Genomic DNA, 144,179 nt, shown 5'->3' on the forward strand with positions numbered 1-144,179 from the left:
ACAGCAAAGAATACATTGTCTGTTGTCCCACCTAACCGGCTGAAATGCTAAGTCAAAAGGAAACTCCCTGGCCTAAGGAACAAATGGCTACCTATAGTGCCAACTGACATACCACTAAGCAGCACATTTCCACTGACCATCTTATGGTCCTCAAGACCCAATATAACTCCCTGGCCTCAGAGGAAAAATTTGAGTCAATGATTTCATTCACTGGAACAACTCAAAAAGGGGGATGTTGAGGCCTACTCCTTTTAACATAACTGAAGCCATTTTGTGTTCAGTCTCCATTTTGTTCGTAAGGTGAAATTAAGTTCAGGTTTTCAAATTCCAATTCCCAGAAATAATTGTCCATGGCTGACACTGGCAAAATTCTCCTCAAAGGTCTGAACACTATTGTTGTATTATTTGTTCTGTTCTCTCAGTACTCTGAAACTCCCCTGTCCACCTGTCCACCACTCGTCTTACTTCACTTAGAAGCAATCGGCTTAAAAGTCAGATGCTCACACTTTACCTACTTAGCCAAAATGTAGCACTGCCTCTGCCCTTGCCTTCTGAACTTCTGAACTCAGATTTTCCTATAAAAAGCCTGCCCTAGGGGTTGGGGATTTAGCTCAGTGGTAGAGCGCTTGCCTAGCAAGCTCAAGGCCCTGGGTTCGGTCCCCAGCTCCGAAAAAAAAAAGAAAAAAAAGAAAAACAAACAAACAAACAAACAAACAAAAAAGCCTGCCCTAACAAAAGACTTGTACTACAATTAGGCTCCCAAGTTCTTTCTGTGGTTCTGATTGATCAGTCTTGAGGTATGTGTTCAATAAGATATTCTTGCTTAACTATGATCAATGTTTGTGTTTTGTGTGGTGATTCCTAAAGTCCAACAGAATCCATTTAAAGTTAGCATGGCAGGAGGTGGTCAGGTGAGTCTTAATGTCTTGAATTTGAGACCCCACAGAAAGAATAGCTTCCTCTAGAGCATTGACTATATTAGTCAGTCCTTTCTCTCATTGCAGAAGCTGTAGTATGTCACAATGTGTCCCACAATATATCCCGCTGTCCACGCTTCATTTGTAAATGTTCATTGCAATGAGTCATCGGTCTGGTTCAAGATCTCTGGCTTCTGTGACACCATCAATATTGGATCCTCATCAGGATTCCTCCTGATTATCCTGCTGTTTCCCTGTGTCATGGAGGTTCTACAGCTTCGGAACCACAGGTCTGGACCTTTCACAAATCCCAACCTTTCACAGATGATACAGATTTGGGGCTTGGCCAATTCAGAGGCCTGGATCTGGGCCTGGGAGATAAGCTGGTCAGCCTGCCAACTTTCCTTATCCACACCACCAAGGCTAGCTCTCCCCACTGCCCCAGATAGGCCACACAGTGTTGCTATTGGCAGGGTCAGTTCTCCTGATTATATGCTCTCAGGTTCAGCTCTCCCACCCCCATGTCTCCAGAGCCAGCTCCATTATCCTACCCAGTTAAGGTGCAATGCCCACTCTCCCAAGTGCTATAGCCAGTGAGTGGGCAGCGATAAGTCTCCTCTCATGACCCCAGGACCAGCTCCCTAGTAGAGCAGGTGGCATGTGGGAGAAGAGGTGGGTATCTCTCCCACATCCACACTACCTCACACATGAGTCGCAGGGCCAGCTCTTCCATGCTCTCACCCTTGGTGCTGGCACACTTGTTCCCCCTCTACCAAGGCCAGCTCTACTGTGCTTCCCAGATGCGGTACAGAGCCCATTCTCCCAGCCAGCCAAGGGACAAAGCCAGTTCATCTGTCCTCATGACCTCAAAGCCAGTTCTCCAGACTTCCATGGGTAGTAAAGGGGGAATGGGGAAGGACATCAACCCTACACCCACACCACTTCGTGGAAGATTATTAGTGGGGGCCAGTTCTCCTGCATGCTCACTGACCCTCGGGCCTGGCTCACCTACTCTCCCTCAACCAGGGCCAGCAGCACTACCATGCTGCCCAGGTGAGGTACAGGCCCTGCTCTCCTTAGTGCTTTAGCTAGTGAGGGATAGGAACAGCTCTCCTGTTCTCAGGACCACAGAAAAACCAGATCTCCCTACTGGTACAGGTGATGAGGGGCAATGAGGAAGACATCACCTACTCCCAGCACCCAAACTACCTAGTGGGAGACTAATGGCAGGGCCAGCTCTCCCAGCATTCAAGCTCAGGTTTGCTCACCTGTGCCACTGCCAGCAGGGTCAGCTCAGCTATGCTATAATTAAGCGAGGTGCAGAGCCCACTCTCCCAAGTCCTGCAGCTAGTGATGGAAAGGGCTATCTCTCCCTCGCTCATGACCCTGTGGGCAGCTTTCAAGATTGTGGGAGGTGAGGAGTGGTGGAGTGGGGCATCACCTCTATTCCTGTGCCACATCATAGAAGACAAGTGGTGAGGCCAGCTCTCCCACACACACTCACATCTTCGGGGCCACCAACTCACCCATAACCCTGCCACAGGATTGGCTCCACTGTGCAGCCTGGGTGAAGCACAAGACCTCCTCTCCCAGTGCTGCATCCCAAGTGAGAAACGGGGTCAGCTCTCCAGAATGCTACATCCAGTGAGGGGCAGGGCCAGTTATGCACAACCTCTGGACATACATATGGTCCCTACTGGCTTGCAGTAGTGATGGCCTCAGATATAGCCCTCCGTGGCAGCACTGGCTAGGGCCTCACTGCAGCCCAGGTGACAGGGCTGGCCATTTGCAACAGGCGACTATTCCCTACCCTGGAGGCTCCAGTTCCATCTCTCTTCTTTATTCTTAAGCTGCTCCACTTCTTTTTTCCATCGGACACCACATACTGGCACATTCTGGTGGCTCCAGCAGCAGGTTGACCTTGAAGCTGGTAGGCCCCTGTGACATCCTCTATCTGTGGTGCATGACTTAGTGGCAAGTGGGTGTCTATAGCTTGTCTCTGCCATGCACTAGAGGGCAGGTCTGTGAGTGGCATGGCAGTCCTCTGGTCTCTGTTGTTGTCTCCTCCTCCTCCTCCTCCTCCTCTTCCTCCTCCTCCTCTTCCTCCTCCTCTTCATCCTCCCTCTTCATTTGTATGAATCCTAGGCATAAGACAGATTTGGATACCAAGCCAGGCATCAAGCTAGGATGAACAAAGGACTGCCTTCTGCTCTGCCCTGACTGGTAGAAAAACACCACCACCAAGGTGTCTTTTGCCCATTGCCAGGAAAGTTTTCATTTTTTAATGGCTCAGTAGTAAAGTAGCTCATTATGTAAATGTACCACATTTTCTTTATCCATTCTTCTGTTGAGGGACATCTAGGTTGCTTCCAGTTTTTACCTATTATGACTGCAGCAGCAATGAACACGTTTGAGCAAGTGTTCTTATAGGAGGACAAAGCTTCCTTTGGATATATGCCCCAATGTAGTAGAGCTGGACTTTGAGGTACATTGATTCCCATCTTCCTGAGGAACCACCACACTGATTTCTGTACAAAGTGATTACTGTGTAGAGTGGCTGGAGAAATCTGCACACACCCACACTAGCAATAGCTGATTGTTTCCCTTACTCCACATCCTAGCCAACATGAGCTACCTTTGCTCATTTCTTGCTTTGTTGATCATCGTCGTGCTGATGGATGTAAGATGAAATCTCAAATAGTTTTGCTTTGCATCTCCCTGATGGCTAAGGATGTTGACCATTTCTTTAACTGTTTCTCAGCCTTTTGAGATCCCCCTCTTGAGAATTCTGTATGTATTAATTGGGTTATTTGCTTTCTTGATATCTAGTTTCTTGAGTTCTTTATATACCTCGAATATTAACCCTCTATTAGATGTGGGTTGATTAAATATATATTAAATATTTCCCCATTCTATAGGCTTCCACTTTGTCTAGTCTTTTACCATACAGAAGTTTTTCCGTTTCATGAGGTCCCATTTATTAATTGTTAATCTCAGTGCTTGTGTTAACAGTGTTCTGTTCAAAAAGTCTTTTCGTGTGCCAATGAGTTCAAGGTTATTTCCCACTCTCTTGTCTCAGGTTTAGTATATCTGGTTTTATGTTGAGGTCTTTGATCCATTTGGAGTTAATTTTTTTGTGTAAGGTGATAATTATGGCTCTATTTTAATTCTTTTACATACTGCCATCCAATTTGACCAGCACCATTCATGGAAGATAAATGGCTGTGTGTATTTATGACTCTTTTATCAAAAACAAGATATCCATAGGTATGTGGATTTAGAGATAGGAAAACTCTAATCAACAAGCTAACGATCAAAAACCAGTGCGACTCTGTCTCAAATAAATAAATAATAAATAAAATAATTAATAAAGTAATAAATAAATATATATATGTGTGTGTGTATGTATGGGTGTGCACATGATAAGTTTTCATTTGGAGTCTATTTTGTCAGATAGTAAAATGGTCACAGAAGAACTGCCTTAATATATGACTTGTTCTTTTCTCCTTGCAACTTTTAATACTTTTCTTTCTTCATAGATTTATTTGTTTCCTCTTCAAGGACCTCTATCATATAAAGGCTATTTTAAGGTCTTTTTCTTGTGCTTCAGCTGTGTTGTAATACTCAGGACCTGCTCTGTTAGGGTTTCTGGGCTCTATTGGGGACATATTGTTCTGGCTCTTTTTTTTTTCTTTTTTTCGGAGCTGGGGACCGAACCCAGGGCCTTGCGCTTGCTAGGCAAGTGCTCTACCACTGAGCTAAATCCCCAACCCCTTGTTCTGGCTCTTATTGATTGTGTTTCATCTGGGTTTTGAGGAGAGTGTAATTCTGGGTGCTGATATCCAGTCTTGTCTTGTTGGGTGGGTGTTTATTCCATTGGTTTCTGTTGTCCTCCTCAGTTCTTAAAAGGATGTGGCAACTGTGAGTTGCCCGGTAGGAAATTCTTCTGGGTTCCTAATATATAAGACCACTGAGGGCCCAAGGGAAAATGTGTTTCTGTGTATTGGGAACTAACAATTGAATAAGAACGGGCTAGGAATTGGGGACAGGTGGCGCTGAAGGAATCCACTGAAGGGAGGAAAGGAAGTCATGTTCCACCGGGAACTGTTTAGTCCTCTGGAAATGGGAGCACAGATTAAGAAGAGGCTGCATCAAGTGATCTGCTATACAAGTGGGGATGAGACTGGAGGGTTGGTCCTGGAGGAAAAGGAGAGGTTAAGATCTACAATTATCCTACCTACTTCCTGGCTGGAGTAACCTGTGGGTTCCCAGGACACCAGTCTTTTTTTTAATTGGATACATTTAAATTTACATTTCAAATGTTATCCCCTTTCCTGGTTTCCTGTCCATAAACACCCATCCCATCCCCCTTCCACTTCTTCTATGAGGGTGCTCCCCCACTCATCCACCCACCCCTTCCCACCTCTACACCCTGACATTCCCCTACACTGGTGGGGTCCAGCCTTGGCAGGACCAAGGGCTTTTCCTTCCATTGGTGCCTAACAAGGCCGTCCTCTGCTACATATGAACCTGGAGCCATGGGTCTGTCCATGTGTACTCTTTGGATGGTGATTTAGTCACTGGAAGCTTGGGTTGCTTGGCATTGTTGTTCTTATGGGGTTTCAAGTCCCTTCAGCTCTTTCAGTCCTTTCTCTGATTCCTTCAACGGGGGTCCAGTTCTCAGTGCAGTGGTTGGCTGCTAGCATTTGCCTCTGTATTTAACATGCTCCAGCTGAGCCTCTCAGGAGACAGCTATATCAGGTTCCTATCAGCGTGCACTTCTTGGCTTCATCAATATTGTCTAGGTTTGGTGGCTGAAAGTTGAAATACAACCCCACCCCCAGAAGAAGAAAAAAAAATAGGCCTGAGACCTGAACAGAGAGTTCTCAAAAGAAGTGGAAGTGGCTAAGGAATGACTCAAAAGTTGTTCATGATGCCTAGCAATTAGGCAAATGCAAATCAAAACAACACCAAGGTTTCATCTTAGCTCAGTCAGAAGGGCCAAGATCAACAAAACAACCAACAACAATGTATCCCAGGATGGCTCATTAAGTCCGGCTTTCAGTTTTCAGCCACTTACTTAATTTGAAATCCCAAAGTCCTCTATATTTTTCTGAAAAACAACATGGTCAGGCTTATCACAGCAATAACCCACTTCCTAGTACCAACTCCTGTCTTAATTACTTTTTTGATTGCTGTGAAAAGATACCACAACCTATATACAGTCACCAAGACTAGATAAGACTGATGAAGCTAAGAAGGGCATGCTCACAGGAACTGGATATAGACGTCTCCTAAGAGACATAGCCAGAGCATGACAAATACAGAGGCGAATGCTAGCAGCAAACCATGTGAACTGAAAATGGGGTCCCCATTGGAGGAATCAGAGAAAGGACTGAAAGAGCTGAAGGGTTTTTGCAACCCCATAAGAACAACAACAGCAACCAACCAGAGCTCCCAGGGACTAAATCACCACCCAAAGAGTACACATGGTCAGACCCATGGCTCCAGCTGCATATGTAGCAGAGAATGGCCTTGTTGGGCAACAATGGGAGGAGAAGCCCTTGGTCCTGTTGGGGGGGCAGGAAGAGGGGATAGATCTTCTTATAGAAGAAGGGGGAAAGGATGGGATAGGAGGCTTATGTCCAGGAAACCAGGAAAAGGAATAACATTTGAAATGTAAATAAAAAATATCCAATAATAAAAAAGATACCACAACCAAGGAACTTGTTAAAAAAAAAAAGACATGCTTTGTTTGGAACTTACAGTTTCAGAGGGGTAAAGTCTGTGACCATCCTGGCAGGGAGTAGGCCACAGGCTAGCAGTCATGGTACTAAGAGTAGTCCCTGAGAGCTTATATCTTGATCCATAGGCATGAAGCAAAGAGAGCTAGCTACTCCCAGGTTTGGGCTTTTGGACGCTTAGACCCTACCATCAATGATACACATTCTCCAACAAGACCGTACTTCCTAATCTTTCTCAAACAATTCCAACAACTGGGGACAAAGAATTCAAATAAATGAGGCTATGGGGGCCATTCTCATTGAAACCACCACACACATGCACATGCACATGCGCACCCACACACACAGAAATATCCTTTCACTGAGTGGAATTCTGTATATATCTATCTGTTAGGTCCAGTTGTTTTATAATGTTTGGTTTGTCTGCTTCTTTAGTGATCCTCTTCATACATATTGTGTTATTGAGGTAAGAATTTGAAAGTTTTAACTACTATTCTAAAACTATATTCTTTTCAATTTTGTCAGAGTTTTAACTCAGCATTGTGTTGTTTGCTGCATATACATTTATGATTATTAGGAGAGATCAGGAGTGATAAATTGATCTTATAAAGTGTCAAGGGTTTCGAGACCCTGTGGAATTCTTTCACGGAGGTTACACATCAAATATCCTGCCTATCAGATATTTACATTATGATCCAAAATTACAGTTATAAAGTAGAAACGAAAATAATTTTATGGTTGGAGTCATTACAACATACGGGACTTATTAAAGGGTTGTAGCATTAGAAAGGTTAAGAACCTCTGCTATAAAAATCTACTAATAAACTTGCTTAGGAAATATTAAGTTACATATAGTAAAATTTAGCCAAAGAAGGCTGCTTACAATATAACTCAAGGCTGAGTAGCATACTGACTGACTAGACTTGTTAGAGACTGTAGGACAGAAAATTTTGTACACCTAACATAATTGAAGTTGCAGCTTTAAGAGGGCGACTGGGTAACAGCTGTCATCAAGTCCTGGGCTGCCATCAGAACCTGGTTCTCTCAGAAAGGCATAATTCTTCCAAGAATGAATGATGACCCTAGTAGTAACTGTTTGAAGAGAACAACACTGGTTTATTGAAAAAGTAATCAGAAGCCGAATGTATGAATGGCTGGCTCTGAAGCCAGAAGTCCCTGATGTATCAAGTGAGAGTCCAGAGAAAGAAGGTGAAATAGTTAAGGCTGAAGTAAGGAAGGTGAAAGAAAAGGAAGAGGGAGTAGATTGACAGTGTTAGAACAATTAGTGGCGGGGAAGAGGGGCTCAGATTGGCTTTGGGTTTTGCAGGTCATTGGCAAGACTTCTGTTTAACCTTTCAATGTACTGTACGACCACTGAGCTCTCTGGAAGCAAAATTTTCCACTCTCTGAGCTCCATTCTAGTCTTGAGTTGGGAGCCCACGCTACAGCATGCAGGGATCTTTGCTCAAACCCAAACGGAGACCCGCGTCAAAGCAGAAGGCCAGCAGTCACATCTGCAGAGTGCCCTAGACATCCTGCTGGTAACCCGCTAAGGCTGCCCACTGGCCCACAGAGTGAGGATAACAAGGTGGCCTTCACTACCTTCTCCCCGGATCACAGCCTCGTTGGCCAGGGTCTAAGAACCTGCCCTGAGGCCTGTGCTGGGCTGGCAAGAGGAGCAAAATCACCTGGAAACATCCAGGGGCTAGGTGATCCACCAAACATGACAGTTCAGGGAACAGGTAACTCTGTTCAGAGAAAATACAGAAAAGGATTTCAAGCCTGTCCTTTTTATCCACCCCACCTTTTTTTGATTGTGCAAATCAGTCCTGGGTCTACTCTCCAGAACTATAGAAGTCACACCAAGGAGTCAGAGCCAGACACAGGGATTTGTGAGCATGAAGTTCTAACTCTGTAGTCAACATATTACAAAGTAAAGTCAACATGTCTGTTGGCCCATTCCCGTTGCTATGAGCATGCTAAAATTGATGACAGAACATCTTTTGCAGGAGATGCTCCCTCCTTAGAGCACACATTGTTGTTTAACACTTTGGTCTGACCATAATGTTTCCTAGGGAGTGTAAGATAGTCTCGGAGAGACAGAGCTACAATGCAAACACCGAAAACTAGGGCTGATTCTCACCTTCACAGGCTATCCTGGTCTGGTTTTAGAACTCAGAACATTTCCTTCTTCAAATCACTTTGAATATGACCTCTACTGTTCTATACTTCAGAAATTATTTCTATATTGTGCTGGAGGTTCACTTCAGGGCCATGCATGTGCTAGGTAAGCATTCTTGGAGTAAAATACAACACTAATCTTCATAGATTATTTTCCATCGAAGTAGAAAAATTAGTTACTGCTGGTATTAACTATGGCAAAGCAAACTGAAATGGTCAACTTACTGAAAGGAATTTGTTATGGTGCCCAGTTCTACCCTGTGTTTGTCACACATAAGCCACTTAGTGTTTCTGCTGGGGGCTGTGCGTCCTGAGTATGCACACCTTGGCAGAAAACACTTTATGCTTTGCTAATTGTTCTTTGCATATCCCCTAGCTTATTTTTTCTGCTCTTTTGGATTATAAAGGGCAACAAATATTTAAAAACAACTGTAACACAAAAGACAACAAGCAGACTAAAAATCAACAACACAGATTCATCTCTCCTTCTTTTGTTAACTTTTCTTTAAGGAGCTACACCCACAATGTCGCAGCAATGTGACAGCCTGAACATGACCTGAACAAGAACAATAAAAGAAGTGGGCAGGAGAAAGTCCATAGGCCCCAACTCTACACAAAGAACTATAGGCAATAGAGTAAAGCTGGGAGCAAGAGAAACAGTCTCCCCAGGGAAGAGCACACCAATTGTTTATTCAATACTGAATGGTCAGCACTGGGTACATACATGTAGGTGGCTATACAGACTGAGCAGGTTATACTTAGGAATATGTATTTATATCCATATATAATATATATGTATGTGTACATAAATATAAACAATTAATGAAAGAGAGGTCATGAATTTGAAGGAAAGTAGAAACAATTATTTAGGAGGAGAGTGAAGGGTGAATTATTGTACTTATAATCTCAAAAATAAAACAAAAAGAAACATTTAATTAACTATAAGAAATCACAGCTGCCAAGTTAATTGTTTTGTTTATATTTTTAAATATAGCAGTATCTGGGGACAGGATTCTGCTTTATTTACCTTATTTTATGTGTAAGAGTGTTTTGTCTGCTTGTATGTCTGTGCACCATTGTGTGCCTGAAGCCTGAGGGGCCAGAAGAGAGCACCAGGTACCCTGGAACTGGTTATGAGCCATCACCCATGTGCTGGCACCTGAACTTATATCCCCTGGTAAAGCAACAGTTAGTGTTCTTAACCGCTGAGCCATCTCTTTAGGCACAGTGAAATTAATCTCATTATAGGCAGTGACCTGGTTTTAATTTAGGAAATCCGCGGCTTATAGAGAGAGTTTTGTTTTTATTTCAGCGATGCTTCCGTTTTCCAGAATGTCACCTTTGTAAAATTATACTGCTAAATTTTAGTTTGCTTATCTTAATAGTATGCAATAATGAATTTTGGGGTTTTGGTTGCTTTGGTGTTGCTGCTGCAAATATACATGGCTTGCAGGCAACTAGGATGTATGTGGCAATCTCATAAACAAATGAACTATTAGCTGGGTGTAGTGGCACATGTATTTAATCTCAAAAATTGGAAGCCAGAAACAGGTAGATCTCTGTGAATTCTAGAGAAGTCTGATCTACATAGCAAATTGTAGGACAGCTATGTGGAGAGACCTTGTGAAAAAAATCTTTAACTATTAATGAGATAAATATCAGTTAAGAAATATCCTGGGGTCAATGGCCAGTGCAAAATGATTAGCTTGCTCTGTGGTTTGAAATGCTTGCCAAGTCGGGTAAAGGGGCAGTTATGGTCAGGGTGGCTACTGTTACATCAAGTGTTCTTCATGCTGCCTTACTCCTGTAGAACTTTCAAGCTACTAAACAATACAAAAAAACTACATGGGATGGCATGAAATTGAGGAAATACTGTTAGGCATAATAATGGTATGGCAACTCTGTTTTTTCAAATAGAATCTATCTTGTATAGGAATGTGAGAAACTACAGATGAGTAAAAAGATTGATTTCAGTCCGGAAGATGGTAACAACCTTCCACAGGCTGATAATAGTTCAGGATCAGCACTGTTTTCCAGAGAAATAATTATATAATCTCTCTACTTTTACATGTAATTTAACTTTTTTCCATAATAAAAATTAAATGGGTCAGAGACAGCCCCTACTCCCTCTGTTAGAATTCCCACAAGAGCATACCACTCAACTGTAGCATAAATGCAGAGGACCTAGGTCAGACTCCTCCAGGCTCCCTAATCTCTGCCAGTTCCCATTAGTCCCAGTCATTTGATTCTGTGGGCCATGTTCTCATGGTGTCCCTGACCCCTCTGGCTCCTCTGATCCATCCTGCCCCTCCTCCACAGGACTCTCTGAGCTTCTTCTAATATTTGGCTGTGGGACTCTGCATCTGCTCCCATCAGCTGCTGGATGAAGTCTCTGTAGTCTATCAGGTGACCATTATTATTCTAGGCTCCAGTTCCAGAACACTCTGCAGGCAGGACAAACTGTAGGCTGAAAGTTTTGTGACTGGATTGGTGTCCCAATCCCCCCATTTGAGACCTTGCCTGTTTGCAGAAGATGGCCAATTCGGTCTCCCTGCCCCCCATTACTAGGAGTAATATACTCTAGTATATACCATGGACTTGCCATTGAACTAGGTTTCTACCTTGCCCATGAGATGTCCCCTAATTCTTTTAGTCTTTTCTCCAAGTATTTCCTCCCTTCCCGACACCTGATTCTTCCTGCTCCTAATCTCACCCTCCCCTAGTCCACCTTGAATTCTATTCTACTTCCCCTTCCCAGGGAGGGCCTTGAGTTTCTCCTTAAGCCCTCCTTGTAATTTAGCCTCTCTCTGCTTGTGGGACCCTTTTCCTCCTACTGGATGCCTTGTCCATCCTTGATGCAATGGTATATGCCAGGTCTTATCATAGATAGGTTGTTATAATGTGATTACTTTATTTCCCTCGGAGGCCTCCTCTTTTCTATGAGGAGGTGGAGGTGTGGGTAGACGTGCATCTGGAGGAGGTGGAAAGGAGAGACTAGGGGAAGGGGAGGTGAAGTGAAAATTTCTGGTTTCATTGGAGACTCAGTTGTGTCCTGTGATGTTTTTCCGGAAACTGTCTTATGACAGAATGTTTTTGCTGAAGCAGTCAGGGAGAGGATGTTTTGTTGAGAACAGACATGTTTTTCCAGAAGCAGCCTAAAAAAAGGGCATGTGATGTTTTGCTAGATCTGAACCTTGAGAGAACACGGTTATAAATATAACCCAATAGACAATGGACAAGACTTTGTGGTATTGGTTTGCCTTGCCCCTGTTTGCTAGTCATCGTTTGTTGTGACTTCATAGACAAATGCCACCAAAGAACTTCTGGTGGTGTTCCAGTGGCTTCTTGCCTCTTCTGCAGACTCGAGCTGATTGACAGAGTCTCATAGTATCTTCTGGATCCAACTGCTGTTGCTGATTCGTGAATGGTGTTTGTGAGTGGACCGAGCTACTGCTGCTGAACTGCTAATACCCTGACATTGCAGATTGGATTTGCTGCTGGAAAGAACTATTTTTAAACAGGTGCACATCTGTTTTTGCCCTATTAACCTTTCCTTTCCACTACCTCTGGTGGGTGGTGGGCTAGAAGAGAGAATAAAGCATATAAGTACCCTTATTAAAAGTAGGTTTTAAAAAAAATCTAAGCATACAGGGAGAAAGATCATACTATGGTCAAGATGTAATGTGAGAAGGATTTTAAAAGGGAAAAATTAAATAAAAAGGTAGCCATCTGTAATTTTAACATTTTCCTTGGCTTCTATTTTTTTGCACTTCATCTGCAAATTTAAACACATTATAATTGATAAATAGTACCTCAAAAGCCTCTATACCTTTGAGTACTTTGAATGTACACATCTTGCCTCAGTTGTTGCTAGAAATGTTTTCACATCTGTTGCTAATTCAGAATCTATTTTTTATATGTTGGGGCATCTTTTGGGTATATGCCCAAGAGAGGTATAGCTGGATCCTCAGGCAGTTCAATGTCCAATTTTCTGAGGATTCTCCAGACTGATTTCCAGAATGGTTGTACCAGTTTGCAATCCCACCAACAATGGAGGAGTGTTCCTCTTCCTCCACATCCTCGCCAGCATCTGTTGTCCCCTGAGCTTTTGATCTTAGCCATTCTCACTGGTGTGAGGTGAAATCTCAGGGTTGTTTTGATTTGCATTTCCCTTATGACTAAAGATGTTGAACATTTCTTTAGGTGTTTCTCAGCCATTCGGCATTCCTCAGCTGTGAATTCTATGTTTAGCTCTGAACCCCATTTTTTTGGTTCTTTTTTTCGGAGCTGGGGACCGAACCCAGGGCCTTGTGCTTCCTAGGCAAGCGCTCTACCACAGAGCTAAATCCCCAACCCCAGAACCCCATTTTTTAATAGGGTTATTTGTTTCCCTGCGGTCTAACTTCTTGAGTTCTTTGTATATTTTGGATATAAGGCCTCTATCTGTTGTAGGATTGGTAAAGATCTTTTCCCAATCTGTTGGTTGCCGTTTTGTCCTAACCACCGTGTCCTTTGCCTTACAGAAGCTTTGTAGTTTTATGAGATCCCATTTGTCGATTCTTGATCTTAGAGCGTAAGCCATTGGTGTTTTGTTTAGGAAATTTTTTCCAGTGCCCATGTGTTCCAGATGCTTCCCTAGTTTTTCTTCTATTAGTTTGAGTGTGTCTGGTTTGATGTGGAGGTCCTTGATCCACTTGGACTTAAGCTTTGTACAGGGTGATAAGCATGGATCGATCTGCATTCTTCTACATGTTGACCTCCAGTTGAACCAGCACCATTTGCTGAAAATGCTATCTTTTTTCCATTTGATGGTTTTGGCTCCTTTGTCAAAAATCAAGTGACCATAGGTGTGTGGGTTCATTTCTGGGTCTTCAATTCTATTCCATTGGTCTATCTGTCTGTCTCTGTACCAATACCATGCAGTTTTTATCACTATTGCTCTGTAATACTGCTTGAGTTCAGGGATAGTGATTCCCCCTGAAGTCCTTTTATTGTTGAGGATAGCTTTAGCTATCCTGGGTTTTTTGTTATTCCAGATGAATTTGCAAATTGTTCTGTCTAACTCTTTGAAGAATTGGATTGGTATTTTGATGGGGATTGCATTGAATCTGTAGATTGCTTTTGGTAAAATGGCCATTTTTACTATATTAATCCTGCCAATCCATGAGCATGGGAGATCTTTCCATCTTCTGAGGTCTTCTTCAATTTCCTTCTTCAGTGTCTTGTAGTTCTTATTGTACAGATCTTTTACTTGCTTGGTTAAAGTCACACCGAGGTACTTTATATTATTTGGGTCTATTATGAAGGGTGTCGTTTCCCTAATTTCTTTCTCGGCTTGTTTCTCTTTTGTGTAGAGGAAGGCTACTGATTTCTTTGAGTTAATTTTATACCCAGCCACTTTGCTGAAGTTGTTTATCAGCTTTAGTAGTTCTCTGGTGGAACTTTTGGGATCACTTAAATATACTATCATATCATCTGCAAACAGTGATATTTTGACTTCTTCTTTTCCGATCTGTATCCCCTTGACCTCCTTTTGTTGTCTGATTGCTCTGGCTAGAACTTCAAGAACTATATTGAATAAGTAGGGAGAGAGTGGGCAGCCTTGTCTAGTCCCTGATTTTAGTGGGATTGCTTCGAGTTTCTCTCCATTTAGTTTAATGTTAGCAACTGGTTTGCTGTATATGGCTTTTACTATGTTCAGGTATGGGCCTTGAATTCCTATTCTCTCCAGGACTTTTATCATGAAGGGGTGTTGAATTTTGTCAAATGCTTTCTCAGCGTCTAATGAAATGATCATGTGGTTTTGTTCTTTCAGTTTGTTTATATAATGGATCACGTTGATGGTTTTCCGTATATTAAACCATCCCTGCATGCCTGGGATGAAGCCTACTTGACCTAGAGCTTATAGTAGGTATTAGAAACTACAGGGAATTTCTACTGACCTACTTAGTGAAGGCCAGGACTCAGGAGGCAGAGGTAGGTCAGTCTCTGAGTTCAAGGCCAGCCTGGTCTATAGACTAAGTTCCAGAACAGTCAAATCTATACAGAGAGACCTTGTCTCAGAAAAACAAAACAAAAAACAAAAACCTATTTAGTAAGATATTTTGGTTCAGTAGGTGAATGTCTTTATAAAGAGATACATATAGAAATATTTAGCATGAATGCATAAGAACATTTATAATTCACTTTGAATAGCTCAGCAAAAACCTCACAATTCAAGTAAATATATCAAAATGCTAACAGATATTAAACCAAAACAATAAATATGTAGTTTAAATATATTCATTTTGCTTTTTTTGAAAAATGGAAAAATAAAAAGAGGAACTGAGCATAGTGCTTCACAAACACCTGTAATCCCAACTACCAAGGAGGTTCAAGACCAGCCTGGGTAACATACTAAAACCCAATTTAAGAAAGAAATTAGAGAGTAGTGATGGAAGGAAGAAAGAACAGGGAGAGGAACGAGGAGGAGAATGAAGAGGAATAGGTGGAGGAAGATGAAAGAGAAGAAAAAGGGAAAGGAAGAAAAGAATGGGAAAGAAAAAGAGAAAAAGGAAATAGTATATGTGTGTAATATATATATACATATATACATATACATTATATTCAGTGTAGTAGATGCGAAAGATGTATAACGATATGAACACAATCTGAAACAACAGAGAGAAGCGTGGGTGCTTGAGATATCTAAGCAGCCTTAAAACCAAAGTGATTTGGAAACAGTAATTGAGGAAAGGTTGACAGGAAAAAGGTGACTCTTAAACTAGTTGCCTTTTAACTCTGTTTATTACAAAAGTACCACATGTCCATTGCTGCAGAGAGTAAGCCAAGTTGGATGTAGGCCTGACTGGCTCTGGAGGCAGAAATCCCTGATGTACCAAGTGAGAGTCCAAAGAAAAGAGGTTAAAGAGTTAAGGAGAGAAAGAATCCACTCATCCAGGCATCTGGATGAAGACTCTCACCAGCAAGAATCCCAGCACAATTCACAACTGAAGACTGTCTCCCTCCGCAGCCATAAACCTGAAATTGTCTTGCAAGTTCAGCAAAAATCCCAATAAAGGCATGGTATTGGTATTGGAACAAACAGGTTGATCAATGGAATTGAATCGGAGACCGTGGAATAAACGTGCACACTTGTGGACACTTGATCTTTCACAAAGATGCCAAAACTATACAATGGAAAATATAAAGCTTCAACAGATGGTGCTGGTCTAACTGCATGTCTGGTTGTAAAAGAATGCAAATAGATCCATATTTAACACCCTGCACAAAACTTCCTTCCAAATGGATCAAGGACCTCAACATAAAGCCAGATACACTTAATCTAATAAAACAGAAAGTGAGAAATAGCCTTGGACTCGCTGGTACAGGAGAAAATTTCCTGAACAGAATAACAATGGCCCAGGTTCTAATATCAACAATTGATAAATGAGACCTCATGAAACAGAAAAGCTTCTGTAAGGCAAAGGACACTGTCAAGAGGACAAAACAATCACCTACAGATTGGGAAAAGATCTTCACCAACTCTACATCTGACAGAGGGCAAATACCCAAAATTTATAAAGAAATCAAGAAATTAGACACCCACAGTCCAAATAACCCAATTTTAAAATGGAGTACAGAGATAAACAGAGAATTCTCCACACAGAAATCTCAGATGGCCAAGAAGCACTTAGAGAAATGTTCAAATCTTTAGTCAGCAGGGAAATGCAAATCAAAACAACTATGAGATTCCAGTTTACACTGATCAGAATGACTAAGATCAAAAAATCAAGTCATAGCACATGGCTGGTGAGGATGTAGAACAACGGAAGATTCCTCCATTGTTAGTGAGAGTGCAATCTTGTACAACCACTCTGGAAATCAATCTGGAGGTTCCTCAGAAAATTGGCAATAGTTCTACCTGAAAAACCAGCTATAACATACCTGGGCATGTACCCAAAAGATGCCCCACTACTCCACAACGACAATTGCTCCACTATGTTCATAGCAGTTTTATTCATAATAGTCAGAAACTGGAAACAACCTATATCTACTTCAACTGAAGAATGGATAAAGAAAATGTAGTACATCCACACAATAGAATACTATTAACAGCTATTAAAAATGAGGACATCATGAAATTTACAGGCAAAGGGATGGAACCAGAAAATATCATCCTGAGTGAGATAATCCATAGCCAGAAAGACACATAAAGCATCTACTCACCTATAAGTGGACATTAACCATAAAGTGCAGGATTTCCACGCTATAATCCACAGACCCAAAGAAACTGATAGTAAGAAGGTCCCAAGGGAGGATGTGTGCCTCTCATTTAGAAGGGGAAACTAGTCATCTGAGAAGCATGGAGAGAGGGAACAGGATAGGAGAGGGAGTGAGGAGGAGAACAGGGATGGTGATCGGATATGGAGGTGAGACGGGGTTGGGAGTGAGGATGGAAAGCATTGGGGGAGGGCATCTCTGGAACTAGCTGGAGGCCTGGGACTAGAGAGGATTAGGGGAGTCTATGGGGGTGACCCTAGCTGAGATTCCCACCAGAGGGCGATATAGAGACTGAAGTGGCCAGCTCCTGCAGTAGACATGACTTCCACAGGAGGAAAGGAGACATCAATCCACCCACAAAACCTTCAACCCCAAATCTGTTTTGCCTACAAGATGTGCAGAAATAAAAATAGAGAAGAGACTGATGGAAAAGCAAATTATTGACTGCCTCAACTTGGGACCCATCCCGTGGGAGAGAGCCAACCCCTGACACTATTAATGATACTCTGCTATGCTTGCAGGGATAAAAAGCCCTAACCTAACTGTCTCCTGAGAGGTCTTACCCAGCAGTGGATGGGGGAAGATGCAGAGACCCACAGCTAAACATCGGGCAGAGCCTGGGGACTCTTACAGCATAGTGGGGGATAGAAGTGAACAAGTTGGGGGGGGGGGTGTCAAGGACACCAAAAGAAGATCCACAGAGTCAACTAACCGGGGACCATGGAGGCTCCTGGAGCCTGGGCCACCAACTAGCGAGGATGCAGGAACTGAAGCTCCTATGTTTTGTACAGCTTGGTCTTCGTGTGGGTCCCCTAACCAGTGGAGAGGGAGCTGTCTCTGACTCTGTTGCCTGCCTTTGGATCTCCTTCCCTCTACCTGCAGTGCCTGGTTGAGCCTCAGTGGGAGAGGATATGCCTAGTCCTGCTGGGACTAGATGTCCCAGGGCAGGGCGGGGTAGTACTGGGGGGGGGGTCCCCCTTCTGTGAGAAGAAGGCAAGAGGTCAATGGGGGAGGGATTTATAAGGGTAGGACTGGGAAGAGAGGAGGGAGGGAGGCTGTGATGGGGGTGGAAAGTAAATTTAAAAAAAGAGGAAGGATATGTACTAAACTCTTTTTTGTAACCCTAGCAGCTTCTGAGTTTACCTCATCAGATTTAATTCCACCCATACATCTCTGGAGCCACCTCCGGTAGCTCTCTTGTCAAATAGGGACGAAATTAATGTGAAGGGTTTCTTAGCAACATCCCGGGATATAACTCAAGAGCCATCCAAAGGATGGATATGACCAGTGCTCGGACAACTAATTGCTTACTCTTTCTGGGAGAAGCTTGTAGACGCAATCCAGTACATCTCATTTCCCCCTCTTGGGAAACATGTACCCTCGCTTGGTACATCCTCAAAGTAACTTTCTTTTTTTTTTTTTTTTTCTTTTTTTCGGAGCTGGGGACCGAACCCAGGGCCTTGCGCTTGCTAGTCAAGCGCTCTACCACTGAGCTAAATCCCCAACCCCGTAACTTTCTTTTTAACCCTCCTGTTCAAGCTTATATTAAAATCTTTAAGAAAGGGGCTGGAGAGATGGCTCAGTGGTTAAGAGCACTAACTGCTCTCCCAGAGGTCCTGAGTTCAATTCCCACATGGTGGCTCACAACTATCTGTAATGGGATCTGATGCTCTCCTCTGGTGTGTCTGAAGACAGCTACAGCGTACTCATATACTTAAAGTATAATAAATAATTCATTTTAAAAAAAAGACCTTTAAGAAAATAACCAACTCTGCCTTATTGTACAGGCTAGACCCGGAATTCTTTTCAGCATGCAAATCATGAGTCCCTGTTTGGCCTGACTCAGGCTTCTAAAAGCTAAGGCAAATGCCTCAAATGCTACCTAGGGTGGTAGTGCAGAGGGATGTCCTGGCTGCATTTCCTCGTCCTTGACACACTGAGATTACGACAAATGCTGCAGGGAGAGAAAGGCATATGTGACGACAGACTGATTGAGCTAGGTTTGACAGTTGTCCTAAAGGTTAAGGGAGCGCAGGAATGATTTTAAACAGGACACAGCTCACCCCCTACACTAGATTGAGATCAGTCCTCCAGCAGTGCGGAAGCAGGGACAGGAGCCAGAACACCTGGATGACATCAGAGGAAGAGACCATTAGCAGCCAGGAGAGTGGAGAGAAAGGTCACTCTTCCACATGTAGACATAAAAACTTAGAAAATACATGAACATAATAGAAAAACAACGATTCTATACTTGGTAGGTTTTAACCCCTTTAAAGATAGGTGGGATAAATAAAATCGGAGGGGTAGGCAAGTGGTTCAGTATTAGGACATCCACCTAAAGTGCATAAGGGCCTGGGATAGAGCTCGGCATCTCAAACATTTTAAATTAAAATTAGGACTCAGTGTCTGTTTTAGTTAAGGATTTAATGCTGAGAAGAGACACCAAGACCAAGGCAACTCTTATAAGGACAACGTTTAATTAGGGGTGGCTTACAGGGTCAGAGGTTGAGTCCATTATCATCAATGTGGGAGCATGGCAGTACACTTTCGCCAAGGCCACACCTACTCCAACAAAGACACACCTCCTAATAGTGCCACGCCCTGGGCCAAGCATATTCAAACCACCATGGGGGGTGGGGGGGACTTTCTGATGTGATCCAGGTTTTCCAAGTTTTAGATTTTAAGATTTCATCACCCTGTCACAAATTGCAAGTTCACCTAATGAGCACATTGTGTCATTCAACCTAATATAGACACCACAGAAATAGAGAAGAAAATTATGATTAATATTGAAAATAAATAAGCAGAAGAAAGTGCACTAATCTTTTGGTAGTATACCATAGGAGACTAAACAAAAGCATATTGTTACACTGATCTTCAATCTATTTCTTTTTTTAATTTAATTTTTCAATTTTCTATTGGTTATTTTATTTACATTTCAAATGTTATCTCCCTTCCGGCTTTCCCCTCTGCAAACCCCCTATCACATCCCCCTCCTCCTGCTTCTATGAGGATGCTCCCCCATCTACCTACCCACTCCTGCCTCATTGCCCTAGCATTCCCCTACACTGGGACATAGAGCCTCCACAGGACCAAGGGCCTCCCCTCCCATTGATGCCAGACAAGGCCATCCTCTGCTACATATGTGGCTGAAGCCATGGGTCCCTCCATGCATACTCTTTGGTTGGTGGTTTAGTCCCTGGGAGCTCTGGGGGCTCTGGTTGGTTGATATTGTTGTTCTTCCTATAGGATTACAAACCCCTTCAGTTCCTTCAGTCCTTTCTCTAACTTCTCCATTGTGGTCTCCATGCTCAGTCTGATGTTTGGCTACATACATCTGCATCAGTATTGGTCAGGCTCTGGCAGAGCCTCTCAGGAGATAGCTGTACAAGGCTCCTGTCAGAAAGCACTTCATGGCATCAGCGATAATGATTGAGTTTGGTGGCTGCATATGGGATGAATCCCCAGGTGGGGCAGTCTCTGGATGGCCTTTCCTTCAGTCTCTGCTCCACTCTTTGTCCCTGTATTTCTTTTAGACAGGAGCAATTCTGGGTTAAAATTTTTGAGGTGGGTGGGTGGTCCCATCCCTCAACCAGCGGTCGCCTCTGGATATGGTCTCTGTATGTTCTTTCTCCCCATTGTTGTGTATTTTAGGTACTATCATCCCTGTTGAGTCCTGTGAGTCTCTTGCTTTCCTAGCATCTCAGACTTTCTGGTGGCTATCCCTAGTTCTCCATCCTGCACTTCTACCTCTGTTCAATTTCCTGACCCTCTGTACATCTTCCCTGGGTCCTCCCACACCTGATCTTGCCCCCTCTTTCCCCACTCCCCCTTCTCTCTTCCTCCCAAGTTCCTCCCACCCTCTACCTCCTGTGAATATTTTTGTTCCCCCTTCTTTTTTCTGGAATTTAATCTTTTTATTAAATACATTTCTTTATTTACATTTCAAATATTATTCCCTTTCCCAGTTTCCTGACCATAAACTCCTATCCCCACCCCCTCCCCCATATGGGTGTTCCCCCGTCCACCTCCCTTTCCACCCCCCTCCCGACATTCATCTGCACTGGAGGTCCAACTTTGGCAGGACCAAGGGCTTCCCCTTCCACTGATTGTCCCAACAAGGTTATTCTCTGTGACATATGCAGTTGGAGCCCAGGGTCAGTCCATGTATAGTCTTTGGGTAGTGATTTAGTCCCTGGGAGCTCTGGTTGGTTGGCATTGTTGTTCTTATGGGGTTGCAAGCCCCTTCAGCTCTTTCAATCCTTCCTCTAATTCCCCCAAAGGGGGTCTTGTTCTCAGTTTGGTGGTTTGCTGCTAGCATTGACCTCTGTTTTGGACATGATTCTGGGTGTGTCTCTCAGGAGAGATCTATATCCGGTCCCTTTCATCATGCACTTCTTAGCTTCATCCATCTTATCTAGTTTTGGTAGCTATATATATATGGGCCACATGTGGGGCAGGCTCTGAATGGGTGTTCCTTCAGCCTCTGTTCTAAACTTTGCCCCCATATGCCCTCCTATGGATATTTTTGTTCCCCCTTTATGAATGAGTGGGAACATCGCATTTTGGTCATCCTTCTTGAGTTTCCTGTGGTCTGTGGATTGTATCTTGGGTAATTCGACCTTTTGAACTAATATCCACTAATCAGTGAGTGCATACCATGTGTGTTCTTTTGTGACTGTGTTACCTCATTCAGGATGATAGAAAGCTTACTGCACAAGCACACATACTGGAGTTTGAACCCTCTAGTGGTCATAGCCATCATCTCCAATTCAAGCTTTGGAAAGCAGAGCATTACTAGGTAGTGGGATTAGTGTTATTGGAAGCTCTGAGTTTCATTGAGAGACCCTGCTTTCATGAAACAGCTATGGAATAAGACTCTCAGCATCAATTTCAGGCCTCCACATACACATGCATACAAAAGGGCAGGGACACATACACACACACACACACACACACACACACACACACACACACACACACAAGAGTACCTAACAACTCTACCAGAAAACTCATAAAACAGCAAAGTGTAAGAATATAAAATTAACACACAAAAATACATATAAATACATACAAAGATATGTTCCTTCCGACATGGCAATATCAAATATATTGAGGAAGAAATTAGGAAAATAGTTCCCTTCACTATTGCCTTACATATACCTTGGTTACCTTTACAATTTTAAAGTGTACTATTGACATAGGGTACCAACTTCAATTATATTCACTTAATTATTTCTAATATCATATATCTCCTAAATAATTTAAATTTAGTAAAACAAAATAAAAGTATGGCGAGAATGTGGAGAAAGAGGAACACTCCATTGTTGGTGGGATTGCAAGCTGGTACAACCACTCTGGAAATCAGTCTGGAGGTTCCTCAGAAAACTGAATACAGCTATACCTCTCCTGGGCATATACCCAAAAGATGCCCCAACATATAAAAAAGACACATGCTCCACTATGTTCATTGCAGCCTTATTTATTATAGCCAGAAGCTGGAAAGAACCCAGATGCCCTTCAACAGAGGAATGGATACAGAAAATGTGGTACATCTACACAATGGAGTACTACTCAGCTATCAAAAACAATGACTTTATGAAATTCATAGGCAAATGGTTGGAACTGGAAAATATCATCCTGAGTGAGGTAACCCAATCACAAAAAAACGCACACATGGATAAGTGGATATTAGCCCAAAAGCTCAGATTACCCAAGATACAATCCACAGACCACATGAAGTACAAGAAGAAGAATGACCAAAGTGGGGATGCTTCAGTCCTTCTTAGAAGGGGGAACAAAAATATTCATAGGAGGAGATATGGAGACAAAGTTTGGAGCAGAGACTGAAGGAATGGCCATTCAGAGCCTGCCCCAACTGGGGATCCAGGACATATACATACAGCCACCAAACCCAGACAATATTGTTGATGCCAAGAAGTACATGCTGAAGTACATATAGTTGTCTCTTGAGAGGCTCTGCCAGAGCATGACAAATACAGGGGCGGATGCTAGTAGCAAACCTTTGAACTGAGAATAGGGTCCTGGTTGGAGGAATTAGAGAAAGGATTGAAAGAGCTGAAGGGCTTGTAACCCCATAAGAACAACAATGTCAACCAACCAGAGCTCCCAGGGACTAAACCACTACCCAAAGACTACACATGGACACACACATGCCTCCAGCTGCATATGTAGCAGAGGATGACCTTGTTGGGCACCAATGGCAGGAGAAGCCCTTGGTCCTGCTAAGGTTGGACCCCCAGTGAAGGGGAATGTCAGGGCAGGGAGGTGGGAAAGGGTAGGTGGTTGGGTGAGGGAACACCCTTAAAGAAGAAGGGAGAGGGGTATATAATAGGGGGCTTTTGGACGGGAAACCAGGAAAAGCAATAACATTTGAAATGTAAATAAAAAATAGCCATTAAAAAAAGGTAATCTTGTACCAACTTAATACAATGGTAGTTTCATAAGCAGTCATTTTCATGTCCAGTTGCAATGCATTTATGGCTCTAATATAGGCAAAGGTCTGTGTTAACTCAACATAGCTTTGAAAAATCACAGCTTACATGGTCACTAAATATTAAGTTATTTAAAATCAAGTCAGCCTAGAAAACATCTTTACTTTCCAAATATAGATGATTTTATTTTAGCATCTTATATTATTGACTTTATTGCTATACTTTTCCATCTACCATGAATTCCTAACTATATTATTTATAAATAATTATGTACATATAAATTTAGTGTATTATGTACAAACATACAGTACTCTTATTGTAGATCTTCAGTGCTACAGCAAAAATATTTGAGATAATAAATAGGTCAAAAGAAAAAATGCTTTGGAATAATTAAGGAAATTAAATATCTTTACAATGAAAACATTCAAGTTAAAAGTTGAAGAGTCTAAAAATGAAAAGTTCTTCCATACTCATAGACTGGAAGTTAATATTGTAAAACTGGCTACCTGTTTTAGTTTGCGTTTCTATTGCTGCAAGTGTGTCTGGCTTACATTTCTGTAGTCCATCACTGAGGGAAGTTAGGGCAGGAACATAAGCATAGCAGGAACCTGGAGGCAGGAGCTGATGCAGAGGCCATTGGAGGGGTGCTGCTTACTGGCTTGCTTCTTGTGGCTTGTGGGCCTGCTTTTGTATAGAACCAAACAACCAGCCCAGCACACAGGGAAGATATCACCTGCCGTGGGCTAAGCCCTCCCTCATTGATCATTATTGGGAAATTGCTTTATAGCTGGATCTCATGGAGGTATTTTCTCAACTGAGGCTCTTTCATCATGGATGACTCGAGCTTGTGTCAAGTTGGCACACAAAACCAGTCACCACATTACCTTAACAAAAGCAACCTGTGGATTCAATGAAAACTGAATCAAAATCCCAAAGCCACTACTACTAACAGAAATAGAAACAGAAACTTAAAACTTATTTCCAAGCAAAAATGTCTTTTCTAGTAATAAAATAGTGTGCTACTGACACAAAACAGGCCTGCAAATCAATGGAACAGAATAGGAGATCCAGGTATAAACCCATACAGCAACAACCAGCTGATTGTTGACAAAGATGACGAAAACACACACTGGGGAAAAGGCAGCTTTATAATCTACTACTGCTAGAAAAATCAGGTATCCAGGTATAGAAGAATGAAACTTGATACTTTTCTGACGTTGCAAAAAAAAATGGCTCAGAGACCTTATCTCAAGAGAGGAAACTCTGAAACTGTTAGTGGAAAAAAATAAGGAAAAGACATCAAGGTAGAGGCATAGGCAAGGACTTCCTCGACAGAACACTTAGGAATTAAGTCAATTGACCTGTTGGGATCTGAAGAAATTATAAAGTTTCTGTTTAGCTAAGGAAAGAGTCCAGTGAATAAATAACCTGCAGGATGGAGAAAAGCTTTGCCAGTTATATGTCTGAGAGAGGATTAGAACATAGAAATATAATACACATATGTGTATATATGTATACTATATACCGTATACTATATGTAGTTTATAATATACACATATGTGCATAAATATATGTATACATATACATATATGTATATTTATACAAATATGTATATGTATACATATATGTATACATATACTAAAATGTAAAATAAGAAAAGGAATGGCCAAATTCCTAAAGGACAGTTCACAAACTACAAATAACCAATAAGTATGAAAAATGTTTAATCTCACTAGATATAGGAGAAATGTAAATGAATACCACGTTTGGGATTCCTCTGAATTCAGCTAGAATGTCAGTCAGTAAGAAAACAAGCAACTCATGTCTGGTGTGATGTGCATGAAAGAGAACATCATTCATCACTAGTGGGTATGCAAACTAGTGTGGTCTCTAAGTCTCTACCAGTATGGGCCTTCAAAAAAAATCTATCTACGGTGTGAGTGAGCTGCACCGCTCCTGAGTATTTACCCAAAAGACTCCAAGTCAACGGACCACAGAGACACTTACACATTAAACTTTATTGCATCTCTCTGTATAACAGCTAAATTAGGGAACTAACCTAGCGGTCCAATAACAGAAGAATAGAGAAGGAAAACATATTTTCCAGTCACAAAGTATAACGAAGTCATGTTATTTAAGAGAATTGGGTTCGATTACAGAAGACTGTGTTAAGTGAAGGATGCCAGTTTCAGAAAGACAAATACATGTTTTCTGTCATTTGTGATTCTAAAATTTTATATTGTCACGTGTATGTATGTATGTATGTATGTATGTATAAAATGAAAACAGAAGTGAAGTTCTCTATAGCAATAAGGGGGAAAAGGTACATAAAGGGCAGTGTTAGGGAATATATTTGGCTTAAAATATATGTATTATACTTATATGAAAATTTGTGAGGGAGGATGGGTCATATACATGATCTTACATGTATAAACAAAAGAAAATTTGCAAGATTCCATCCTTTCCTTCTACCACGTGAGTCTAGAAATCAAACTTAGGTCATCAGTCTTGGTAGCAAGTACCTTTACCTGCTAAGCCATCTCACCAGTCCTTCTACAAAAATTTGTTATAATATTTTTAATAAATTTTTGGCAAGAAATCCATATTTATTACCATTTCTAACATACTTTAGAAATACACTTTCAAACAGCTTACTCTCATCCAGGTATGTATTAAACAAGCAGGGATGCTGTAACAAAATACTACAGGTAAGATAGCTTAACAAGAAATTTATTTTTCACTATTCTGGAGATTAGAAGTACAAGATCAAGATACCATTGTGAATGGTATCTCAATACATGTCTTTTTCCTGGTGTAAACAGCTGTCTTCAGCCTAGAGCTGAGTATAACCTTTCTTCTGTGTACAGAAAGAAAGAAATCTCTACTGTGCTTGCCTCTTCTTATGACACAGCTCTATTAGACTAGGGCTTTTCTTCAACTTTATTTAGCGTTCATGTCCTTCTTTGAGGTCCTCTCCTCACATAGTCATGTGGTGAACTAGATATTCAACATACAAATTTTGTTAAGGTGGAACATAATTTAATCCATAAGATTCTTTGAAGAAACTCCCCATTTTTCAAGAACTCCAAATTCTCTAAATCTTTCTTGTTTATTCTCCTCAAGGATATAAGCATGTAATTTACAACTCAATGTCAGAATTCTGTTTATAAATATATAAAATCACAAATATATATTTAAGCATATATATGCTTAAAACAAGAGTGTATAAAATTTTATAGCATTATTTGTTATATATAATTATATAACCATGACTTATATAAAATAAAATTAATATAAAATAAATTTCAACAGGTCCAGATAATAATAACTTTTAAAAGATTTACTTCTATTTATAAGTATCTGTGTGTCTGTGTGAGTGAGTGCTAGCATTGTTAGGGTACCCTGGGAGATCTGAAAAGGGGTAGAGGGGAATCTCTTTGACTTGTAGTTTAGATGGTTGTAAGCCATATGACCTGGGTGCTGGGAACTGAACTCAGGTCCTCTGGAAGAACAGCAGGCACTATCAACCTCTGAGCCATTTCTCCAGCCCCTATACTTAAATTTTTTAAAATAAAAATTTAGTATAAATGCAAGCTACAATCCTAATGTTCTAGTGATAGTATCAGGAATGGAACAGAACAAGGAAAGTGATTAGCCCGGTGAGAATGGCAGTCTGGAAAAACATACGTTATGTCATCATGACAGCAAAATAGAATTTTATTGTTCATACATTTGAAGAAGCCTGAGTTTGAACAACTATCCACTGACCTTCACAGGACATAAAAAAACAAAACAAAAAACAACAAAAACAAAAAATCCAAGAGTAGGTGGTACATTATACCATCTGTGTAGAGCACAGAAATAAGAACACATGCATCTGAATGTCAACTTGTCACTCAATGCCTGTTTTGTTTTTAATATTTTATCACATAGTACACTTAAGATTTTATCTGATTAGGCATAAATGCTTGTAAATAATTACTTATAGAACAATAGTTAAAACTATATTCCTTCTCCTCCCCCATCTAGTTTTTTACTCCGGGGTTCATTCTCACCACAGGAAAGTGTTCATCTCTTATCCGTCAAGGTTAAGATTGCAAATACAAAGAAAACATTTCTCAAGATAGTCTTATCTGACATTTAGCACACAATTATCTTGTCTCAGAGCAGTGTCGTTCTTCTTTCCAACTTAAGCCCTGGATCTCAAGTCTACGAGGAATTTTTATTTGTACAACTTGGTACCACCAATCTCAAATGAGCCAGGTATGACACATAGTGGTTGAAAATGTACTGCCATTGTAAAGTCTGCTTTCAGGAGCTTTCTCCAGTGATAAATGTGTGCTCACTGCTAGGCATGATGAGACATGCCTATAATTCAGCACTACTGAGGCAAAGGCAGAGTGATCAAGAGTTGGAGACTACCTTGGACATGTGCCTGAGTTACATGGAGCCAGCCTATCTCAAAACAACTACATGAGCAGGCAATGAGAGGGCCAAGCCAGAGGCTACACCAAACAGACACCATGACAGGCTCCAAACTGGTAATTTAAGGACTAGGCCTAAGTTTCTGTTTTGATACATCAGGATAGAGGTCACCCACTCCTCCCTGGAATCCCCCTAATCGGCTTTAAATGTATGCCTGCAAGCTCACTCTGCATCTCCATTTTGGTGCATGGAGATCCCTATGTGCTGGTGATTTCTGCAGAATAAATGCTCTTTGCCTTTGCATACCATTTGAGTCTGGGGTCTCATTTTTTGGTGAATCACAGACCCTTACAAATAAAAACCAGAAACAAAAAAAATCTAAATTTTAAAAGAATATAGTGATAATTCAAAACAATGCTTTATTTAGATCTTCTCTCCTAAGTCCCATTTAATATCTGGGGTAGGAGGATGAGTGGGGACCTTTGCATCTAAGAAAAGGACCCAAGAATGAGTGGGAATCTAAGGCAGAAAAGGGGGTTAATAAGGAAAAGAAGGGGCTTATGTGGATACATTAAAAACAGGAATGATAGGGGTACAAGTAGAACAGAAATGTGAAAAGACGGAAGAGTTCTCAGAAATGCAAATAACTCACTCAATTATACCTACTGAACCTGATCCCTCTGTTTGAGTGGTTTTGTCTGGGCTTGTAGCCTGAGATAAGCAGAAGAAGCTGAAAGGGAGGAGGCACAGAGAAGCAGCTAAGGGGGTCATTAACAGAAGCAGCAGAACTAGTTTTCAGACTCACTGATGGTTGAGGCCATTAGCATTCTGAAACCCAACCAACCAAGATCAGAGCAGTGCCACCATCCCCTGCTGGGGAATGTACACATTAACAGAGTTTGCTGGAGTTCTTCTGACTGGGAACTTTGGAACAAAGCACCAGAGATCAAAGTCACTAAACCAGGGCACATACTCACCAGGTGCTGCTGTGGTGTCTCAAACACCTTGTAGAATCACACAAAGTTAAGATAAGCATTGCAAGTGCTATGGTAAGTTTTACCCAGCTTTCTGGGCCCTCCAGCCAGGGGGAAGGTATATGTGCATAGGTGTAAATAGGCTGCCACTGCAACCAATCCACTCAGCTTTTCATTCTCCCATTTAGTTCGCCAGGTCTAAACTGAATCAGAGACCACGTTTTGTTCAGCCTCCAAAGCTTATAATACCTGAAGGACAAGAGGCTGGGCCATATGTGAAGTGAGTATTTCACAGAGTGCTGCATCAGTTCTCCTTATGTTGCAGGCATTTTCTGTGAGTGTATATCATTTATTTGATAATATTGGATGCTTGCTGTCTCTCATACCATATGGATGCCTACTGTGGACACTTACTGGACTCATACTGTGTCACATGCATGTTCATATAATATATACAGTTGTGTACACTATATAGCAATAGCACACATAAAGTTACATACTTTCCTGTGTGTATCTGAATGAAAAGGAAATTTTTAATAAGGATAGCGAAAAAGAACAAAATAGTAAAAATATTTCCTACACAAATTCGGAGGATTCTTTGTAACCAACAGTGTGTTTATTTTTGGTTTTATAGGATCCCACAAAAGAAAATAGAGTAGTTCAAATTCACAAAATCAAACAAATGAAAATAGAGTACTTCAAACAAAGAACAAATAATTTTAGTATATAGATATACATATAGCCTATGTGATAACTCTATATATGAAATAACAGCTGTACCTACTTAGGGAGATTCTATCTCAAATTAATTATTCCTAAGTAGTCATATATAATATTGGGGTCTGGTACTATACTAAGTACCTTACATGTACTATTTACTTTAAAATTAAAACAAAATATCACATTCATGAGTAACAGGCTAAAATTAATGTAATTTTTTTATTATTTTAAAAGATAGGGTCTTACTATAGCTCTGGCTGGCACAGTGCTTAATGTGTAGGCCAGTGTGGTCTCAAACTCATAGATATCTGCCTGCTTCTGCCTTCCAAGTGCTGAAATTAAAGATGTGAACCACCACACCCATCCATAGATATTTAAGATGGTTACAAAAGGGAGAAAGTATTCAAAATATTTCCCACACAGATTCAGAGGGTCCTATTAACTCATAGTGTGTTTATTTTTGTTCTGTCTGATTTGATAAAAGGAAAATATGTAGGAGGCCTACTTATATTTGAATTTCAAATAAGTCACAAATATTGTTTTAATATAAAGATGTCTCATAATAACTTTGAGTGTGGCAAGATGGCTCAGTAGATAAAGGTTGAAAAGCCTCACAACCTGAGTTCAAAATTTAGAACTCAGACTGGCCTCTAACTCCTAATCTTAGTGACTCAGCCTACCAAGGGCTGGTATTATAGGCACGACCACCATGGTCATCAGATTGGAGATATTCATCAATTGTGTAAATTTTGTTTGTTTGGTTGTTTGATTGTCTGGTTGGTTGCTTCCTTGCTTGGTGTTCGCGTGTGTGTGTGTGTGTGTGTGTGTGTGTGTGTGTGTGTGTGTGTGTGTGTGTGTGTGTGTGTTGCTGTCTGTTAAACTTGGCTTTTATATGCTAAGCAAGTGTCTTTACCACTGAGTTACATAGCTAGCCACAATGACTACTTTCTTTTTTTTTCCTTTGACCCAATTGATAAGATATAATTGCCCACCTAAACATACAAAGCCTAGTACCATCTCTTAAGAACATTAATAAGAACCTGTAAATACACAGAGCAGAATCCTAATGTCACCTGCCATGGCTTCTCTCTCTCTTCCTCCTCTCTTCCTCCTTTCCATTTCTGTCTCCTCCACTTCCTTCAAACTTCTCTCCCACCCATCCTTCCTTCTCCTCCAATGACAGGCCTCCTTCTATCCTGTACCTGTCCCTCACCTGTATTTTACAAATTCAATGGGGAGAAGATTCTGGTGAAGTCACCTGATTCCTGAGTATGTGACTAGGCAGTGGAATTAGCATCAAAATACAGATAACTCCAGGGCAAACCACAACATTTCCCCCTTTTTGCCCAGTTAAAAGGCCTTTTCACGTATATATAAATTGAGTACAATTATTACCATTCTATAATTTATAAAGCATGATATACACAACACCCAGCCCATCACTATATCAGTTAAACAGAACATTTAGTTATCCATTCCAGGTTAAGAAAGGCTTAAAATCTATATTATGTCTTGGCTAGCTTGTATACTATGTGATAACTATCCAATAAAATATGTATTTCCAGAGTTAAACAGCCCAATAGGCTATGTAACTATAATCAGTCTTCAACCCCGTCAGAAATCTAAGAAACTAAATATCTATACACATAGGAAGCCTAACACGGTTTCCAAAACTGAGAGGTTGTAGAGACAAATCTCCACTAGCACAGTCCCCTGTTAGCAACATGTGAGCGCAAGTCTTCAGCCTTCTGGCCCAAAATCAACTGACAGACTGTTGAAATGCAGATTTTTGAAGGGCTGATCACCCTGTCTTGGCAGAGTTTATCAGTCAACTATTCTGCATAATTTGTACTTTTCTGGACAGCACAGTCTGCAAATGAAAGGCAGTTTTGTCCAGTAGCTCAAATTTTGTGGATTTCTGACGTTTTTGAAAACTATCTATCTATATAAACACAATGACTACTTTCTATCTCCCCATTACAGTGCTGCTTTCACTTAAATGTGTACCTACTGTAAATGGAGGCCTACCTCCAAATTGACCAGCTCTTCAAAAACAGCTACTCTTTTTTTTCTCCTGTTTCCTTCAACATGTCTAAGAGTTGTTCCTTGGATCCTTAGGCTTTTCAGTTGCTGTCTGAGAGAAAGTGGCATTTGACCAAGCTCTGATAGAATTTACAACTTGGAGGTTTTGCTCTTGTTAGACATAAAACCACAAGACATCAAGCTAGGGCATGGGAAAATGATCAAGTGAGGCTAAATGAAATGATTTTGTCCAAGCATGTGCAAAACAAAGGCCAATGCCCCACCCAGGAAGCAGTGAACGATGTTCTTTATTGCGCAACACAGATGACTGCTATCTCCCCAGTACAGTGCTGCTTTCACTTAAATGTGTACCCACTGTAAATGGAGGCCTACCTCCAAATTGACCAGCTCTTCAAATTGCCCAACTCCGCTAATATTTTTTTTCCTGGAACTGAAGATTACAGCAAGTGCTCTGTTGCTGAGTTACCTCCCAAGCTATTTTCTAATTTTCTTTTTGAGTGGAGGCTTCACTTGAATTGCCAAGGCTGACCTTGAACTGGCTTTGTAGCTCAGGGAGGCCTCATAGCTTTGACCTTCTTCCCTCAGCCTCCTGAGGAGCTGGGCTCACAGGCATACAACAGAATATTAGCTCAAACACGTTCCTTCTAACATCCTGTTACTGTGACACCCCACTGTTTCTTGGAGTATATGTTTTCTTTCCCTGAAATAAAAGCAAAAAACACAACCTACTGATTATGTGTGTGGTTTTTGTTTGAAGGTCATGGTGGCAGAAGAGCCGAGAGCTCACATCTTGATCTGAAAGAAGACTGGGAATAGAATTGGTTCTTTGGAAATCTCAAAGTTGCCTCCTAGTGATTGATATACCTCCTGCAAAAGGCCACACCTTTTACTATTCCCCCAATACTTTCACCAATTGGGAACCCAGGTATTCCCACATATGAGCCTATGGGGGCCATTCTCATTCAAACTGAAGTAGATGCTATATTATGTGTTTAAATTATAGATTTATATATGTTTATTATATGTTCCTCCGATTAGCATGTAAGTGTCATGAAGACTGGAATTGTGCTTTACTGATAACTATATCCACAATACCTAGAACCTTGGTTGGACTAGAGTTGGTACTACTTAGTGAATAGCTTTGTATTGTGTTCCAGCTTACAAATGCCATTCTGTCACACAGTCAAAATTAATCTCATTGATTGGTCTCATCCTCCAATTGAATAAGCTCACTATAAAATATCCATTCTCTCTCTCTCTCTCTCTCTCTCTCTTTCTCTCTCCTTCCTCCCTCCTTCCCCCTCTCCCTTCCCCATCCCATCTCTCTCTCTCTCTCTCTCTCTCTCTCTCTCTCTCTCTCTCTCTCTCTCTCTCTCTCTCTTTCTCTTTCTCTGTAGCATACGTACACATATACCTGAAGGTGTTCATGCATATGTGTGTGCATACCTGTAGAGGCCAGAGATTGTTGTGCACATCTTCCATTGTTGGCTCTACACCTTATCGTTTGAGACAGGTTATCTCAGTGAACCCAGAATTCAACAGGTAGCTAGACTAGCTGGCCAGAGAGCTTCAGGGTTACAAACCTTCCAAACTGGCTGTTATCTGGATGCCTGTGGTGGTTTGAATAAGAATGACCCCCATAGGCTCAAATATTTGAATGTTTGGTTCCTGGTTGGTAGAACTATTTGGGAAAGATTAGGAGGTATTGGTCTTATTCAAAGAAGTGGAAAGAACAGTGGAGGCGGTTTTGACAGTTTAAAAGACTTGGTACCATTTTAAACTTTGCTCCGTTTCTTGCTTTCTGTCCAAGATGCTGGCTCTCAGTTTGTTGTTCCTGCCAGCATACCTGATCCCTCAACTTAGCTATCGTGGACTCTTATCCTCTGGAGCTGTAAGCCCAGATCAACTATTTCTTCTAGAAGTTGCCTAGGTCGTGGTGTTTATTACAACAATGGAAAAGTAACGAATACACTGGAGTTTCTGTAAATTTGTGCAGCCCCTGTGGAAATCAGTGTGGAGGTGCCTCAGGAAGCCAGAACTGGATCTATCATATGATGCAACTCTACCACTCCTGGACATATATTCAAAGGATGATATTTCTTATTATAAAGATACATGCTCATCCACGTTTACAAATGCTATGTTCGTAATAACTAGGATGTGAAGATAGGCCTAGATGTCCATCAATTCATGGATAGGCAATGAAGATGTGCTAACTATACACAGTGGGACTTTACTCAGCTATATAACCTATTTGCTAAACAGTCACCCACAGTTATATGTAAGACTCTAAGTGCTTCCAAAGATGAAATGTTATGGAAATAATAATGATAACACAAACATTATTGCCTTTCAAGATAGGGCTCATTTGGCACAATTTGGTTTGTTATTCCTTCTCTGTGGTCCTTTTATACCTTGTAAAATATTTTTTATTCGTGTCTATGTTCCTACTGAGCCCTCTGAAAAGAGAAAAACTTGTCTCTATCCCGCAGGGCCTGGTGTATATTTGCTGCAGATCAGATGCGATCTCTATGTTAATAGAAATGGAGTTAGCAAGGCACCACATGCACCATTTAACATTCGATTAACAAGAGTTATCAGAACACAGGTTTCTTCTTAGAAGTAAACAGTGTAATTTGGTTATCTTGTTATCCTACAATTTGAATTATTATGAGTTAAATTTTAATATACATATGATAGTCGAGGTGGCTTATCGTCCGAGCAACAGGCTCACAGGACAAATTTCAAACATGGAAAAGAAATGAAATTTATGCAACCTCTGAACACTTTTAAGCCCAGGGGGCTTACACAGAGTTTGAACAAACAAGACTAGTTTCCCTTCCAGTCCAAACAGTGTCATCAGATCTTTTTCCCTTTCCCACCCAGCTATGTTCTCTGAAAATCCCAGAACACTTAAAAAGAGCTTTGCAGTCACGGAAAGAGCCGAAGGCAGGCTTCGGGCTCTTCCGGACAACCCCGACAACCCCGACAACCCCGATGCTCTCGGAAGAGGAAGGCGAGGACGCCACGCCTCCTACGCTGCGTCCTCTTTTGGCAGAGCCCGGCGTCCGGAGCGGCGTCAGTGGAAGCCGCTTTGACGTCGGCGGAAACTGGAGCGACATTTAAAGAGGTAGCCGAAGCGCTGCGGAGTCCGGCAGCTTCGGGGAGGACTCTGACCCTTCCTTGGCCGGAGGAGGAGTGAGCGGCCGCCCGCGGAGCAGGTGAGGAGTGGGCTGGGCACCGGACCCAGGAGACGGAGCCCGCCTGCGCCTTCAATGCCCTGGCCGCGCCTACGTTTGCGGTCGCCTCACTTGAACCAGGAAGCAGCGGAGCCCGAGGCCCGGCTCCTAGGCTCTTTCTTTGTGTGGGTTCGGGAGCGCTACGAGAAAAACCGGTAAGGCGCGGCGTGGTCCCCTTCACTGTCCAGTGCCAGAGGCACCCGGTACCCTCGGATAGACCTTAGGGCGTGGGGGACACCGCCAAGTACCCACTTGGCTTTTCTCGCTCTCCGTTCTGCCGCTTTGGGGGGCGGGGAGGGAGGAGGGTCTTTTCCCACCTCTCTACTAGTTTGATTGAGCTTTACTATGGGGCCCATCCGCCTCTCTAGACCCTTCTTTGGACACAACAATGCTTACCGCTTCACATGGCCCGCTACCCCCAACAGAGTACCCTTAAGAGCTAGGCCTACTTTCTCTAACACCCCTAAATCCCCCTGTCTTCGCTTTGCTGTTTGCACCTCTATCTCTATTTGCAAGAGGCTAGCTTTTTCACATGAATTGGCGTTTAAAAACTCAGTTGCATCTAAGTTCAAAGGAAGAAGAGGGAGCTGGTGGAAGAGAGATGTTAAGCAGCTGCAGGGAGCCCTGTGTTGTTGGTTTGTCTCACCCTTTGGCCTGTGGCTTTTATCTCTTCCCTACTGTCACCAGCCCTCTAAACCAATGGACAGCCAAAGATTTGTCGCACAATGCTGTGAGATGTCTTTTCCATAGTCAGGTTGCAAATCTCTGGGGAGGAAAGGCTTGAAACCCACTTGGGTTGATCCTAGGCTAACCCTGACCAGCTGGATACCTAAACAAAATGAAACCAGGTCTCAATATCACCTAGACACCTACGTTTGAATCATTCCCACATTGGAAAAAGCATATTTTCCAATGATAAAATCATGGCCGTATACAGAAACCCCTCCGTTTCAAAATGGTTTCTATTGAAACCTTCACGTTTTGGGTCGCTGGCAGATTATCTAAAGGTCACACTTTGTGATGAATGCCTTTATGATTGCCTATTAATTCCTTGGTGCTGTTAAAATGGAATGTTTTTAATTTAGACTTTCGTCCATAGTTTGTTCTTAAGTTAGGATGTTTTAAATACAGAGATACTGTTGCCTCCCTTGTGTGTTGATGTGTGAGTGTATACGTGTATGTATCACAAATACCAGGTGACAGTGACATTCTTTAGTAACTTATCGATAAAATAATTCCTTACCATACGCAACTTAGCAAGGAATAGTTAATGCATGATATTTGTATATAACGTGTTTGTCTCATAAATATTTTAATATGCACTGTTAACTGGAGAGCTGTGAAGTGCAAAGAGAAAGTGTTTGGAGTGGCACACAGCAGAAACACTTGCTATCTTCTCTGCAGTAATACCGCCTCTGTTCCAGTAAGGAACTGCTCTTGTGATCACTAACTCATTTGAAGAGAAATAGGTTCTTTTACTAGTGAACGTCATTCTTTACCAACAAAATGTGTTTGCAGTTTTTATGTAAATAAGCACTGAGGTGGACCGGTTTTCCCTTTCTAGTTTCTTGTTTCTTCAAGAGAGAGTATGTGCTGACTTCACTTGATGCTCTGTTTAACACTGCACCTCTGGAAAGTGTGCGGGGCAGGATAGAAGGGCAAGGGTAGGTAAAATATAACGGGAAATTGTGAGGTGGTAATTGTCAGTGTCTAATTGTCCTTGGCTGTGAGGGTGAACTTTTGAAGAGGATCTAACTGATAAATTATAGCTGAATTGAAGAGAGTATAAATTTCAGACATAATATTAAAAACACTAAACTGTTCTGGCATTTAAACCGTTCATTTACAGAAGCAATTTGTATGCTTGATGAAGATTTTTCTTAGAATTGAAAATTCCTATCTCTTGAGGAAAAATAAAGTAAAATTGGGACTAGGAAATGAATTCTAATTTTAAAAGGGTAACTAATGGAAATGCATTTTCCTGAATTTCAAAGGAAGGTGACCAAGGAGATTATTTTTCAGATCTGTATGACAATTTAAAACTGTCTTCACTTTTCTCAGAGTAAGACCTAAGATTTGACATACAGTCAAAAGCTAGTCTACGTAAGCAGCATATTTAAAAGTCAAGATTTAGACCAAATTTTGATTAAAATTTAAACTGTTTACCACATCTGTGCCTTACATCCTGAATAGTCAGGTACTTTGGGGTTTTTTTTTTCCTCCCTAATCCTCCCCTCTTTCCCTCTTCTCTCTCTCCCTTATAGGCATGGAGAGTAGAAAACTGATTTCTGCTACAGACATTCAATACTCTGCTAGTCTGCTGAACTCCCTGAATGAACAGCGTGGCCATGGACTCTTTTGTGATGTTACTGTCATTGTGGAAGACCGAAAGTTCCGGGCCCATAGGAACATCCTCTCAGCCTCGAGCACTTACTTCCATCAGCTCTTCTCAGTGGCTGGGCAAGTTGTTGAACTGAGCTTTATAAGGGCTGAGATTTTTGCAGAAATTCTCAACTATATCTACAGTTCCAAAATTGTCCGGGTTAGAGCAGATTTACTTGACGAGTTAATTAAATCAGGGCAGTTACTAGGCGTGAAATTTATAGCAGAGCTCGGTGTCCCGCTGTCACAGGTTAAAAGCATATCAGGTACAGTACAGGATGGTACTGCTGAGACCTTACCTTCTAGTTCTAATGACAAAAGCCCTGAAATAGAAAAATCAAAAGACGAAGCCCAAGATAATGGGGCTCCAGTGATGCCCATTATAACTGAGTCTTTTTCCCTCTCTGCTGAAGATTACGAAATGAAAAAGATCATTGTTACTGATTCAGATGACGACGATGATGATGATGTCATTTTCTGCTCTGAAATTTTGCCTGCCAAGGAGGATTTGCCAAGTAACAACACAGCGACACAGGTCCAGCCTAACCCAGCCTCTGTTGCTATTTCGGAAGTGACACCTTGCACTAGCAGTAACTCTCCCCCTGTAACAAACATCACACCTCCTCAGCTTCCCACTCCTGTGAATCAGTCAACTCTAAGCCAGGCACAAGGAAGTGAAGAATTGCTGGTGTCTTCAGCTTCAACACATCTGACTCCTAACATTATTTTGTTAAATCAGGCTCCACTTACTGCACCCCCAAGTGTCAGTTCGTCACTCCCAAATCATATGTCCTCTTCAGTCAATGTACTTGTACAGAATCAGCAGGCGCCTAACAGTGCTGTTACAGGAAACAAAGCTGAGGAAGAGGAAGAAATTCTAGATGATGACGATGACATCATTAGCTCCAGTCCAGACTCAGCTGTCAGTAATACGTCTTTGGTTCCGCAGGCCGATGCCTCCAAAAGTACCACGTTCGATGGATCGTTGACACAGAAGATGCAGGCTCCTATACTTCCGCAAGAGCCACCTTCTAATTCTTTAAAAATTTCCGATGTAATTACTAGAAACACTAATGATCCAGGTTTGAGGTCAAAACATGTAATGGAGGGTCAGAAGATCATTACATTAGATACAGCTACTGAAATTGAAGGCTTATCAACTGGTTGCAAGGTTTATGCAAATATCGGTGAAGATACTTATGATATAGTGATCCCTGTCAAAGATGACCCTGATGGAGGGGAGGCCAAACTTGAGAATGAGCTACCAAAAACATCTGGCAGTGAACCATCAAACAAGCGTATGAAAGTAAAACATGATGATCACTATGAGTTAATAGTAGATGGAAGGGTCTATTATATTTGCATTGTATGCAAAAGGTCATATGTCTGTCTTACAAGCTTGCGAAGACATTTTAACATTCATTCTTGGGAGAAGAAGTATCAATGCCGTTACTGTGATAAGGTATTTCCTCTTGCAGAGTATCGCACAAAGCATGAAATTCATCACACTGGGGAGCGAAGGTATCAGTGTTTAGCATGTGGCAAATCTTTCATCAACTATCAGTTTATGTCTTCACACATAAAGTCAGTTCATAGTCAAGATCCTTCTGGGGACTCAAAGCTTTATCGCTTACATCCATGCAAGTCTTTACAGATCAGACAGTATGCATACCTTTCTAATAAGCCAAGTGCTATGCCTGTCATGAAGGATGATGCTGTTGGGTATAAGGTTGATGCTGGAAAAGAGCCTCCAGTAGGGACCACATCTGCTCCTCCTCAGAACAAGTCAACATTCTGGGAAGATATTTTTATTCAGCAAGAAAATGATTCCATTTTTAAACAGAATGTAACCGATGGCAGTACTGAGTTTGAATTTATAATACCAGAATCTTACTGAACTCTTGGAATATCAGGAAGTTTGGGTTGAATTAAGGGGCAAGGATTTCAGAAGACCTGTAAAACCAGTCAAGGTGAAAACATGTTAATTTGACCTACCATGTCCTCTGAAAGTAGACTAGGTACACTGTTATTTTTAGAAAGTTTTCCCTAAAAGTTTGAGTAGAGCTTGAACATCCCTGAAGTATCTGTATAGTTTAGCTTTCAGCTCATTTTAAAAGGTAAATTTTTAAAGGTGCAGAGACATGGTTTTCTGAATGGATTTTGAGGAAATCTAAATGTTCTTTGAAAATTACTGGAGTTAACTAATGTACCTTAGTACAGCTTATAATGTTCCCCTTCCAGGTTAACACTCTACTGCTGATTTTTCAATTTTCTAAATGTTAAGACTAAGTGTGTTGTGTTTTATATGGCATAAGAAGTGATGAACGTCCAAAAGTTGTGCTAGTAAATATCAAAGTCCTCACTTGGTGATTTATTCTGTCAGTCCAAATGGAGATCAGCCTTCTGCCTCTCTTCCCACTGTGAATTAGTCATGCAAACAAGTCTCTCCTATGAAGACTGAGTTGATTTTAGCTAACTAGGATTAACCATTGCTTATATTGCTGTGCTCTGATTTTGATGGCAAGGCCACTGTATAACTTTAACATTTGCTCCCAGGGGTAGGGGGAGCTAGCAGACATGCATGTAGTGCGGACAGGAGGTTATTTTGTGCTTATCTTTCCTCTCCTGCCTTTCTATGCTAGCAGCAGTCAAGTTGAATGGAGAGCTCCTTTTGTTCCTTATGATTAAAAATGTTCCTATCTGAAAGCTACCAAATGCATTTTTATGTGTAATGCTAGTAAAGGTTGAGATTCCATAGATGAGACTTGTGGTTTGGGGGTGGAAGGCCGCTGGCACAGCTTTTTTAATGCCCATTTTAGAATCTCCAGGGAGAAGTTTTCATTTTAAGTAGTTTAAATAGCAATCTAGAATTGTCATTTCAACAAGGTCTTTTGAGTTTTTTAACCCCTTAAAACAAGTTCCAGCCCATGTGCAAACTGCTGTCATAGTCTATAGCAGAAACCATAACTGGAATACTGCAGGCACATTGCTTCCTGTTTATTTTGACAATAATACCAGCTCTCCTCCTTTTAAGATGGCACATATTTAAACACTTAGAAGAATTTAAAATTTACCCAAGAACTAGTAATAAAAGAAAGCAGGTTGGAACAGATATATAGTTTAGCATTTATAACAGATTTAATTCAATTCTGTAAAAATTAACAATGTTTTGTAATGAACAAAAATCATAGATACTGAAAATGGTTGTTGTTGGATAGTCGTTAGTCATCTGTGATCTTGCTTATATATTTCTTAGTTCAGCATAGGTATTTTCATTCCTTATATATTTTTGTCTATTTCTCGACATTGAACTTAAAGCTTTAATCATACTTTTTCATATATAGGTCATTCCTCTGGGTAAACTAGGTGTGAAAGTGAAGTTTTAAGTGTATCTTAAGTTGGTAGCTGAGGGTATCAAGAATCAGTATTTGCAGTAATACAAAGGAAAAGGGCAGTCCCTGCTTACCGACATGTAGAGTGCTATACATTTACATTTTCTGTTTGGTAAGCTTAGGCCTGCCATCATAAGCTTACTCTTAGAAAACATAAAATCACTTTATAACTCAAGACTCTGACGTCTGATCACAATATTCATTTCCTTTCTCTGTAGCTATTGATGGCACTGCCTTTTGAGTATAGGGTCTGCTCACAAAGGTTCTCAGTTGAAATGGGAGTTTCATGAATGCAGTCTCAGCAGTTAGACATAATTCTACCAGTGTCAGCCATAATGATGTCAAATCAGTTTGTCATAGTAAAACTTGATAGTTACTACAAGCCTGTTAGAACAAACTGGGAAGTCTCTAATGGAAGACGATTTGGTCCGAATAATACTGGTAAAACGATTCACCTCAGCTGCTGTGCTCTGTCAGTCTCTAACCAAAACTTTGAAACTTTGTGCCTACTGAAAAGCAGCTTCTGGAGTTTGCAGGGAGGAGAAGAACTAGAAAGTTAAATTGTAATTTTGCTAGGAGACTCTTACATGTGTTTGGTTTTTTGTTTTTTTTTTTTAATAACTTTATATATCCAAAGTTCAGAGTTTTTTGTGGAATACTCCTCTGGACAATAACTTTTTACTCCTAGCCATTATTAGATTGAAATTTGTAGCAAAATGCTGTTTACAATCTACTGTGACTATTTTTTTTTAGCTTTCTGACTACTGATTTTTCTATTTCTTTCATGTTGGCTTCAATTTTACTCAACTGCTAAATTATCTGTAGTTATTTTTGGTGGAATCTATTTGAAATAGTAAATTTGTTCAAAGAACAAGCCAACATTTTTAAAAGGTTATAGCATTCTTGAAAGATTAAACAGAAACATTTTGTTATCATTTTGGTGGTCACTATCCTCCACACAGAGTCACTGAAGAACTTGTTCGATTGAACTAAAAGGAGAAAAACAAACGAACCCTGCTGTAGGCATTTAAAATGTTATAGTGTGTGTATTTTGAGGAATTAAATGTAAATTCAATAGCACTTGCTTCTTTACCTCTGTTAGTCATATGAAACCTTGTTCATTTCCCCAATTACTGTAATTTTCACATTTGTACAATCTTCCTTATCATGGCATAAGTTCTGCTTTTCATTAATCATTACCTGATACTAGTTCATAGAGTTTATGACAAAATAAAACGTATTCATTCTAATTTTTGAGTGATTTTTTTACAAGATTGTGGTGAATGAATTATATAGGCTTTCAATCTGTTGTTTTATGTTTTTTCCCCCCGTAGCAAGAGAGAAGCTGTATTTCTGGTGACAGCATGGCAGAAATTGTCATTAGGTTTTGTGTTTGGTTAAGCACGTCGCATTGTTTCTCAAACCATTGCAGTTAAAAGTAAGTTGGCAATGCCAGTTGGTTTAGAATTCCTGTTACACACCACAAGAACACCTGTAAGTGGATAGGGAGGATAATTTTATTAATTTGAAACATCACAAAAGCTGTGTGGGTTTCCAACATGGCAGTGATACAGATTTTAAGCAACATCTAGTTTATACAGGTTTTGAATTAATATTTTAATACTTCATGCCCAGTTCAGTACTTTAAAGCAGAATTAGGAAGAAAGCAGTAAATGTTATAAAATGCAGTCAAGATACATTGGAAATACAAATTCCTTGATTACAGCAAATGTTTTGCAGAAGAGTGAAGCAGCAAATATTAATTTTTCCTAAGGTAGCATGCACTTGATATAATTCAATGTAATAAGAAAAGCTGCTCAAATTAAGAGTTACAAAATCTATAGTTTCAAGTTATTTTGTAAAGTAAAAAAAATACATAGAAATGAGTCATAGAATCTTAACACTTTAAGAAATGTGATCATTAAAGATATACTTTGTAATGGTGCCTTTAAAATATACACATCCACTAAAGCAAGGGGTAAAGTGTAAATGACAAGAAAAATAACCCTTAGATATGTGTATAAGTCAACTGATTATTAGTCCTTTTTGAAAGCCAATAGAATTTTAATATGTTCAGAAGTGTAAAACTAACAGTAACTTTGTGTAACATCAAAGGATTTTAGTCTTTTGGATTTGAAGTCTGGATAAGAGAATGTGACACTGAAAGTTTAACTGAATGTTTTTGCAAACATTTACTGTGAATGGTGAGTGCACTTGTTGTGCCTTGGTGATTCTCGATGACCAGGTAAATGGGAGCACCAGCATTTGTCTGCTACCTCCAACCATCAAAGATGGGAGGCAGCGAAATGGGCTGGAAATGTTTCCAGTGTATGTTCTTGTGTTTGCAGAACTGTCTAGGCGTCTCTGTAACTCCTGTACTTTTACATAATGCAAGTGTAGGATTATCAATCTTCTTTTAAACCATTTCTCAGGTTAAAATAAAATCCCAGTGACTGTGTTCATGCTGGAGTGAAGGCATGGGTGCCAGACTGTTTTTAACTCAACAGCTTGATGGTTTAAAGCTCTGTATAATTAAAACAACTATAGAACTACCACAATACGCCAGATGGATTTTAAATGTGTAACACTTAAGAATTTGTCAAGTTGGCTGTATCTGAGGTCTTAAAGACTTGAAATGGCATTATAAGGTTTTCATAATCTTGAATTGAATGCTGTCACAATTGATCTCAACGGGAAAAAAAGAAGGACCAATAAGAGCAGTGGCATTAAAATACAGATGAGTTTTAAGTGGTGGGGTGCAGGATCGTGCGATTTGCTGGGGTCAAAGCACAATAGCTGAAGATTAAATAGTCACAAAGATAAGTAACAATTCATACCACGACCCAACCTAATCTAGCATTTTTAAACTCTGAATTTCAACTGTAAGATTTATATCTCCAGTAGCAAATGTGTTTTGTAATAATGCAACATATAGTAGGAACACTGTCTCCTAAGTTGTCAGATGTATACTGAGATCTACTGAAAACAACACACATGTTGCTCGTGTATTTTGGTGCTTCTCCACCAGCCAGTCCTGATCTCACCACTCAGGATAGCAGGCCATTGCACTTTTCCCCTTAGGAGGTCCCAGTCACAAAAGCTGAGCTGAATGATCACAACAGCCATTTTTATAAGACTCGGAGAACAGAGTAAAGATATGGGCAGCTTTTTTCAATATCCAGACACGAGCAAACAAAAAGCCAGAACTTTCTGTATTGGAACTACTGTGTAGCCCCAATCAGCTAGGAAGGTTTCCTAAGCGTGACATTAATGGTAGGGAAAGATAGAGCCTATAGACCAGGTGATTCAACCGAGGTGCTGTCACGGCCATCTACCAAGGGCCTGAGGACAACAGTCCTTTACATAAAGTGAAGCAGATGGCAGCCACACTTGTGTAGAGGTGGAGCATCAGGAAATGCAGATCTGAAGAAGCCACACTCTTGCCGACTGGCTCCCCAGCCCTGCTTAGTGAGCTTCCTTTCTTGAAAATACTGGGTTTGGCCTAGCCAACCCTGCCCTTCCCTGATAATGAATAAGCTTCATCCCTATCTTTCCCTAGCTTGGCAAGCTATTGTAAAACTTGATGTAGAAGAGTCACACTTTAGATGTACCCTACACACTTCCACTAGAGCAGAAATACAAAAGCCACAATATCAATAGCCGACGAGTATTCCTCTTTAAGGACTGTAAGGTGGTGGCTTTTCAAAAGGCGGGTAGTAGGGTGGAGAATAACGGGGTGGCGCACTGGAGGACCACATGTAGCTGGGTGAAGGAGAGGGCGATTGGGGCTCCTGCTCATCGGAGAGTCCAGATGGAGGAGAGGATGGAAAGACTCCGGAATGCTGTGTGGTGAAGAGAAAACAGCTCACGCAGTGAGTTTGCAATTCCTCCCATAGCCATTACTATTTAAAATGAAGATACACCAAATTTGTTCCAGTTTAGGAAAATAGCTCTTAAATGTTATGATGTCGGTAAAGGACAGAAAATAGCCCCACATCAAGTCACTCAGGCTGAAAACACTGGGGATCCTCCTCCTTGCCCCTTTAACTCTACATCTAGATAGCTACTCGATCCTGTTGTTTCGGCTGCGTGGCCTTTTGAAGACATTAATCCATTTTCTGTGTGTGTCATTCAGCCCATCAGTTCTTATCTCCTCAGTTATCTGTGGTTTAAGCTTTACAACTAGTCTTTCAAAATGTCTGGGGTTTAAGAATGTTTAATAAGGTTAAGTATCTGATCCCTAGGGGAAAAAAAAACTTTTCTGTAAGAATATGTCATTGAGAAGTCTAGGGGTCAGGGGCTCATGTCACAGACTAAAAGCAAGGTTAGACAAATCAATTCGCTTTCTTGGGTCCTGGGCTGTGAAGTCCTGTTCCATATAAATTACCATTCCTTTCATTACCCATACATACACACCAAAGATCAGAAAACAAGACTTAACAAAGGCATGGGGGTGAGGGTGAGAAAACCAGTGTTAAGCATGAGGAACAATTTGTTAGTACACCAGAGGGCCTGAGAATTCAATTTTACTCTTTGTTGTCTACCTTTTGGAAAAGAGCAGCTATATGCATTTTTAAAACCAATCTATTGAGATATTAAAAGTATAATACTAAGCATGATGTCCCACACTCAGAAAAGCAAAAACCCCATATTCTCTCTCATGGGGATACTAACCTGTAAAGAATGGGGGCAGAGCAGTAAAGTGTGCAGAATAAAACCTCACCATAGCCTCGCTCTAGAGTGATTGGAGGGAATTGCAAGGGCAGTAAGAATTAGGAAACCAATTCAGGGGCTCCTGGTCAGCGCACAGAATAGGAGACCCGTGGATATTCTAGTGTAGCTGGGCTCCGTGAGTACCTGGTATTTTTTGGAGCCACTTACACTAAATTTTCTCAAGAGTTCAAGTTCTATTTCGACACAGGTGAGGTGGAAGAGGGGTCACACTTGGGATCACATCATCTTCCCAGGCGTGTAGCAATATTTGGCCAACTCTGACATGAGGCTTCCAGAGCATGAGACTAGTTGGCAGAATCTTATCCTAAGACAATGACTAGAGATTCCTAGGTCCTGTATGAGACACTGAAATATCTGCAGCACATAACGTTGAAAGCAAAGAGATTTGCCACACTCCTCTTCTTCCTTCACCCTACCAATTTACTGAATAATGACTAAATAACTGGGCTAGAGAACCTAGACAAACGTTAAAAGCAATACAACATTAGAGATTAGACCAGGAGAAGCAAGATGTCTTCCTAAGCTTAAACTGCCCCCTCCCTCCAAGAAGATATCCTTTACTAAAATAGTCCAGTTTATGTTATTTGATAATAGGTATATTCTTTTTTTTAAAGCATATTGCTAGATCATTAGGCAAACTTGTTCACCTGTGACGGTGTCATCAGTCCTGTCACTATCCTGCCCTCAGCAAATTAAATGTGAGTTAACCCCTTCCTAGGCTGGGTGTAGTGACAACGGCCTTTAATCCCAAGTAGCAGAGGCAAGTGGATCTCTGTGAGTTAAAGGTCAGCCTGGTCTACAGAGAGTTCCAGGCCAGTCAAGAATGCATAATGAGACCAGGTCTCAAAAAAATCTAACTAACTAACTAACTAACTAACTAACTAACTAACTAACTAACGAACCCCTTCTTCCTTAATTCTTTTTCTCAGGTACTTTATCACAGCATAAGAAAAGTAAGTCATACATCCTCCTTTCCTTCTCTCGTGTTGCTTTCTTCTAGAAGGAATGTTCCTCTTAATCAGAGAGGAAAGTAAAACCTACAAAGGCAAGAGTCTCTGTGCCTGACGTATGTGGCACTCTGTCCTAAATCCCACTATAGAGGTGGCAAGAGGCAGCAGGGCACTTTTAGATGTTCATGGCTACAGAAGGGAAGGACATGTCCCTGCAGTAGAGCTGAAGTCAGTTGCTTCCTGAGAGCCATTCAAAGGCTCCAGTGGGTGGCAGCTGTCATGGATGGCAATTGTACACTGATAATAAGTTTGTTTTTGTTTCTTTTTTTTTTTTTTTGTACACTGATAATAAAGAAGCTAGTCCAACGGCCTCTGGGTTCTCCGTTCTCAGTTTCGTGCCGATAACTATCAGAGGGGTGGGCAGCCGACAAGAGGTGATCCTCATTTCCCTCCGAGATCAAAACTGGAAATCTGGAGGGTAAATGTGAAGGTTCCTGGCAGAGCTAACTGGCTGCAGTCCACATACCCTTGGGGGTTGGAGAAGAAAAAGGCCCACAGTAGCAGTACGTAGTTTCCTAGCAACAGGCAAGCACCTTGGGAAATACTTGGCTTTGTTGTAGCTAGAGAACTGGCTTGGTGTGTTTTGGTTCTTGGGTGCGAGTTGAATTTTACTGATGCTTTGAATCTCTGCACACCACCAAGTACAAGGAACATCTAAGTAGCCAACCGACTACTGGCCTAGTCGGCTCTGGCTTTCTGAGATACCTCTAAGGCCTGAGTGAACTACAGACCACCCTCCAATATACCTGAGAGTTACATGGTGTACTCTAATCATGCTAAGTGGGGAGCTACCCTTCATGAACTGAGTTGTCTCTCCAAACCCCGTCATGTGCCCTGTGCCTGTCCACATCCTTCAATGTCTATGCCCATCTCTCAGGACATAAACACACCTTTTTTTAGGAAGTCCATGAGCGTTTTACTCCAGAAGGTTCCCTGCCATTGCCTAGTGCCAATAACCTTAGAGAAATTGTGTCTCAAAGTGGGGGGACACTACAGGATTTGTTTGATTTTGAAAACATTTTCCCTGCATTCTGCCCTTGAAATAAAAGGCTAAGAATATGGAAAGGAGCAGATGAAAGAAAGAAGAGAGATGTAGAATACAAAAAATTGAATAATAGAGGGAAATGTTGAAAGGGAGGGGGGAAATAAAAGGCAGAAATGGATTTCTGAGCTTCAAGGCAACTTGTACCACCAACTCCTCCCACCCCCACAAGGTTGAAGCAATCCTTTTATTTTTTTTCCCCCGGTCAATTTAATTCAGCCACAGAGCAAAGGGTCAGGAAACACTTTGTTTCATCCACACAGTCCTGGTCTCCTTAGTGCTGATAGGTGTGAGTCACCACCCACTTTAAGCTACTTTTTTTGGGGGGGGGTTCTTTTTTTCGGAGCTGGGGACCGAACCCAGGGCCTTGCGCTTCCTAGGCAAGCGCTCTACCACTGAGCTAAATCCCCAGCCCCTTTAAGCTACTTTTATGTGCAGGAGTGCTTGCATACATGTGTCTGTGTGCCGTGCGTAGCCATAGGAAGGTATGAGATCTTCTAGAACTGGACTTAGAGATGTTTGTGAGTCTCCATGATGGGAACTGAACCCAAGTCTTCTGCAAGGGCAGCAGGTGCTCATAGCTGCTGAGCCACCTCTCCAGACCCTTGTTTTAAGGCATGGTTTCATGAGTCCAGGTTTGCCTGCAATTTACCACATAGCTGAGGATGGCCTTTAACTCAGAATCCTCTGGTCTCAGTGCTCTGACTCTTGCATGGCAGGACAGGCTCCATCATTGGAGAAGCAATCCTTTTATTAAATGAGCTCAGTTTATGTGAGTCAGCCTTAATGGCTTCAGTGAAACATCATGTACTTTCAGGTGCTGAACAAAGAATATAAGCAGCGCCATTTGCATTTCTCAGAGACTGAGACTTTTGGACTTAAAGCTGGCGGTTCACCAAATGGACAAGAAAAGGACAAGCTCATGAGGAAAGGAGAGGAACTAACCTAACATTCCAGACTGAGACATATGACTGGGAACCTTTGAGGTTTTAGAGAAAGCTACACTGAGTTCATATCTGTAGGGAAACAATAGGAACTGGTAATGCCCTATAGAATGTGGGCATAGCTAAAGCCAAAGGGGTCCTGGGGAAATGATTTCAAAAGGCAAGAGAAGTGGTGCTGGGGAGGTGAGAGGCTAAAGCCATCTCAGCATACGGCCCCCCTATGTTGAAGTATGGGAAGTACATTAAATGTGAGGACACAGCGAAATGTAAAACTGAAGTAGCCTGTCACCCCACATGCAGGTCTCACAACTAAACAAATCCTTACCCGTATCTGACCACAAGAAGTGTTTCCCAGCCCTCCTAACTGGATCATTACACAACAAAGGCATGATTTTGAGGAACTAAAACAAAACCCTGTTAGGGGGCCAGTGAGATGGCTCATTCTGTAGAAGCACTTGCCACCAAGCTCTATTTACACACACACACACACACACACACACACACACACACACACACACGCATGCACACACGCACGCACGCACACACTCAGCACATGCACACACAGAGAGAAAATTAATTCACTAATTAAAACCATGAATCTTTGCTCTCATTCTTCTATTAACCTCAGAGTGAAAAGGGAATAGAAATGATCAAATGAGAGTCACAGAGATAACCCTATTTAGAAATGAACAAAATGGAGAAATCTTTCAGAAGAAGGTCTTTCAAAGTCTGACTATAATGAAGGTCAGTTTCAACCTGAGAAGAGCAAGAGGAAGCTCTGGTGTCTTTTTTTTTTTTTTTTTTTTGGACAGACTCACTCAGACTCACTCTTCTGGCAGTTTGACTCACACAGCTGGTGTGCATTTTTCACTTTTCTTTTATTTACCTAGAATCATATACAAATATTCCCCAGCCTGTTGTATGTTTTATTGGAAGACTGGTATTTCCTTTTTGAAATTATAAGTGACTGTACATTTGGAAATAAAAGAATCCTCAAGTTATATACTAAGTTCTAGAAAAAAATAAAAAATATTCCCTCCAAGGCCTACACCACAAAACTCTAAAGGCTCCAAGAAGGAAATACAAAAATTCAGCATGAGCCTAAGAAAGAACTGAAAATGTTCAGGAAGCAAGCACCTGAGCAGCCCCTAAATCGGAAATGGATGGAGCAAGGAACCCTCTTTTCAGGGGAGATCAACTTGATAATCTAATGAAAAAGAGTAAATAGGACTTTCCTCAAGTTGTATTTAGGAAACCCATGAGAAAAAAAAAAACAGTAATATGTGTAGATATTTAACCCAGGGAGAAGAATCTATAGGCATTCAGATTTATAGCTTCTCCAAAGAATTCTCCAAATTCCTCTCTGGAACCAGCAGTTATGGGTAAAAAGGCTTCTCCTCCTCTTCTGACTTATCTGAACTTGAAGTCACTTAACCTCGCCATTATTTTGTCATCACAACTTGACAAATTGCAGTGGCAAGAGTATTTTATTGATGTATAATTGCTCAGAAAATAATGCTTGTTATTGAAAAGAAGACAGACAGGCTTATAATCTCAGCACTTGGGAGGCTAAGGCAAGAGGATCATGAGTTCAAGGCCAGCCTGACTATAAGGTGAGACCATGCCTCAAACAAACAAACAAACGAAAGAATAGAGGATTCTGTAATCCTTGATATTCTTGTTACAAATACAGAATGGAGTGGGGTTTATTTTGAAGGTAAAAACATAGATGTTCTTTAATTTTTAAATATATACATATATGTCCACATTTACACATGTGTATGCATACACATTTTATCTGTGTGCATGCACACAGGTATGCCGTAAGTATGCAGATTACCACTTGTGGAAACTGGTACTCCCCTTCTATCATGTGGCTACCGGGGATTGAACTCAGGTCATCAGGCTTAGCAGCAAGCAGCTTTACACACTTAAATATTTATCTCGACCACTCTACAGTAAATTTTGTACATTTTGATGGGATGACTGAATTGTAATTTCCCTCTGAATCCTTTGGGTTTCTTTCCTCACACCACTTATCTACTTTTTTGTCATGACTGTCCTCTGACTCCCTTAAGTCTGTAGACAAATCATTTAATACAAAGGATGTCTTACTCAAATTCTACAGCCATATCCCCAGGCCACAGTATCTGACCAGGCATTGTTTGAGCTTAAACCAACAATCCAAGTCATCACTGGATTATTTGCCAATCTTATTTTGATCCCTGGAGTAGGATTTAAACAGAAAATAATAAACAATTATGTGTCTGAATATCTTAGATGGAGGTTTCCTATTAAGAGTTTGTGTTAACTGTCACACTAGATATTATCCCTAGTTGGAAAGTGCACCATGTCATAAAACTGCAAAGCTTCTGTAAGGCAAAATTCACTGTCATTAGGACAAAACGACAACCAACAGATTGGGAAAAGATCTTTACCAATCCTACATCTGATAGAGGGCTTATATCCAAAATATACAAAGAACTCATGAAGTTAGACTCCAGAGAGCCAAATAACCCTATTAAAAATGGGGTACAGAGCTAAACAAAGAATTCTCAGCTGAGGAATATTGAATGGCTGAGAAGCACCTACAGAAATGTTCAACATCTTTAGTCATAAGGGACATGCAAATCAAAACAACCCTGAGATTCCACCTCACACCAGTCAGAATGGCTAAGATCAAAAACTCTGGTGACTGCAGATGCTGGCAAGGATGTGGAGAAGAGGTACAACCACTCTGGAAATCAGTCTGGAGGTTCCTCAGAAAATTGGACATTACACTACATGACGACCCAGCTATACCTCTCTTGGGCATATACACAAAGGTGCTCCAACATACAACAAAGACACATGATCCACTAAGTTCATAGCAGCCTTATTTATAATAGCCAGAAGTTGGAAAAAACCCAGATGTCCTTCAACAGAGGAATGGATACAGAAAATGTGGTACATCTACACAATGGAGTACTACTCAGCCATCAAAAACAATGACATCATGAAATTCAGAGGCAAATGGAATGAATGAACTAGAAAATATCATCCTGAGTGAGGTAACTCAATCACAGAAAAATACACTTGGTATGCACTCATTTATAAGTAGATATTAGCCAAAAAGCTCGAATTACCCAACATGCAATCCACAGACCACAGGAAGCTCAAGAAGAAGGATGACCAAAATGCGGATGTTCCCACTCCTTCTTAAAAGGGGGAAAAATATTCATAGGAGGAGATATGGAAGCAAAGTTTAGAGCAGCGACTCAAGGTATGGCCATTCAGAGCCTGCCCCACATGTGGCATATATACACACACACACACACACACACACACACACACACACACACACACACACACACATACAGCCACCAAAACTAGATAAGATGGATGAAGCTAAAAAATGCATGCGGAAAGGGACTGGATATAGATCTCTCCTGAGAGACACACCCAGAGCATGTCCAATACAGAGGTCAATGCTAGCAGCAAACCACTGAACTGAGAATAGGACTCCCTTGGGGGGGAATTAGAGGAAGGAATGAAAGAGTTGAACGAGCTTACAACCCCATAAGAACAACAATGCTAACAACCAGAGCTTCCAGGGACTAAACCACTACCCAAAGACTAGACATGGACTGACCCAGGGCTCCAACTGCATATGTAGCAGAGCATAGCCTTGTTGGGACACCAGAGGAAGGGGAAGCCCTTGGTCCTGCCAAGGTTGGGCCCCCAGTGCAGCGGAATATTGGGGGGCAGTAAGGGGGATGTATGGGGGGAATACCCGTATGGGGGAGGGGGATGGGATGGGGGCTTATGGACAGGAAATTGGGAGGGGGAATAACATTTGAAATGTAATTAAAGAAATATATCTAATAAAAATTTAAAAAAAAAGAAAGTGCACCATGAAGTCTAACTTCCTAAAATCAATACAATTTACTTTGATATGAAAATGAAAATAGCTCATGACAGAGGCTCACACCTATATTGTCAGCAGTCAGTTTGAATCAGAAGTATTTGCTACAACATCAGGGCTAGCCTTTCTATAGAATTCAATCCCTGGGATGTTCTTGATGGAAGGCAAGAACAAGTTGTCCACCTCCACACACACATGCTGTGTGACACATGCATGTACCTCCACAAGCAATACACACACACACACACACACACACACACACTTATTTTTAAGAAAAAGAGAAAGGAAAAGAAAAGAAAGGAAAGGAAGAGAAAAAGTGAAGACTCCTCTTTTTTGTCAGCCCACAACCTCTTTATCCGAGAAGTGTTTGTTTTACTATGTAGGCCCCAAGAGGATGGTGCCATCTCTGGATAAACGTCAGCATAGTTGAATTCTCTTAAAAGATAAACATGCTGTCTCTGTCGCTATTGATATTGTGCTCTTCCTGAACATAGTTACCACCTAACTGTGTTTTTAAAAAAAGACTAAAGCTGTCTTTCTGTGGCTACAAGGCTTTAGTGCAAATTTCAGCATAAGGCTTTTTCTAAGCCTTAATGCTCTGTCCTGGTAGTGATACCGTATTGGACAGGGGTGTACAAGTCTAGGTTTATATTACCCTGTTATAAAGCTGTAGACCTCTCCAAACCACATGCAACTAAGAGCTTTAAAGTTTCAGCTATTTTGCTACACTAAAGCTGAAATCAGGTTCCCCAAAGATTTCTGCCTACCAAACATTAGCTACAAATCCTTTCAGAAAGTTTATGTCCCCTTGTATTGTTCATGGGCTCTAATCAAGTGAAGCAAAAATCATTTTGAGTTTTGTTCCTTTAAAAGAATTTTCCTATTGTCTCTGAGTTTTGGGTTGAGCAGAATGTAGTGTGACTTGATTCTTATTTGGCAAATGGTTTTCAGAGGTTCCTGTAAAACAAAGACCTGGTCTTTGTTCAGATGGGGCTGATTTGGTCCCCTGCACTCTGAGGAGGTGATGCAATGTTTGTAAGCACAATGTGACCATTTGGTCACACACTGAAGCCTCTAAAACTGTGAGTGAGAATAGTGCTCTCCGGTTTAGAAGCTTATTTTGACCTTGTGGGAAGTAAGGAAAGCTAGGAGCACTTTCATTGCCATTCATATGTAAAGACCCATTTGATGGGTTTTCCCAAAGTGCCTCCTCAGACTGTGCTGTGCTCTGAGCACAGTGAATCCATTTTGCCCTTTTAATGCTTCCATTTCTCTGCACTTAGGCACAGCTCAAAAGAAAAAGGTTGAAAGTGCAAACTTAATAACATATTTCTGACCTATATGATAAAGGCAAACCAACAAATAAACGAAACAAAACAGAAAACATGGGGGTGTTGTAAAAGTATTTTCTATGTTGTTCTAGTTGGATGCTTGAACAAACAGAGGGACTTCCTCCTGGCTCATAGCTCCCTTATGTCAAGCTACAGGGCTATGCCTCTCCCTATAGCAGAAGCTGGTGTTAAACAAGGGCCCATAGTAACTTATGTAAGCTGTCATCTCCCAGCCACATTACCTTCCCTTAGTGTATTTAAATACAATTTGGGATACCTTACTCTTATCCTCCTCCTCTGTTTTTCTCCCATTTCTCTTCTTCTCTCATGCTCTGCCCACTTTCTTATGTCTTCTAACCTGGATGGCCCTTAATCTATTCATTGGTTCCTACACACTGATAAAGGCTATCAGAGGTTGAGAGCCTGGGCTAATCCCTATCAATTCCAGAAGCAAAGGGAAGAAGATTCTATAAGTCAAATACAATAAAAAAGGACTGGGTTACAGCTCAGGGAATAAAGAGGGTTTTTTTTCAAACATACCTGAAAGTCATAAGCAGAATATGGTGGTAGATGAGGAGGGCTATGGTAGTAGGTATTGTACGATGCCACTTGGGGACGCGCATAGTAAGAAACAGTTGGATGGGCATTTTCAACAGAGCAGTTCAGAGCTGGACGAGTAGGGTTCTGCAAAAAAACAAGTTATAAACAAATATATTACACACCATCATCATTAGGTGAATCACCCAGCTATCGATAAACAAATATTCAGACCTATATTTAGTGACAAAGCTTCCCAGAGTATACTGTTATTTTTATGCGTATGAGTCTTTTGCTTGTATGTGTGTCTGTGTATCCATGTGTGTGCGTGGTACCTGAGGTGGCCGGATGAGAATGTCAGATTCCCTGGAACTGGAGTTACAGATGATTGTGAGCTGCCACATGGGTGTTGGAAATTGCAGGTCCTCTAGAAGAGAAGCTGGTCCTTTTAAGCACTGAGCCTTCTCTCCAGCCCTATTGTTATTTTTTAACTACTGTGGAGCTACAGATACAGTTCAGCAGTAGAACATTCGTCTGGCATGTGCACGGCCTTGGATTCGATCCCCACTACTGCAAAACGAAAGGCTACTCTGATAAATTAATATAGTGTGCTCTAATCCATGTTCTAAAAATCTCAGTTGCATATTTATGTGTACAAATACAGAGAAATTATTCTGGAAAGATGCACTGCAAACTGTTATTTGTAGTTGTTACCTCTGCAGAGGGAAGTAATATTAGGAAGAAGATGGAAACTCTTACTTTTTAATATATAAGCCGATGTTTTTGCAATTAATACATAATGTGCCATTTTCATCAAGCTTTAAATTTGTTTTAGATTTATGTGTTTTCTGGTATGTGGATGAGTGTTTTGCCTGCATGTATGCATGTACACCGCATCCATGTGCATGCCTGGTGCATATCAGATGGCATGGTCCAGAACTAGAGTTACAGACAGCTGTGACTCATCATGTGGGTGCTGGAAGCCCAACCTTGGTCTTCTACAAGAGCAACAGTGCTCTTAACCACTGAGAAATCTCTCTAACCCCCTCCAGCTTAAAAAAAAGTTTTATATTTGTTTACATGTGCATATGTGCATGTGTCTGCATATGAACATGTGAGAACACGTCTATGGAGGTCAGACAATGGCATTGGATCCCCTGGAACTGGAGTTACAGATGGTTGTGAGTCATCATATAGGTGCTAAGAATTGAGCTTGCATCTACTGCAAGGGCAAGTGCCCTTAACCTCTGAGCCATTTGTCCATTCTCCCTACCCCACAACTTTTATTTCATTATAATCTGCTGGCAATGTAGCCTTTTTAGAGTCAATGCCACTGTTGCCCAAGTTAGAGGCCTGCTCATTAGTTCCCGAGAAGAAGCATGCTTTGTACCACATGCATCTAAGTAGAGAGTAAATGTTTTCCTTTTTTATGGGGCAAGTGGACCATGCCACCAGACAGAAGAACTGGTAAGGTTGAGTGAGCTCAAATCCCATGAAACCCAAAGTTGAGAACAGTAGGAGTGGGGCCAGCTCCCTGCCAAACTCTACCTGATCTGTAACGTATAACCACCACATCCCCGGAGAGGAGCAAGACTCTGTAGTCACTGTAACATAAAAACCAGGAGTTCTCCATGCTAATGAGGTATCTAGGCCCAGGAGTTCTCCATGCTAATGAGGTATCTAGGCCCAGGAGTTCTCCATGCTAATGAGGTATCTAGGCCCAGGAGTTCTCCATGCTAATGAGGTATCTAGGCCCAGGAGTTCTCCATGCTAATGAGGTATCTAGGCCCAGGAGTTCTCCATGCTAATGAGGTATCTAGGCCCAGGAGTTCTCCATGCTAATCAGGTATCTGGATTGACCCAGAGTGTACAGCCAATGAACTTCCCTTCCTGGGCATTCCTTCCGCAAAAAGGTATTTAATCCCTGGTTCACCCTGAGTAAGGTGTATGGATTTAATTCACCACCAAATAAAGCAGTTTGAACAAGCAAGGACCATCTCATCATCAAGTGGGGTGGGAGTTCGATGGAAAGTGTAGGGCCCAGATCTTGGGGAGAAGGCCTGCTCTCCTCCAGTTCCTTTCTCTCTGTACTCTTGGCACTCACTCGAAAACAAAGAGGGTTCTACCCTTGTCTAGACTCTGTTTTCCGCCTCCTGCCTGTGGATGCCATAAGGTAAGCTCGGACCAGGGATCCACTCCTGTAGCACTTGGGTACACAGACTGGGAACCAAGCAATCATCTCAGAGTTCGCTGTTTCCCCTCTGGGAAAGCAGGGACTGAGGACCCCATTACGGACTATGGGACTGTGTTGTGCCTCTGCTCAGTGCTCTGTTGGCACTCCGGGCACTCTGAGCACTCCAGCGGCGAGGCAGACACACAGCTCCCCAACTTTTCTATCTTCGGTATCATAGAGCCCTCCTCCATTTGCGTGGATAGTTAAGAACTGTCGGAAAGATAGGTGTCTTCCACCCAGTATGTACCGACGCCACCTTAACAGAGCAGGAGGTACCTCTGCAGCAGTGAAAATTTGGGTCGGTTTTGGCAGCAACACAGGTGAGCATGCCTCAGGGTGTCGGCAAGGAAATTCCATTAGAGAAAGTTTCCACATAATTCTGTTGCTTGGAGTGGGTTACAGTTTAGATCCCTAAGGGTATGAGATCTACAGGCCCCAGTCATTACAATGCACCTCACGGTCACCTCGTGTATGGGAGAGGCCTGAGATCTTGCCTCGCTTTACAGAGGAAGAGCTCTGAGAAGTTCCATTATCTCTCTACCAAAATTCCAAGAAGACATTTCACCCCTGAGAAAGTAGCAGAAATTGTGTTTCTTTGGTCTCCTAACCACCTGAAACATATCCTGCCAGCTCTAACAAAACAAAACCATTTATCTAAATAAATCAAGCCTGACCACAGGAAAGCAATCCAACAATGTAAACTGTATCTGTAAAAAAAAAAAAAATGCCCTGTGTGTTTAGTAGGTCACAGGTCCAGGATCCTATCTGAAAGTTAACTATTCCAGAGAAAGAAGGACAGAAGAAACATCAAAGGAAGACTGAGTGGGAGTGAGCAAGTGTTGGAAAGCTGCTGTAGATTTCAAGCTAGAGTGGATCAAGGAAATGGTCAGGACCTGGAGGGAAGAGGTCAAAGAGATGGGCAGAGATGATGCAACATAGATGGCCAAAGGATGATCTGCTTCTCTTTCAAATATATAACTAGGATTCAGTACTTATGTGTATGCATGCACGTGTGCGCGCGTGCATGTGTGTGTGTGTGTGTGTGTGTGTGTGTGTGTGCGCGCGCGCGCGCGCGCGCATGCATGTGTGTGTGCTTCCACTGAAATTCTGGAACTCAAGTTGTAAGATTCCCCTCCCTATTACTGATCAGTAACTTTCTGAGCTCTCATCAAACAAAAGATTTCTAGAAGGCACAGGAAACAGTGAAAGCAATCTTGCCTGAGCCAAACTGGATCTATTGAGACAATGGTCATGGACTTTGCAAAGAATGCTGCTTTTATTCTTCTTTAACTTAGGAACCAAATGCACAGATATATGTTGGTTATTTTCGACATTCATCTTAATCGTCATGTCTTTAATCAAGCAACACTGCACTGGCCATTTCCGTAGGACCACTCCCAAGCACGACAGGGTAAGGCGTGAAGACATCCTTTTTCATTTCAGGACTCTGCAAAACCTCTAAAAAAACAAAAAGTGGGAACCTCGCTGATCCCGGCCCAGCGCTCCCAGCTCCCAAACCCCATGGGAGAGATAGCTGATCGCCCAGAAGTGTGGGCAATTGTGAGACTGCAGGGCAGGAGAGACCACCACTTCTGTCCATCTTTGCCCACATCCCTGGCAGAAGAGGAAACTGTATAGGGCCTCTGGGCACAGGAAGATAGGGGCAGTCAAGCTGCAGGAGCCCTGTGGTCCAGACTGCACCTGGAGCTGAACAGACCTGGTCAAACAGCTCCCTACACCCAAATTCCGTGGGAAGGAGAGCTAGACCTTCAGACAGGCAGACATGCCTGAGAAACCAGAGGAGACTACTCTCTGCCCACATTTCTGACTCTAGAGGAAAAACGCCTAGCACCATCTGGGCCCCCTGCACACAGGGACTCAGGAGAAGGAGGGCAGGCCCTTTTGGTTCCTGCCCACAGGGACAGCTGAAAGCCAGTGGACAGGAACAACTAAACGCCTGAGAGCAGAACACTCTGTTCCCATAACTTGCTAAAAGAAAACAGGAAAACAGGTCTACAGCACTCCTGACACACAGGCTTATAGGACAGTCAAGCCACTGTCAGAAATTGCAAAACAAGGTAACACCAGAGACAACCTGATGGCGAGAGGCAAGCGCAGGAACCCAAGCAACAGAAAGCAAGACTACATGGCATCATCAGAGCCCAATTCTCCCACCAAACCAAACACTGGATATCCAAACACACCAGAAAAGTAAGATTCAGATTTAAAATCGCATTTTATCATGATGATGGAGGACTTTAAGAAGGTCATAAATAAGTCCCTTAAGGAAATACAGAACAACACAAGTAAACAACTAGAAGCCCTTAAAGAGGAAATACAAAAACCCCTTAAAGAACTACTGGAAAAAACAACAAAAAAAAGGAGAAGGAAATAAAAAACACCATCCAGGAGTTAAAAATGGAAATAGAAACAATAAAGAAAGCACAAAGGGAGACAACCCTGGAAATAGAAAACCTAGGGAAAAGATCAGGTGCCACAGATGTGAGGATCACCAACAGAATACAAGAGATAGAAGAGAGAATATCAAGAGTAGAAGATTCCATAGAAATCATAGACACAACCATCAAAGATAATGGAAAATGGAAAAAGCTAGTAGCCCAAAACATACAGGAAATCCAGGACACAATGTAAAGATCAAACCTAAGGATAATAGGTATAAAAGAGAGTGAAGACTCCCAACTCAAAGGACCAGTAAATATCTTCAACAAAATCATAGAAGAAAACTTCCCTAACCTAAAGAAAGAGATGCCCATAAACATACAAGAAGCCAACAGAACTCTAAATAGATTGGACCAGAAAAGAAACGCCTCCCATCACATAATAGTCAAAACATCAAGTGCACCAAAAAAAGACAGATGATTAAAAGCAGTAAGAGAAAAAGATCAAGTAACATATAAAGGCAGACCTATCAAAATTAGACAAGATTTCTCACCGGAGACTATGAAAGCCAGAAGATCCTGGAAAGATGTCATATAGACCCTAAGAGAACACAAATGCCAGCCCAGCTTACTTAAAAGATCTGTATGATAAGAACTTCAAGCCCCTGAAGAAATAAATTGAAGAAGACCTCAGAAGATGGAAAGATCTCCCATGATCATGGATTGGTAGGATTAATACAGTAAATATGGCCATTTTACCAAAAGCGATCTTCAGATTCAATGCAATCCCCCTCAAAATTCCAATCCAATTCTTAATAGAGTTAGACAGAACAATTGGCAAATTCATCTGGAATAACAAAATCCCAGGATAGCTAAAACTATCCTCAACAATAAAAGGACTTCTGGGGGAATCACTATCCCTGAACTCAAACAGTATTACAGAGCAATAGTGATAAAAACTGCATGGTATTGGTACAGAGACAGGGAGATAGACCAGTGGAATAGAATTGAAGACCCAGAAATGAACCCACACACCTATGGTCACTTGATTTTTGACAAAGGAGCCAAAAACATCCAATGGAAAAAAGATAGCATTTTCAGCAAATGGTACTGGTTCAACTGGAGGTCAGCATGTAGAAGAATGCAGATCGATCCATTATCACCCTGTACAAAGCTTAAGTCCAAGTGGATCAAACCAGATATGCTCAAACTAATAGAAGAAAAAGTGGGGAAGAATCTCGAACACATGGGCACTGGAGAAAATTTCCTGAACAGAACACCAATGGCTTATGTTCTAAGATCAAGAATCGACAAATGGGATCTCATAAAACTGCAAAGCTTCTGTAAGGCAAAGGACACTGTTGTTAGGACAAAATGGCAACCTACAGATTGGAAAAAGATCTTTACGAATTCTACAACTGATAGAGGGCTTATATCCAAAATATACAAAGAACTCATGAAGTTAGACTGCAGGGAGACAAATAACCCTATTAAAAATGGGGTTCAGAGCTAAACAAAGAATTCACAACTGAGGAATGCCAAATGGCTGAGAAGCACCTAAAGAAATGTTCAACATCTTTAGTCATAAGGGAAATGCAAATCAAAACAACCCTGAGATTTCACCTCACACCAGTCAGAATGGCTAAGATCAAAAACTACAGCGACAGCAGATGCTGGCAAAGATGTGGAGAAAGAGGAACACTCCTCCATTGTTGGTGGGATTGCAGACTGGTACAACCATTCTGGAAATCAGTCTTGAGGTTCCTCAGAAAATTGGACATCGCACTACCTGAGGACCCAGTTATACCTCTCTTGGGCATATACCCAAAAGATGCTCCAACATACAACAAAGACACATGCCCCACTATATTCGTAGCAGCCTTATTTATGATAGTCAGGAACTGGAACTGGGAAAGAACCCAGATGCCCTTCAACAGAGGAATGGATACAGAAAATGTGATACATCTACACAAGGGAATACTATTCAGCTATCAAAAACAATGACTTTATGAAATTCATAGGCAAATGGATGGAACTGGAAAATATCATCCTGAGTGACGTAACCCAATCACAGAAAAACACACATGGTATGCACTCATTGATAAGTGGATATTAGCCCAAATGCTTGATTTACCCTAGATGCACAGGACACATGAAACTCAAGAAGGATAACCAAAATGCAAATGCTTCATTCCTTCTTTAAAAGGAGAACAAGAATTCCCTTAGGAAGGGATAGGGAAGCAACGTTTAGAACAGAGACTTGAGGAATGCCCATTCAGACCCTGCCCCACATGTGGCCCATACATACACAGCCACCAAACTAGATAAGATGGATAAAGCAAGGAAGTGCAGGCTGACAGGAACAGGATGTAGATCTCTCCTGAGAGACACAGCCAGAATACAGCAAATACAGAGGCGAATGCCAGCAGCAAACCACTGAACTGAGAACGGGACCCCCGTTGAAGGAATCAGAGAAAGGACTGGAAGAGCTTGAAGGGGCTCATGACCCCATATGAACAACAATGCCAAGCAACCAGAGCTTCCAGGGACTAAGCCACTACCTAAAGACTATACATGGACTGACCCTGGGCTCCAACCTCATAGGTAGCAATGAATATCCTAGTAAGAGCACCAGTGGAAGGGGAAGCCCTTGGTCCTGCCAAGACTGAACCCCTAGTGAACGTGATTGTTGGGGGGAGGGTGGTAATGGGGGAGGATGGGGAGGGCAACACCCATACAGAAGGGGGTCTAGGGGGATGTTGGCCTGGAAACTGGGAAAGGGAAATTTGATATGTAAATAAGAAATATCCAATTTAATAAAGGTGGGAAAAAAAGTGGCTCCTAGCCCGATGTATGTAAGTGCTGCCAGCTCGCAGCAGTAGGCTCCTACCTTTCCATCAGCCAGTAACCTTGAGCCTCCCTACAGACTACAGAGCACTGTAAAAAAGGAGCAGACCTGCCAGGCACCAACTCCATTTGGACCTAGGCCAAGAGGTTTTTGGCTCACACATTTATATTCTAGAACTTTCTACATCATGTTCTCATTTTGATGACATCATCTTCTTGGTGGCCTCAGGTTCTACCCCCACTAGAATTCTATTATTCTATGAACTGACTATCTTTTGCCATGATCTTTGCTTTCATTTTTTTTTCTTTTCTCCTAAGAGCGTTCGACAGGGCTCCCAGGCTTAAGGTTTAATAATATTCAATATTTCCTTGGCTTTCACTTACTGTTAAAGAAGTTCCTGAGCAAATAGCAGGTAGTGTTCATTACAAAACTTGAAGAAGCAGAACCGCCTGGGCAAATGTCATTGTGAGGCAGGAGGGATGGGATAGAAGGAGCAAGAGTTGATCTGGGCTACAGTCCAAGTTCTGCTACTTTGTTCTGGGCAAATCTCTTGAGCCTTCTTGATCTGTGTTCTCATATATTAAATGGTTGAGTATTTAATATCTACCTGAGGTGAGTATCTAAGCTAACTAACAAAGATTGAACAAAAATATTTGCACAAAGCCCTGTTTAAAGAGAGCATGGTCACTATCATTACTATCAACAGAATCCCCTATCTTCTGTACATAAAAAGATATCTGAATTGAACAATTCAAATAGAAATCTATACATGTGAGTTTAATTGATCTTTTTGACAGGAGAACTAAGAGTCAAATGGGGAAATATCAGTCTCTTAAACATATGTGTTGTTGTAAATCATACATTTGATAAAGGTCTAGTATCTGTAGCAGGAGAAGAATGCTTAGGATTCAACAGCAAAATATAAAACACTCAAAATAGGGGGGAAACACAGGCAAAGCCATACGTGGTAGCACAAGCCTATAATCTCATTTGTCAGAAAGCTGAGGCAAGAAGATTGTGCGTTTGGGCATAGCCTGGGCTACAGAGTAAGACCCTGCCTAAAGAAAACAGATAGATAAATGATAGATAGGTAGATATATAGATAGGTAGATAGATAGGTAGGTAGATAGATAGATAGATAGATAGATAGATAGATAGATAGATAGATAGGTAGATAGATAGATAGATAGATAGAAATATAGATGTCAAAAGCTAAGATGCAAAAATTTCCTAAGAAGGTGTACAAATTGTCCACATGCACATGAAATAGGCCTGACATTGTTGGCTATTATAAAAAGGCAAGGCAAGATTGTAATGTTGTGCCTACTAGACTCTTTTGCTAATGAGTCTATAGAGAAGTTGGAATTTTTGTATAGTATTGTCAAGAATATAAAATGATATCTGATGAGGAAAACAGATTGGATCCCTCTCCAGAAGCTAAATATAAAAGCATCATACCATGAAAAAATTCCACTTCCAGTTTATATGAAAAAACTGGGAATTTATATGAATGTTTGTAACAGCATTTCTCCAGAGCCAAAAAGGTGGGAGCAAATGTCCATCAACAGACTTTAAAAGATTTAAATACACTTAATATATAAAATATACATTATTTAGTAGATTTAAATAAAATGTGGCATGTCCATAGAATGAAATATTATTCAACCACTAAAAGAAATGAAGCACTGATATATGCCGAAAGGTAGATGAGTTCTAAATATAGTAAGTGAAAAGAGTCACCCAGAACTTTATGTTTTATATTAGTCCGTTTGTAGGAAATATCCAGAAGAGACAAATCTATACTGATAGCAGATTAATGGTTTCTGATGGTTCGGGACAAGAGGAACAAGGAGCAGCTGTCTCATGGTTACAGGTTTCATTTCATGAAAGGGCCATAGAACTAGGTAAAGATGATAGCGAGGTGGCATTTTGAATGTCCTGAATGTTACTGAATTGTACATTTCAAATAGGTTTATTATCATTGAGATGTCCTCTAATTCTTAGAATGTCACCATCTTATTCCTTCCTTCTTCCCAAGTTGCAGAACTTTCTTTAACTCAGAGAGGTTACATAATAAAAGGTTTTAACACCTATGTGGAGTCTTAGCCAGCATATTTAAAACATTACTACCTGGGGCTAGAGAGATTGCTCAGTGGTTAAGAATATGTATTGTTCTTACAGAGACCCTAGTTCAATTCCCAGCACAGGAAGCTTAAAACTGCTTGTAACTCCAGCTCCAGGAGATGCCCCTGACCTTGGGAACATATACATACATATATACCTATATACATACGTACATACATACATACATATACACACATATAAATAAATAATAATATAAAATAAAATTCTAGTAGTTTTGAAATTACCTTATTTTAATTATCTTAATTTTGAAAATAGACAAAGGGGGCAAAGTCTTATCAGAAAATATGGAAGAAAAAGAAGAGGAGGAATAAGAGGAAGAAGTGGAGGAAAAACAGTAGCATGTTCAGCACTGTGATTTTATGGGGTAAAATCGGAGGGTCACCTTGCAGGTAAACCATGTAAAGCACTATTCGTTCATCAAGGCAGCCCTTCCCCTGGGTCTGGAAAGCTCGTCCTATTCAGGAAATCCCCACCTGCTATGAGACTCCTCTGGGACAAGCCTCCAAGAATAATGGAATTTTTATCTTTGAAAAAGCCTAAACATGGAAACACCTATGTCTCCTAACCACCCCCACGCAGAGGAAATCCTTCTTGTTCCTAGGGTGACCATCACATCAATGCTTACCATACAGACTCCCTAGTGCTTGGGTTTTCTGAAGAACAGAGGAAGTGAGAAATATGTACAAGGGAAAAAGGACAGAAGAGAAACTGATAGACTAGGGGTGGACATGGAAGGGTTTTCACAACAGAGTCACCAGCAGGAACACCCAATATTCCTAAGCAGCTCACTTCTTCAGGGGCTTTGTAACCAAAACTCCATTGTTCCCTTTACCTTCAGGGCCCTTCATTTTACCATTACTGTCTTTCAACTATCTATCTAGAGTTAGATTAGAGACTGCTATTCAGGATCCTGTTCCTTGGCAACTCAAAGGGGATATAAACAACCAAGGGTCTAGTAGTTGCTTATCTCACTTCTTGAATCATAAGAAAATCCCTTCTAGGCACAAAATCATGTTCTAAGGATATGTGAAACAGTGGTCTTCAAGCCCACCTACAGACTCCAAATCATCTGGAGTGATCTCAAGAATCCATTGCTAGATGGGTTTCCATTTTGACCAGCTGAATCAGAAAGTCTAGGGAAAGTCAAGTGAGATTTATTTTTACTTTGTTTTGCCTTGGTTTTGATACCCCAGGTAATTCTAATATAATGCTAGGTTAATAACCATGGCTCAAAAATAACAGCTCCATAATTGGAGATTAAAATTTACCAACATAGAAAATAAATTATGATAAATCTTTTGGAAGCAAAGAAAGAGGCTAGGTCCTGTTATCCAGGGAATATGCATTACTGAGGGTTCTGGGTGCTGCTGTGCATTTACAGGCATTTATAGGCATGCACACAAATATGGACAAGATTCCAAAGAGAGGAACAGGAATGTGAGTAGACTGAGGTTGAAGGCAAGACCTGGCAAGCAGCTTATCCCGGGACTGAGTCATCAGGTACAAGAAAAAAAACAAACAAGCCTAGGTGCATCTAGTGTAGAAACTCCATGATGGAATTCCTGTAGGAGACTAGCATTAATCCTGCCTACAGTTAAACATAAGTCTCTTTTCTTCATTGTCTCCCAAAGATCATTAAGGAGAAAACTAAGTAGGAAAGTTTCTACTAAACGTGTTAGGGGAAGGTATGTTGGATTGTTCACATACACCAACAGAGTGAACAGGAAGACAGAAGACTGAAAACTCCCTCCGACTACTTCACTCTTAAAATATGCCCCCAAGCTACCTGGAAGTTTACATTCACAAGAAATATATACAGATTGATGTCACTTCTCACTTCAACTTGAAATATTTGAAGGCAGCTGCCTATGCTGGATTCTGATTCCTCCCTTCAAATTCTGTATCTCCATTGTTCCAAACATCTTAGCCTTGTTCACAATTGCCAAACAGAGGTGACTGTGAAATGGAAAGTCTCTTTCTTACCATATCCTTAAATCCCCCAAGGACAGCGGCAGTAATGATACCCAAGAACAGGCCCACAATGTTGAGGATGGTGGCAGACCAGAGTAGATGGTACAGGTGGATGATGTCCTGGCAGCTGCTGACGTCAATGTATTCATAGTAACCACCGGTGATTTCCACCCTGCTGCATGGGGAGAAACATAGTGCAGTCAGTCTCCTAGAAGCAGAAAATCTTCCTCCCTTGCTCTCAGCACTAGGATTTGACTACTGTGTAGCTCAGAGGATAAAAAGCTGCCTGCCTAGGCAGATGGGGAGCTATTGTAAAGGGCATCACTGGAAAACACAATAAATGGAAGTGTGGTTGAATTTATGGAAAACACAACACAAAACAAAATGTTGCTTGTCAGAGAGACTCTTGTAATCATCACTAACACTAATCATAGATAGCATTTATTGATATGTATCATCTACTAGGCACAGTGTTTAGCATTACACGTATGTCAGTTCAGTAAATCTCACCTGTCCAATATGGTAGCCACTAGTTACATGTGGCATTTTTTTTATTAAGTACACTTTAAAGTTCAAGCATTTAGTCTTCTCATGTTTCAAGTGCTTCATATAGCCATATGTAGATAGTGGCCGTTGAACTGGACAGAACATATTATAAAACATTTCTATCATCACAGCAATGCCTGTCAACACTGCAAACTCACACAGTAGTCTACGAGGTAGATCAGCAGTTCTCAACCTGTGGGTCATGTCTCTCTTGGGGATTGAATGACTCTTTCACAGGATCACTTACAACCATTGGAAAACACAAATGTTTTACATTATGATTCATCATGGTAGCAAAATTACAGTTATGAAGTTGCAATGAAAATAATTTTATGACTGGAGGTCAGCACAACATGAGGAACTGTATTAAAGGGTCACGGCATTAGGAAAGTTGAGAACACTGAGGTAGATGATGTTACACTCCCACTTTTCAAATGATGGAAGTGAAATTCCCGGAGGGTAAGGACCTTGGCTAAATCATAACTGGTACAGCTGAAATCTGTTTCAGGCTTCAAAGACTTCAATATCTCCGTAATCAAAACCAACCAAATAATTCCACCAAGCCCCCCCCAAAATCCCCAGTGTGCTAATATACTACTAAAACTGAGATGTAACACAAGACTCAGAATATCACTCCTTGGAGAAGTTCTCCCTGGCTACTTTGTCTAAAGATGCCTACACTCAGCCTAATTGCTCTGAGTCACATCACTTGACACAGACTGATTTGTACTCTCCCTCCACAAATACATATGTGAAAGATGTAACCCCTGCAGTTCTGCATCTGCCAATTCAATCTGCCATGGATTGGGTATTTAAAACATGGGTCTGTACTGAACAGACGTAGACCAGTTTCTGTTGTTCCATAAATAACAAAGAACTGTATTTAGTATAATGCCTCGTGTCATGACACTTACAATTATGAATTATATGTAATCTAAAGGCAATTTAGAATGTACAGAAAACTGTGTGTAAGTTGTGTGCAAATAGTATCCATTTCCTACAAAGGACTTCGGCACCTACAGGTCTTTGTATCAATAGGAGATAGTGACTTAGAACCAATCCCTTCCCTCACGTCAAGAGATGGGTGACAAGATAATAAACTCACTAGTTCAGTAAGCTGAACCTGGGTGCAATAATTTCTTTGGTCTACCTCTGTTCTTTCTGGGATGAACAGACATTTGTTCATATCTCAGGAAAAAAACCTCATGCAACTGTTATACATGACACACATTTGGTGCTGAATAATGCTCGGTAAATGAATTCATTGGAAATCTCTATCCTCTGGGACATTGCAAAGCAGGTAACCTGAAACATTGTGCTTAAAATTAAGCACACAATGCAATGCCCTAGCATCCAAAGGCTGTTACATGAGAGATCCCTGTTAGAGGAATACCAAGAGTGAAAAACAAACAAACAGAGGGTAATCTCCAAAATGAATCAAAGAAGAATTATTCACGCAAGAAAAACTTTTCAAGTCTACAAGTAAATTTAACTTAGGAATCTTTAAAACGAATTTCTCTGAGGAATTGAAATCAGTGTGGTTACAAGGCTGACTACATCAGGATCACCAATATGAGTGTCTATATGTGTCTGCCCATACATGTCAATTGTATTCTTTGTGTGTGGTTATAAATGTGTGTGTGTGTGTCTGTGTGTGTGTGTGTGTGTGTGTGTGTGTGTGTGTGTGTGTGTACACATGCGGGTGTGTGCTTACAGAAGCACCAGAGACACTAGATCCCCAGAAACTCTAGTTACAGGCAGAAAAACCTGACCTTGGTTCCCCCAGCGACCATATTCATCTGAAATTGAATTTTAGTACTTTATACCTATCTGAAGATCCCATTCCTAAGCACACCTTAAGTTTGTCCTATGACTTGGCACTGATGCTGGGGAAGGAAAGTGTACACGTTACTTACTACCCCAAAAGACTTGAGTGTGTTCAGCTTCAATCCCTTAGAAAAGGACAGGTATGTGTCTAAGGGTGAGTGTGGAATTGTAAGGACATTAGTGGCTTGGACTCACCTTCTGACACATCCTTCCAATTATCTTTGCCTACCTCCTAATCTACTGAGAGGAAATGGACAGACAGAGCATGTAGAAAGGCATTATACCCTAGCAAACTCTGGAGTCAGGCTGCATTAGAACCCTAGCTATAACGTATTTGCTGCCTGACAGAAACATTCTTAACTTCTCTGAGCCTGGGAGGTTTAAGAAGAATGTGCATGACAGAGCCATGAAATGGCTTAGTGTACAGAAGGCTTCCCTTGTAGACTTGATGACCTAAATTATACCCTCAGAATGTACATTTTAAAAGCAAGATGTGGTAGCAGCTGCAATTGCAGCTCTCCTATGGCAAGATGGAAAGGAGGAGCCAGAATTATCCAGAAACTTGTGGACAGAGGAAGAAACAGGAGGGGCCCTGTTTTGTTAAAATGGAAGGTAAGATCTGACCCCTGGAAGTTGTCCTCTGATATCCACATGTGGCAGGCACACACATGCGCGCGCGTGCGCGCGCGCGCGCACACACACACACACACACACACACACACACACACACACGCACGCACATTAAAATTTAAAAGACTGTGTACAAAGCAGTACTTTAGCCCATAACAAATAGTAACTATTTTTTCCTTCTGAGAGCCAATGTCTGGAAACATAATTCAGACCTTGAACCACATGCTTAAAGACACTCATGCTGTAAGGACACATGACCTCACATGGAAATGTGAGTAATTCATTCAAGAGTATATAACTCAGTGGTAGAACACTTGCCTAGCATGCACAAGTTAGCATGCACAAGTTAGCATGCACAAGTTAGGCACTTCAAGAAAGAAATTATTTTCCAGAGGGCATAATTGGTTTCAATATGAGTGGGCTCAGCAACTATTTAATTTTTAAAAACTGACCTAGGAAACAAAAGAAAGTTAATGATTAATTATAGTATGGGTTTTAGCAAATTAATGTGGTTAGCGTCTGTTTGAGAGTCGTGATTTCATTTGGTTCATTTTCTGAGAAAAAAATTGCCTAAAATTGTATTTTTTGCCTTCTGATTGACCTCACCCTTGTGCCCCCAAGACTGCAAGGTACTCCTGGCACACTCTATCGGTGCTCAATTAATCTTCCAAAAATATTTCTGAAACTTAGAGCCATTCATTTTTTTTCTAAACCTTTTCACTGCTTTTCATGATCAGCAAGGTGAATACATACACACACACACACACACACACACACACACACACACACACACACACACACAAAGTATATAATAAAAAGAAATTAAATGAAAATTACCCAAATTTCCATTTGCCATAATCTGGGTTAAAAATGGACTCTATATCCTAGCTAGGCTGCAGTTCTTAGGAGGCTTAAGACTAGAAATGCTAGGAGCTTACTTAAAAACTGACCTCAGATTTTTTTGATTCCAGTAGGTACTATCTTCAGCTCCCTGCCTGTCTAAATCCCACCTTTGGCCCAAAGCTTTAATGGTACCTTCTCAAGGGCTCCAGTGTCCACTCGCTAGATTTTTCCCTCAACACTCGCAGCCTCAGACAGCCTTTTCTTTTTAGTTTGCTGTTGTTAGTTTTTCATTTAGGCTAATACATATTGAGAGGCTGCTCGGGGCCGAGTGCCATGCTGCAGCCAAGCCCAAGGCCACCACAATGTCTCTGTCAAACTTGTAACCTCTCCAAAGCAAGGGCCATCTCTTACAGGGCATCATTTTTGTCTCTCTTACTACCTAGAACAGCACTAGAAAGATTGAAGACCACAGATTAATGTGCAGAGAATGAGGAACGAGTACAAAGCCTCGTCACTGCATCGATCATCAAATATGGGCTTTTTTCTTCCTGCACTCTACTTCCTGCAGTGGCAGTTGGTCTTGGGAAACGCAGGAAAGCATCTTTATGCTCTTCAATAAGACAACATCTTAGCTTGGAGTGGTAATTCTTCTCCTCATGTCTTCTCTCTCTACCCTACCCCCTCTGTCTCTAACTGTCATTCTTTCTTTCTGTTTCTGTCTTTCCTTCTCCTTCCGCCCTTCCTCCTCCCTCCCTCTCTCCCTCCTTCCTTCCCCCTACCCCCCGTCCTCCATCTCTTTAAATTCCCCTTCTGGTACACTGAGTTTCTAAAGAACCCAATAGCCCCTGGCACATAGTAGGAATGTCATAAAGGTTTATTAGAGGAGGCGAGGAGTGGAAGTAAGCTGTCCTGTATCATTGTGTTCCCAGCTGAGGCCATACACAAACCACTCCATTTCCTTTAGGTTACACGCTAAAAACCAATGATATTGACTTGACCTCTCCAAAGATGACTGAGTTCGATGGAAGGCAGAGATGCTCTGAAAGGCTGCCGCAGAGAAGCTGTGTCCTAGAGAAAGCCACCTTCCTGCACAAGGCTAAATGGAATAATCTATGTTTGCTATTAAACCTCACCACCCATGACGTCAGTGAAGGTCTGCGGGTTCGAGGGGGACAGTAGACACTCTGTTTCTGTAGTGCTGTACAAATGACTGCCTGATGTTTTTTGTTCCTACTTTTTTTTTCTTGGCCTCCTTTCCAGGAAATGGACTGGAGGAGCTGGCAATTGATTAAAAATAGGCTTCGTGTGAGGAAAACAAATACGCATTCGGCAAAATTAAAGTCTCCAAGCCTCAGAATGCTGGTTGCTAGCTATATTTAGGTCTTCAATTTAACTCCCATTGGCTCTGGATGCAAAAAAAAAAAAAAAAAAAAACCCTGGGTCAAGGAAAAAGCTTTCCCTTCATTGCTAGTCTGTCCCCTATTTAGTCTTATGGTTGTTTTCTGAACTGATGGAGACGTAAGCAAGTCCTTTTCTATTGGTTTTGCCCTTGGGATCTTGGCAACCCAGACTTGGGAAAGGATGTTGACAGATGCTTGGGCTTCTAGGTACAGGGTACATTAAAGCCACTCCAGACCTTATAGATCCTTAGAAACAGCATGACTCGTATCCGTTGTTTTGTCTAATTTCTTTTCCTGGTGAAAAGGAAGATTTTTTTTTATCTTCAACAAATATCCCTCTATTTTCATCAGCTTTTTACTCATGCCTAGCCTTGTGCTGACGAAATGAAATCATGTCCCCTGCCCTGTGGAAGTCCATAGTTTAGTACAACATCTTAACAAATTCCTTTCTCGTGTGGTTCATTTACATAATGGAATGCTACTCAGATATTAAAAACAAGGGCATCCTAAATTTTGCAGGCAAAAGGTCGGAACTGGAAAATATCATCCTGAGTGAGGTAGCCCTGACACTAAAGAACACACATGGTATGCACTCACTGATGAGTAGATATTAGCCAAAAAAGGATACAATCCACAGACTCAAAGAAGCCAAATAAGAAGGAAGACCCTAGGGAGGAATGCTTGAATGTCATTTAGAAGGGGGAGTAAAATAAACACTGGAGGTGGATGGAAGGAGAGAACTTGGTGGGAGAGGAGGTGGGGTGGGGAGTGGGTGGGGAAAAGGTGTGGAGAAAGGGGGAGGACTGGGGGAGGAAACAAAAATCAGTATGGGGGTAACTCTAGGACAGGGGAGAGTCATGGGAGTCTATGGGGATGACCCTAACTGAGAATCCTAGCAGTTGTGGATATGGAGACTTAAGTGTCCACCTCTTATAGCCAGGCAGGATTTCCAGTGGAGGGAGGGGACACAACCTACCCACTAAGCCTTCCACCCAAAATTTGTCCTTCCTACAAGGTGTTTGGGGATAAAGATGGAGCAGAAAATGACAGATGTCCAAACAATGACTGGACCAATCTCATAGAAGAGAGCCCGTCCATGACACTGTTAGTGACACTCTGCTCTGCTTGCAGTTATGCCTAGCACAACTGTCTCCTAAGAGGCTTCATCCAGGAGGTAATAGAAACGATGTAGAGACCCACAGTCGAACAACAGGTAGAGTCTTATGCAAGAGTGAAGGATAGCATTGAGCAAATTGGCATGGACAAAGAAGCCTCACGAAAACTCAGAGTTAACTAACTTGGGCTCATGGGGCTCACAGAGACTAAACTACCAACCAAAGAGCATGCAGGAGCTAGACCTTAGCCTGTTACACATTTGTAGTAGGTGTGCAGCTTGGTCTTCATGTGAATCCCCCAATAATTGGAGGAAGTGCTTTCTCTGAGTGTTGCCTGCTTTTGGATCCCCATCCCTTCTTAGTATTTCTTCTAGGCTCCGCCCCACAGTTACCTGGCAACAGCCAGGTATGCCTGACTCAGTATAAAAGGGCCTATTTGCCTCCTCTCTCTCTCTCTCTCTCTCTCTCTCTCTCTCTCTCTCTCTCTCTCTCTCTGTCTCTCTCTCTGTCTTTCTCTCTCTGTCTCTGTCTCTGTCTCTGTCTCTCTCTCTCTGTCTCTCTGTCTCTCTGTCTCTCTCTCTCTCTCTCTCTCTCTCTCTCTCCCCTCTTCCCTCTCTTTCCCTACTCTCCCCATTCCCCTTCCCCCTCTCTCCACATGTTCATGGCTGGCCTCTACCTCCCTGCACACCCCCCGCACCTTTCTCTGCCTCTACTCTCACAACTCCCCTCCCCATGGTCTAAATAAACTCTCTTCATACTATGTCAGTTGGTCTTATGGCTGGTACCTCAGGGGAAAGGGATGTCGCATCATGGGCCTGCAAAGGCATCCCCTTCCACTTCATCATACTGAGCCTCTACCAAACATATCCCTCCTTCTTTCTTTCTTTCTTTCTTTCTTTCTTCCTTTCTTCCTTCCTTTCTTTCTTTCTTTCTTTCTTTCTTTCTTTCTTTCTTTCTTTCTTTTTATAAAACACAACACCCCTAGCTGGGCTACCTTGTCTGGCCTCAGTGAAAGAAGATATGCTTAGTCCTGTTGTGACCTGACACAACAGGGTGGGTGGGTACCCATTCTCTGAGGAGAAGGGGAAGAGGAATAAGGGGTGGGCCTTTAAGAGTAAAGAAAAAAAGAAAAAAAGGAAAAATTAAAAGTATTTTATAAACTAGAAAAAACATTCCTTCCTTAAAAATAATACTGGTAAGAGTTGCTTTATGAAGATCAGTTATTGTGAAATTTAGATTAACAAAAAAGAGAAGTTGGGTTGCATCTCCACTGGGCATAAGAATAGAATATTCAGCTGTGCCTCAAATAAATGGGATTTAAGTAACCCTTTATTTTCTTTCTAATCTTTTTTTCTGAAACATACCTATTGTAGAAACAAAGGTGTGTGTGTGCACATGCATGCGTGTGTGTGTGTGTGTGTGTGTGTGTGTGTGTGTGTGTGTGTAAAATAGATTACTTCTTAGATCTCTCCATAGGCCTCCAAATCTCGAACTCTATTCAGTTCATGGCAGTTTCCAGTCCCTACTCTTTGAGGTTATAAATCAGGAAAGAAGGGGGAGAGAGGGAGGTGGAAAAAACAGCAGCAAAGAAAGGGAGTAAACAGAGAAAGGGGGAGAGCAAAAGAGAGAGGATGAAGAATGGAGGAAGTCAGATGAGAAGCTGGACATGAATATTTATGTGTCACCCTCCCACCTACATAATCCTTATACCTCCTTTGAGTCTTTGAATTTCTCTTCCTCTACTGTCAGATAGTCCAAGGAAATGAGATTGGTATTAGCAAAGAAAGTGAAAGGGCCAGGTGAACTCTCCCTTGGTGCTCTCTGTTTCCAACCTGTCACGTTTTAACCCTCAAACCTTTTTCTGAACTGGTCCCAGACCACTAAGAGGAAGAGAGTGTGTAGGAGTAAGTGGCTTCCGTTCCAGGCCTCTCTCCATCCACCTCTCCTGGGCTAGTTCTTCCCTCCCTGCCTTGGCCTTCAGCTTTTCTACACTACGTCTGAAAATAGTCATGCATAGGAAAGCATTAGCCAACAACATGTTATACGAAGGCCTAGTCCTCATAATCTGTATCACATCGCTAATTCACCTAAGTTGTTCTTTAAAAAACAAATCCCTCCTGCTTTTATTGCATCCCAGCCATCTGCAATGTCTACCTGCTCAAGTTCATTTCCCATGCTGTATACCTCCATAACTCCCAATCGCCTACAATGGTTAAGGCCAAAGTTCCTTTAGACAGTAGGTTCTTTGACATCTGACCCTGATTCCTACTTTGTCTTCACCACCTACTGTATTTTCTATAGTTCCCTCCACTTCATATGCGAGCATATCTTCCCCACCCCCACATGCTTTGAGTTCATACCCTAAACTCTTCCTTATCCTTTGTCCTTCGTTGTGCCACCAGAGTCCTTGCTATAGCCACTGGTGCTCACCATGCTATGTTCACATATCAATTGCTCACCCATCTGCCTTTCCTACTAGTCTGACATCCTTATTCTCAGCACCTAATATTTGGAAAGAAGAACTGCTGCATTCCTAATTGGAAGGCAAAGAGTCTGGATGGTTTAGCATAACTGGCACCACCCTTGCCAGTTTATATTTTGCTGTCCCCTTGGCTTTAAACCTCTTTTCTTGGCTATTTTCTTGACTTGCTTTCCAGTTTTCTTCAGGTCCCTTCACACATGAAACCTTTACAAATAGACATCCCATGCCCACTCTGTGTGTACACGGTTTCTCCCTCACTGATGTTTTCCTGCTTCATTTTTCTTTGAAACTCTATTCGCACCTACCATTATATTGTGTATTGTGTGTGCTTACATTCTCTCCTCTGCTAGAATATAAGCTCCTCACTAGTCTTGGCTCTCTTAGCACCCAATATGGTCAAACAATTACTTCTGTGCCCATGGCACCAGACTTACTTGCCACAGTTGTAGAGGTCACAGCAGAAGCAGGTGTTGCCCCGGATGCGAGGTGTGCAGAGTCCACGGCTAAGTTGAGGGCAGTTCACCTGCAGGCACAAAACAACAATGGGAGAAACTAGCACTGGACAGGATTGGTCCTCTGGAATTGAAATGTGAGTTAGTGACTGATGGAGACAGAATGATGGGTATAATATGCAAATGAAACGTGAGGCTAAGCAGAAAGGTCGCTGTGCTTGTGCATAAAGCAAGAACCTGTGTATCTGTGATTATGTTCAGCCCCAGCTACAGTCCTTAGTGCCCAACTCATAATTGTTAGAGGAGAGGAAGGACAGATGGAACAATTTATGTTATATTAAATGGATGTGAGGGAATGAGGATATGAGGGATGAGAAAACCAGGACACAGGATGAAAGAGAATCTGGTACAAAGGAATAGAGAGGCCATCACATGCATACTGAAATACAATAGTACCTCTTTAACTGCCTGGGTAAGGTTCCTCAAAGCCCTCGTAGAAGGAGTAATTTTGGATGAGGAAGTTATGACCTTATACAGGAAAAATCGAGTTAAGAGAAACAGGATTATAGGCAAATTTATGGAAACTGTTATTAATATTTGCTCAGTTGGCAAATTAACACAAGAAAGCTATCACAGTGAAATCAAGAGAGTCACTGCAATAGGGTTGCATTGTTTGAGGTTGCAAAAACATTTTTCAAAACTAAAAGTGTAAAGCATAGTCTGTATTTACCTTCTCTTGCTTGCAAGAATGTTTTTCAAGTTCCCTTTGCAATAAGGGTGCAGTAAAGTACTTTCACACTTTGGCTTTGTTGCAGAAATATTCCTAGTAAACAGACATTTTGGGTCCTTCATATTGGGTCCTTCATACAAGTGCCTGTTGCCTTTTGATATGCTGTTAGTACACACACACACATTTTATTCCTCCTTCTAACCCAGGAACAATTAGAAAAATGGTAACTTTGTGGTTGCTGACCAACAATGGTGGGAACCAGACGGTGCTACCATAATAAACGCATTTAACATCATGCCTTGGGAGCAAGACTCTGACTTTGTCTAACTCCAAGGACACCGTTCCTGTTAAATTTTGTGTAAGGTGGCTCCCCGGGAGGTTGTGTGATGTAGTGGTCATTTTGCTTCTGCCTTTATTTTTTCCTTTCCAGTCACAGGTATGCTATCTTTCAATTTTTTTTGTATTTTTTCTTCATTCTTTGAGACATTAATACAGTGCATTTTCATCCTATTTGTTCCCTTTTTTTAACTCATCCTATGCCCATTTCCTGCTTCCCTAGCCACCCAACTTTGTCTTCTCCCCTCTCTGGAGGGTCCGAGATTTGTGCTGCAAATGTACTCTTGGGTGTATCCTCACTGTGCATGACTTTCATTTTGAGATTAACAGAGTACCAAATTGCCAACAATCCCAGAAACCTGGGTAGAATTTCATACGTTGGAATCCACTAGCTTGGAGGTGTTTTGTGATTTGCTGAATTGAACGTGCACGCCCCCCACCCCCAGTGTTGCCACTGCTATTGCCTCTAGATGAAGCAACAGAGAACACAGGGCATGTGTGGGGTAAGAAAGAAAGACTCTCAGGATTACTAGACTGGCCTCTTAGACTAACAAGCTGGGCCTCCTTAGAGCCTTAAGATACAGCAGATTGCTCAGGTATCCTGATTTGAACTCCAGAGCGTTCTATGTGTGGCATTCAGGCTCTGCCTTCTCGGCACAGGGTCTTGGTGGGATTCCTATCTTCTTCCAGCTGAGCACCAAGTCCAGGCACCTGAACCATTATTGGCAGAGATGGGAGAGGGACACACCATGAGAGACTTCTGGCTGGGCTCAGAGGGCCACCCTATGGCCATAGAACAAAATTAATCTGATTAGGCCTCATGAGGCTCCAATCTATGACATGTCCTCATTAACACTGTGCTTTGACCCAGTGAACAAATAGCGTAAAGCACCTAGTAGTAAACCTTATGTCTATGGAAAGAAATAATATAGAGTGTTTCATGGCTTAACAGTTGTTTTAGCAGTTAAGAGCACTTGTTGCTTTTGCAGAGGACAGGGTTCGATTCCCAGCATCCACATGGTGTCTCATAACTATGTGTAACTCCAGTACACATGTGGTGCACATACGTACATGCAGGTAAGACACTCATATGCTTTAAAATGATAAATAAATATTTCTTGGTGAAAAAAGGTTGTTTCAGATAAAACAAGGGACTTTCCCATGAGGTAAAGACATGCAGCATCGTTGTGGCTCACCTCCTCAGCTTCCCTCTGGGATGTCTTGGGAACATAGTGGCACCGGTTAGCATAGAGTGGTTTCAAATCCTATAAAGGGAAACACCAAACCAAAAGGGTTTTGGCTTTGTAAAGCAAAACATCAAGAGCCCTGCTTGCCAATATAAGATTGGTAAACACACACACACACACACACACACACACACACACACACACACTCAGTCCCAGAGGCAGTACGTTAGGTTAAATTCTAAAAGCTATCTATTGGGGGCCCAAGAATGTATGGATCACGCAAGATCATTCTAATAATTGCTTTCTGTTGAACTACTTCAGTTAATGAGAAACCAGGAAGATTGATTGAAAAATGAGTCTCTTGAAATTTCCTCCTTGTTTTTTTCCCCTTCTAGGCTTTGTCTCCTTGCAAACAGTCCCTAGGGAGCAAGACTCCAAACTCCAGGTTATTGCAATATTGCACTTCTAAATAGAGAGAGCAGAGCGTGGCTTTAACTATGAAGTCTCATTATCACCTGACAATAATGAGGATAAGGGCTGACTGATTTGTGCTCCCTGCTGTTATTTCCACACCTTTGCAAAAGGAAGAGGCAAAGAAATCAGTGGCTGGAGGATGGGTGGCTACTTAGTTGGCTGTAGATTTTAACTCAACTGTACTGCAAGCCATTTCCACTCTCCTACATAGATAGGTAAAACTGTCAAACTCAAAATGGTACTTCTAAGGCAAAGGGGCGGGTGATGTGGAGATCAAGGACAGTTGATTTACTCTGCTAGCTTTCTGATGAAACTCTCAGGCATGAGAGTTGGAAAGAAGAGACAAGTCAGATATGCCTGGAAACTTGTAACTTGTAACCAGAAAATGCTGTCATTTGTACAACTGACACTAAGCATCCCTGTGTAGTACGGGGGTCTTTGGACAAAGTCACATTGCCTAAGATTACACTGGTTTATGCAAAATGGCCTTAGGGGCTTAGTTCAAAGTGCCCAGGCAGAAAGGATTTATTTGTCTTTTGCCTTTCCCCTTCTGCCTCATTTCCAATCCTGATGGTTATTTTTCCTGTACCTGTGATTTAGAATCCCCTATACTTGGCATTGAGTGCCTCTTGCCTTTATTCTGTAACCCCATCAATGACCTGGGACTTTCCATTGGCTCATGCTTCATAATTCTTTTCACTGTTCAGTGTTACAAAAGGATATTGCTTGTTATTTCAGTCTGGAGTTGGACTAGAAAGGAAGGAGGACTCTCATGCTCACAACTGGCAGGACTTATTTTCTATGATGGAGTAAAAGCCTATTCGTTATTATTGTGTTCAAGAAAAAGGTTTCACCGTAGTGGTGTCCATAGCCCTATATGACCTGGATTGTCATTCAGCTACTGACCTTATATAAGACAGGGATGCAGGATGATTGCCCATTCACTATGTCTGGTTGATATTCTACACTTAATCCCCAGAAGAAGGGCAGGAACAGGCAACTCATGGGTGAGAAGAGGTCATTGAACCTGAGCCTGAAGGGCTGCCCACCTTGGCAAGAAGAGATGGAAAGGGGTACTGCTGTATATTACATGACTGCTATGTGACAGGCCCTTGTAGGACATGCTCATGGCCTATTACTTAATTTCACTCTCTTTCTAACCCTGAAAGGTAAATTTCTATTATAGACACTTGAGAGAAAGAGAAATTATAACACAAGAGAGTAAAGTGACTTTTTCAGCTAATGAATGGCCATGGTTGGGAAGATGGAGAAAGAAGGGGGAATAGAAAAAACATTAGGTCTTGGTGAAATTCTGATTCACTCAAGCCGAAGAAACATAGCAAGGCAATGTTAACGGTTCTCACCGACAGGACAAGCTGGCTTTAACCCGACCAAGGTGAGCCGGGATCTAAATACGACTTTCATTTAAGTAATCCAGGTATCTTTGAGCAGGTCCCATGTTAGAGGATACATTTTCTTAAAGATGCATCCAGCCTTAGCTCATGGCATGCATTATAACTAAAAGAAAGCAGCTCTGTAGAAAGGAAGCTGAGCCTACGTATCAAAGGAAATGTTTATTAGTAGGGCAGTACCACAGCCTTAGACAGACATGATGGGGTCCTGTGGAGACACAGTTAGACAATTTGATTCTGTAGCAGGAAGCCACATGGTCCAAACCAACCTCTCCTTTAACAGCTACAAGAACAGACCATGAGGACAAAGGTACCTTTCTCAAGTACCCAAATAGTGCTGTTCTTATGACAGTGGTTGGAATGACTCTTACAGGTTTGCTAGTGATTGGAGTATTAAGTTCCACATTACATGACATAGGCTAGAATTCATAAGGCATGATAAAGTAAAAATCCATGTTGTCTTAGGTCTGGAAATCAGGGTGAGCCAGACTTGTTGGTAGCTGAAAGGGAGCAAGGTGTCAACTCAGAAAGGTCACAGCATGCCTCCTTCTTACCAACTCTCTGTCCAGAGGTGGAGTATGGTGGGGTGGGGGAGCGACAGTGACAGAGAGACAAAGACAGAAAGAAACTGAGGCTGCAGGGGAGTGTGGCCTGACTTCCAAGACAGAAAGGCAGCTAATGGATCTGTGATTTAACAGCATCATGATACCATCAAAATCTATAAAATATAATACCACAGTGCAACTCACCAAGTATAACATTTACAAAGGGGCTTAGAGGTGGCTAGATTGTTGTGGTTCCATAGTGAATAATAATTACTAACTTGACAAGATCTGGGATCACCCCTGAGACAAGCCACCAGACATATTTGTGAGAAATCATTTAGGTTAGCATAAGATCATGCCTGCAAATGATGAGCTTGGTTAGGTTAAATGAAGCAGAAGACTCACCCTAAAGGACAGTGACAATATTTCCTGTGCTGGACTGAAAAAGTAGAAAGGGAGCGGAGAACCAGCATTTCTCCTTCCTGGTTTCTGACTGCAGATGTAATGACAGCATGGCTTCAGGCTCCTGCCACCATGGCTTCCCTGCCATTGTACCCTGCCTGTACCCACAAACTGTGAGCAAAATTAAACCCATCTATAAGTTGCAATGGTCAAGGCACTGTTATAGCAACAGGAACAGTAGCTAAAACTGTGATCATCACAGAGAACTTCCCAATAAATAGAGGCTGGAAGTTTATTCCTCATTGCCTTCCATTGAAGCCAATGATCTAAAATATTGGACCCATACGGGAGATAGAAATCAAAATCATATGAGACACCGCCTCACACTCACAGGCACAATCACATAATAATGGAAACTGGTGACGCTGTGAAGAAATCAGAATCCTAATACATCGATGGTGAATAAAACATGGCACAGCTATTTCGGAGAACAGTCAGGCAGTTCTTCAATGAAACACAGTTATCATATGTCCTAGCAGTTTTGTTCCCAAGCAGAAAGGAAATGAGAATGCAAATATGCCCATTCAGAACCATGTGCCCAAATGGGAACCAGATCACTGTCTATAATCATAAAATGGAAGAAACAACTTAAATGTCAATATAGTATTGACATTAGTACACCATAAAAATGGAATAAAGCACTGGTCTATAGTGCAGTGTGGATGAACTTTGAAAACATTATACTAAATAAAAGGAGCCAATCATAAAATCCACATATAGTGTTCCTTTAGTATGAAATGTCTAATATAGGAATATCTATTAAGGTGAAAGCATATTAGTTGTTGGGGAGGATAGAGAGACAGGCTATAATGGACAAAGGATATAAGGATTCTTCTTGATATGAAAAAAATCTAAAACTGTTGTCTCCATGCCACTGTGAATATACTTAAAAAATTTAAACATGAGTGGAAGAAAAAAAAAAAGAAGAAAAGGAAGCCATTTTAGCTCATGATGCTATGAAAATCTACAACAGGCTTCTGAGCCACTCGGCCTAGGTTGCCATGGAAACTGTCTCAGAGTGACTGTTGCTTGTCAAATGGGGATAATAATGCCTGCCCTACTTATCTCACAGGATTGTTGTAGGTCTCAAATGAGGTAATAGATGTGAGGACACATTGAAAGCTAAATGTCATACATAAAAACAAAGAATTAGTGTTGCTAGGATGTCTCCTATTGAATAGAAAATAGCATGCGCACTATGACTGACTGCAAGCAATGATACAAAAACATATATATATATATATATATATATATATATATTCAGAGAGTAATATGTGAGGACCACAATAATTGCTATGTTAGGGGACAGAATTATAACCAGTAACAGTTACTAGTATATCATTTAGGAATAAAAAAATCCAGGCAAATGAAAGATGGCACCTCTCAGCTAAAACCAGAATATAGATATTTGATGGAGGATATAATATTTATGTTCCTGGCACTCAAAAAAATCAGAGAAAGGGCATATCTCTCCAATACCTTATTGTTCTCCCCACATAGATTATTTCCTAAATTACTGTTTCAGAGATGAGTTAGGTGATAACATTAATGGTATGCTCTCCTTTGATCTTGCCAAAAAAGGGGCTGCCTCTTCTGTCTGGAAGAAGACTCTAGTCAATGACTAAAGTACAACAACATGCCATGTGACTCACAGAAAAGTTTGGTAAGCTAAATTTGCTCTGATTCAACTATTTTAGAAAATACAGTTTTCAACAGTTCACAAAACATCTTCATTTTCCATGTTTAGTTCAGTTGAAGAGCTGAGTTTGCTCCAAGACTTAGCTGCTACATCTTGCTCTTGATTTTGGTCTTTAGAGAACATCAGGGCTACTTAATGATTTCCCATGTCCAAGGCTCTTTTGTTGTTGTTTTTTCTCATCCCCTTCTCCCACTGAAAAGTATTTTTTAAAAATATGCTTTATGACCACATTGGTATGAAAATGAATATATCTATGTTATGTGTCAAATGTTTTGTCTCAACCTAAAAGTTCACCATTTTTCTTCTTATTTGAGAGGAAATAATGCCATTTTTGTGGCACTCTAAAATTAGTATGAGTTCTAAGCACTATGCTTACTATGGTTAATGGAAAAGTTGTTCCTGGGCCAGAAATCTGGAACAGTGTGAAACAGAGCATGGTAAAAGAAGGGCAAGAGCAGGAGGTGCTACGTAGGCTGCTAGTGGGGAGAAGGCATCAATAGCCTTAGCCAGCTTTGAACACTATGAATTATAATACCAACCATCCAGGCAAAACGCACCCACTTTAGTGGCAACTCTTATGGGTGGTAATCAAGCACTCTGTAATTGGATATGAAGCCCACTGCATAGGAGGGAATCTGTGCTGGAAATCTGCTGCAAAGACCATGGTGAGGGAAGTCACAGGCCCTAAGAGGGGACCATAATTCCATTGTTTAGCTAAATTGACACAATATTGAACCACCTTCTAAATATATATGTTTATACAAATAGACAATTATCACTCTCAGCCTTAATCACAGGAACCTTTCTTTCTAGTGAACTGTGATAAATGCAAAGACTTACAATTGCAAAAGGTGTGGAGGATCATTGACAGTTGAGTGCTCAGCCCTAAACATGACATTTATACCATACCCTCAAGGCTCAGGAAATACTGTAGAAGATGGGGCAGAAAGAATGTAAGGGCTAGACACTACGGAGAGGCGCTGAAAACATGCTACCTTCAGAGGGAAATAAACATTTTTTGACAATTATGAATGCATTTTCTGAGTATGTACATTAGCAGCCAGGCACAAATCCAAGAGGAGCCTAGGAAACCCTAACCCATATGCCATATGATTTCCTACTGGTAAATTCAGCAAAAAGGGAATGCCTTTGCCTTCAGTTATGCACCCACTGGTGATGCCACCAGGTTCCAATGGATAGTCCCAATCAAATGGTCCCACAGATACCTCTAAACAAATAAGAGGATTCATACACAAAACAAAAATTACGTATCTGGGAAAGGGACATGGAGGGAGGAGGGGCTGTTGATAGGAGTGGGACAGAGATAAAAAGAAGAGAGACAAAGGCAGCGATCAAGATGCATTTATCTATATGCATGGAATTGTCAAAGAACTAAAGTTAAACATGGGGAACAATGTCTTCTACAGACATCTCAATGGGTGTGCTCTTAGTCACAGAGACCTAGAGTTCAGAAGTAAAAATGGCCCTTATCCAATGGACAGCTTCTGCAGAGTGGGAAACATTTGCTATCTGGACTGAAGGACTGAACTGAGGGTGGGGGATTTAGCTCTAACTTTCTCCAGACTTCCAACTTCATCATGTCATCCCAACCACTGTCACAGGAACAGCATTTATTTGGGTACCTGAGAAAGGTACCTTTGTCCTCATGGTCTGTTTTTGTAGCTATTGAAGGGGAGGTTGGTTTGGACCATGTGGCTTCCTGCTACAGAATCAAATGGTCTATCTGTGTCTCCACAGGACGCCATCATGTCTGTCTAAGGCTGTGGTACTTCCCTGCTGCTCTTTCCCCATCTTCAAGTCATCCCCTTACCCTATGCCTTTGTCTTTGACTGTCCAAATTGTACTCACCAAAGGGCTACTCGAATCCCTATTGCCACTGGGAATAGCCTTCTCTGCTCTCTGGAGTCCAAGATGAACCCCCTATTTCACCTGGAGTCTGCACTGCCAGTTTAGGTCCAGTTTTCTAGGTGCTTACTTTCTTCACTGATGTTCTCACCTTGACTACCAGCTATTGAAGACGGAGGAGGAGCTTCCTTCTCCCTTGTATACATGTGCCCCCTCAAAGCACTCAGTGCACATTCAAGGCAGGGTTATAGCATTGTACGATTCAACTCAAGGATAATAATACTCACAATGTGTCTGGCAGCAAAGACCCCATCAACTATAGCACAACAAAAAGCTGCAATCACACCAAAGCTGATAAACACGATAGAAGCCACCAGCTGTAGGAGGGAAAAAAGGAACATGCCTGTTAGCCTTCCACTGATGCCGCTTTTGGAGACTAGGTAATCCCCAAGAGACTGCCAGCCAAAGCAGAAGTCTACTCTGTCACTGACGAGGGTGCTTTTTCTTTTTCAGTCATGCAGGGTGAGTGGATATGGACGTAGGCAGGGAGGAAGAGAAGGGGAAACAGAAGCATTTTTGAAAACTATTTCAGGGTAGGGTCAGAAATTCATTCTGTGAACACCGAATGAAGAAGCTTGCTGTATCCAGTATGCTGTCCTTCCATCCTCAGATTCAGAAAAATGTTGGACCTTGGACATCATGTAATCCAACCCTGTATTTTATCAGTGAGGGAAACAGTGTTTCCAGTGTCTCCATTGTGAGTCTTTGATTTCTATACCCCTAACTCTGCTGCCTGAGTGGACACTGATGAGAACAAGAGTGATTCTTGGGTTCTACATAAGTCTACATCACCATCACATTATGTATCATTGAACGAAGGGGATATTCAATTTACTACCAGTTAAGTGCCAGAGAGATTTTGCAAGAATTGATGTCTCTGAAATGGATAAATTCTCTGTGGTCTATATAAAAGTTTTCTTTCTCACTCTTTTTTTGGAGGGCATGGCTTCATGTAGTCCAGGTTGGTCTCAAATTTATTTTGTGACTATGTCTCACCTTAAACTTCTGATCCAGCCACCCAAGGGTTAGGAATACAGGTATGTACCACCATGCCTAACTAGAAAATTTAAAATAATAAAACCAGATTGCCAAATTTATTGATCATGTTAGATAACGTAAATTTTCCTAAAGTCCATCTTCTAGTACCAAGGTGATGCTATAAATCAAGGTATGGTAGCATCACAATCTCAGAATGTATTCAAGGACAAGGAGATATGTGATACACAAGCCTACAATCTGCTATGGTTGCCCTTCTGAACTACATGGAATCAGCATTTTTCTTTCTTGAGGCTTCTGGGGAGAAAGAGGAGGAAATAACATGGCCATCAAGCTATTCCCCAGGGAGAAGGAAAAAAATCAAAGCCAAGACTACCCTAGGGTTCACCCACTTCAACAGGCTGAGAGGAAATACTTATCTCCTTTGGGAGTTGTTCAGAAACCTCTCTCCATAAATCTCACTTCACAGCACTGCAGATAATTGGTAAATAATGGATGAACGATGTCATGAAATTGGCATTATTAGCTATGCTATGATCAGCTCTACAATTAAAACTCCCCCATTATTTTGAATAATTTAAGCCTAAAGTGAAAACGAATCTGGCAAGGGATGGCGGCCAGGTGAAATGGAAGAAGGAACTATTAGAAGTCCCCTGGCAGTGATTCCCATACTGCTGGGGGAAGCACATGGGTAGAGTGCTGTGTCCCTAGAGCTACTACATTATTTGATTAAGCTTGATGTTAAACAGACCCCATTGCCAAAGTTTGGATGCCACTAAGAGTTGTCCAAGGTGAGTCTAAACTTAGTCCAGTGTCTGACCACTCACCAGACTTCCTGATCTGTAATTCTATAAAACTGTATTGCGAACCTCTCCATTCTACCCCTTGCCCTCAAGGAAGCCTGCCCAAAATTAAACAGGAAAATACAGCAGCTTGCGTTTAGGAGATTGTATTAGAACAGTGAACTATAAGCTTCACCTTCTGTCAAACGCTGGTCCTTCCTCTCAACTTTACTACGTACTTGCTTTGAACTAGGGATGGCAAAGACACAAAGATAGTGTTGTGAAGTTGACTTCATAATTTTAGTTCGTCTGATCTATGTTTCAAGTACGTTTACCTTCTTTCTCTTTTTAGTTCTCAAGTAGTTCAGGAAGGCCTTGAACTCAGGATCACTCAAAGGTGACCTAGAACTGAGCTCCAGATCTCCCCTTCTTAACCACTCGAGTGTAAGGAATAGAGGCATGAATCACCAGGCCCAGTTTATACTTATTTTCTTAATTGAAGTTCCCTAGATTATAATATCCTAAGAGATTTAAAAAAAACTTTGTGAAAACTTTTCCAAAAGATTATGTAACCAAAAGGAAGCTATAAAAGTCACTAATATTCAGAGTTGCAGTAATGTATGTAACAGAAACCCGGCATTCTAGGCCAGACCAGCAGCCTGATTGAACAGCCGGAAGAATGAAGGAGAAAAGCTTAAAGAAATGCAAACCAGCCTGAGAACACTGTGAGATAAGTTCTCTGGAGGCTTAGGGGAAAAGGTGAAATAACAGTTTCCTCTGGGGCCAAATTTGCACAAGCTTAAGCAATGTATTCCTTATCCACATAAACATTGAGCTTTCCAGAGGACGAAAACTTACCATCTGCCGCTTGTTCTCAATCAGGTTTGATCCGATGATTCCAAGGAATGATCCGAAGCCAAGCTGTAAGACAACATAGCATTTAGGAACACAATCAACCTTCCCACGCAATCATTCCAGTCCTTGGCCAGGATTCAGGACAGAGGAAAAGAACTGGAGTGTAAATGTCAAAGTCACATGTAGCTTCTTCCACAAACACGCTATGTACAATGAAAGTATATCCTCCCATTATTTACAGTTTTCTCCTGACGCAATGACTCACACTGAAAAAGAAGCTCGTGTGCCCCCAAACTAAAAGTAAAGATCAACTATAGCTTCTTAGTGCCTGTCTGTTTCAATTTTAATATCCATTACCTAGCATATGACTTGTGATTCCGTAAGAGACCTATAATGGCGAGAAGCACGCGTTATTGTCAGATCTCTATCTAGTTTTCAAAAGGACCTTCTATTCTGAAGCATGGATTATAGAATAAAGGTTTGCAAAGGCAATTTTTGATGCATCAGGCATACTAATCAAGCTCAGGAAGTACTTTTGAAATCAGCAAGCACCTTAACCCGCACTAAAAAAAAAAAAAATAGAAGTAGAAAAGAACTTTTTTGGAAAGCCTGTATTTGTGGTTGACCTACTGCAATTTATGTTAGCACTTACTTGCCTCTTTCTCCATCTCTCCTTCATTTATGGACAGAAAGCATTCATTAAAGGGTGAACAGAAATGGCAGTGTAAAACCCTGAAAAACAATTTCTCTTGTCTAAGTGGCCAGGATTATGGCTCAGTGTAGAAGATCCCATTGCCCTCTCAGCTCTGCCATTAGTGGACTCAAGCTTGCCGGTCTCAGCTGAAAACAATCAGTAACCAATAGCTATTGGTGGAGATGGAAAGGGAAGAAGTAAAAAGCAGTGAGAATGGACCAATAAATCTTAACACATGTTCAGTGATGTAGGTACACCTCTCTTTAGCCTCGCTAATGGTCTTGCTTTGCACCCGCAGCCTTACCTCGACTCTCAGAAGCATCTTTCAACCCAAGACTCCCAAGTTTTACATCTAGGCTTGGAAATCTAATGAACCCAAGGATTGGAACGGATGGATCCCAGTCCAGAAACTAACTGTTTGCCTCAAGACCCCAAGTATGAAAGACACTGAAAGGAAGCAAAGATTCCTTCTGCAGGACCAGCAACCATTCTTGGAAAACCAAAGCTTATGCGTCAATGGATAGACTACTCCATCCCAGGATACTGAGCTCATCCTCATGGAAAAGCTGACATACTTTTCTCCCACCCAATCTTCTTTAAAGTATAACTAAGACGTGTTGCTGCAAAATACACCAATGTAAACATAGTTATCACACTAACCTGGCTTACAAACACAGATCTTCTACTAATGTCTGTGTAATCTAGAATTAACTAACCACTCAGCCTCTTTCCTTCTGTATAAAACAGAAGGAACCACAGAAATGTTATCCTACAGAGCCTTGCAAGGATTAACACAAGCTATACAGTCAAATGACCTTTAATGGAAATAATACATTCAAATAGCTTAGCACATCTCCTGCTATTTGGTGCATACTGAGAAAATACTGTTTTGTTCTAGAGATTTGAATCATAATTTTAAATTTAAAAACATATATTAATTTTATATATAGATTTTTGCCTGCGTGTATGTTTATGCACCATGTATGTGCAAAGCCCTCGGAGGTCAGAAAAGGGTCCAAGATCCCCTGAAACTGGATTAACAGATGGTTGTGAGCTGCCAAAAGGGTACTGGGAATAATCAAATCCTGGAAGAGCAGCCACTGCGCTTAACCACGGAGACAGTCTTCCCCGTTTTACATTTAAAAAAAAAGACATTTATGTGTTTCAGACTTTTTATTATGTATGTATGTTTGTTTGTTTGTTTATTCACACTCTCACACATGAGAGTGCTATGGTGTGGGAGTGGAAGTCAGAATACAGCTTGAAAGATTCAGTCCTTTCCTTTCGCCACCTGGGTCCTAGGAATGGAACTCTCGGGTTGCTGAGCTTTGTGGCAGATGCCTTTACCTGCTGAGCCATCTCACTGACCCAAAAGACATTTAACTTTTGAACCACTTTAATGTGATTTGAACTGGAAAATTCCATCACTATGCATCACGTATGTGCTATGCCCGTAGTGGCCAGAAGAGGGTGCAAGATCACCTGAAACTGGAGTTAACAAATGGTTGAGCTGATAGATGATAGATTGATAGATAGATAGATAGATAGATAGATAGATAGATAGATAGATAGATAGATGATAGATAGATAGATAGATAGATAGATAGATAGATAGATAGATAGATAGATAGATAGATAGATAGATGGCACAAGCGAACAACTACAACAAAATACCTTATAATCATCATGGAAATACATCTTTGGGTATGTCTGGGTGGGTGTGTACAGAGATGTTTAACTAAGAAGGGTATGACCCACTTTGAGTGTGTGCAGGACCATTTCATGGGCTGGGTTACAGACAGCATATAAAGAAGGAAGCTAGGTGAGCACAAGCATCCTCCAGTCCTCTCTGCTTCCTGCCTCAGAGTACAATGTGAGCAGCTGCCTCTTGCACCTGCTGCCATACCTTTCCCTGCATAAGGAAACTGTGTCCCCTGCAACTGTAAGCTGCAATAAATCCCACCTCTCTTAAATTACTCTTGTCAAGGATTTTATCTCAGCAATCGGACAAGTAATTAGTAGACACCCGAAACAAAGACAGTGGCTATTCCTGACATTTTCTATTTTTTTTTTTTTTGGTTCTTTTTTTCGGAGCCGGGGACCGAACCCAGGGCCTTGCGCTTCCTAGGCAAGCGCTCTACCACTGAGCTAAATCCCCAACCCTATTCCTGACATTTTCAAACAACTCTTTGCTAGTGGTTACTGGAAGAGATAGACGTAACACTTGTCGAACTGGCACTACAGAACTGGACATCTCGGGCCTATCTATTACATCATCTATGAGTCCTATTCTACTGCTTCTCATCCCATCTCACGTCAGTGAGTGTCATTTAGTCCAATCTGTAAGGAGTCATCACACCTGACCCCCACGAGCTCACGTCTACTAAAAGGCACAGAGTATAAGTTAAGGTGCCCAAGCTCTAAAAACAAAGCACTACGTGAGCTAAGAGGAATTCATTCTGGACCAAATCCCTGTCCCTGCTACTCAGTGTACTCAGTGTGACCTTGGGCCTGTCTGTTAAAGACTCTGCTTCAGCTTTCTCATCTCTAAAATGGGATAAAATGGGGTCATCGAGATGATTTAGAAGAGAAGGGCCCTTAATGCCAAGCCTGAGAACCTGAGTTCCATCTCCAGGATCCGTATTGTGTAAAAAGAGAGTCAATTTCTACAAGTTGTCTTCAGACTTTCCACACACACACAGACCCTGACATGATCTGCTCATGTACTCCCACCTTCCCCCTGGCAAAAAATTAACAAACAAATAAATAATGTAATCTGAAAGCATTTTAAAAGAGAATCATAAAAGTATCTATGAGACAGTGTTGTCATAAGGATCAAATATAAAGATAAAGTATGTGGCATTTGCACAAGGTAGGCTGCTAAATAAGAGGTACCTCTAAATTTCCACAGAAGAGGAGGCATTTTATTTGGGCTCATTAGATGGGTGGGGCTCAATAGGAAAGGAACTAGCATCTACTGAGTGATGAGTGAGAGCAATCACTTACCTAGATGGAAGGTAGATAAACTCACCAATACTGTTGAAAGACCTTACATTTAAAGAACCTTCCATTCACATATGTTCTTGTGCCTCACCCCTCCCAGCTTTAACTGCAGGAATGATGCAGGGTTTGGTAGTGTTACTATCTTTGCCATTTGACAAAAGGGAAAGCAGGTGTCTAGAGAATTGTAAGAACCCATTTCCTCTTACAGCACCTTAATCTCTAATGGACAACATCTACATCATAAGGCCTAAGAAGTCAGTAGCTTTTTGTGGGTTTTTGTTAGTGTTGTCTCTTACAACAGGGTCTCACTGTGTAACCCTGGCTATCTTAGACCTCACTCTGTAGACCAAGCTAGCCTTGAACTCACAGAGATCTCCCTGCCTTTGCCTCCTGGTGCTGGAATTAAAAGTATGGCCTACCACATCCAGGCCACTGTTTACAGAAAGTGTTCTCTTCAGGGAGTGAGAAGTCCTGTTTGACCATGAGCACGGGGTGAAAAGAAAGAAAGGAGCCAGCAGGTTCCTGAAAATGGGCAGCTGCTTCTATTCGAATGCTAGCTCCTAGGGAACCAGAGAGACATCTCAGTGGTTATGCACACTAGCTGCTCTTCCAGAGGGATCCGAGTTCGGTCCCCAGCATCTGTATGGTGGCTACCTCCAATTCCAGAGGACCTGAGGCCCTCTTTTTGCACGGTGCACAGGAATGCATGCAAGAAACTCCTGTACAAATAAAATAAAGGCAACTTTAAAATATATGGTAATGGTGGCCCCCATGTCCTAATGTCTAGACATGTGTACTTTCACTGCTATTTCCAACTACCTGAGTGAATAGCGAATAGTTTTCTTTTCTTTTTTTTCTTTTTTTTTTTTTTGAGCTGGAGACTGAACCCAGGGCCTTGCACTTGCTAGCGAATAGTTTTCTTTGTTTTGTTGCCCTTCATTTATCAAGTAAAAAGACAAGTCACTAGAAATCAAAGGAAGATTAGAGACTTTTTAATGGTTTGAGGGGGTTATTGTTTGTTTGTTTTTAGCCAAAGCCTCATTGAATAACTTAGGTGACCTCAAGGTTGTGTTATCCCTCCTGCTTCATGCTCCTGTGTGCTGAGATTACAAGAGCAGGCCATCACCCCCAGCTAAAGGACTCTGGGGAAGGACTCTGGAGAATGGGCCTATTCGTATTCCCATCCACTGCCCCAGACACCCAAGAGAGAGGCTCAGATGAACATTAACTGGGTATGTACCTTGTGTTCTAGGACAGTGAGATGTGGGGTCAGGGAATCCATGCTACAGTTGTCTGAAGCAGCCCATAAACCATTTCTGTAACTTTGAAATTCGAAAATCTCTGGAAACTAAAAGAATTGTCTGACGCCAAATTTGGTAGTAACGCTTGATCTTGAACTCATGTGAGGATTTTTTAAAATAATCTTTACCCTACTTGATATTAAAATTCGTATTTTATGATTGGACTATAAAGGAACTTCTTAAAGCCCTACTGAAATGCTAGAAGCCATATCGCTGTAATTTTCTCCAAAATTAAAGTCTAAATCCTGAAGTGTATTTTGCCTAAGTAATTGTGGAGCCATATAAACAAAGGGAGTAGAGAATTCAAAGATGGTAGACTACACTGTGGACCCCAGGAGCTTAGAAATGATCCCACTGAGGACTCCCCTTCTCAGGGGAGAAAGGGAGAGGGTGAGAAGAAGGGTGGCTAGATGGAGGGACTTGGAGGAGAGGAAAGAGAAAAAGGTGCATTTGGGATGTTACTCTTATCTAGGTAGAAAAAATAGCTGGTTTAAGAGTTTATATAGTTACTTACTCCCTAATAACCAAACTGTTTAATTAGCAAAAGCACTCTGTTCCCAGACACATCTGGGTTCTGAGGCATTTACTTCTGCAGAGGTAGGAGTCCTAATTGTATTTGCTATAACACGATCTGACCTATAAACGTAAATGGATTTTCGACTGTTCAATCTGCTATCTTCTCTGCTTCGCTCTGTATAATTAAAATACATTTTAAGGTAATAAATAAATACAAAAAAGAAATGCTCCCATTAAGTAGAATGAGAGAGGATTTAGTGTTGACAATTAAATAAATAAATAAATAAATAAATAACCATTTGGAAGATTGCACAAGTGGCACTATCAAGGGAGAAAAGACAAAATTATAAACAGGTGGTATTGGGAAAACAGAAATAGAGGGCAGCCAGGCTAGGGTCTTCAGGCATGCTAAGGGGTCAACAAGATGACACAATGGAGGTTAGAGAGTTGTGGCGTTAGACAAGTTTTGTTCAGTGCATCAGAATTCATATAGATGTCTTAGAATAAGCTTGAGTGTTCTGAATATCTCTTTAGTTTACCGTAATCACAAACCCCAGCTTTGCACGACTTCTGATTATGTCCCAGGCATTCAAAAACGTTTTCAGACTTCACATGTCCTTATATCTCTTTACATAGTCATTATATGTGCAGGTAAAGAAAGCCACAAAGGCCTGGAGAAGGTTTCTAGACCAGTGAATGTTTCTATTGTCCCTGTCTCCTAATATCCCATCGTGAGTCTATATGGTTTTCAGTCCACTGACCCTCTCCAGGAAATGGAGCAGAACTCCGTTTCTCTGCTGAAAGAAAACACAGAGCCCTACAGTATAATACCACGGAGACCAAAGAGGTCCAGAAAGGTTTTCCTCACTGATGGACCAATGTATTATGTGGGTTGTTTGGGAAACACATTTAGACTCTTCCTTTTCCTCCTCCCAGCAAGCAAAGATTTAGAGAAAAGGAGAAACCTCTCCCTCACCCCCAGGCCTTTTTCCAGCTTTATTCAACAACCGAGGCTTTCTTTTTCATTTTTTGAATTTTCGAGTAGAAGGCTCCTCAGAACACTTCTGAAGTGGAATATGCCTTGAACATTCAAAGACAGTAAAAACCCATAAGCCATTTTGTCTTTGTCAGTATTAATGTTTAAAATTGTTACCTTTCAGCCTGTACAGACAGGTTAGCTCCTCCTTATAGAGGCGTGTGTGCACATATCTCAGAGTGATAATACTATGTTGTACCTCAGGTAGACTAGCTGGCATGCTATTATAATATACCTCCCTGTGTATAAACATCTCACTGTATTTGAAGTGCCAAATATCTTAGTACTTAAATGAAATGCATGTCAATTTTTTCTAACCTGATACTTTCTCCATAATTTATCTGTTTCAAATATTCAAATTCTCATGTATTGTTAATACACTTAGTCAGAGTCAAAAAATGAGTTCAGGATAACTTGAAATATTTTCACAGATCCATACAAACAATATTTATATTCCAAATGACCAGTTTGATTGCGCATAACCTTAGAATACTCTTTCTGGTTTTACCGCTAAGTATGTTATATTGTGTTTTAGTTCTCCACCTGGCTGCTGGTCCTCCTAAATTATATTTCCCTGGGGTGACTGGTAAAATTTATATTTAGCTTGCATTACTTTTGCAGTCAAAGATTAGCTTATGAGAATTCTGGCTCATAGGGTCCGTCAGAGTCAGAATCTCAGGGCTTATTAGACAGAGATCTGCATTTTCACACCATTATTACTCGTACCTGGGTGGGAAAATGACCGGTTTAAGAGTTACTCCCAAGGAAATAGAAGCAGTCATTAAAGGTCTCCCAACCAAAAAGAGCCCAGGTCCAGACGGGTTTAGTGCAGAATTCTATCAAACCTTCATAGAAGACCTCATACCAATATTATCCAAACTATTCCACAAAATTGAAACAGATGGATCACTCCTGAATACCTTCTATGAAGCCACAATTACTCTTATACCTAAACCACACAAAGACACAACAAAGAAAGAGAACTTCAGACCAATTTCCCTTATGAATATCGACGCAAAAATACTCAACAAAATTCTGGCAAACCGAATCCAAGAGCACATCAAAACAATCATCCACCATGACCAACTAGGCTTCATCCCAGGCATGCAGGGATGGTTTAATATACGGAAAACCATCAACGTGATCCATTATATAAACAAACTGAAAGAACAAAACCACATGATCATTTCATTAGACGCTGAGAAAGCATTTGACAAAATTCAACACTCCTTCATGATAAAAGTCCTGGAAAGAATAGGAATTCAAGGCCCATACCTGAACATAGTAAAAGCCATATACAGCAAACCAGTTGCTAACATTAAACTAAATGGAGAGAAACTTGAAGCAATCCCACTAAAATCAGGGACTAGACAAGACTGCCCACTCTCTCCCTACTTATTCAATATAGTTCTTGAAGTTCTAGCCAGAGCAATCAGACAACAGAAGGAGGTCAAGGGGATACAGATCGGAAAAGAAGAAGTCAAAATATCACTATTTGCAGATGATATGATAGTATATTTAAGTGATCCCAAAAGTTCCACCAGAGAACTACTAAAGCTGATAAACAACTTCAGCAAAGTGGCTGGGTATAAAATTAACTCAAATAAATCAGTTGCCTTCCTCTATACAAAAGAGAAACAAGCCGAGAAAGAAATTAGGGAAACGACACCCTTCATAATAGACCCAAATAATATAAAGTACCTCGGTGTGACTTTAACAAAGCAAGTAAAAGATCTGTATAATAAGAACTTCAAGACACTGAAGAAGGAAATTGAAGAAGACCTCAGAAGATGGAAAGATCTCCCATGCTCATGGATTGGCAGGATTAATATAGTAAAAATGGCCATTTTACCAAAAGCAATCTACAGATTCAATGCAATCCCCATCAAAATACCAATCCAATTCTTCAAAGAGTTAGACAGAACAATTTGCAAATTCATCTGGAATAACAAAAAACCCAGGATAGCTAAAACTATCCTCAACAATAAAAGGTCTTCAGGGGGAATCACTATCCCTGAACTCAAGCAGTATTACAGAGCAATAGTGATAAAAAACTGCATGGTATTGGTACAGAGACAGACAGATAGACCAATGGAAAAGAATGAAGACGCAGAAATGAACCCACACACCTATGGGCACTTGATTTTTGACAAAGGAGCCAAAACCATCCAATGGAAAAAAGATAGCATTTTCAGCAAATGGTGCTGGTTCAACTGGAGGTCAACATGTAGAAGAATGCAGATCAATCCATGCTTATCACCCTGTACAAAGCTTAAGTCCAAGTGGATCAAGGACCTCCACATCAAACCAGACACACTCAAACTAATAGAAGAAAAACTAGGGAAGCATCTGGAACACATGGGCACTGGAAAAAATTTCCTAAACAAAACACCAATGGCTTACGCTCTAAGATCAAGAATCGACAAATGGGATCTCATAAAACTGCAAAGCTTCTGTAAGGCAAAGGACACTGTGGTTAGGACAAAACGGCAACCAACAGATTGGGAAAAGATCTTTACCAATCCTACAACAGATAGAGGCCTTATATCCAAAATATACAAAGAACTCAAGAAGTTAGACCGCAGGGAAACAAATAACCCTATTAAAAAATGGGGTTCAGAGCTAAACAAAGAATTCACAGCTGAGGAATGCCGAATGGCTGAGAAACACCTAAAGAAATGTTCAACATCTTTAGTCATAAGGGAAATGCAAATCAAAACAACCCTGAGATTTCACCTCACACCAGTGAGAATGGCTAAGATCAAAAACTCAGGGGACAACAGATGCTGGCGAGGATGTGGAGAAAGAGGAACACTCCTCCATTGTTGGTGGGATTGCAAACTGGTACAACCATTCTGGAAATCAGTCTGGAGGATCCTCAGAAAATTGGACATTGAACTGCCTGAGGATCCAGCTATACCTCTCTTGGGCATATACCCAAAAGATGCCCCAACATATAAAAAAGACACGTGCTCCACTATGTTTATTGCAGCCTTATTTATAATAGCCAGAAGCTGGAAAGAACCCAGATGCCCTTCAACAGAGGAATGGATACAGAAAATGTGGTACATCTACACAATGGAATATTACTCAGCTATCAAAAACAACGGCTTTATGAAATTCGTAGGCAAATGGTTGGAACTGGAAAACATCATCCTGAGTGAGCTAACCCAGTCACAGAAAGACATACATGGTATGCACTCATTGATAAGTGGCTATTAGCCCAAATGCTTGAATTACCCTAGATGCCTAGAACAAATGAAACTCAAGACGGATGATCAAAATGTGAATGCTTCACTCCTTCTGTAAAAGGGGAACAAGAATACCCTTGGCAGGGAAGAGAGAGGCAAAGATTAAAACAGAGACTGAAGGAACACCCATTCAGAACCTGCCCCACATGTGGCCCATACATATACAGCCACCCAATTAGACAAGATGGATGAAGCAAAGAAGTGCAGACCGACAGGAGCCGGATGTAGATTGCTCCTGAGAGACACAGCCAGAATACAGCAAATACAGAGGCGAATGCCAGCAGCAAACCACTGAATTGAGAATAGGACCCCCGTCGAAGGAATCAGAGAAAGAACTGGAAGAGCTTGAAGGGGCTCAAGACCCCATATGTACAACAATGCCAAGCAACCAGAGCTTCCAGGGACTAAGCCACTACCTAAAGACTATACATGGACTGACCCTGGACTCTGACCTCATAGGTAGCAATGAATATCCTAGTAAGAGCACCAGTGGAAGGGGCAGCCCTGGGTCCTGCTAAGACTGAACCCCCAGTGAACTAGACTGGTGGGGGGAGGGCGGCAATGGGGGGAGGGTTGGGAGGGGAACACCCATAAGGAAGGGGGGGAGGGTTGGGAGGGGAACACCCATAAGGAAGGGGGGGAGGGGGATGTTTGCCCGGATACCGGGAAAGGGAATAACACTCGAAATGTATATAAGAAATACTCAAGTTAATAAAAAAAATTATGCAAAGTAAAAAAAAAGTTACTCCCTAATAATCAAACTGTTTAATTAGCAAAAGCACTCTGTTCCCAGACACATCTGGGTTCTGAGGCATTTACTTCTGCAGAGGTAGTAGTCCTAATTGTATTTGCTATAACACGATCTGACCTATAAACGTAAATGGATTTTCGACTGTTCAATCTGCTATCTTCTCTGCTTCGCTCTGTATAATTAAAACCCATTTTAAAGAAATTATCTGCAGGCATTCAGAGAGCAAATTTGTAAAAGTTAAACCAGTGTGTGTTGCGGGGAGGGGGTTGAAGGAGAAATACACCATCCTCTCCGGGTAGTTCTCTTACTAAGTTTGTTTTTACTGAAACACACACACACACACACACACACACACACACACACACACACACACGGCGGGTTGAGGGAGGGAGAGAGGGAAGAGCGGAGGGAAGGAAGGAGGGAAGGAGGGAGGGAGGGAGGGAGAGAGGGAGGGAGGGAGGGAGAGATGCCCCCACGGCTTCCATTTCCAGTGCTAGCTGAACATCAAGTACTTGAATAACAGCAATCAGGAGTCCTTATTCCTTTGTTAATGTATTCCAACCTAGCCTCCCACAGTCAGATACTCTACAGAGAAGGTTTGTACTAGTATGAAAAATGCCCTCCTTTCACCCACAGCCACTCTGGATCTTGGCCTGAGCATTCGCTCTTCGGTTGGCAACATTTCACTAATGCAGCTACCCGAAGCACACAAAGTCACACAGACCCTGTCAATTCCTTTCCAAGCCACCAAAATGCTCTCACCCCCTCTCCTTTCTTCCCCTCCCCTTTGCTTGCTTTTAAAAATAAAACCCAATTCTGCTGACAGATTATTTTCTTGCCTCACCACAGGAAGTGGACAGGGTGAGTTCTCATATCACATGTTTAACAGAGGGCCCTGGGCACAAACTGGTATCTGTGAGACACCTGCCCTAAGCTGGGGGTTGGGTGGGGTGGGACCCCTACCTTCCTCCAAATTGCAGAACATAGGCTTGAAGAAGGTCCAGACCCCACATCAGGCCCAGTCTTTGAAAGAGCTCTTGAGTAGACTGTGGAATGGAATTGGTGACCTAGGCAACAGGCTCCAAGCTGGTCCCTCATAGCGACGGATTGTTAAAGGCATCATCTTTAACCTCTTCTCTTTTGAGTGAGAGTGAGAAAGACAGGCAGAAGCCTAAAACCATGTCTGATCTGTCTGCTGTGCTAATTTTTTTTAAATGAGCCATTCCTAACATCGTTCTTCTCTTCAGCAATTACAATTCAGGAATCATTTAATTGTTATGACAGTAAGATTCAATCTCTAGACTTAAGACTGGGGTTAAACAACACTATTCATAGACCCAAACGAGGGCTGTTTGTTCTGACAGACTCTCACTATGTTACTAAGCTAGTAAATGAGGTTTTTTTTATGTAGCAAATTCCGTGTTGACAAAATGGATTGCATGCACTACAGGGGAGGGGAAACTATCCACTGGACTATAAAAAGAAGTCATTAGAACCTTGATTCTTAGTTATTATCTGAAATGAGAAAACAGAAGCTATTACTGACGTTCCATAAATGGACTGTCAGTCACCGGTATTCTATGGCTATGAAGGCCAGACCATTACAGGAGCTATCCTCTGTAAAGAGGGCAAGTTCCACACAGTGAAGGGTTAATGGTAGGGGGCTTTCTGTAGGAGCAGATATATTGTCTGGTTTTGACCAAGTTAGCACTAGCAAAATGGACGAGAGGTTGGAGATCCCATTGAGAAATTGTAAATTGAAGTTGACCCTGATAGCAAATGACCAGCAAAAAAAAATGGCGCCATTGATACTTCTGCCTCCCGTAGGAGCTTTTAGTCAGACACTCTGCAAAAGCCACATTTTAAAGGATTTTTAAAAGACCAGTGGCTGTGATAACAACTTAAACATCTCTGATAAGAAGCCAATCAAAAATATTCACAAATTGTGCATTGCTTATTTGAAATAAGGGTTTGTAGGCATTATCTTGAATGACAAACTTTGCACTAAGTATATAACATCCTAAAACATTTTACTGTTTATATAAAAAGATATTAAAATTGGAATTTCATTTTCAGCTAATGTTGGAGTTTCCATTTTACATACATTGTGGGAATGTATATATGATCTACAGATGAATAAACATGATGTATTAAGAATATGTCTTCCACTCCTTTTCTTGGCAGGACCCCTTTGCAAATGAATGAGTGCTGTTGGCCAGACAAAGTAGAGGTGTCAGATTCTAGGAAAGATCAGGTGACGTCATATAGGAAAACAAACACTGAGAGGCAGGAACTTAGCTCGAATTAATGTTGCTAGAAAGGAGCATCTCCTAACACCAGAAAAAGCAAACCCTAGACAATAAGATGACTTGCTTAGCATCCCAGTCTTAGCAGACAGAGACCCTGGGATGCTTCCAAGTCTCAGTCAATCAGTGTTCTTCCTAAGGAGAGTTGCCTTTCTGTGTACTTACAAAGAGGAAATCAGAGAAAACATTATAAATTCTAAACAAATTGAAAACCATCACAGAAGAGTCACGAATGCTGTAGCAAGCAAGCTCCAGAGGCTGACCTATGCTCTCTGTACTTACAATAACTCCTGGGTAATAACCTCCCACGGTCACATTCTGGGTCCTGGTAGTTGCAGCAAGGCCCACCGTGAGAATTAACACGGACACAATAAGCAAAGTAACGGTAACGTAGATGGAGTTCCTCTTCCTCCTATTGAAGGCTCCTGCAAAAACAGAGAGACATTGAAATTGCTCACTCTTCTGGGAAAAGAAGAGAATTTTTTTTCTTTTTCTTTTTTTTCGGAGCTGGGGACCGAACCCAGGGCCTTGCGCTTGCTAGGCAAGTGCTCTACCACTGAGCTAAATCCCCAACCCCTAAGAAGAGAATTTTTACTCATAAAATTTTTCTTTCTTCCCCCTATTGGCAACTGGGGTATCTCTAGGGAATGGAATTATGGCGAAAGAACAGGATGCAGTCATTAGGTGGCACTCTCCTAATAAAAAAAAATATTGTTTCTTTGAAAATAAACAACCAGTATCTAACAGCAAGACAATTTTGTGTTTTTGACATTCTAGAAAAGATGTGTCATGCCCACTCCGTGGAGTGTTTTTTAAGGCAAGTTATAAAAGCATACGACGAATGGGAAGTGTTCGTATGAAGGTATTAAGCGAAAATATTATAAAGCCAGTAGGTAACTAAGAACCTTTTTACTTAGAAGCTAGAGATATGAAATTTCATTTTTAGTGTAAATATCAGAACTGAGCCAGGTACCAGCATCTTTATTTTTTCATTTATTTCTGACATTTGCTGCCTCATGCATAAACTTAAAAATGGTGCGTGGGCCAGATGTGTCACATAACAAATGTTCGTAATAAAGTAAACGGTTGAAGGCTATTAGTCCACAAAGATTTGTATCGGGGGAAGTAGACTAGAAAGATATGACTTCCACACATTTATGCTTATGTGAGGATGACATAAATATAAATGGCAAGGAGCCCCTGCTCCTCCTGCTCAGGGCTTATCAGACAGGATAGCTCCAAGCAATTCTTTTTTCAAAACCAAGCTTATTAAGTCAGATAGAAAAAATGGTATCTAGGTTCAGTTTAATTTACAATTTTTAAAGAACCAAGCACTGCTCTATACTAGGAACTAAACACTATCCTACTCTATGCCGGCTTTTTTTTTCTAGCACAAGGAAGGGGTCCTCCACAGGAAATACAATGGGAAAATTAACCACCTAGGAGTTCTCAGAAGAAGGGAAAACAAGCAACAGAGGGGCAAGGGTATTAAGATCCAGTTCCCTTGAAGCCATAGGAGGATAGGGACAAAGAAGTAGTAGGTAGCTGTATGTTATATGCTTTCAATATCGTGGATGGGACTAAAGAGAACCCTTGGCTCTCTGCCTGCAAGACATAGCACTCTGAGAGACCTCCCTGCACCCTCTGCAAGCTGTGGGCTAGAGAAGTTGACCAGACTGCACTACTGTAGGGTGACAGGGAGAGAAAGAAAAGAGGAAGGTGGAAAGAGAAAGTCAAGAGAGACCCAGGAGGCTTGTTGGTAGTGAAAGCGCATCGGGAGCAGCGGCTATGGCCGTTCTCACAACCTCCTGCAGAAACCTCTTTCCATATAGAAGAACAGTGTCTATGCCACCCTGGCTTTCCCAGGGTAATCTTTGCTGAAGGCTTTAAGGTGGGTGGGGGAGTGGAAGGAGCTGGCGGCCTCCCCTGACATCATCCTTGAAACTAAGAGGTGTGACTCATCAGGTACAAGTCTAATACAATACTATTTATTCTAAGACTGTTTTACACCAAAATGTAAAAGCAGTTTGAGCAGGTACCGGCCCCTATCAAACATTAAAGTTCTTGTCTCACCGTGGGAGGGGAGGGAAGGGGAGTTGCAAATGAATCTGCTGTGCATCGAGCTAGGAAGCCATCTCCCATGCAGAAAGCCAGGAAGGTCCCTAGACACCTATGACATCAGGGTCCTTTGTGGTGGCTATCAGGGGTGCAAATGACAGCAGTTTGGACTGCTTGGTTCTGGGAGGGGGAGAGAAGGATAGGGTTAGGACAGACAGGATTTATTTCTTTCATCTAGCTGCAGGTTCCTTATACGTCTTGTTGCCTTCAGGGCACCCAAAGGAGTCTGTAAACCAAGGTTCCTAATTCCATCTCATGATACATACTTGGTGAGTCTCCCAGTTGGTTTCACCGTGGGATTCTAACATCAATTTACCAACACGGCCTCCCATTCTTTTCTCGCCTTCCTGTTTGCCGTGCTCATTGGAGCTCTAGCCTTTCTTGCTCCCGAATACACCAAGACCTGCTCACATACAGACTACGTAACCTTAGAGACTAAATTGGAGGAGCACAAATGTCGGCATGATCTTTCTAATTTATTGCCTCACTGACCTGCTCATTCCTACCCACTGACCTTTAATCTTCGCCACAGTCCTGGAGTCTTCTTTGCAAATATCACTCTAACTCTTAAAAGCACAAGAGCCAGGTCAGAAAAGTGACTCAGCAAACCACATGGTGTCATTTGAAAATCTTTTTTTTTTCCCATTTGCTTAAGAATCTGGATTGAAATTTGGTCTGTTGAAAAACTGAAAGATCCCACCACCCTACAGGGGGGCTTGTCTCCATATAATTTATTTTGAATCATATTGCTAAGAAAACACTTAGGGCACTAGATAAACTCTGTTCTGCCAGTCACCCTTTATTTTGTATTACAAAGACCTTAATTGCATAAAGTCAGATGCTTTTCATTGCACTTGGAGAGTTGACTATTTTAAAGAACTCTTGGGTAAATTCCTTTTGAGATAAAGAGGCACCCCCTCATTTGTCTGTGGTTTCATTTTGATTTAATAAAGTCCATTTCTACTTGGTATAAGGCATAGCTTAAAGTACTCTGAAGGTGTGGTCAGGGATCCTAAAAGTCAGATAATTGTACAAGCACATGTCAGTTACCTGCTTGTTGCTTTATTTTAGAAAACAGAAGAACCCTGTTCTTACTGAGGTATAATTTGGGACTGGCCTTAGATGATGATTTAATAGATTAATATATTAAAAAAAAACTCAGACATCATGAGCTACTTAAAAATACCCTCATACACAGCTGAGAAGTAGCTGGTGGTTATTGAAAAAAACAAACAAGTGGCAACGTCTCATAATTGTTTTCCCCCTAATGGAAAGAGTCTGCTGGATGAATCGTGCAAATGAATTTGGCTATGCTCAGAGAATTAACTTTTTGAAATAGTGCACACTCTGAAGGCTCCCCAGAATGGAAAACTCTGTGGCTGTGTCAAAACCACAAGAGCTTTACCACTCTGTCTACTTGGTACCTAGTACTTAAACTACTATTGCAAGCAATAGCCGCGAGAGTCCAAAATCTCATCATTGGCACTGCCTGCTCCCCCCAGCAGCCTCTCTGCAGAACTACTGCAGCCCTCCCTCTCTGCAGTGCCCCACCTCCATGCCAGGTACCAGGGGAGGTCTGTGCTGGAGTTCTGGAGGCATGCTTCACCCTTCCAGACAGGGTCATCTTGCCCTTCCTCTGGTCCCTCTAATCAAAACCCTCATCTGTATTTGAATCTGAAATCTTCTCTTCATTTGAAGCAAGCTCAAAACTTCCTCCGCCGCAGAGTTTATCTCAATCAAGCTCCCACTACTCTAACCATCCATTAGCTTGGTTTCTAATGGTCTAGATGCCTGACTCAGTAAGTATATAAACCGTGACAGCAGGTTTCTTCCACAACCCATATGATGTCCACCAGGTCCAGGTTTGCGTATCTGACAGGAGCCAAGTTGGGAGATGCTGTAAGAGAAGAAGCCGCCTCTGCACACTTACCTGTGCTGTACTTGTACAGATTTCTTGAGAGCTCCCTCCTAAGAGAGAGTGTGTAATGTTTACTGGGATGTATCAGAGATGCTTGGTACACTGCGGTGTTGGTGATGTGTTCATTTTCAGGTTGGAATGTTCTAATGGATTTGGATTGGCTTACCTGAGTCAGCTTTGCCGCAGACTGGATCTCAGCAAGTCCCTGCCTTGAGCATCCCTGGAAACAGGTGGCTGCCCACACAAGAACCTTAATGCTATGCCAGTCTCCCAAACGTCTACCTAAAGGTGCTGAAATCTACTGCCTTCACCTTTTTAGTAAATTATTCAGGACATGGAGATATATATTAAAACAAACAAACAAACAAAAAGAAAAAACGGTAAAGTACAAATGTGTTGTTGGCAGTGAGGAGGATGCCCTGATGTAGTAGAAGTGCATCAGCGCTTGGGGGCGCTGTTGCCAAAGTGGAGGAGGGGGTGGCTGAGAGCTGATGGAGGTGCGCGGGAGTCAAATTACTATCTTCGCAAGATCTAAGTGTCTGCTTCCTTCAGAGCCTTGGACAACTGATCCCGAGGCGGCCGGCAAAAGTGGTGCGGGCACCTTGCTGCGGTGGTGTGTGTGTGTGTGTGTGTGTGTGTGTGTGTGTGTGTGTGTGTGTGTGTGTGTGTGTGTGTGTGACATTTTATTTGGGGGGGGGGTGCTGCGGTTGTGTCTTGCCTATAAGAGGAATACCCTCAGAAATGCTGCTCTTGGAGGCAGAAACACTAACCCAGAGCTTAGTTAAGCGGAAGTATGCTAGATGCTGGATGCTGATTCAGGCCTAGGCTGTGGGACCAGCGCCAGGGAACTCCGGGGAGTCCCCCCTGTCCACATTGTGGGAACCTAGAATTATCACTCTACTCAAGAATTTTCTCCTGACTTCGACTTGTGGACTCTTTTTACCAAACGCTGTTCATGATGATTGTTCCTTGTCTCTATGAGATCTATGATTCCCTTCCCTGCAGTGCTGAACTCAGCTTCTTGTTGCGCAGACTTTTAGAAAAATGCGAGACAGGCTGGGGGCCCTGGGAATACAAGAGAGAACTCTCTTCATCTCTGAAACCCACAGAGCAGTGTCAAGTAGCAAGGCTTTCAGCCCTGGGCCTCCAATCTGCTCAGTCCCATAGCGACAGAGTTCTGGCTGGGGAGGGTTGGTTTGCAGGTGGTTGTTGCACGCAGTTGGAATGGGCTCTGCAGAACCCTCGCCCTCTTGTGCCCAGCTCTCTCACGCTGTAGCTAGATGTCTGGGAGCCTGAGCTGTGGTAGCGCCACAGCTGGCCAAGGCAAGGAGTGCGTTTGGACTTCTGTGTGCCTGTGTATGCATGAGGTGGGGTGGGGGGCAGGGAGGGTACTGGAAAGTCTGGTACTGCTGGGTTCTGGATTTGGACCCCAGACCTTGGCCTCATTTAGTATCGGGTTCCAAATAACTATGACCTTAAAGGGCTTCTACTGATATGCCTTACACCATCCAGATTACCACTTTCAGGGGCCCTTGAACGAAATTTGTTGCAACTGAGTCTTTTGCAGGCAGCAGAGAGCTCACACTGGGCTCTATCTTCTCCTCGCCCCTCCCCTGTGGATGTTCCAGCAAATTCATCGGAGAAGAGCTGAGAAGACTCAATGGCAGAGATTCGGGACAGAGGAGTTTTGCAGAATGTGAAATATGATAGAAAAGACAAATTGGACTTGATTAAAGTGAATGCAAGCAAATTTTAAGTTTAGGTGGAATTATGGCTCAGCAGTCCCCTCCCGCTTACCCAAGGCTCCAAATTAATTTCTTCTCCCAGCGAAGTCTCAGGAAGGTGCCCAACAGTGAAAGGCAACTGTTTTTGTTTTTGTTTTTTTATTTCTTAAAATTCGTTTGTAGCTATCGTAAAGCACCGTCGAGGGGCCTCCAAGTTGGTGCAAGATGGTAGCAGTACCCTGGTTTTTAGGAAGGTGTTGAAAGGTGCCCCTCCCCCCTTCATTCCGCTGAAGAGGAAAGCGCGACTTCAGAAGATGCGCGGGCTTGCGCTGGATCTTATTTTTCTGGTGCTCTCACCTCCCCCCCCCAATTCTATGCGTTTGAAGCAGAATGGGAATCAAATTCAAGGACTGATCGTTCTGTGTATGTCCAAGCTGAGCTGTCTTGAGTGATTCCCCAGGAATTCCCGTCCCGCCAGCATACCCTTTCTTCTTACCCCACCCCCATTCCCTTGGGTAGCACACCCCCCCACACCCCCGGTCTGCTAAGTGTAAATCAGCTCCCCACGACCATTGCAGGTCTGAATTTCAAGATATCGCCTAGAGTGTGTGTGTGGGGGGGTGGGGGTGGGGAAGTAAGACCCTGCTTCTAATTATCATTAGTCGTGATCTTAAAAGTGATGTGGACTTTGCAAAGAAGGAGCGTCGAATCGAAAGCAAAGGCACAGGTTGAAGGAAGTGTTTTGGTGCCCAGACAGCTGAGATTTACCTCAGGCTGCAAGTCTGTACACACGCGTACACACACACACACACACACACACACACACACACACACACACTCGCACTCCTGGCTAGGTTAGGATACTCCAACCCTAGCTTGGCGCTCCAATCTCAAACGCGTCACACTTGTCACAGCTGGGCCGCTCCCTTGGGGCTCTGGTCCACCTCCCAGATACTCGAGTTTGTGGACCCCCGTCCCGGTTGCCCTCTTTCTGATACTGGGGCAGCCAGGAGCTGGCTGTCCTGAGGACAACGCACTTACCCCTTTACTGCTGTCTCCCGGAGGACAGGACTTACCCATGGAATCGGGAAGGGACATGTCGCTGGACCGCTGCTGAGTCAGGGACTGATGCATGGTGAAAGCTGTCCAGTTGCCCCTGTCCCCGAAGCTGCTTCAAGAGCCCCTGGCTCAGGGCGCCCCGCAGAGCATCCTACTCTGCGGCTGCCTCTCTTGGTCTTCCTGTGCGCTGAGAGGGACTGACTGCCTCGGGTTGAGAGCTGCAGCCCAAGTGCCGCCTCTCCCTCCCTCCCCCTCTTCTCCCTCCCTCCTCTTCTGCCTCCCTCTGCTCCGGGAGGCAGCAGCATTGGCGTCCGTGCAGCAGCGTGCGCTTGCGCAAGACCCCCCCCCTTTCCTCCCCCCCCCTCGGCCTCCCCATCCTAGTTATCCACCTCCCCGCCTCCCAAGCCAGACAGGGAGACGGTTTCGCCCCTTGGGGCCAAAGCTGCGCAGAGAGAAAAAGGAGGCTTCAGCCTGGGGCCAAGGGGCCTTCTCTGCAGTTTGAACAGAGGGTCTTAGGCAATCATCTTTTCTTTTACAAGATTCATAATTGGGGAGGGGGACAGAGTTAGAGGTTCAGAGTTGGAGAACGCACACAGTGACACAGGCAGACAGACAGACAGACAGATAGACAGATACACACACACACACACACACACACACACACACACACACACACACACACGCACGCAGGTCTGATCTTACGGCTTCCAGAACAACATAATGGAGCTGGAGACGATCCAGAGAAGGGCCACTCTATAATCAAAGGGATGGTGATGGTTGTGGGGGCAGAATGCTTTATGAAGATAGATTAAACAAATGTGCACTCTTTAGAACGATGAAGGCTGAGAAGGGATGTGAGCAGAGTGTATAAAATTATGCAGTTAGAGATAGAGAACACAGCCTTATTCATCACAACTGATAATTCGAGAACCAACAGCCCTCTAAGAGCTATAAGGAAGTTCAGCTAAAGAAAACACGACACAATACCAGTACCGCCGTTTGTAGTTTTGTTCAAGGAGATGTTATATCAAGGTAGGTTTTTTAGACCATAGCAGTTGTGTAGGGGAGAAAGAAGAATGATCCATAAACCCATTTTGTAGATGAAGAAACTGAATACCAGTTGAAAATCTCCATGCCTTTGCAGCTACTAAATGACAGCGGTGAGATGCAAACCTGGATCTCAGGTGCTCTTACTGTAGAAGCAGCCTTTACGCCCAGCCACCACAACTCATAGGTTAGGCTCTGAAGGCCTAGCCTTTAAGGGCTGAGCCTTCTCTCCAGCCTTGCTTCCACAACTCAATCCAAGCTAAGTGTAAAATTCTCCAGACAGGCTGGGGAGATGCGTCAATATACAAAGCATCTGCTTGGCAAGCCTGAGGTCTGAGTCCCATTCCCCACTACCCAAGTGAAAAAAACTCAGGTGCAACAGTACTTGTTTGGAATCTCAGCCCTGGGGAGGCAGAGACAGGAGGATCCCCCGGGTTTTGCTGGCCAGTTCCAGGTCCAGTGTGAGTCTCAAAAAATAAGGTGGAGAGTGATTAAGGAGAACCCCTGACATCTACCTCTGGTCTACACACACACACACACACACACACACACACACACACACACACGCATGTGCACACACAGGCACAAGCGCACACACACACTCCTGACTTGACCATGAACTGGGTAAAGGAAGGTACTGGGTTCCTCCCAGATCTGCCTTCCTAATCTGCTGTGAGACATCGTTTCCTTACCCAGGAAATGTAACCACAGGTCCTTGCCCCTTTTCACCTTCCAAAGGAAGAAAAGATTCTTCCTGAAGGTTAAAAGGAAGGCTTTTGTAAAGAACTTGGATATCCCAGGGGCCAAGTTGAATGCTTTGTCACGTATTATTAGCAGTCCTACACTACAGACGTGCTCTAAAGGTCTGTGGCACATGTCCTAGATAGAGACAAGATGGCCACTCTTGTAAAAATGTCTGTCTTATTCAAACTTGGCGTGTAGGTCATTCTCCAGGAGTTGCACAAAGGCCGAGGGAAAACTTGTATTTCTGCTGTTGAAAAGATGCTCTTTTGGTCCTGTGTGTTTAGCCCTTCCTTCCACCACTCTGGATATCTCATATTTAATGTGAAGAACTCCTCTGAACAGCACTGATTTCTCAGGAGTGCTTCATAATTAGCTTATTTCGCTTCTGTGAAAGTGGCCTTGAGGAAAAGAAGTTTTTATACAGGCCAAAGAAAAATGTTTACCACCACCCTCTTTAGCGAAGCGTGTCTCTCCTATAGCAACCATACAGATAGAGAGCCCGAAAATGCCAAATACAAACTTGTCACTGTAGCATGCTGCTTTAAGTGGACTCAACTAAGCCTTTTCATTTTAGAAACGAATGCACTACCCATCCAGTGAAGCAGATAGCATATGGTATTGGACATTTATGAAAAGAGCCACAAACCAGTGAGGACTCCTTAATGAAAGGAGGGAAAAGCCTTGCCTTCTGCAGTATCGGTGAAAATTGAACATCATTTCTAAAACAGCTAGAGGAGCTAGCTGTTTAAGACTTACGTGCTGTGTCTTCCATACTGTCTCTTGTGTGTGGGGGGGTGGCTTTTGGGACTTGGAACACTTAGTCAAGTTAAAAATGACTTTGAGATGAACAGCATAGACAGTCCCAGAGGCACGGAGTAGTAGCAGCCTTCTGCCCCGAAATTGTGTTCTTGTTTGTATCTGGAGGAGGAGGGTATAATGAGAACTGGTGGGGTCAGAGGACATCGTGAGGGACTTACTTCAGGTCCCTAAACTTCTTTTCATCCAAAGAAAGTTTATCTGAATTCAGAATGAGCTGGACAACTAAAAAGCAAAGGGGAATTTTTCATGGAGTTCATCCCGATTTTCTTCCTGTCAAAACATGTACAGATTTTATGCATAAGTGAACTCTTAATAAATTTTACCAAGAGCCAAACCATCTAGATGAAGGAACAGGTATTTCATGCAAATGGAGGCTACTGTAAAATTGCTTGGTTAGCTTCTGATTAAAAAAAAGAAATTATTAAAGTAGCTTAAAATAAATCCTTTTCATTGCATGCTTAATCAAGCATACAGTGCTGCCCTGGGTTGCAAACTATTTTACAGCATCAGGAAACTTTGCCAATGGATCTGCAGCCTAATTCTCTCTATCTTCTTGAAGCCAATAATGAAGACTCTTCCCAGAAGCCTTCAGACTAGAAAAATGCCAGATGGCGCTCTGTCTCTAACACATTCACCCTGGGAATACTCAGAACAATCACCTCCTTATTTTGATGATCAATTTGACTTAGTTAAATTACTGTAGTACCTTTCCAGATTCCAAATTTGTAGACCAGAAGTATTGTGTCTACGCGCGCACACACACACACACACACACACACACACACTGTGTATGTATATTAAAGTGGTGGTCATATACATATTCATATCAAAACATAAAATGCACATATATTTATACACATATGTGTGAACATCTAAACCATTATCCCTACACACTGATCATTGCCACCTCCTTCCCAGCTTTCTCATTTCTGTTGACCCAAGACACAGAGGAGCAGAAAAAGGAGGACCTGAGTTCACACATTCCTAATTAAGGTTAAGCATTGTATCTACCCAACTACTTTAGGTGAATGACTAGTGCTCAGCGTCTACACCACAAAAATGAGTCTTTACTCAAGAGACCCATAATTCAAGGTTTTATTTTATCCATGAAACTTGAATGGTTCCCATTGTCAGTCGGCCATTTTCTTTGGGTACCACCAGGGGACAACAGCAGTTGTCTTTGCTTTGTTGCTGTTGTTTTCTATTTTATGACATTCTTTGATTATCAAAGATCAGTTTCCAATAGCAGTAAGAAATTTATCATAATGTGACATTTTAGTGGATGGGTCGTCATTTATCTACATCTACCACTGTACCATTACTAGACATTTTAGAAGTTTCCAATTTTTAAACTTGAACTGAACTGAATCTTGCATCTTTCTTTTTAGCAGAGGCAAAATTATTAATTCAAGAGTTCAGAACTGAATATTGTTAAAAGAATTTTATCCCCATACGTAAAATGCAAATGCTGATACATTTTCTCCTCTCTCTCTCTCTTTCTCTCTCTCTCTCTCTCCCTCTCTTTCCACCACCTCTCTCTCTCCACCCCCTCTCTCCCTCCTCTCTCTCTCTCCCTCTCTCTCTCTCTCTCACACACATACACACACACAGACACACACACACACAGACACACACACACACACACACACACACACACACACACGTATCAACCAAATGACCAGATGAAACTTCACGGATGCCCTTTCTCGGTTACCCTCCAAGAAGTCACCAGTATGCTAAATTTTATCATCAAGCCCATATACTTTTTTGTTTATTTTGGCAAGGGTATCTTAATTACTTCTCCCTTTCCTTTCCTCCTCCTAAAGCTTCCTATATACCCCTCCTCTATCTTCTTCCAAGTCATGGCTTCTCTTTCTATTGGTATTGCATGCATATGTGCATTGGTTTATTCTTATATTTCTAAATATGCCCTATCAAGTCCAAATAATGTTACTTGTATGTATGTATGTTTTCTGAGTTGACCATTTGGCACAAGATAGTTAATTGGTAGACCACCTCTTCTACTCCCAATGTTCCTTGGTTGCCTGTAATTCTTTGTGTAAGGTTGAGGACTCCTGAACCTAAATTCCTTTAAGGGTTTTAGTATGTATCATCAGATTGCCTCCCCAAATGCTGGAAGGAACGACAAGAAAAGTGTCTCAGTTCCTAAACCCTTTGGGTTTGCCATAGAAAAGGAGATATTTAGCTGAAGAGACACCAAGATAAAGTCATCAATATGCAGAGAGAGTCAGGAAGTTGAATTGGGGTTCCACCAGCAAAAGGCAACCAGTCGGCAGCACAGATAGAGAATACAGAGGATGAAATCAGTCCCAGCAGACAGAAAACATGGTCACAGCCGCACATATCTTAGGAATCCTCCAACTACTCACATGTTTTCCTCATTGCATTCTTTTTACTTAAAAAAACATCTTTTATGTGCTTGGTGTTTTGCCCAAGTATATGTCTGTGTGTGCCTGGTTCCCAAAGAAGCTAGAAGAGGATGTGAAATTCTCTGGCTCTGGAGTTCTAGTCAGTTATGAGATGCCATGTGGGTGCTGGCACTTGAACCCAGGTCGTCCTGTTGTAGTCTTTTTTGTACTCCCTTGCACAGACCTAGTCTTTTCATGTGACTTTCCATTTTTCTACACTAATCACTTAGCTATATCTGGTATGGAGCTGGCATTTAAATAATTGTTGAATATACAACACTTTGTAGTTATAATTTTTCTGCTTAATTAAAATACATGGTGATGTTGTAAAACTTTCCTTAGCTGCTGAGTTACACAGTAGCAGATTACTAGTTTCCCACAATTCTGCTGTACAGTAAAAATAAAAGGCTATAGGTTGATTTTTATTTTTCCAGAATTTTTCTCTGTGAATATTTTTCTCTGCTCATCAGTTTTAAGAATTAAATGCCACCCTTTAAAAGTAAAGTTTGAAATAACAAGAGTAAATCTTTTACTAACCATTATGATACATTTAATAGTTCACAAATGTCTTACATTAAAGTCTATCTTCAACAAATCAAAACCCCACAGGAGTTCATCCTTAGGTTATAAGACCTCCTCCAACTTTATGATACATACTGAGTTGGTACAGGAAGGGAGTAGAAATTCCGTCTCCATTCTCATCACTAATGTGTGGTAATGAGCATCAAGAGAGTTCTGTGATAATGAATAGAACAAAAACATTTTTATTTCAAATGACTTTGTTTGGAAACGTTGACAGAACGTCACAATGATACAAGCATACATACTTCTCCTGAATTCTGGATAGGAATGTCCTGAAGAATGGGCAGCTTCCTACTACAGGAAGGAGATGATTTCTTTTTAAGGTCAAAACATTTGTTTTTCCCACAGAAATTCACGTCTCCCTAACGTGAAGGCACAAAAATGCAACAGAGAACAATAAAGTGCAGGACAATGGACACACTGAGAGCAATATGATACTAAAACAGCTAGACAATGCTTGCATTTTAGAACACACTCTCGTGTTTTAGAATAAGTGCAACAGATTTTAATAACTTCTCAAAGACCAAAATCAGAGTGAGATCAGTCAAGGTGTAAAGTATTTTGTCGAGTAAATATTTATTAAAGAAAATAGCCATGCTGAGAACTTTTCCATGCTTATTACTCTTTCATCAGGAAATGGGGAAGATAATGGAGGGAGGGCTTTAAGCCCATAGGAACTATTTTGGAGGAACGTTCAGGGGTATATCGTCATTTAAATGCTCTGTTTGCCTGATGGCAGGTGGCAGTTGGTGAGATTAGTACATACAATAGAATTCAGTTAAGGCATAGCTGCCCTGTTTCCTTCCTCTAATTAATTACTGAGCTGAGTACATCCTTTTCCTTTTTTTTTCATTAAAAAATCGTTAAACACCTAATTACATGTGCATTGTCACAGGCGGGTGTGTGTGTGTCCAACTGCTTCGTCCACGTTTAGCCTGGAGAGGATTTCTGTGTTCAGGAGTTTCTGGGAATCAATAGAACTGCTACCAGTTAAAAGGGCTCCGCAGAACCTTTAAAAATGTTTACACTCTGTGACCCAGCAATTCCACTTCTGGGAATCTGTACTAGGGAAAGAGAAGTCTGGGCTAAGATTTATGTGAAAGGACAGCAATAGCAATGTTATTTACAGCCTAAAAGTTGTAGGGGAAAATGCTCAAAATTAAGAGAGCGAGTAAAGAGACAATGGCCACATAATGAATTTGGAGTACACCTAGTAAAAATTGTATCTTTAAATATTTAAGAAGCTAGAAATATACATAACAATAAGAAAAGGGGTAGGGCTAATATCTACATGTATGCTTTGATCCCAGTTTTGCTTGAAATTTCATACATAATTGGACAAAATGACTCAAAGGACATTTGAAACGTTAATTATATCTGAGTAGGAAAATGGCAAATTATTCTGTACTTTCATGTATTTTTCAAATATATTTTAAAAATTACCCTACTAAAATTAGTGTCAGCCAACCAATTTTGTTCAATAAACAAATTAAATAAATGAGTGGGTGCTAATTATAGTCTCAGCCCGGCAGTGTATGCCTGAAGTCACTCAGGATGTACTGCTTGATCCCTCCCCCCCCATGCACGTGCACACACACACACACACACACACACACACACACACACACACACCTATTTCAGTCTTGTTTGCCTTTGTACAAGTTTCAGAAAATGTGACACCTCTTTCAAGGGAATTTGTAGTTCTCATCGGTGTGATTAATGCTTGTTGGTGCTGGCAGGTGGGCAAGTTCTTATCCTGGTACAGCTGGTTATACCCCTCAAAGTACACCAGTAGAGGGCTGTCTACTCTGTGGATTTCCTGAAAGGAACAGGTTGGTAGAAAACTGGCCTATCTGGGAAGATAAAAGGAACTTTGTGCAGACATTTGGGGAAGGGGGACAGAAATTTGAAGGCAAAACATAATATAGAGAGTAATACAGGCAGCAATTATGCTTGCTAGATTTTCCTGACTGTTTTAGCGTATTACTGTTGAAAGGGAATAGAACTGAATTTATAAGGAGGTGAAATGCACCTAAACTCACACCTTTCTCCCATCTCTGTCAGAATCTTTGAGAATCCCCCATCTCTGAGAATCTTTTTATACCAAGGAGGGGACTGTTCAATAAAGGCTATCTTCCTTTAACAAAATCTCCTAAAGAAGAGAAGTAAAAATATACAGGGAAATCTCAAATCAAACAAAAATTGCATTAAAACGTGAGTCTTCCTTTCCCCCAATTTCACTCTCCAAAGGTAGCCTCTATTGAAAGTTCAATGCATACATTTTCAGATATTTCTACTTTTCCTCTGCATATACAATAAGCACATGAGTAATTATATATCTATAATAGTGAACAAAAACTGAACCATACTGTAAACATTATTCTGTAACATACTTAAAGAAACTCAACATATCTTATGAATCTATTTTCTATGTCACCATATATAAATTTATCTCAATTTTAAAGCTGCTGCATATTATTCCATAGGGTTTTAGGTTTTTTTTTAAAAACCCTCCATGATTGGACATTTAATTTAGTTCCAGTTTTTTTATACCTATAAGCAATGTGGTGAACATGGCTGTGTGCACACCACAGAATCAATTTAAGAGAAAATCTTCCTTCCATCAGATATGCATTACCTAACCATTTGCAATTAGTTTCCTGGGCTCTGGAGAACAGTTTTTAATGGGTATGCCAAATGCTCTGTAGCGTCCCGAATAGTCCAAGGCATCCTTTCCAATTAAGTTACAGTCTACTACACTGCATTTTAAATTACATTGTGCTTTAAGGACACGGAGCTGTCTTACATTATTGATACTGTTATAATGTCCTATCTTGATATTAATATCCTGAACTTGAATGAGCACTGTCTGAAGAGGGTGGGCAGCCAGAGGCTGCTGGTACCTATGACTGAGAGCAGCCCAACCCAGGGTAGCACAAATACAGATACATAATTGTTGCTCCTCCAATCGCACCCAGCATCTCTCCAGAATCTGGCACAAGGCCCAATTTCAGATAAGGCATTCATCTGCCACATATCGTTTGACAGGAAAGAAGGAGAGAAGCACCTATATGAACTTCTAAACCAATAAAGGATACCCACTGCTTTTGCTATCTCCTGCCCTATCTGCCTCCCCTTACCCAAATTGAAACAATCACTCATTGTTTCAAACAAGCTCTCTGGCTGTCTGCAAGCCTTTATCTTGATATGCTACTTGAAGGTGAACTCTTTAGCAATTGTGTGACATCTTCATTAAAACTTATCCTTTTTAGAACATCTATCCACTAGTATTCATTTGCATTGGCATGGCTACGTATGCTTAAATCGTGGGGTAAAACGACAACTTTCCATCTGTGTAGGTATTTGGACAAATTAGCAAATCTGTCTGAATCAGTTGTAGTGCCTGTGAAATAGGAACCATATAGATCTCTGTTTTCAGTATTTCATAATTTCTTTTCTCATGAGGTTAATATGAAGATGAAACTACATTGGGTGTAAGCAGGAGCTCTTTGATTATATGATGTAAATATTCCTTATGAATTATCTATTCCAGATAAACTAGTTTTGTTTCCCGTTATTTCAGTTGGGCTTCTGGATAACAGGGCATGAGAAGACTTCTTACTACAGTAAAAATGGAGAAACCTTTTTAGACCTTCAAACACACATATGTGCAAGATGATGTTATCATCAGGAAAGAATTGACCAGAGATCCCTAAGTGGAATTATTAGAAAGATCTGTTAGTCTTTAGTCTCACCAAAGGATAGGAAAGTTGGTAGGAAGGGGGTAGAATAGCATAGATTTCCATGTGGTGGCCCAAGGCTCTGCCTTTCCGGGGGAGATGTGTTCTAGCAACTGTTTGGTGTATTTTTAAAGGTCAGAGAGGCTTTGGCTCTATACGATGGAGTGGCTGTGACACCTGATTAATGTCTGTGCAGTACTTTCCAGAATGAAATTTAATCAGCAGAATGATTGCAGCAAGCAGCTGCCTGGAGGAAAATGATCCTGTTCTAATGGTGGCTTGTTTGATGTGTTGGCATTGTAGTAGGGCACGTACATTATTAGTTCAACCCAAGGGGCCCCAACTAGGACACTAGATCAACCAGTAGGGAAATCCAGCAAATACCATTGGCCCTTCCATGGTTCTGCATAGGATCATCACTGTCAGACTGTCAGTTTCTCCTCACTCCAAGGACCTTTGCTGTCAGCCTCCTTGCCACCACTGGGGTCCTCCCTGTCAGCTCTTTTACCCACCTCCTATCATTATCCATTCCCAGTGTGTGCTCAGATCCATCACACTCAACACCTCCCTCACACTGCGCCTCCAAGGCTTTCACTGACAGCTTCCTCCCAACACATTTGCACATACACACAAACACCTCTCCCGCCCCTCCCCCTCTCCTCCCTGATATTCTCAAGGTTTAAATGAAATGAAAAATGGCCTGGCCTCACACAAAATGGTGGGAATGTTCAGGCCTAATTAACCCTTCTTGCCCTGTTTTCCCATCAGAAGCACAGAGGTGATTGCACTGACTTGAAGAAATTCTGTGCTCAGTATTATACTCTATAATATGTAGGAAGTTCAGCACAGGCTTATGTGCCTGGCATCTCCTAGAGCACTCAAATGGTCTACTCTGCATGCAAGCTGATTACATGGGGGCATGTCTTGCCAGAATGTTTGGATCTGTGGCTTGAGATATTTTTCCTAATAGAAGAGATAATACAGTTGAGTTAGTCACAATTTCTTTGCTGGACTTTGTTGCCCTAGTTAGACTTTTTTTTCACTGAGTGTTCCCAGAATCACAGGTATATGATTCAGAATAAGTGTAGTACTTGAAACTATGAAGTCCACAGTCCACAGTAGGAAGAGAGCTTTGCAGGATCAACGTGAATAGAACTGTAGCTTTCTCTAACATCAAAGGATGCAGTCTATTGTCCTCTGGGTTCTTGAGACTACTTCAAGATTGGTACACATCTCCTAAGGGCCCAGTGTCTGAAATAAATGTGGAATACAGGAAAAACAGAAGCTAGATTACTGTTCATAACCATATTAAGTCGTGTTTGTGGTGGAGGAGGGCTATGGAAATGAAATACGAAGGACTGATTTCAGTCAGTGAAGAAATTTCAGTCATAGTCAAAAGATGCTGTCAACAGAATGGAAGAGATCCTAGTTAGAACACATTGCAGATAATGTGGAACAGACCCTTAAGCGAGCGCTTGATATCTTCCAGGGACTAGAAATAAGGAAAGTGCATATCCCATCACCCAGGAGTACACAGACAAGTGCGTGCAAGACAAATTTTGAAACATTACTTCAGCCAGGGTCAACAGCACAGACCTGTAATTCTAGCGCCTGCAAGACACAAAGCAGGAGGACCACAGGTTGGAGGCTAGTCTGAGCTGCATGACAAGACTCCGTTTCAATTGTTTTTCAATTTCAACAGTTAAAGATATTGATCAAGGGGTTGGGGATTTAGCTCAGCGGTAGAGCGCTTGCCTAGGAAGCGCAAGGCCCTGGGTTCGGTCCCCAGCTACGGAAAAAAGAACCAAAAAAAAAAAAAAAGATATTGATCAAGGTGTGTTCTGGCTACTAAGAGGGGACAAAGAAGGGGTCCATTGGCTGGAGGTACAGAGGAAGTGTCACATGACTTAATTATTAAAATATTTATTTATTCTTGTTCTTTATTGTATGCCTAAAGATAAGGACAGTACCAGGAATATTATAGAAACTCAATAAATGCTCGTTGAACAAATGAAAACAAGCATATATATATATATATATATATATATATATATATATATATATATGCTAACCCACATGCTAAGCACTTGAGATACATGAGGAAGAGTATATAGTTTTCCATCAAAACTATATGGTTTAGAGGTTGGAGAGATGTCCCAGTGGATAATAACACTTGCTGCACCATCATGAGAACCCCAACTCGGATTCCAGTACCCACATAAAAAGCTGGGCATCCTACAAACACCTGCAGCTCGGACTTCAAGAAACCGGATCTAGTTCTCTTTTCTGGCCTCCAGGTCTATACATGAACACACACACACACACACACACACACACACACACACACACACACACACACAATCACTCCATCTTTAAAAAGAAGAACAGGTTTAGATAATTCAGATTATTTCTTTTCTTTTCGACCTACTATTACATAATTGTACTTTTTTTTTTTGGTTCTTTTTTTCGGAGCTGGGGACCGAACCCAGGGCCTTGCGCTTCCTAGGTAAGTGCTCTACCACTGAGCTAAATCCCCAGCCCCTTACGTAATTGTATTCAAGTAGGTTGTTGAGGTCTTCAACAGCTATCTAATTGTTCCTTTCCTTTCATGGTTTGAGCTGAGTCAGTAGCTCTAAGCCATAACAACCAGGAGATCCTGGTAGTATGGAAATCTGGTGTAGTTTTAGGTGTGCATTTATTACTGCCATAGATTCTGAGTTACTGACCATTTTAAACTATAAAATGTGCCACCTTGTGTCTATTTAACCACTCTTTATCTCAGAGTCTATTTTGTCTGGAGTGTACCAACTCTCCTTTGGTTAGATTGCATGGCCTACTTTGATCTTTCTTTTTATTGTAACATAATTGTGTTGTGTTAATCTAAATCCTTGTCTCTTGCAGATAGCACATAGTTGGATTTTTAAAATGTGCTAATTAAATCTGTTCTTTGATGATATCATACAGGTATATGATACACTCTAATTACTCTCACCCCATCCTCTCTTATCTGTTTCCCAAGCCTGTCAATCCCTCCTTCTTCTCTACAACTCCATTCACCACATTTTTTTAATTGACAAGGCCAGGCATGTATAGACACAGTACAGGTAACTGCAGCTGCGGTGAGCTCATGATTTCCCAGAAGATGGTTTTCCACATCCCTTCGCACTATTGCTGAAACTTACATCTGTCTGCCTCTTCTTCCGTGCTTTCCCGAGTTTGAGGGGGGCTGTTACAGATGTCTTACTTAAGGCTGAGAACTCAGCACTCTGGGAAGCCGTAAGCCTATGAATTCACTGATATTTTCTGAAAAGAGAAACCTCTCTGATCAAAGCTGAGAGCAGCGTTTATCTATGAGTATAAACGTAGGTATTTAGAAGTTTGGCGCTATGTCAATCAAACTAAACAATAGTAGTAAGTTCTCCTTTAGGGCCTAGGACTTCCCCAGCCATGTGTTTTTGTCTGGGTTACAGTACCAGGCATGGATTCTTTCCTCTGGAGTAGACCTCAAATCTAGTCAAAGGGTGGTAAACTAATGATCACCATAATAGTTGAGGGACAAGTGACAAATCTTGCAAGATGGCTGATACTGATGTTTGTAGAAGTCACACCTGAATAAGATCATTTGGATCAATTTTAACAGACAATTTTCTTTCATAGTAAAAGTACACTAACTTAAACATTGGTTAATAAAAGAAAAGAACACGAGGACAAAGAGGGAAAAAGAACTTCATTTCAGTCTAGCTCCATTCATTTCTCCTTCCTTCATGCTTGTAATAGAAATTTCAAATCGCTGGGTGGGTAGTGAGGCAGACTTGTTAGGATAGCTTTCTGTACCTGTCTCACAAATCATTAAAAAAGAGAATATGGTGTGATTCCTGTATAAAGATGACCATCACTAAGTTATTGTAAGAAAAGTTTTATGGAGCCAAGAGGAAGTCTATTTGTACTGCAGCAGAATGGTAGGCCTTCTGCTCTTCCACTCCCCGACTCTCTTACATATGCTGTCACTGCAACAAAGGACTCCATTTTCAAGGATGCAGAAAAGAGATTGAAACATGGGTGCAGAATATGACAAAATTGGAAACCCACAACTAATTAAGATGATTTATACAGTGAAGCACAAAAGTCACTTTTGTGTCTCTCTATTGCGACAAAGATTCTGAATTCCTTAGCTGAAACGTACCAATTAGTAAAGCTTTATTGATGGAATCAATATAAAGGATCAAATTATAGCTATATATAGAAGCCCATGAAATTTAAACGAAGTACTCCCAATGATGGTAAGGTTATTAAGTATGGAGGACACATGTGTGTGCCTCAACTCAACTATCAGAATCATTATTTGGCCTAAAGTCCCCATGGTGGCTGTACTCATTATACTAAAAGAAAATCCTCTAAGTGGGCATGGATACTCTGAGTAATAAATAATTAAATGTTTGGCACTTTAAACTTGGCTCAGTTAAATGAGATGCAATGGTTTCATTAAAATAATGAATAATGGCACAGTGTGACTTATAACAGGGTCTTCAATAATGAAAAAGTCTCAGATTTAAGCAGCAAAGGGGGCAACTATCCCAACTGCTTTTCTATTTAATGTTCCAAATGTGCCTGGTTTTAGACCTGAAAAAATAATGCTTCCGTAGATAACTGCACTTCAATACAAATCATGTCTAGTAAGAGTCTTATGCCCAATAGCCAACATTACTGGAATTGATGATGCTATCCAATTAGCAAGCAGTAAATACTCCGTTAGCATAGGTTTTGATGTTATAGTCAATGTCTATTTAAACAACCTTTCAATTTAGTTTACCATCACCTCCTAAAGAACACAGTGTGCCTTTACAAGGCCTTGCTATTGTGCAGGCGAAGCTACTAAGCCTCCTTTCTTCACAACGAACCTAAGTCTGGGCCCTCTAGTGAGTCCTATCTACTAAAGATATTGGACTTCCCCATCCTCCATCATTTGCTAGACACCACAGTACTGAGAGAAGTAAAACCTCTCCCAGGCCCTTGGCTTGGTATGAATTAAGTCGCTTTGTGGATGGCATCTCAGCATCATGTGAAGCTCAGTAGAATGTTATTCTTTTTCTTCCCTTTGCCAGAATGTCCCTGAGAAGAATGTGATCAAGAGCTAGCATAATCTGTCATGCTTTAGACAGTCAACTGAATGCCCTGGCCACCAGATGAGCTTATATATACTTTGCTCTTGAACTGTTGCCTTAAAGTTGTCTCTTTTAGAGAAAAGGACTCTGGAAATGTCTTCTTTTATAGATAAATATTCAAACTACAAATCAATGTAACATATCTCTACATGTGCTAAGTTAACAGTAAATGGACTTACCAAGGTAGTCCTCTCCCCTTTTGCAGTTTCAGACCCTGTTAGCAGGGACTGAAAAAGTGCCAATTTGCTTTTTGGAGAACAAAATACCACGCTCTTAAAGAAGGCATCCAGTATAACTCTAACCCGAGGGGCAGCTGCTTTAATTGAAAGCCTAATGGGCTCTTCAGAGAACTCTTAAGTTGAAAAGTGACAAATGGACCCCACTAAATGTCACTTTTGCCAAAGGCACTGGTTAATCTAAATTCATGCATAGAGGCCAGTATCTTCTACACCAGGGCCATATAGGTCCTTCAAATGCCATTATTAGCTATATGTGGTATAACTGTAATGCTCATGGTTTTTTTTATGGCCCTGTGACCCTCATACTCCTAATTAAGTGGCTGCTTCACCTCTCAGGAAGACACTTCTACTCCTCCACAAATCTCAATTGTCACCAGTTTAAATTGATCTGATGATGCCAGAGAATCAATCATGGCATAAGCCCTAAAATTAAGCACTTCTTTGACATCTGGAAAAATCACAAGGGTATAAAATAGCTTAACCATAAATTCCCTTCTCCACTAAGCTCCTGCAGATAAAATCCCTAGCCAAGCCCCAATCTTCAATATACAAAAGTAACACAATTCTTGCTTATCCCTATGTGGGAGGCAACGGTTATTAAAGAGCCCATGGAATTATTCAAAGAAGCTAATCACAACCTTCCTTGTAAACCAAAGGGCACATAAAAACCTACAAGAACTGAACCCTGCTGTTCACTCTATTGTCAAGTACAACTTCCTGTGGCCTTGCATGGTACAAAGTGTCCTCCTATTTTAGACTGTATTTTTGATTGTTAGTCTCATCTGAGGAATATCAAGAATCACATGTTCAACTATTTGTATAAACATATGAGGATCAGTCCTTTACCAATGAATTGAAGACATGACCCAAATCAGGGAATCCAAAGGGGAAAACATTGTCCTTTAGATTTATTTACATAGTTACTGGCTTTTATTCCATTCATGTGGATCTTAGTTACCAGTGTCCTTTTTTCCCCACATGGCTATTTCCATTTTTCATTATTTATAAGGTAGATCTACCAGCAATATAACTATTTATTATCTACGTCTTAGTTATGGTTTTACTACTGTGAACAGACACCATGACCAAGGCAACTCTTATAAGGACAATATTTAATTGGGGCTGGCTCACAGGTTCAGAGGTTCAGTCCAGTATCATCAAGGCAGGAGCATGGCAGCATCCAGACAGGCATGGAGCTGGTAGAGCTGAGAGTTCTACATCTTTATCTGATGGCTGTTAAGAGAAGACTGGCTCCCATGTGGTTAGGAGGAGGGTTTCATTGCCCAATCCCACAGTGACACACTTCCTCCAACAAGGCCATACCTCCTAATAGTGCCACTCCCTGGGTCAAGCATATTCAAACCACCACAATCTGGAAATGTCCTAATTTCTTTTATTCTTTTTTCTTTGAGATAATATCTTCCTCTAGCTCAGGATGGCCTTAGCTTTGTGATTCTTTTTCCTCAGCTTCTCAAGTGCTAGGATCACAACCATGTGCCACCACACTTGGCTGCTTCCTCTTACTGTGTGTGTCATTCATTTTGTAAGACACCTTTTTAATCTGTTTCCTGGCTGGCCTTGAACTGGTGACTTTCTGCTTTAGACTCCCAAGTAACTGGGATTTTAGGCGTGTATCACCTCTTTAAAGTTACATCTAGAATTTTTAGGGGACGGTCTTTTTATCTGAATATGTTTAATGCCACCTTACAGCCTTCTAGCCTCTATAGTTTTAATAAGAAATGTAACTTCTAATTTTCGTGAATATCTCTTGTATGTAGTTATTTTTCCCTTTCTGCTTGCAAACTTTGCTATCTTTTGATGGTTTAGTTATGATAAAATGAGGCATGGAAGTCTAAACTTATGCTGTTTGGAGTTCATTTCATTTTGTTTGATGTATAGATTTGTGTTACTGTGCAACTATAATGAAATTCAGGATGTAAATCCTCTCAAATAAATTTCTCCCCACACTTTCTCCCTTATTCTTTTCGGTCTCCCATTGTGCTCATGTTAGAATGCTTGCTCATGTCCAACATGACTATGAGTCTCTGTTCGTTATGACATTTTTTCTTTCTATTCATTGTGCTTAATAATATTCATGGACTTACCTTTAAGCTTGCTGATTATTTCCTGTGTCTGTCTGTTCCCATAGTGATTCACTTTACTTTTCAAGTCCACACTCGTTTCCTTATTCTTTTTTTCTTTGTATTCATTTAATTTTTTGAGACAAAGCCTCACTTTTATGCAGCTCTTGCTGTCCTGCAATTCATGTTCTAGACGAGACTGACCTCAAACAGAAATCCATCTGCTTCTGCTTCTTGTATACTGGGATTAAAGGTGTATATCACCACACCTGACTCAACTCCTCATTTTTTTTTACTTTCTTTTTTTTCCATCTTTATTAACTTGAGTATTTCTTATTTACATTTCGATTGTTATTCCCCTTTCCGGTTTCTGGGCCAACATCCCCCTAATCCCTCTCCCTCCCTTTCTATATGGGTGTTCCCTTCCCCATCCTACCCCCATTACCGCCCTCCCCCCAACAATCACATTCACTGGGGGTACAGTCTTGGCAGGACCAAGGGCTTCCCCTTCCACTGGTGCTCTTACTAGGCTATTCATTGCTACCTATGAGGTCAGAGTCCAGGGTAAGTCCATGCATAGCCTTTGGGTAGTGGCTTAGTCCCTGGAAGCTCTGTTGGTTGGCATTGTTGTTCATATGAGGTCTCAAGCCCCTTCAAACTCTTCCAGTCCTTTCTCTGATTCCTTCAACGGGGGTCCCGTTCTCAGTTCAGTGGTTTGCTGCTGGCATTCGCCTATGTATTTGCTGTATTCTGGCTGTGTCTCTCAGGAGAGATCTACATCCGGTTCCTGTCGGCCTGCACTTCTTTGCTTCATCCATGTTATCTAATTAGGTGGCTGTATATGTATGGGCCACATGTGGGGCAGGCTCGGAATGGGTGTTCCTTCTGCCTCTGTTCTAAACTTTGCCTCCCTATTTCCTCCCAAGGGTATTCTTGTTCCCCTATTAAAGAAGGAGTGAAGCATTCACATTTTGATCATCTGTCTTGAGTTTCATTTGTTCTAGGCATCTAGGGTAATTCAAGCATGTGAGCTAATAGCCACTCATCAATGAGTGCATACCATGTGTGTTTTTCTGTGATTGGGTTACCTCACTCAGATGATATTTTCCAGTTTCATCCATTTGCCTATGAATTTCATAAAGTCATTGTTTTTTATAGCTGAGTAGTATTCCATTGTGTAGATGTCCCACATTTTCTGTATCCGTTCCTCTGTTGAAGGGCATCTGGGTTCTTTCCAGCTTCAACTCCTCATTTTATACTTTATAGTTGTCTCATTACTGATAATCTCTGGTTGGTGACATCATATAATACTTCTGTAGATTTGAATTCTTCTATTATAATGAAGAAGTCACTTATAGTCACTTATAAACTTAACATAATAGGTGCAATGCTTAAGCCTTCTCAGGGACAATTCTTATTTATTATTTTTTCTACCAACATATCATCCATTCTTTGCTTTTTAAAATATTTCTCAGCTTTTCTAATGATATTTTAAGCCATGTAATATGGCAATCATGGAAATTATTTTTTTCTAATCCTGGTTTATACTTTAATCACTAGTTATTTCTATATTATTTCTGTTGGCTTGTTGTTGTGATTCTGTGATGTTTATACTCCTTGCCATGTGTGATTACTGAAGCCTCTCTTTAGTTTGGTGGTCCTGTTAGGATTTGAATAGATCTTTTAAAAATTGCTGGCACCAAAGAAGTGTATGCTGACAGGAGCCTGATATAGCTGTCTCCTGAGAGGCTCTGCCAGAGTATGACAAATACCAAGGCAGATGTTCACAGTCAACCATTGAACTGAGAACAGGGTCCCCAGTGGAGGAGGTAGAGAAAAGATTGAAGGATCTGAAGGGGTTTGCAACACCATAAGAGCAATACCAACCAACCAGAGCTCCCAGGGACTAAACTACCACCCAAAGAGTACACATGGACAGGCCCATGGCTCCAGCTTCATATGTAGCAGAGGATGGCCTTGTTGGGCACCAATGGGAGGAAAAGCCCTTGGTCCTGCCAAGGCTGGACCCCCCAGTGTAGGGGAATGTCAGGGCAGGAAGGTGGGAAGGGGTGGGTAGGGGAACACTCTCATAGAAGCAGGGGGATGGGGGATGGGATGGGTGTTTATGGATGGGAAACTGGGAAAGGGGATAACATTTGGAAAGTAAATTAAAAAATCCAATAAAAATATTGCTGGCACCAGTAGGTGCTGTGTACTGGGTGGTTTTGTGTGTCAGCTTGACACAAGTCGGAGTTATCACAGAGAAAGGAGCCATCCTTGAGGAACCGCCTCCACGAGACCCATCTGTAAGGCATTTTCTCAACTAGTGATCAAGGGGGGAGGGCCCAGCCCATTGTGGGTGGTGCCATCCCTGGCCTAGTAGTCCTGGACTCTATAAGAGAGGAAGTTGAGCAAGCCAGGGGAAGCAATCCAGTAAGCAGCATCCCTCCATGGCTTCTGTACCCACTCCTGCCTTCAAGTTCCTGTCCTGTATGAGTTCCTGACTTCCTTTGATGATGAACAGCAATGTGGAAAGTGTAAGCTGAATAAATCCTTTCCTCCTCAACTTGTTTCTTGGTCATGAAGTATTGTGCAGGAAGAGAAACCCCGACTAAGACAGCATGTCTTCTCTGTGGACCTGTATACACTCAGAGGTGTGTAACACTCAGCTTCATAATTTTTGTATTATTCTTCACATCTGTTTCTGTAGAGCCCTCTGTATCAGCTTGAGAAAAAGATTTGGACTGTTTGCAGGCACGTCTTGTGAATATACAGTCTTATTTGTGTATGTGGCTTTCTAACTTCTGTCAGCACTTTGCCAGCACGCTATGGACCTTTATTTTCAAACTTTTTTATTTTGAGATTTTTTTTTTGGTCATTGTACATTGTTTGTTCCAATCTTTATCAAATGGCCTTGCTTTCAAACAATTCCCACTTGTTATTTTCAAGTCAGTGGAAAGACAAATTGAATTAGGACAAATAAGGACAGATTTTTGAATAGGATCTTCCAAGAAATGATGAGACAAGCCAATTAATGGCAATAAATAAGAGCATAAGGCTTTGTAGGAGCTGCAGCTCCATTCTGCCTCCTCTAATAGCTGTCAGTTCCTGTATTTCCACATAATTCTAGAATGCCAATTTTCGAAAACTGCAGAGCTGGAGAGACAGAGGCGGTCATGTCTCACATTAAAACAACCAAGAGCTTATTCTTTTCATTTTTTCCCTTTTATGTTTCTGTGTGTTTTGCCTGCATATATGTATTTGTTCCATAGGTGAGTCTGGTGCCTAAAGAGGTCAGAAGAGGGTGATGGATCCCCTGGAAGTAGTTATCGAGAGTTGTGAGTCACCATGTTAGTGGTGGGACTGAACTTGGGCCCACTGCAAATGCAACAAGTGTTCTTTAACGACAGGCGCATCTCCCCACCCCCATGCTTATTGCTATCACAATCTAGATGTCAGGAAAAAGTCTTAATTCCTACCATTGTGACCACAGCTCTGTTCCTTCCATAAAACATTTTTTCTTCCTTACCACACCATTATTTCTGACATCACTCTGATGGCAAACAGATATGCAGGCATAGCCTCTGTGAAGCTGTGTATTAATATCTGAAGTTTAGTATAAAGAGAAAAAGTGTAGAAGATGCCATTGGCATAAAATGGTCACTCAGTGAGAATTTGAAGGATTTGGAGGCCTTAAGACAGAACTCTAAGCAACAGAAATACTCAAAAGTCAGAAAGAAACTGGAGATAAAGAAAGCATGATCAAAAAGGCAAGAAAGAAACAGAAAATCTAGGCCTTTGAAATGAGTTTCTTCATCCATAGTTTGACAACCAGGATAGTCTCCATCTTTCTTCTTGCTGATATGGAATCACTAATGTGTGTACATAGCCTAGCAGCTGCTCTATTCTTCATAGAATGATCGAGACTTCGTGACATTTGTTATATCCACAGACAAAAGTTTGTTTATTTCACTAATCTTTTCAACTCTTGCTCAAATCCAGGTCTCTTGGAAGCCTTCTGACATGAATTAAAATAGAATCAGTCTGTGTCTTTAATTCTGGATTCCCGGATCTCTTTTTATCTTTCTGCCAGTATATCTTTATTTATATGTATATTATCTCAAATATTTTGCTTTGTTCCTGAATGCTATGTTTTTAATGTGGTCCCTCATCAATTCAAAAGTTGTCAATTCTAGATGAGGTGTATCTTTGCATTATTTCCACAACATATAAACCTAAAATTATATTCATAAAAATAAACTTTAAAAAGTAAGACGGAAAAGGCACAACCTGTTCAAGGGAAATGGGGAGACTTCTTAACAATAACAGTGAAAACCAGAATAATTTCCTCAAAGAGCTAATAAAAGTCTGTTGTCTGTCAACTTAGAACTGATAAACAGAAAAGTTATTTTACATGTACAGTAGTGAAATAAAGGTGCTACTACATAATCAAGCACAGTAGAAATAAATTGAAAAAGATACATTTCAAGAAAAGAAATTGATTTCAGAAAGGTCTCAGTCACAAGAAGGAACAGTGAACAAGTGTTGAATGTGTGAGGGAGTCTGAAAAAGCAAACTAAAGAAACAGTTCGTGTTTGGTGCTGTACAGAAGCAATACAATGACCAAAAACGGCAATATTTGCACAAAAATTTGCTGAATAAAAAATGTTGTTTTATTAAATATACCCCAAAATTAAGAGGTTGAAATTAGAACCTAAAATGGAATATAAGCAGAAACAAACAAACCTAGCAATATTTTATATACATAATCATTTGGGGGATTATACATAGAGGGAAATACACAAAGAAATGTTTTAACACACTGTTACAAGATAAAGGAATTGTAAGTACATATTTATGCACTGGTATAGTTCAGCAGCTCTGGCAGTTAATGTAAATGCACTTGAAAATAACAAACATCAGGCTTCTTGATGTCAGAGGAGGGAATCACAAAACAGAAAGGAGGATGCCTTTTGTTTGGAATCTGAAGTACTGTACTCAAATGTGAATTCATGATTATTGATATGTGAGACTGGTACAACTAATAAGGCCCAGTAGCAAAAAGAAAGAAAGAAAGAAAGAAAGAAAGAAAGAAAGAAAGAAAGAAAAAAGGAAGAAAGGGAGAGAGAGAGAGAGGGAGGGAGGGAGGGAGGGAGGAAGGAAGGAAGAAAAATGCTCTTATAGCAATAATCACATGTAATGTCTGATTTTTGGTATCTAGATTATCATCCTTAAATAAAGGAACAGAAAACTTAGAGAAATGGCTGGATCCAGGGTAGAACAAATGCATATGCCTTGCACTACTGGAAAATAATGAAATATGGAAAGCATGATAAGATAAATGTCAAAGGGACACAGAAACTGATCTGAAATGATACCAACTGGCCAAATATGTGACAAATTCACAAACAGCATAGAAAATAGTAATAAATTACAATACATATGCAAAAAGTTCACAAATGCATACTAAAATAAGAAACACTTTCATACCAATGGTATTAAAAATTACCATTTGGCAACCATCATATTAATATTTGTTTGGGGCAAGAATCATGAACAGTTGCTGAAACCAGCAGGTAAAATTATGGGGGAAAACAGGTATCATTAGAAGTCTCAACGAATCTGTAAATATGTATTTATTTCAATGTAATAGTTATTTTATGCAATTATGTACATTGATTGCAATGCGTATATAACGTTACAGTGAAGGAAAGGAGTCCTCTGTTGGGGACTACATTAAGGAAATAAACAAAATTAAAATTGTGAACCAAAAGACAACACAGTATCATGTGTCTCCAGTATGACGCACTGTACACAGACATCAGTGCTGACTCAGTAGTATTAAGCACTCGCTGTTCTTACAGAGGACCCAGGTTGAGGACACAGGTTCGGTTCCCAGCACCTGCAAGCAGATTCACTGCCATCTGTAACTCCAGTTGCAGGGGTTCCAACACTCTCTTCTGGCCTCCCCAGGCACTAGGTAAGCAAGTGGTGCTGAAACGACATCTGTGCACAGAAAAAAAATAATAAAGTCAGTCTTTAAAAACAGAAAGAACAGCAGCTCTGTGACACTCCCGCCCCAAGTGCAACAACTACTTCTTATAATGAGGAATCAGCAGAAACCCAAATTAAGAGACATTCTAAAAATAGCAGACCTTTAATTGTTGAAAAAGTCACATCCAGACAGAGAGTGAGGAACTGTGAAAGATTTAAAGGAATCTAAAAGGTTATAGTAATTAAATACTATGTATAGTCCTGGATTGGATCCTAGACCAGAGGTTTTTTCTTTTGTTACAAATGCCACTAGTTCAACAGTGATGAAGCCAAATTTTAAATGAGAATTTGACACATCTAATAATATTATTGTATCAGTGTTCATTTCTGAATTTGGTAAGCATTCTGACATTAGAGAAGGTCTCTGTTTTTTTTAATACCTATGTATACATAATACCACAAATCAACAGAAACAACCACATGGCCTAGCTTGCTGACTTTGGTAAATAGAGTAAAAGGAAATCCTAGCCGTTGCTATACAGCAATGCACAGTATTCTGAATCCCAGATGCACAATTTTGGAGCAGTCTTTCACTGGAGTTCATAACGTTCTAGCATCTACGAGTTTCATGTACTTCCTACTGATACCATCCATTCATTTTCGGAGTGTAGGTGCTAAAGACAAAAGATTTTGTTCTTGGTGTTTAGTCTTACCACTGGAATATTTATTGACCGAATAGTTGGTTGTTGTTGTTGTTTTTTCCTTTGATTCTATATTTGGATGGGAGGTAAATTTAAATTTAGTTAAGTATTTATTGAGAGTCTATTTAATTTTTTTTAAAAAATCTTATTTAATTATCATCTGTGTGAGTGTGTGCACATCAGTGCAGGTGCCCAAAGATGACAGAGGTGTTGGATCCCCAAGGAGGTAGAGTTACAGGTGGTTGTGAGTCAACTCATGTTGGTACTGCGACTTGAATGCAGTCCCCTGAAAGAACAGCATATGTTCTTAACCATATCCATCTATCCAGCCCCGTGAGTAGATTAGCATGTGCTCGTTACCTGTGCGGTGTTTACATTTTATCACCAGTAGGCTCACAGCCTAGTATGGACCACAAACTTGTTAATGAATAAGCAAATCCTGTAGCACACACAAAACAAAGAATTCGAGAGTAGCCAGCCTCAGAGAGACTAACTAACTAGTTGTGCCTTCAAGAATCTTAAGAAGGGGCTATATAAATGGCTCAGCGGCTAAGAGCACAGACTACTCTTCCAGAGGACCCAGATTTGATTCCCAGCAGTCACACTGCGCTCACAACCATCTGTACCTCTACTTCCAAGGCATCCATCACCGTCTTATGGCCTCCTCAGATGCACAGAATTACCTGCAAGCAAAACCCTCATCCCCATAGATTAAAACAGATGAATCTTTTTTTCAGAGTCATGAGGAACTTCAAGTAGCATCATGGGTGATCGTGGAAGTGCAGTAACTATGGAACAGGGCAAAGGGCACTGGAAGTGGCACGTGAGTGACTGAAAGTCGGGAAAGCCCCTGTCATATGAAGAGAATTGGAGGTGGAGGAGTTTGAGGTGGCTGGAAAGCAGTGCTGGGGATCCCAGGAGTGTGACAATGGAAACTGAGAGGCCAGAACAGAAAAAGAGGAGGAGAGGTGCCTCCTCTCAGATTCCCTCTCAAGCCTACTATAGCACTCTCAGTATCCCTGCTTCTGAAGAAGAATTCATGCTGGAGATCAGATTGGGTAAAGCAATCAAGTAACCAAGGCTTATTGCTGCAGGCAATTGAAAATAAAAGCAGAAAGTAAACACACTCTCCAGGGTAAGAAGGAGCACCAAACAGGGGCAATGGCAGAGGGCTGGACTCATTAGAGCTAACCTAACATTTTCCCCTCCCCTTCCCCACCCCTGGGGCAGCCTGGAGTGCTTGCCTTCCTGGAATAGGCAGAGGCTTTCTTAGAAGCCATCTTTCCCCACAATTCAATCTGTTACAATGCATTCAGTCTGTTAGATGCAAGGTGTAACTGCGCACAAAGCTGAATTTACAAGGGGGAAAGGCAGAAAATGCCTCCCATATCCTCCCCCAGGAAGCAGTCCTTGGGAGCTGGTCAGAGCTTGCCCACAACAGTTTTATTGTTTTGCCCAGATCTCTGTCCTTTCTCTTATCTGTTCAGCTTGACTATCAAGCCAGAAGCAAGCCTTGCTATCCTCCCAAAGAGCTCAAGACCTCACCATTTTAACCCTAACACCGATTTTAACCCTTGCATTTGCTTTCACCGGAACAAGGCTGCTCTCCTCAGGGACCACCCTCAAAGGACACCAGTATGTACAGACAATATTTTCATAAATTGGTCACATTCAGATTGGGATGTAGTTCCGTGGTTGAATGTTTGCCGAGCATTGTGGAAGATCTGGGCTTCACATTCAGCACCATAAAACAAAGCAAAAGAATTCAAATTTAGTATTTGTCTATTAAATTCACATTGCCAAATAAGTTCACATTCATGACTTGAGGAATAAGTTATTCATCTTCCACGTTAACAGAAAACTACTACTGATGATTTTGTTATTTCCATCCAGTCATTTTCACCATACATCATATCCAGGTGTTTTGACCACAAACTGCAGTTGCAATGGGGGAAACCAACACCTTCTCTGTCCTCCATGGAGACAACTCATGCCCATGGTGCATAGACATACATGCAGGCAAAACACCCGTACACATAACATAAAAATAAATAAGCATCAAAAAATTTCAAGATACTTGTGAGTCACTATGTGGCTGCTGAGAATTGAACCTGAGCCCTCTAGGCACTGGAAATTAAACCTGAGTCCTCTGAAAGAGTAGCCAGTGCTCTTTTAAAGAAAGAAAGGTTTCTTGTCATTGTTTTGTGGTTTGATTTCATCTGGAGTTCTGACAACCATGCCTAGTTAAGTAAACACGCCGAGCCTTATTCTTAACTCTTGTTTTCAGGTAAAGAGGTGTGGGGAAAGGAGAAAATAAAAGGTTACATCCTCTCTCACTTTATTTCTAAATTTTTTTGATTTTTTTATATAATTATTTTGATCATACTCTTTTTCCTTCGCGACAGTAACCCCAGTTCCAGGAGATTCTCCACCCTCTTCTTGCCTCTGTGTACACTGTATGCACAGACATACATGCTTGCAAGATACCCATATGCATAAAAATAATAAAAAATAAATAAAATGTTCCAATAATTAAAAAAAACACATTTCTTTCCTTTGTAAATCTGATTAGCAAGTGATATTAATTTGAGGGTTCTTTTTTCTCTTGATCAACATAGCAGATGTTTCTGGCCTTGCAAAGAACAAGGTTATGATTTCGCCCATATTCTCTACTTTGACTGCATAGTTTATTCGTTTTCATTCTGATCATTTTAATTCTTCCCCTCCTGCTTGATTTATGTTTACTTTGTTCTTTTTGTCTAGGTTCCTTACCAGGAAGCTTCATTTATTAACTTGGAGCCTTTCTTCCTCCCCACTTTGCCCAGGCTAGTATCAAACTCCTGGACTCAAGACATTGTTTCACCTGAGTCACTCAAGAGCTGGGACAAGCATGTCTTTCCTCCTGCCCTCTTCCTCCTCAACTTCCGCTTCCTCCCCCTCCTCTTCCCATCCTTTTTCTTCTTGTTTTACGTGCTGATTACTGAGCCTGGGACCTGGTGCATGGTCGGCAAGTGCCTTCTCCTCATGTGCAATACAGGTGTTTGCAATATACATTTCTCTATTTTTATATCAGTCATATCTTGTAAGTTACTTTTGTCTTTTGTATTCTTATGTATTTATTTTTATTCTATGAACATTGGTGTTTTGCCTGAATGTGTGTCTGTGTGAAGGTGTGGAAACTCCTGGAGCCTGAGTTAACGGCAAGGGGGAGCTGACATATGTGAGTTGGCAACTGAACTTGGGTCTAGAAGAGCAGCCAGTGATCTTAACCATGGAGCCATCTCTCCAGCTTGTTGTCTGGCTACAACAAGCCATCATTTTCATTCATCTAAAGTTTCTCTAGTTTCTCTTACAATTTAGTCATATCAATATCTCAATATGTTAACTTTTATTTATTCATGAATTTCTAAAATTTTGTTAACTTCTAACTTTGCTACATTGCATTTGTAGAACAATTTTTCTCGTATTCCTAACATTCTGAGAATATTGCTACTTAATTGTTAGACTAGCATATGATTCACTTATCTCAAGAGAATACTCTATGTTCACTTGAGAATAATATGTGTTTTGATGTCATAGGGGAAAAGTTTGTGGTGATTTGAATATGGTTGGCGCTGGGATTCGTATCGTCAGGAGGCGTGGCCTTGTTGGAGTAGCTGTGACCTTGCTGGAGGAAGCATGTCACTGTGGAGGTGGGCTGTGACAGTGACATGCTTCCTCCGTGCCTGTTACCATCGCATTCTGTTGGCCATGCTAGCATGGCCACATGCCAAGCTAGTCCCAAGCATTCTATAGCCTAGCATGGCTTCCTGTCACAGACACTGTTCACACTCCCAACAATCTAGTAAAGACATAACTCAACAGACTGGAACCCAGCAACCAGATGTGTGTGTTAAATACTCAATGTACAATACATCACAATTAACTTACAACCAATTGATAGGGATATAAAATGCCCACCTAGCTAAAATATACTTTGCCATCTAGACACATAAAATCCTGTACATCTCCACCCCTTACGAATATTCATAACAACCTGTATCTATGTAAGGATGCAGGGCGAGGATCGTTTATGTCTGCCTCCATGTTGCTTCTCCTGATGCGCTCTCTCTCTCTCTCTCTCTCTCTCTCTCTCTCTCTCTCTCCCTCCCTCTCTCCCTCTCTCTCTCTCCCTCCCTCTCTCTCTCTCTCTCTCTCTCTCTCTCTCTCTCTCTCTCTCTCTCTCTGTGTATGTGTGTGTCTCCCCCCCTCTTGGTCCAGTCTCCTCCTCCCCTAAAACTTTTCTCCCACCCATCCTTCCTTCTTGTTCAATGACAGGCCTGGTTATATCCTGTACCTGCCCTCACATGCATAATGACATCAAACTACAGCCCTTATTAGAGTTGCTTTAGTCATAGTGTCTCTTCACAGCAATTGAAATCTAAACTAAGAAGTTGGCCACGGACTAAGGCAGAAACGACAGAAAGCCCACATACACGTGGAAGTTGAACAACGTTCTACTTAATGATAACTCAGTCAAGGAAGAAATAGAGAAAGAAATTAAAGACTTTTTAGAATTTAAAGAAACTGAAGACACAACATACCCAAACTTATAGGATGCAATGAAAGTGGTGTTAAGAGGAAAACTTGTAGTTCTGAGTGCCTCCAAAAGGAAACTGGAGACAGAGCATACACTAGCAGCTTGACAGCTCAGCTAAAAGCTCTAGAACAAAAAGAAGCCAATACAACCAAGAGGAGTAGAAGGCAGGAAATAATCAAACTCAGGGCTGAAGTCAACCAAGTAGAAACAAAAGGAACTATACAAAGAATCAACAGAACCAGGAACTGGTTCTTTGAGAAAATCAACAAAATAGATAAACCTTATCCAGGTTAACCAGAAGGCACAGAGAGAATATCCAAATTAACAAAATCAGAAATGAAAAGGGAGACATAAGAACAGATTGTGAGGAAATTCAAAATATCATCAGATCATTCTACAAAAGCCTATACTCAACAAAACTGGAAATTCTGGAGGAAGCGTACAATTTTCTAGACAAATATCAGGTACCAAAGGTAAATCAGGGTCAAATGAACCATCTAAATAGTCCCATAACTCCTAAAGAAATCAAAGAAGTCATTAAAAGTCTCCCAACCAAAAAAAGCCTAGGACCAGATGGGTTTAGTGCAGAAAACTATCAGACCTTTATAGAAGACAAAATACCAGTACTGTCCAAACTATTCCACAAAATAGAAACAGAAGGAACACTACCCAATTCCTTCTATGAAGCCACAATTATGCTTATACCTAAACCACACAAAGACCCAACAAATAAAGAGAACTTCAGACCAATTTCCCTTATGAATATTGATGCAAAAATACTCAATAAAATGCTCGCAAACTGAATCCAAGAACACATCAAAACAATCATCCATCATGATCAAGTAGGCTTCATCCAAGTGATGCAGGGATGGTTCAATATATGGAAATCCATCAACATAATCCACTATATAAACAAACTCAAAGGAAAAAAAGCACATGATCATCTCTTTAAATGTGGAGAAAGCATTTGACAAAAATTCAACACCCCTTCATGTTAAAAGTCTTGGAAATATCGTAAATTCAAGGCCAATACCTAAACATAGTAAAAGCCACATACAGCAAACCAGTAGCTAACATTAAACTAAATGGAGAGAAACTTGAAGCAATCCCACTAAAATCAGGGACTAGACAAGGCTGCCCACTCTCTCCCTACTTATTCAATATAGTTCTTGAAGTTCTAGCCAGAGCAATCAGACAATAAAAGGAGGTCAAGGGGATACAAATTGGAAAAGAAGTCAAAATATCACTATTTGCAGATGATATGATAGTATACTTAAGTGACCCCAAAAGTTCCACCAGAGAACTACTAAACCTGATAAACACTTTCAGCAAAGTGGCTGGGTATAAAATTAACTCAAACAAATCAGTAGCCTTCCTCTACTTAAAGGATAAACAGGCTGAGAAAGAAATTAGGAAAATGACACCCTTCACAAGAGTCACAAATAATGTAAAATACGTCAGTGTTACTCTAATCAAGCAAGCGAAAGATCTGTATGACAAGAACTTCAAGTCTCTGAAGTAAGAAATTGAAGAAGATCCCAGAAGATGGGTGGGTAGATGGGTGGGGAAATCCCTCATTGAAGGAAGGGGAGGAGGGATGGGATAGGGAGTTTATGAATGGGAAATGAGGAAAGGGGATAACATTTGAAATGTAAATTTTTAAAATCCAATAAAAATGTTTTTTTTTAAAAAGAAGAAATTGGCACCAAGTACTAAGGCATTGCTGTGATAGGCCTGACCATGTTTTAGTTTGGAGGAATATGGACTTTGGGACATTGGATTTGGAAAGTGGCGAAATAAGTACGGCTTAGTGGGCCATCCTAGTAGGAATATGGAAGATACCAGTGCTGAGGGTGATTGGGTCAAGAGAGTTCAAAGGAGAAGAATGTTAATATGTATCCTAGAGACTGTTTTGTGGTGAAGCTGCAGCCGTACTTGATAATGTGTAAGAGTCACCCAGGTGGCACTGGTTTTGAAGGCATGAGGGGGTCATGAAGAGCAGCTGAGGCTGGGCACTGTGAGAGGCCATGGAAGGCCACTGGTGAAGGGGCAGCCTCAGTTGCAGTCAATGTCCCAGGACTAAAATGGTCATGGAAAGGAGATAAAGCTTGGCACCATGAAGGGAGCCTATGAGAGGCTACTGGTGAAGCCTAGTTGCAGTGGAAGACCCCAGTGTATTGGAGATGTCAGTACCATGGGATGATGACCAAGAACAGCAGCAGCAATGGAGTGGATTCACCTGAGCTTAGAATGCTACAGAGAGCAGGGCTGGAGAAGTGACCCAAGCCCCTTGGAGGAAATCAGAAGATCATGTGTAGATCCCAGACAGGAAGCTATAACATTAAAGTTGCCTTGGAGACCCCAAGATGTTTGAGACGCCAGAGCTGTTGGATACCTACTGAGGAAAGCTGCTAACATGGAGTCAACCCTGCCAAAGAGAAAGAATTCTGCTGCAGTCAACCAAGCAAAAAGGAGTTGGAGATCTGAAGTGCGCTTTGACTGTAAACATGGATTTGCCCAGCTGTCTTTTGGTCTTGCTTTGGGCCAGTATTTCCTTGCTATGATGTTTTAGAATGGTAATGTATATCCTGGGATGTTCGAGATATATGGTTTGCTTTTTGCTTTTGATTTTATAGGGATTACAGGTAAGTGATTGGGTGAATCTCAGAAGGGATTTTGAACTTTGGAATTTTAACATTATTTAGACTGCTATAGACTATGGAATCTTTAAAGTTGGAATAAATGTATTTTTGCTATGGCTATGTATGGCCCCCATAGACTCATGTGTTTGAACAAGTCGATGTGGTCCAGGGAGTAGAATGTGGTGGTTTGAATATGCTTTACATGGGGAGTGGCAATATTAGGAGGTGTGGCCTTGTTGGAGTTGAAGTTTCCTTGTTGGAGGAAGTGTGTCACTGTGAGTTGGGCTTTGAGACCCCCTCCCTAGCTGCCCGGAAGAGACAGTTTCCTCCTGGCTGCCTTTGGATCAAGATTTAGACCTCTTGGATCCTTCTCCAGTACTATGTCTGCCCGCACACAGCCATGCTTCCTCTCATGATGATAATGGACTGAATCTCTGAACCTGTAAGGCAGCCCCAATTAAATGTTGTCCTTTATAAGAGTTGCCTTGGTCATGGCGTCTCTTCACAGTAATGGAAACCTAAATTAAGATAATGTTCCACAAATAACTGTTAGAGCTGTTTGACTTCTATTATTGTCCAAACCCACCATTTTCTTGTGAATCTTCTCTGTAATCCTATTCATTTCTGAGAATAGGGTATTGGTTAATTTGTCTATTTTTTCCATTTAATTGTCTAACTTTGCTTTACCCATTTGAGTGACCTTTTGTTAAGGGAAAATATATTTAATATGTTTTTCAGGTGGGTTAAGCTGTTTTTAACATTTTAAAGAATATTTAATTGAAAAATCTCCTAAGTATTTAGTACAAAGATTTGTAAGGATGTTAGAAGAAATACAAATTTCTACATGTCAAAAAATTCAGGTTAGTATCAAAAGACAATCTTGAAAGAAAATATTATTTCTAGTATTTTTAAATATGTATTTGTTTGTTACTATTTTTTATTTTATTGGTCTGGGTGTTTTGCCTGCTTTTATGTGCACTGCAAGGTATCTGGTATCCTTAGGCCAGAAATGGTCATTGTTCCACTGAAACTAGAATTACAGACCGTTGTGGGTCTCTGTGTGGGTGCTGAAATTGAACCTGATAGTCACAATAACTAAAAGTAAAATATTTGCTATCAGGCTGATGACAACACTGACTACCCAAAATTCTTTTGTAGAAGTAACTTGGTAAAATCTACAAAAACTGTATAGCTATTCTTGATTCCACAATCACTTCTCATAAACCAGAATAAAATATGTAGAAAGAAACAACATAGTATATTACCAGTTGTGTGTGCTTGCATGTGTGTGTGAAGACTATGCCCATTTGGTGGCAAATGTCTACTTGTCCACAAAAGGATACAAATAATGCGGTTTGAATGTTGTTCTCACTCTGCTCCCCCTCACACAGCTCTCACCGTAGCTGTGTGATTGCTAGCAATCAAAACTGGAAGCCTGAGAGGGAAAGCAAGGCAGGTGTTGGGTAGGGGGAGTGGGCAGACGTAGGGGCACGAGACCTCAGGCAGTTAGTGAGCTTGGTGGTGAGAAGGGACTCTGCAGAGACCTTCTGTCTTCAGCCAGACAGCCAGTTTAATTGAGGGGAGGAACAAAGGCTATTTAAACATTTTGGGACTGGGTAGAGGTTTGGGATGAGTGTATATCATTGACCTGGGGCCAGGGTACTGGGGGTGCCTCCTTTGCATGGTCTTATAAGGGGAAAGGAAGGTTAACCTTGCCATTGGCTAAGTGACCTCCTCTGGTGAGGAGGGGAGCACAGGGCTACCTTCACCAGGACATTCAGGCCCAGGACAGGGGGCAGAGAGCAAGCCTACTCTGGCTGACCCCAGAATGAGATTTCCTAGGTTTGGACATGCCTGGACCCCACTCTTGCTACAGGCCTGCTCTTCCCTGTCCCACAGCTCCCTGGCTCCATAGTTTCAGTAGTTGCCTTTTGGAAAGAGACTTGAGTGGAAAAGAAAAGAAGACTTCACATCCATTTTGAACCCTTTGAAGCTTTCACTTCTCCAGATACTATCTATTTTTTTAATGTAGCAAAATCAGCTATATCTAGGGTTTATGTTCCACTAAATAGTTCTAATACATCAAATACAACCAAATAGTCCCATCAAATACAAGTAATGAAACATCAGGGTTCATAAATAATAACCAACAGTTATTAAAATATTTCATGTTCTATATTATCCAGAGAAACTTCCACTATTAAGCTGTCAGAGATCTGCAACAATAAAGTCTTAGCAGAAATCATTTTTGAAAATATGTAGTTGTATAATCATTGGCCTCCAAGATATAATACATATTTTATTCCCTCAACCTACAGTCCTCCATACTATTAACTGAGTTGTTGAATGAAGTTCACAGTATGTATTTTCAAAAGTAAAGTAAAATTAGTAATTACTAATGCTGTTGCAGTTTATTATGCATGAGCATTTTTATGCAGCTTGAGAACCCTGTTTTATTACTGTCCACTGCTACTGGAAAAAAGTGACCTTTAAGCCACTGGTGGATTATGCTTTCATGTTTCCTTGGTTCTTAGGACCATTCTTGATGCAAGGGTATGTGGCAACTTCAACCCCATGTAAAGGACAAATGGTTTAGTGTAGCTAATTGCATCCTGTCTTAAGCAATCAATCACTTTGTAAATATTTTGCCAATTACCTTCCATCACTCCTTTTTATTTTTATTGGAGATGAGACTAACCGTAGGTCTGCCTTCTGGTCTCAGTCAGAATGCAACATCTCTTGTTTGTGCTTCTACACAGTCACTGATGTGGTGATGGCCTCAAGTATTGTCTGGCTTCCTAAATGTGTGTGTGTGATAGCTATGCTTCTCCATGACATCCATCTATGTTGTATAATTTGGATCAGGACCCTGAAGAGGGCACTCCGTGTTGCTGTGATGGGCAACAGATGGGGATTGATGGAGTTATTCAGAAAGGGGGTGCTGTGTACTTTCATGAAGTTGATGAAGGGGAATTTTACTCTCCGACTTCTTGGTTGAAATGCTGGTTTTCCATCAAAGAAGTTACTGGCAACCTACACCCCATCAGGTGCCTTGGCTGCTCTCATTTTCTGTTCTTGTGCCCTTGGACCGTAGTTGTAAGCACTGACACTCATAACAACATCATAGAAGACAGACGTGGTCCAGAGGTATCTTCAGGGGCGAGGAGGGCTAGAGCCCTGAACTTTCAGTTTGGGTTCCATATACTACAGTGATTGAACTTTTCTCATTACAAAGTGTGTTTTTCATGCATAGTATGCACTCACTTATAAGGAAATATTAGCCATAAGAAACCCAATAACCATGTTACAACCCACAGACCCAAAGAAGTTAAGTAACAGGGAAGATGCTTGAATCTCATTCAGGAGGGGGTGCAAAATCAGAGGTGGAAGAAGGGAGGGAACTGGGAGACAGGTGAATGCAGAGGGGAATGAGAGGCTGGGGGATGGAGGGGGAAATGAGAGCAGGGATCAGGTGTGGGAGAGTGGAGGACAGGAGGGGGCTGGCAGAGGGAACTGCAATCAGTTGCACGGGCATCTCTGGGATGAGCTGGAGGCTCCAGGGAGTCTATGGGGGCAAGCTTAATGGAGACTCCTAGCAGCTGGGGATATGAAGACTGAGGTAGCCACCTCCTGTATCCTGGTAGGACTTCCAGTGGAGGGAGGGGGACACCAACCCACCCACAAAACCTTTAACCCAAAATTTCTTCTGCCTACAACAAGTAGAGGGATAAAGATGAAGCAGAGACTGAGGGAACAGCCAACCAGTGACTGCCCAACTTAGACCTATCCCATGGGAGAGAGCCAACCTCTGACACTATTAATGATACTGCACTATTCTTGCAGAGAGGAGCCTAGCATAACTGTTCTCTGAGAGGCTTCACCCAGCAGCTGATGGAAACAGATGCAGAGACCCACAAGCAAACATTAGGCAGAGTTCCAAGAGTCTTGTGGAAGAGTGGGAGATAGAACTGAGGGAGCTGAAATGGTCAAAGGACAACACAAGAAGGCATATACAGTCAACTAACATGGTGCCATGTGGGCTCATATAAACTAAACCACCAACCAAAGAGCATGCAGGGACTGGACCTACACTAACTACACATTTGTAGCAGATGTGCAGCTTGGTCTTCATGTGCGTCACCAAACAATTGGAGCAGGGGCTGTCTCTGACTCTGTTGCCTGCCTTTGGATCATTGTTCCCTAGCTGCGTTGCTTTGTCTTATGTCAATGGGAGGTGATGTGTCCATGCCCTTCTCCTCAGAGAAGGGGAGAGGGTAACAGAGGGAGGGGTATGTGAGTGTTGAGCAGGGAGGAGAGGAGTAGGGACTGAAATGGGATGCAAAATAAATAAATAAATAAATAAATAAATAAATAAATAAATAAATATCTTTTATGTTCTAGTATTTTTCTTAAAATCTACCTTGTTCCATTTTATTTAAAAATTATTTTATTCTTTAATAATTATATGCATATATATAATCATCTCATAAGCATCCCTATATCCCTCTTTTATTCCACTCTCTCTGGATCTCTTTTCCTCCTCCTCCTCCTCCTCCTCCTCCTCCTCTCCTCCTCCTCCTCCTCCTCCTCCTCCTCCTACTCCTCCTCCTCCTCCTCCTCCTCCTCCTCCTCCTCCTCCTCTTCTTCTTCTTCTTCTTCTTCTTCTTCTTCTTCTTCTTCTTCTTCTTCTTCTTCTTCTTCTTCTTCTTCTTCTTCTTCTTCTTCTTCTTCTTCTTCTTCCCAGCATGTCCACCTCCTATTTCCATATTTTGCCACCATGCAAGAAGTGGTTACTTCTTGCATATTTCTCCCTCTCTTTTAGTTTTAATTTATTTTATATTTTTTACTCTAAACCGTTTTTGAAGTAGCATGCATTTATTATGTCTTTTAATCATTTTTGAAACTTCTGTCTGTCAGATAGCTTGTTTAATACCATAGATGTCATTGTTTTGGAGATAAGACCTCTGCCTGAAGCCCAAGCTGTCCTGCTTTAGCCTCCCAAGTACTATAATTCCAGGCATGTGCCACTCCAGCCAACTTCAATATCATTACTGGTATAGCTAGATTTATGTCGGTCTGTTTCTTGCTTTTGTATGTGCCATATCTTTCTCCCTTGTTCCTGTATTATTCATTTGCTAATATTTTTACATTAAGTGTATTTTAAATGCAACATTTTAATTTTAAAACTTCTTTGTACTTTTATTTTCTTAGTGCTATTGTAAGTTTGGTGTATGTATACTATCAAAATCACTTTTGGGTATCAAATTGTTTGCAGTGAAATATGATAGTCCTATATTAAACAATATCTTCTATGGCTGCGGATATAAAAATATAGGTATGCTAACAAATATCTATCATTTGGATAATATGAAAAGGTCACATACTGCATGGTTCTAATTATATAACCCTATAAATATGGTAAAATTATATGCCACAAAAATGTCAGTGGTTTCTAAGTGTTAAGAAAGAAGAATGAATGAACTATAGACTACAGAGAATTTGAGAGCTTATGAAAGTATTGTGAATGGTGCTATGTGAATAATAGACATGTGTCGTTATATGTTTATCACACAGAGTAAATCCTAATGTAAACTATGGGCTTTGAGTGATAGCTATGTGTCAGTTTGGGTTCATCAACTGTACTAAGTGAACCTCTCTGATGGAGGATACTGGTAATGGGAGAAGATATGGAAGCGATCAGGGAATATTTGGGAGTTATCTTTACTTTGTGACCCATTTTTCTGTGATGTTCAAAAAGGTTCTAAATAAAGCCAATTAAAATGTATTGTTTGAGTTTAAGAAATTCATAGGCAAATGGATGGATCTGGAAAATATCATCCTGAGTGAGGTAACCCAATCACAGAAAAACACACATGGTATGCACTCATTGATAAGTGGCTATTAGCCCAAATGCTTGAATTACCCTAGATCCCTAGAACAAACGAAACTCAAGACAAACGAAACTCAAGACGGATGATCAAAATGTGAATGCTTCACTCCTTCTTTAAAAGGGGAACAAGAATACCCTTGGCAGGGAAGGGAGAGGCAAAGATTAAAACAGAGACTGAAGGAACACCCATTCAGAGCCTGCCCCACATGTGGCCCATACATATACAGCCACCCAATTAGACAAGATGGATGAAGCAAAGAAGTGCAGGCCGACAGGAGCCGGATGTAGATCGCTCCTGGGAGACACAGCCAGAATACAGCAAATACATAGGCGAATGCCAGCAGCAAACCACTGAACTGAGAACAGGACCCCCGTTGAAGGAATCAGAGAAAGGACTGGAAGAGCTTGAAGGGGCTCGAGACCCCATATGAACAACAATGCCAAGCAACCAGAGCTTCCAGGGACTAAGCCACTACCTAAAGACTATACATGGACTGACCCTGGACTCTGACCTCATAGGAAGCAATGAATATCCTAGTAAGATCACCAGTGGAAGGGGAAGATCTTGGTCCTGCCAAGAATGAACCCCCTCCCCATGAACATGATTGTTGGGAGGGCAGTAATGGGGGGAGGATGGGGAGGGGAACATCCATTTAGAAGGGGAGGGGGAGGGGTTAGGGGGATGTTGGCCTGGAAACCGGGAAAGGAAGTAACAATTGAAATGTAAATAAGAAATACCCAATTTAATAAAGATGGAGGGGAAAAATGTATTGTTATCAGGGCTGCAGATGCAGCTCAGTAGTGGAACTTTGGCATGGTGTGTGTGTGACCCTGTGTCGCATCCCAAGTACTGTAAAGAAAATGGTTGTGTGCATTTCTTTCACACTCTTGACATGGACAAAAGTCTGAGAAGTTATTGTAGCTACAGTGCTTCGTGGTATTTATTTATTTATTTATTTATTTATTTATTTATTTATTTATTTATGAGACAAGGTCTCTCTTTGTAGTCTTGACTACCTGAAACTTGCTATTTGGACCAGGTTGGCCTTAAATATCATAAAGATCTGACTGCCTCTACCTTCTAAGTGCTGAGATTAAAGGTCTGTGTCATCATGCCTGGCTAGGTTCTTTTATTTTTGGTAGGAGTTGGAAGGTTAATTTTGGACCTAGTTCTGTATAGTGAGATGTCTCCATCTGAATTCAATGTCTTTTCCAAGTCTATGTCTTTTTCCAGTATATCATCCTTGTGTAGATTCAAGTTGGGAAGTATTGACTTCCCAAAAACTTTTAGTTCTATTCCCAACAACTGAAGAGTAAGATTT

At 41.3% G+C, this 144,179-nt stretch overlaps 2 protein-coding genes and 1 non-coding gene across 5 annotated transcripts; 1 reads left to right on the forward strand and 2 right to left on the reverse strand.

Moving 5' to 3' along the window:
* Window positions 1-3,049: 3,049 nt before the first annotated feature.
* LOC120099475 (small nucleolar RNA SNORA48) lies at window positions 3,050-3,188 on the reverse strand. The gene has a single exon (XR_015647214.1). It is a non-coding gene; the product is annotated as a small nucleolar RNA SNORA48 (small nucleolar RNA).
* Window positions 3,189-34,826: 31,638 nt separating this feature from the next.
* On the forward strand, window positions 34,827-41,984 carry Zbtb33 (zinc finger and BTB domain containing 33). Of its 2 annotated transcripts, none has more exons than XM_087600503.1 (2): window positions 34,827-34,942; window positions 37,225-41,984. In XM_087600503.1, exon 2 carries the CDS (start codon window positions 37,227-37,229, stop codon window positions 39,237-39,239), a length of 2,013 nt encoding a protein of 670 aa, XP_087456629.1. In that variant the 5' UTR covers window positions 34,827-34,942; window positions 37,225-37,226; the 3' UTR covers window positions 39,240-41,984. The 2 variants fall into 2 exon arrangements, with proteins under 2 accessions (XP_087456629.1, NP_001102784.1); NM_001109314.1 differs by having other exon boundaries at window positions 34,875-35,115; window positions 37,225-39,544.
* Window positions 41,985-42,233: 249 nt separating this feature from the next.
* Tmem255a (transmembrane protein 255A) lies at window positions 42,234-106,474 on the reverse strand. Of its 2 annotated transcripts, NM_182822.3 has the most exons (10): window positions 106,226-106,474; window positions 99,672-99,814; window positions 86,535-86,597; window positions 84,126-84,215; window positions 77,390-77,458; window positions 75,584-75,655; window positions 75,110-75,198; window positions 65,845-66,007; window positions 54,240-54,383; window positions 43,378-44,576 (listed from the first exon to the last, which is right to left on the reverse strand). In NM_182822.3, the coding sequence occupies exons 1-10, from the start codon at window positions 106,281-106,283 to the stop codon at window positions 44,412-44,414; spliced, it is 1,056 nt and encodes a 351-aa protein (NP_877974.2). In that variant the 5' UTR covers window positions 106,284-106,474; the 3' UTR covers window positions 43,378-44,411. The 2 variants fall into 2 exon arrangements, with proteins under 2 accessions (XP_087455931.1, NP_877974.2); XM_087599805.1 differs by lacking the exon at window positions 77,390-77,458 and having other exon boundaries at window positions 42,234-44,576; window positions 106,226-106,411.
* Window positions 106,475-144,179: the final 37,705 nt, after the last annotated feature.

This window comes from Rattus norvegicus, chromosome X, assembly GCF_021556685.1.
Source record: "Rattus norvegicus strain SHRSP/BbbUtx chromosome X, alternate assembly SHRSP_T2T, whole genome shotgun sequence".
Taxonomy (NCBI): Eukaryota; Metazoa; Chordata; class Mammalia; order Rodentia; family Muridae; genus Rattus; species Rattus norvegicus.

Excerpts from the sequence above, each read along its gene's own strand:
- Zbtb33 (XM_087600503.1), top strand. The coding sequence starts at position 37,227 with ATGGAGAGTAGAAAACTGATTTCTGCTACAGACATTCAATACTCTGCT.
- Tmem255a (NM_182822.3), bottom strand. The coding sequence starts at position 106,283 with ATGCATCAGTCCCTGACTCAGCAGCGGTCCAGCGACATGTCCCTTCCC. Across the intron at positions 86,598-99,671 it reads GTTATTACCCAGGAGTTATT|CTTGGCTTCGGATCATTCCT; the intron begins GTAAGTACAGAG and ends GTTGTCTTACAG. Across the intron at positions 75,199-75,583 it reads TTACCCAGGCAGTTAAAGAG|GTGAACTGCCCTCAACTTAG; the intron begins GTACTATTGTAT and ends TTGTGCCTGCAG.